The sequence below is a fragment of the Manihot esculenta genome, chromosome 8, assembly GCF_001659605.2.
Source record: "Manihot esculenta cultivar AM560-2 chromosome 8, M.esculenta_v8, whole genome shotgun sequence".
NCBI classification, from domain to species: domain Eukaryota; kingdom Viridiplantae; phylum Streptophyta; class Magnoliopsida; order Malpighiales; family Euphorbiaceae; genus Manihot; species Manihot esculenta.
The window spans coordinates 31257328-31401506 of record NC_035168.2 but is presented as its reverse complement, the minus strand read 5'-3'; the positions used below and the strand labels follow the sequence as shown (position 1 = coordinate 31401506).

Genomic DNA, 144179 nt, shown 5'->3' with positions numbered 1-144179 from the left:
TCGCTGGAGGAAAGAAGCAGACAGAGAAACGAAAAGGAAGAACCTCTTGTTCCAGCAGAGGATTTGAGAATGAAGAAAAGTTAGCGTTGATATATACCCGGAGCCTGAGACCTTAGCATGGAGCAGAGCTATGCTAGACTCTAAGCTAATGGTGTCAGAATTTTAAAAGATAGTCATGGAAAAGGAAAGAAAGGACATGTCCAGATAATGATGACAGGAAAGCAAAGACAGCAAAGAACGCGAAGAATGGAGAAAAACCAGAAGGGGGAAAGAGCAGATAGGATTCGAAACTGCACCACGACAGAAAGATGAAAGGATGTTATTAAGGTACCTGAACACGAACAGGCGCGGTCATAATGGTTCTTGATATTCACCCCCTCGGCAGTGGGAGCAATAACTACCGAGAAGGTGAAGGGGCAATTGATAACCGCTGGATTTCTTCACCCCGGACCAGGGGCTTGACCACAACCAAAGGCCCATAACGTAGAGGCTCACGCACCTGATATGCACAACAAGTCTGGCTCATTCAACCTTCAAGGCCGGGCTCAATCAAGCTTCTTCACTCAGACCGGCCCAGTCCGCGATCAGCAGGCCCTCTCCTCTCAGGCTCAGCGCCCGGCCCGACTCTCGGCCCAGCCCAGTATCCAGAGCCATACTCAGACAGCCTAGCAGATCCGCTCGAGCGTACGCACGGGGAGAATCAGAGGCCGTTACGCATGGAGCAGGCAGCTGATACCCTCGTACGCCCGAATCTGTATGTCAGAGACGCGTGTCCCAATCATGGAGAGGCCTTTACACGTCACCAGCAAGCATAGCGAAATGGATAAAAGGGGAGTCCCCTCCCCAGAAAGTTCAAGTTTATTTTTAAATACCAAAACTCTTGTAAAACCCTATTCTATTGGATCTCAGATCATCAAAACGAATAAAGTTAATTCCAACTTCCAACAGTTGAAACAAGCTAATATAATTTAATTATCTTCATAATCATCTTCATGCTTGTTCAATTAGTTAACTTGAATTTCAACTTCAACATCCATATAACCTTAATTAATTATTATTAATATACTTTGATAATTATTATCATCTTTTATATTATATGCTTAATTATATACAAATTTTTTTTTATAATTATACTTTAATTTTAAAATGTATATAATTTTTACAACTCAATTTATCATGTAGTACTATAATTTTAAAGAATATTTATTATAATAATTAATATTAATTATTTGTAATTATACATTAATTTTATGGAATCTTATTATAATAATTATATACAAAAGATTTTTATAATTTAATTTTAAAAAATATTAATTATAATAATTAATCTTAATTATTTGTAATTTTCAATACTATAATTTTCAAGTATTTATAATAGTTTAAATTTTATAACTTTATAGTTATTTTTATTTTTTTAATAATATATGAACTTGTTCATAAATTTATTTAACGAATTGGTTCACCAATTTATTTAAACAATATTACTCACAAGCCTATTTAACGAGTCTGCTCGCGAGCCTTTTCAACGAGCCTGCTCGCGAGCCTTCTCAACGAGACAGCTCACGAGCCTAAAAACGAGTCAGCTCGCGAGCCTAAAAACGAGTCAGCTCGCGAGTCTTAACGAGCCGAATACTATGGAGTTCAAGCTCAGCTCGTTTAAGTGACGAGCCTCAAAATTGAGATCGAGCTTGGCTCGTTTAAAAAACGAGCCGAACTCGGTCGAGTTTTTATCGAGTCGAGTCTCGAATAGCTCACGAATAGCTTGGCTCATTTACAGCCCTAGCTATGTTCATGGATTAGCTTTCTTCAACTGTGATCAATTATTCCTTATCTCACTTATATCCAAAATACATTTCACAATAAACTGTTTATGAGTCTTTTCTATGAATAACTTAATATATTTATTATTTTTACTTCATTATACACCTTAAACAATATTTTTAATTACTCATCCTCATTTATTATAACTGTAATATCAATTTAAATTTTAGTGTTCAAATTTTTAATTTTTAAATAATTTTCATTATTATTTGTATGATTAGATTTAGGTGGGATCAGAAATAGAGTGAGAAGTGAAAGTCGATAACCCATTAATGCAGTCATCAAACTCTTCCTCTTTCAAGTGGAAAGAGTCGATAATTTTATTTAGATTTTATTAGTTTTTATTTTATTTTTTTTATTTTCTTGTTTATTTTATTTTTATTTTTTAATGAGTTTGATTTTGTGATATTTAGATTTGTTTCGCTTGAAACTGTGTGATAGATCTATTCGATCGTCGATGGTTCGGGATGCGGTCGGTGATCTTTCGGCATTGAAATTTGAATAATTCCTTAAACTTGCTTTATGACTAATATTATGGTCCGTTTCTCTGTTCAGTGATCTGTGGTAATGGCTCTATTAACTTGCAACAAGTGATGCTAATGGTCCTCGACTGGACTATCAATCTTTGAGCATCGCGGCTGGACTATCAATCTTTGGGCATCGTGGTTGTATCGGTTCTTTATTGTCCATCTTTGCAGAATTAGATTTGTTTGCTTTGGTTTCACATGCAAGAACTGAATGGCTATACACTTAATTTTTTCCGGCTAGAGAAGGATTCGTCTGCGCTACTGACTCTAAGTTTGGTGCATTTTGCCTGTTGGCAAATAGGCCCTGATGGTGACTATTGAGTTTGCCTGTTGGCATGTCGATGCTATTTTGAATTCGAGGAGAACTGAAGCATTTCTTTGCTTTTGAATCGTTGGTTCGGTACTAAACGTATGATGAGTTTTGTCTCGTAAATTTTTCATTTATGGGTTCGTAAATTTTTTTAAATCATCTGTAATTTTTTTGAGTTGTAATATTCTGAGTAATTTTATTATATAATAAAAATAATAATAACTTTTATTAGAATTTAAAATATCGGAGCTGGAGATTATAAATAAAGGTAAAAATAGTATTTTAAAAAAATATTTTGCTTTAATTAATAAAACGACAACAATGTGACAAATAATTTAAACAAATAACTGCAGATTTTCTAAACGATAGGAAAGTGACAGATATTATATGTATTTTAATTTTATCAATATAATAGATAATTTAAATAAATTACTTAGAAAAGTAATAGATAAAGGTAGACGAATATATTATTATAAAAGGAAAAAAATATTTATAATTTGAAACATGAAAAATATTTTATAGAATTCATAAATCTCATCATTAATTATATGTTTAATGATCGAGGTCTAAATTTAGAAGTACCTTTGAATTTTCCATGTTTGGGTAGACTCTCCCTCGAGAGGTAAAACCTCATCCCCTCTTATTCTTTTTTTTTTTTGTTGACCAATGACGTCAATGGCCTTTTTATTATAGGGACGTTTATCTCTATCATTCAGTTTCGTACGTATAATAGTGTCAGTTTCGTACGTATAATAGTGTCAATTCCACTTACTCATATCATACAGTTATTTAATTTTCCACAGAGCGCGTGCAAGAAGGGTTGTAAAAAGATCGGATCTGTTATCCATCCTTGGGTTTCATTACGGGACTGGCTTCAACACAGCAGGTTTTAGACTCGCAGATGGCCCGGATCGGCTGATATCTTTAGATCCGGTTCACTATTGTGGGCAGACTTTTCTTGAGGAGCTTCGAGCCTCTGAGTCGACTTTTATATCATGGGTCCTGATCTAGTCTGAGAGGAAAGAGACCCAACAGTTATCAAAACTATTTATTTTTTTATAAAAAATAAATTATTAAACACTTTTATATATATAAAAGTAAATGAATAACTATAATTTACATTGAATTTTGTTAATATTAAAGAGATATTTTAATAAATTTTTTATAAATAAAATAAAATAAAATTATAATATTTAATTTATATATTATTATAGTATAAAAAAGTGAATAATAATTTTAAAATAATTAAAAAAATAAAAATTAATACACGAATATCAAATAAACTAAAAATAATATAATATATGCTCTTAAATTATGACAGCAGAACCTATTTAGGGCTCTTAAATTTTGATAAAGGATAATTTTATTTAATTTTTCAAAAATATTTTAAAAAATTAAATAAAAAATAATATTTAATATTTTGAACAATAATTAAGCGTAAATTTAGTTTTTTTTTAATTAATTTTTTTAAGTAAGTAATTAAAGGTATGAAATTGAGACTGGAATGCATCACGTGAATAATATATTATAGCCATTAAGCGAAATTAAAGTAAGAAAAAAAATTTTAAATACAGATATTTTTGATAGAATAGAAATTAAAGCACGTTTGAGGGTCAAAAAGTCCAACAGTAGGGCCGAGCCGACGTCACTTCAGAAAGTAAATCAAATAGCCCCACTTGACCAGTTGTCGTCCTATCTTTTTATCTTTTTTACAATTTTCTTTTCTCCTTTAAGCATCGCATTCACGTGCCAAATATTTAAACGTCTGAATTTGAACGTGATATAAACTCACATCACATCCACTTTTAAATCTGACCGCACATAATTTAAATTAAAATTTTGAATTAATTTAAAATAAATGTTAAATCAAAATTTAATAATTAACCTCATTTCATTTTAATAAATCAGATTTTTAAGGATATTTTCTTTTATTTTAATGATTTTAATAATTAAATTTAGGAAAATTGTGGAATACCATTCTTTTGCAAATAGTCGTTTTACAAATCAATATTTTTTATAAATATTTAGAAATTTTGATTAATATCACAAAATGATTTTTTATAATTTATTTTTTCATCTAACAACCTTAAATAATATAAATTACTTAAAATGAAATATATTTTCTTTTTGATTGACATAATTACAATAAATCATTTACCCTTAAATTTGAAGCATATCTTTGTAGAATCTTGTATAGGCTACGATGTCATATCCAAAAACATTAACACTACATACTAGATATTTTTATGTTTGGATTGATGGAAAATTAAAAAAAAAAGGAAAATAAGGATAAAAAATAAGGATAATAGATATTTTTCCTTATTTAGTAAAAAAACAAAAATAAAATGAGGAAAAAAATCAATTATTTTCCTTTGATGTAGTGTCTCCAATTGGAGAGAAAATTTTGAGATTGGAGAAAATTTGTACTATCTATACTATATATATGATAACTTAACATTATTACAATTAAAAAAAATTAATTGTTTTTTAAAAATTAAATTAATTTTAATTTTATGTTAATGGTAGAGTTTATATAGATTTAAAATTCTTAATCATATTTTGAATAAAAAAATTTATTAATTTTTTTATAATAAATTAAAAAAATATTACTTCAACAATTTCTCTAGTCGGTTTTTGTAAAAAAAATAAAATTATTAATATATTTTTTCATTTAAATTAACTGACTATCATAAAAGTCAGTAAAAAATATTTATAATATTAATAATGAATTATAATATCTTAATATAAAATTTTCAATATGGAATAGAAATTATTTAATTAAATATTAATATTATTCATTTATTTATAATATTTTATTCAATAACTTCATTTTCACACTTCTATAAAAGTAAGTTTAAAGTAAAAATAATAAATTATTATTTTATATATTTTAATTATAATCATAAATAAATATTAATAGATTAAAATTTACTATATTTATTTCTGCAGCTGTATATAAAAAAATAATTTATTTATTTTTTAATAACGCATAAAAATCATGACTATAATTATAATTTTATTAAATATAAAATAATTTTTTATATATTATTATATATAATAAAAAAATAAATTTTATTTATAATAATTTTAAATCATTATTAAATTGTTATTTTAAAAATATTAAGATAATAATTTTACACTCCGTTGCTAAAAATATCGCTGCCAAATGTTTAACATGTAGTAGTTTTCAATTAAATTATTCGGAGCGAAAATGAAGTTATCTACTATATAACAATTTTGTTAATTTATTTAATTATTTTATAATTATAAAAATTTTTTAAAAGTAATTTTTAATGCTAATGATTTTAATATTTGTATAAAAGCTTTAAGGATTATAACAATATATAAATTCAATACTTTAATTTGATAATATCAAAATATTTTAATTTTTGATAATTTACAATAATTTTGATAATAGTTTTTTTAATTATAAGATGATAAAGTGATGGTATAGTTTATTCATAGGATATTTATAATTTAATTTTAATAAAAAAAATATTAAATATTAAAATTGTTGTCATAATAATATTATTAGGTAATAGTTTTTTTTGAAATAGATTATTTTAAACTTCTTAATTTTAAGAATAAAAATATAATAATTCTATAACTTGGTTTAATTTTTTAAATAATTTTAAGAAATAACTTAATTTTAAATATAATAACAGTTTAATTATTACATAAATACTTTAAGGATTATAATAATGCGTAAATTCAAGATAATTATGAAAATTGATAATTTTGATAATATTAAAATTTAATTATAAATTTTAACAATTTTTTAATAATTTTCATAATAGATTTATTTTCTAAAATAATTATAGGACAATAAAATTATAATACAGTTCATTGATAGAATAATGACAATTCAATTTCAAATTAAAGATATTAAAATATTAGAGTGATTATTATGATATTAAATACTTTGATTTGATTATTTAATAATTAAAAAAAAATCATTTTCTACATTATAATTTGACGTGTTCAAAAAAAAGTTATGCTAGTCACTATAGAATATATTTGTGTGATGAGAATCTGATAAATCGATATCAATTTTATTCGTGAAAAAAAAGATCCAAACACCATGACACTTAATTTTTTCACCGAGACTCATCCTATTCAGAAGAGATCGAGTATTCACATAAAGTTATCGTTAACGAATATCATCCAACAAATCTCTATTATACCTATAATTACGAAATTTCTTAGCAATTAGATGCTGTAATTAAATCTATTTTTTTTACATTATAAAAACTAATGATCGCAGAGACAAAGGTGTAATTCTGACATATCTACTCTTGAGTTCTAACCAATTCCTTACACTTGTCTTGTTATTCAGTTTACTGACTTGAGTGTCAGAGTGACTATTATAGGCGCCAACTACCTCACTCTCTCTCTTTTGCAAATTGATCAATCGCAGTACAACTCTATTCTGGCCACATTATTTGGTTTCGATATCGAAAAATCCATTGAATTCTCTCCATTTATTTGGATTAAAATCGATCTCTTATCCCCTTTCTCTTAAAAATAAATATTTATTTTATCTCTTTCAAAATGACCGGTAATTCATGAGATGCTACTAAGGTTGCTACTAATAATGGCGCTATTATTTCTTCCACTCCTAACAGTAGACAAGATACATCCTCAATGGTCAATAAAGCAGATCTCAATAATTTGAACAATGAGCAAATGCTCCAATACATCAAAAGGTTACAAGCTACTCTCGAGTAATACAAAGTTCCAAGGGAGGCATCACTCATGCCTCTTAGGAGAAGGGAGGAAGCCTACATTGATTCCCCAAGGACTTGAACAGAGGTGATCCATACACTGTCCAAAGGTAAGGCCAAGTTCGAGGAAGAAGAGTCATCAGGCGATACTTCAAAGGACATCGACTGGAAACTGGTATGAGCTACCAGAAGGAGCAGGAAGAGGACTATGGTCTAGACGATGCCTCACCCCTATCGGAAGAGATCTTAGCAGAAATTTTTTCAACCAAGTTCAAGCTGCTAGGCCTTGACAAATATAATAGAACAGCAAATCCAAGAAGTCACCTGACGATCTTTAGGACGACCATGGAGCTTCAGAATGTCAATGACTTCGTGTTATGCCGAGTGTTTTCGTCAGCACTCACAGGTTTGGCTCCAAAATGGTACCAACATCTAAGCTCAGGTTTAATTCAGAGCTTTACGCAATTCGCCATGTTATTTAAATCTAGGTTTATTACTTGTATACTTCCTAAAAAAATTTTCTCTGACTTGCGGAAGATCCGCCAAGGAGAGGACGAGTTTTTAAGGAGATTTATCTCACGATTTAATGCAGAAGCAATACAGATAGAGGAATTAAATCATGAGATAGCATGTGAAGCATTAAAGAAATGAACACGCAAAGTTAAGTCCATAGGGTCCCTAATTCAGAATTTAGCCGTTATGTACTAACAGCTAATGGACAAAGTCCAGAAGTACATCAGGCTGGATGAAAAAAATTCAAACATGGAGAGAAGACAAAAGGACGAGTCAAAAGTAAAACCAAAAGCCAGAGAGCCAAGAATATAAAGGAGACCACAAAAGTTACTCAAACTCCTGAAGTAGGGATGACCAAAGTAAGGATAAATAGTACAATCCATTGAATGACTCACAAATATATATTTTAATGTAGATAAGAAAAAATGACAAGAAAGTCAAATGGCCTTTTAAGGTCAATCCCGAGAAGGCTGGAAGGCGAGATAGGACCAAGTACTGCCGTCGTTATAAAGACCACATACATACAACAGAGGAGTCCCGGCAGCTGAAAGACAAGATTGAGAGATTAATAAGGAAGGCACACTTTGAAACTTTGCTATAAAAGATAAAGAAGAAAAAAGGTCAAGACCTTAGGTAAGAACACCCGTCCATCCTGATGAAAATGAATCCGTAGGAGTTATTCACGTGATTGCAGGAGGACTGAGTGACAATAAGGATCTATAAAAGTATAATGTCATAGATATTCAGCTCTGGAATCAAAACCCCAAGTTTTGAAATTGGTCGAGTTAGAAGACTGAATCTTTTAATTGTTATTGAAAGTACGGAAATGTCAATAAAACTATGATGTATTATTTAGTCTTTTTTTATATGTAAACTAGAAGCGTTAAATGGACGAGAACGCAGAGACAAAGAACAAACGCCACAAGGTGGGTATCCGCCAGGTGAGCCGCAAGGCAAGAATTCGCCAGGCACATGTCCGGATATTAGTCCCGATTAACTAAGACATTTTATGCCGACGCCACAAGGCGAGTATTCGCCAGGTGAGCCACAAGGTAGGAATCCATCAGGCACATATCCAAGTTTTAATCTTGATTAACTAAGAAATTTTATAGTGACATCACAAGGTGAGTATCCACCAGGCAAGCCACAAGGTGAAAATCTGCCGGGCACATGTCTGAGTATTAGTCCCGATTAATTAAGATATTTTATACCGACACCACAAAGTGAGTATCCGCCAGGTGAACCACAAGGTGTGAATCCGCCAAGAACATGTCCGAGTGTTAGTCCCATTTAATTAAGGCATTTTATGCCGAAACCACAAGGTGGGAATCCACTAGGTATATGTTCAGGTGTTAGTCCCGATTAATTAAGGTATTTTATACCGACGCCACAAGGCGGGTATCCACCAGGTAAGTCATAAGAAGAGAATCCACCATGCACATGTTCGGGTATTAGTACCGATTAATTAAGGCATTTTATGCTGACGCTACAAAGCGGGTATCCGCCAGACAGCCACAAAGTGAAAATCCACCAACCACATGTTTAGATATTAGTCCCGATTAATTAATACATTTTATGCTGATGCCACAAGTTGGATATCCACCAGGTACATGTCCGGGTATTAGTCCCGATTAACTAATGCATTTTATGCCGACGCCACAAGGCGAGTATCCGTCAGGCAAGTTGTAAGATGAAAAATTGCTAGGCACATGTCCGGGTATTAGTTCCGATTAACTAAGAATTTTATGCCAACACCACCAAGGCAGGTATCCACTATACTAACCGCAAGGCGGGAATTCGCCAGACACATGTCTGAGTGTTAGTTCCAATTAATTGAGAATTTTATGCCAATGCCACAAGGCAAATATTCGCTAGGCGAGCCACATGGCAGAAATCTGCCAGGCACATATGCGAGTGTTAATTCCGATTAATTAAGGTATTTTATACCGACGCCATAAGATGGGTGTCCGTTAGGCAGGAATCTACTAGGCACATGTCCGAAAATTAGTCCCATTTCATAAGAAGTTTTTAAGACATTTTATGCTCAGGTTACAAGGCGAGTATCCTCCAAGCCAATGAACGGATGTTAGTTCCATTAAATATAAATTTTCAAGGTATTTTATTCCGACGCTACAAGGCGAGTATCCGCCAATTGAGCCATAAGGCGGGAATCCGCCAGGTACATGTTCAAGTGTTAGTTCCATTTCACAAAAAGTTTCTAAGCTATTTCATGTCCAGGGCTACAAGGCGAGTTTCACCAGGTCACCTAATTCGAGTGTTAGTCCCACTAATCGGGTGTTAGTCCTACTAATCAAGGCATTCTATGCCAAGTCACAAGGCGAGTTCCACCAATCCCTAATTTGGGTGTTAGTCCCGCTAATCAAGGCAATCTATACCAGTTGTCACGGTCCTAGAGTGTTAATCACACTAATTGTCCTCAAATTGACGTGGAACCATGCAACCTTAGTACCATCATGGCGAACTTTCAGGCATTCTCCAGCCTTGGCGAGCTTCCAAACATTTTGTTGCCCAAATCAGCCCTGAAGAGCTTCTGGACATCTTCTTATTCTGAACAGGCATTCAAACATTTTCTAGCACCAGCCAACCCTGACAAGCTTCCGAACATTTCCTTGTGAACTTCACTTGTTCCGAGCTCGTCCCGCTCAATAGCTCGTCTTGTTAAACAGCCCATTCCGCTGATTAAGACATTCTATATACCCAGGCCAAAGGCGAGTATCCACCATGCTTAAACTTTTAATTTAATTTTTTTATAAGAAGTTGATAATTTTATGTAAAATTTGATTTTTTTCAATAAATGATAATTTTTTTATTTGAAATATTTTTGGAGTGCTTAAAAAGATTTTAAAAAATATATAAAAATATAATAAAATTATAATTTTTATAATAAAAATATTTTTAAAGTAGATGATGAATTTATTATTTAAATAAGTTTGGATTTGTTAAAAAAATTTTAAATGATATATAAAAATATAAAAATATTAAATTTCAAAATAAATATTATTAAAATATATAATATATTATTGTTTCATAATTTTTATCCACTTTATTTTTTTTAAAATATTAAAAAATATAAAAATTTTTTTATTAACTTTTTATTTATATTCATCTTAAATATATTAAATTTTTATTCAATATTAAACAATATTTTAAGAATTTTTTATAAATAGAATAAAATAAAATAAAATAAAATAAATTATAATAATCAATTTATATTCTTATAATTTTAAAAAATAAATAATAATTTTAAAATAAAAAAATAATGTAAAAAATTATGAAATGGATTAAATATTTTTTAATTACTTAAAGGGTAAACTGTAATTTAGTCCCTCTGATTTAGTGAAATGCAACCTTTTGTCCCTCTATTTTAAAAAATCTTCAATTTAGTCACTGTGATTTTTAAAAACTATGACATTAGTCCCTCCCTTTAGATTTTCAGTTAATCACCGTTAATTTTAGTTAAAAAGACTAAAATACACATTCTCTCTCCTTCTTCTTCCTCCTCTTTGTAATACCCGGCTTGAGTCCGGCATCGGAATTCCTGTAGTTCGGTGGAATTTCGGGTGTCGGAACCCTCGAGAAGGGTAAGACATATGTTTTCATGTGTTTTTAAGAGTTTTAAATGTGTTAAAGTGTTAAAGGAAATGCGTTTTGCAAGAAAAGCAACAAGGGAGAAATGCAAAGGTTCGGCCGCCGAAGGTCACGTTCGGCCGCCGAACATTGCATGGTTTCGGGTTCTCCTTCGGCTGCCGAAGGTGGTCTGGCCAGCCACCTATAAAAGGGCCAAGGGTCGGTGGAAGGAGGATATTTCTCCTCCACTTGCAGCCAGAGGTGAGTTCAAGCCTCTCCCACGTTGGCTTTCATGTTTTCCATGTTTTCCACCAAATCTTTTAAGGTTTTGAAGAGTTTTGATGTGTTTTGAAGGTTTGGAGAGTTTTGAGCCAAAGAACCAAGTTGTGATGTTTGGAGAGTTGTGAGGAGATTTCTCCCTATCTCCACGTTAGACTCACTTATCTTTGAGATCTTCAAGAGGTAAGTGAAGATCCAGACCCTCTTTTCATGATTTTGAAGAGTTTATGGGAGTTGTATGGTTAGTATGCATGACTAGGTTTTTGGTTGAGGTTTTGCATGATTTGGTGTTCAAGCATGTTTAAGTGTTGTTTGCTATGTTTGTTTGAGGTTTTAGGATAGTTTTGGACCTCTTTATGCATGTTCTATGGTATGTGCTAGTTGGGAGTAGTTGCTATGCATGTGGGTAAGTTTTTGGGTGAGTTTTGCATGAAACAGAGCAGGGTTCTGTCCCCTGGGCAAAGCCAGGTTCGGCCGCCGAAGGAAGGTTCGGCCGTCGAACCCCTTGTAGAGGCAGTTTCGGCTGCCAAAGCTTGCCCCCGAAAGCTAGGCTTTCGATTTAGAAAGGGACTTTCGGCCGCCGAAAGAGGGAGTTCGGCCGCCGAAAGTGTGTGAGTTTCGTCTCTGGACGAGACCTTCGGCCGCCGAAGGTGCCGCCGAACATGCATGAGTTTTGTCTTTGGAGAGGGGTTTCGGCCGCCGAACCTGCCGCCGAAAGTGCCCTGTCCAGCCTTCTTTTGCATGTTTTATGTGGTTGTTTTAGGATCTTTAGAGGGCTTTTGGGGAGTTTCTTAGCGATGTTCTTGAGTTAGTTTGGTCCCTCATTTGAGTCCACCTGTGTAGGTACGGACCAGAGGAATCAGGGAAGTCAGCAGTGAGTATTGCATCAGAACCTGCAGAGTTAGTTCAGAGTCTACCAGAGGTGAGTGGAACTTCTCTTTTCAGAACTAAACTGCTTTTAGCATACTTCATGCATCATGATGATTATAGTAGGTTGATTGCACTAGTTTCACGAATATAGCGCATTGCATTGCATAATATGATGTATATGATGAGATGGATGGACCAAGGTGACCCCAATAGCCCTAGCTCTGTGTAAGACCTGGTCGGGCCAGGCAGCCTTCTATAGGTAAGACCTGGCTAGGCCAGGCAGCAGATTATTGTAAGACCTGGCTGGGCCAGGCGAGCAGAGTTTGTAAGACCTGGCCGGGCCAGGCAAATTGAGGTTGTAAGACCTGGCTAGGCCAGGCATCCTCCCAGTGGGAATTTTGGTGGTCATGTCTATCCTTGAGATGAAATGTCTGTGATGTGATGGATTCCATGAGATCATGTTTTAATACCATGTTTTATAGTTCTACTCATTGGGCTTGTATAGCTCATCCCTCTCCCCTAACCCCAGTTGTGCAGGTTCAGAGTTCAGAGGGGAGTCCAGCAGAGTGTGGAAGAAGAAGAGTTGTGTACTAGTTAGTGTGGACATGTAATTGTAAAGAGATAGTGTACAGTGTATAGACTTGTGCTTGACTTATAGCGTTGTAATCCCTTTGTGTATACACATGATCAGTATTTTATTTGCATTGTATGTTTAGGAGAAAACCAGGCTTAACAATATGAATGATATCCGCCTAGAGTGGGGATAACATAGCAGAGATATAGCGCATGCACAGGTTAAGCCTTGGAGTACAGAAAGGTTTTATGTTTTTCTAGAAAATGTATGATCATGTGTGGGTTATCACAGGTACACAGACAGTATAGCAGGCTTACTACGGGTCTCGGCGACCTTAAGTCGATCTGGATCCTAGTGCCGGTAGCAGTTCGGTTTTCGGGCTGTTACAGATTGGTATCAGAGCCCTAGGTTCATATGGTCGGACCTATAGAGATAGAGTTGGGCTCATATAGATGCTAGTGGGTCAAGCACAATAGGCAAACATGTCCACGAGGATAGGATGTTAGTCTTGTCTATATGATGATGTGAAATGCCATGATTCATGCATGTGCATTCTTGTATATGTGTTGTTTATGTGCTCTGTTATGTGTTGTTTTCCAGAGAGTTAAGATGCGAGGAACTCGTCGATCCGCGAGATTGACTGGAGTCCCACCTGAAAGTGAGGGTACAGCTGCTCATCCTCCTGCATTGCCAAGGGCAAGATCTCAGAGGTCAAGCAGGGAAGGAACGTCACGAGACCCTAGAAGGTCTTCTGACGAGAGCAGAAGAGGAGTAGGCAGAGGGGGAAGGTCAGTAGAAGAGAGAGGTGCTTTGGAGGGTGATCAGAGTAGAGATGAAAGCATGGGTGTAGGAAGGTCAGAAGAAGGTATGGGGGAGTCCCAGGGAGGCGCACAGGCCTCAGGGTTTGGCTATCCACCCTTTCCACAGGGCCCAGGGTATCCGATGGGAGGCACGTCGGATTACTCCAGCTTTGCCCCATATCCACCCTACATGCCGTATATGCCCTATCCTTCCTTCTATCCACCATATCACATGTATCCACCCCCACCTTTTCATCCAAGTTCAGCATCTCCTGAATCCAGAGAAATAGTACCTCCACCACCACCACCTGAACCAGCAGCCCCTGTGGTTGAAGTACAACCCAGTTCTTCAGGGGGAAATAAGGTGAAGATGATGGAGTACTTAAAGTTGGATGCTCCTAAATTCAATACGGGAGATGATCCCTTTGAGTATCTCAGTGCAGTCAGAATGATAACAAGTGAGTTGGGAGCAGATGACAGCAGAGCCATTGAGATGGCAGGGTTCACGTTGAAATGCAAGAAAGCCAGAGAATGGTTCAAGAACTATATGGACCCCAGAATAGACAGTATGACATGGGAAGAGTTCGCCAATGAGTTTGCTGGATGGGCTTTTCTTGACAGTTCCAGGGAGCTAAAGGTTGTGGAGTTTGAACAGTTGAGACAGACGGAAGAGATGAGCGTTGATGAATATACAGATAAGTTCCTGGAATTGTTACCATACGTGGGTCAGGCGTATGATACGGATCAGAAGAAAGCAAAGAGGTATGCCACGAGGCTACATCCCATATATTTCTCCTTGATCCTCCACGCAGAGAAAGAGAGTTTCCACTCGATTGTGGATGCTGCTAGGAAAATGGAGGCCAGTGCAGTAATACAGGGCGTAGTTAAGCAACCAAGGGCACAGTCTTCTAGTGCTAAACCAGGTTCCTCCTCACAGAGTACAGCAAGTGTGAGCAAGAAGAGATGGGATAAACTCAGAGGAAAAAGGGGCAAGTTCTGGAGCAGGATTAAGTCGGGTCTGGGAATAAGTAGCGGCTCCAGCTCTGGCGCAGATGTTCCAGTTTGCAAGAGGTGTGGAAGACAGCACAGAGGAGCTTGTATGTTGGGATCTACAGCCTGCTATAGATGTGGGCAGGAGGGACATTATGCACGGGAATGTCCTCAGGCGACTTTGGTTGCACCATCCCAGCAGATGACATCAGGCAGTGTAGCACAGCTAGCAGCTTCAGCCGTACCACAAGGCAGTGGCAGAGGTAGAGGAAGAGGGGCAGCCTCTTCATCAGGGATGGGTTCCCGAGGTGCAGGTCCGTCAGCCCCAGCACAGATTTTCACCATGACTCAGCAGGAGGCAGACACGTCGAACACAGTGGTGTCAGGTAATTTCATCATTGGGTGTTCTGAGGTGTATGCTTTGATGGACCCCGGTGCTTCTCACTCTTTCATTTCTTCGAGAGCCGCTGAGAGGTTGGGTCTGATGGTCTCCGAGTTAGAGTGTCCTCTTTGGGTTAGTGGACTCAAGTGTGATCCATCTTTGGCAGAGTCAGTCTGTCGGTTCAGTCCGGTGTGCATAGAGAGTAGATACCTTCCAGCTGACTTGGTGGTTCTAGAGTTGACAGATTTTGATGTCATTCTAGGGATGGATTGGTTATCTATGTACAATGCTACCTTGAACTGCAGATACAAGGTAGTCAGTGTCAGAGACCAAGATGGGTCAGAGTGTGTCTTCAGAGGAGACAGAAGGGGGACACCTAGGGGCTTGATATCAGCCCTTCAGGCTCATAGATTATTGAGGAGAGGTTGTCAGGGGTTCATAGCTCATGTGAGGGAGTTAGATAGTCAGGTTAGGGAACCGTCCTCAGTACCAGTGGTTCGAGAGTTTCCAGATGTGTTTCCTGAAGAGCTTCCAGGACTACCACCTGATAGGGAAATAGAGTTCGAGATCGAATTGATGCCTAGTACCAGACCGATCTCTATACCTCCCTACAGGATGGCACCAGCAGAGCTGAGAGAGTTGAAAGAGCAGTTACAGGACTTGGTAGACAAAGGTTTCATCCGCCCGAGTACCTCACCCTAGGGTGCTCCAGTACTGTTTGTCAGGAAGAAGGATGGACCTCTTCGACTTTGTGTCGACTACAGGCAGTTGAACAAAGTCACTACCAAGAACAAGTATCCTTTACCCAGGATCGATGATCTATTCGACCAGCTGGCAGGAGCATGTTGTTTTTCGAAGATAGATCTGAGATCCGAATACCACTAGTTGAAGATCAGGGAAGGAGATGTATCCAAGACTGCGTTCAGGACTAGATATGGGCATTATGAGTTCCTAGTAATGCCGTTCGGGTTGACTAATGCCCCTGCAGCATTCATGGATCTCATGAACAGGGTTTTCAGGGAGTACCTGGATCATTTTGTGATCGTCTTTATCGATGATATCTTGGTGTACTCCAAGAATGCAGAGGAGCATGCCCAGCATCTGCGAATAGTGCTACAGACCTTGAGAGAGCATGGATTGTATGCCAAGTTCTCCAAGTGTGAGTTCTGGCTAAGGAGCATTGCCTTTTTGGGACATGTAGTATCAGAGGAAGGAATAGCAGTAGATCCCAAAAAGGTAGAGGCAGTAGCCAACTGGCCTACACCCACTACAGTGACAGAGATCAAGAGTTTTCTGGGTTTGGCAGGCTACTATCGGAGGTTCGTTCAGGACTTTTTGAAGATAGCTGCTCCTATGACCAGATTGACCAGGAAGAATAAGAAATTCGTATGGTCAGAAGAATGTGATGAGAGTTTTGAAGAGTTGAAGAGATGGTTGACTTCGGCACCGGTATTAGCTCTTCCGATCAGCGATGAAGATTTCACAGTGTTCTGTGATGAATCCCGTGTGGGATTAGGTTGTGTGTTAATGCAGAATAACAGAGTGATAGCTTATGCTTCTAGACAGCTGAAGAAGCACGAGCTGAATTACCCGACACACGATCTTAAGATGGCAGCTGTTATCTTTGCACTTAGATGTGGAGGCATTACCTCTATGGGGTACAGTGTGAGATCTACACAGATCATAAGAGCCTGCAACACATCTTGAGTCAGAGAGAGTTAAACTTGAGGCAGAGACGGTGGGTAGAATTGCTCAGTGATTACGATTGCAAGATCCAATATCATCTAGGTAAGGCTAATGTTGTAGCTGATGCCTTAAGCCGAAAGTCACTTGGCAGTTTATCCCACATTTCAGTAGAGAGAAGACCGGTGGTGAAGGACTTTTACAGACTTGAAGATTGCCAGGACTGTTCAGTCTGGCAACAGTGCAGAGTTCAGATTTGACAGTGAGGGGATTCTTCGTCACGGTAAGAGATTATGTGTACCAGATGATAGCAGTTTGAAGGAAGACATTATGAGGGAAGCTCATAGTGCGAGGTATAGCGTTCACCCTGGAGCCACCAAGATGTATCAAGATCTGAGAAGGGTGTATTGGTGGCCAGCGATGAAGAGGGAAGTGGCACAGTTTGTGTCAGCCTGCGAGACATGTCAAAGGGTGAAGCTAGAACACCAAAAGCCGGCTGGAATGCTTAACCCACTGCTGATACCAGAGTGGAAATGGGAGAACATAGCTATGGATTTTGTAGTGGGATTACCGGCGACGTCCAACAGGCTAGACTCCATATGGGTGATTGTGGACAGACTGACGAAATCTGCTCACTTCATTCCAGTCAGGAGCAACTATTCTGTGGACAAGTTGGCGCAGGTCTATGTAGAAGAGATAGTCAAGCTGCATGGAGTTCCAGTGTCGATAGTATCAGATAGAGGACCTCAGTTCACCTCCAGGTTTTGGCGGAGTTTGCAAGCTGCTATGGGCACAAGATTGGATTTCAGTACTGCTTTCCATCCACAGACAGACGGTCAGTCAGAGAGGACCATCCAAACGATTGAAGATATGTTGCGCATATGTGTGTTAGACTTTGGCAGTTCTTGGAGGCAGCATCTACCACTAGTGGAGTTTGCCTACAACAACAGCCATCATGCTAGCATAGAGATGGCCCCTTATGAAGCTCTGTATGGACGGAAGTGCATAACACCTGTTTGCTGGGAAGAGATTGGAGAGAAGGCTCTTGCAGGGCTAGAGTTAGTTGAGATTACCAGCAAGTTGGTGCCTATCATCAGAGAGAGGATCAGAACAGCTGTTAGCAGACAGAAAAGCTATGCAGACATCCGTAGGAAGAGATAGAGTTCCAGGAGGGGGATATGGTATTGCTAAAGGTGTGTCCAATGAAGGAAGTGGTTCGCTTTGGAAAGAAGGGTAAATTAGCTCCACGGTACATAGGTCCCTTTGAGATCTTACAGAAGATCGGGCCTGTGTCGTATAAGCTGGATTTACCTGCATCGATGGAACGCATTCACCCGGTATTTTATGTTTCTATGTTGCGAAAGTTTGTGTCGGATCCGAGTAAGGTTCTCAATGAACCAGATGTAGAGATCCTTGGAGATCTCACTTATGTGGAACAACCAGTACGGATCATGGACACCCAGATTAGGAAGCTAAGAAACAAGGAGATACCAATGCTGAAAGTCCTGTGGAACCACCACAACCTAGAAGAGTGCACCTGGGAGACACGGGAGTCCATGCTCTAGCAATACCCATATCTATTTTGAGGTCAGTTAGCTAGTTTTCCCCTTTTCTATGTGTATATGTGTTTAGTTGTTTGAGGAACATTCGGGGACGAATGTTCTTAAGGGGGGGAGAATGTAATACCCGGCTTGAGTCCGGCATCGGAATTCCTGTAGTTCGGTGGAATTTCGGGTGTCGGAACCCTCGAGAAGGGTAAGACATATGTTTTCATGTGTTTTTAAGAGTTTTAAATGTGTTAAAGTGTTAAAGGAAATGCGTTTTGCAAGAAAAGCAACAAGGGAGAAATGCAAAGGTTCGGCCGCCGAAGGTCACGTTCGGCCGCCGAACATTGCATGGTTTCGGGTTCTCCTTCGGCTATCGAAGGTGGTCTGGCCAGCCACCTATAAAAGGGCCAAGGGTCGGTGGAAGGAGGATATTTCTCCTTCACTTGCAGCCAGAGGTGAGTTCAAGCCTCTCCCACGTTGGCTTTCATGTTTTCCATGTTTTCCACCAAATCTTTTAAGGTTTTGAAGAGTTTTGATGTGTTTTGAAGGTTTGGAGAGTTTTGAGCCAAAGAACCAAGTTGTGATGTTTGGAGAGTTGTGAGGAGATTTCTCCCTATCTCCCCGTTAGACTCACTTATCTTTGAGATCTTCAAGAGGTAAGTGAAGATCCAGACCCTCTTTTCATGATTTTGAAGAGTTTATGGGAGTTGTATGGTTAGTATGCATGACTAGGTTTTTGGTTGAGGTTTTGCATGATTTGGTGTTCAAGCATGTTTAAGTGTTATTTGCTATGTTTGTTTGAGGTTTTAGGATAGTTTTGGACCTCTTTATGCATGTTCTATGGTATGTGCTAGTTGGGAGTAGTTGCTATGCATGTGGGTAAGTTTTTGGGTGAGTTTTGCATGAAACAGAGCAGGGTTCTGTCCCCTGGGCAAAGCCAGGTTCGGCCGCCGAAGGAAGGTTCGGCCGCCGAACCCCTTGTAGAGGCAGTTTCGGCTGCCAAAGCTTGCCCCCGAAAGCTAGGCTTTCGGTTTAGAAAGGGACTTTCGGCCACCGAAAGAGGGAGTTCGGCTGTCGAAAGTGTGTGAGTTTCGTCTCTGGACGAGACCTTCGGCCACCGAAGGTGCCGCCGAACATGCATGAGTTTCGTCTCTGGAGAGGGGTTTCGGCCGCCGAACCTGCCGCCGAAAGTGCCCTGTCCAGCCTTCTTTTGCATGTTTTATGTGGTTGTTTTAGGATCTTTAGAGGGCTTTTGGGGAGTTTCTTAGCGATGTTCTTGAGTTAGTTTGGTCCTTCATTTGAGTCCACCTGTGTAGGTACGGACCAGAGGAATCAGGGAAGTCAGCAGTGAGTATTGCATCAGAACCTGCAGAGTTAGTTCAGAGTCTACCAGAGGTGAGTGGAACTTCTCTTTTCAGAACTAAACTGCTTTTAGCATGCTTCATGCATCATGATGATTATAGTAGGTTGATTGCACTAGTTTCACGAATATGGCGCATTGCATTGCATAATACGATGTATATGATGAGATGGATGGACCAAGGCGACCCCAATAGCCCTAGCTCTGTGTAAGACCTGGCCAGGCCAGGCAGCCTTCTGTAGGTAAGACCTGGCTAGGCCAGGCAGCAGATTATCGTAAGACCTGGCTGGGCCAGGCAGCAGATTATCGTAAGACCTGGCTGGGCCAGGCGAGCAGAGTTTGTAAGACCTGGCCGGGCCAGGCAAATTGAGGTTGTAAGACCTGGCTAGGCCAGGCATCCTCCCAGTGGGAATTTTGGTGGTCATGTCTATCCTTGAGATGAAATGTCTGTGATGTGATGCATTCCATGAGATCATGTTTTAATACCATGTTTTATAGTTCTACTCATTGGGCTTGTATAGCTCATCCCTCTCCCCTAACCCCAGTTGTGCAGGTTCAGAGTTCAGAGGGGAGTCCAGCAGAGTGTGGAAGAAGAAGAGTTGTGTACTAGTTAGTGTGGACATGTAATTATAAAGAGATAGTGTACAGTGTATAGACTTGTGCTTGACTTATAGCGTTGTAATCCCTTTGTGTATACACATGATCAGTATTTTATTTGCATTGTATGTTTAGGAGAAAACCAGGCTTAACAATATGAGTGATATCCGCCTAGAGTGGGGATAACATAGCAGAGATATAGTGCATGCACAGGTTAAGCCTTGGAGTACAGAAAGGTTTTATGTTTTTCTAGAAAATGTATGATCATGTGTGGGTTATCACAGGTACACAGACAGTATAGCAGGCTTACTACGGGTCCCGGCGACCTTAAGTCGATCTGGATCCTAGTGCCGGTAGCAGTTCGGTTTCCGGGCTGTTACACTCTTCTTCTTCTTCTTCTCCTTCCCGATCTCCTTCTTCTGCTTCTTCTTCTTCTTCTTCTTCTTCTTCTACACTGCTCTAGTTTCTCTTATCGGGTGCTTTCTCTTATCCTCTTTTCGATCTAAGGGTTTCTTTGTTCCTTCCTTTTTTTTTCTTTTTATTTTAATCGTAATCTTATTCAGCATATCCATTGGTTTGGTTACTTAAAATTTCATTGATAGGTTTCAGCTTAATCGGATACACATTTAATTGCCGCTATTTTGATTTCCTTTTTCTGCTGTGATGAGATCGTGGAAGAACAAAAATGAAGAAATTAACCCTACAGAGACCATAAACGTGAAAGAAGGATAATTTGATGTAGAGGTTAAAGGTTTAGCCATTGATTTTGGCCCTCTGAAAATGCTACAAGAATCTCTTCCTCTCACTATTTCTTGAATTCTTACAATATTCCTCTGCCTATATATTGCTTAAATGCTATTTGTGGATTTTAGATGAACGGGAAAAAAATAATATGATTACTTTTGTTGTGGATGTTATAGTTATAGTCTTTTTTGGGTTAACTGAAAATCTAACGGGAGGGAGATCGGGAAGGAGAAGAAGAAGAAGAAGAAGGAGATCGGAAAAGAGAAGGAAGAAGAAGAAGAAGAAGAAGAAGAAGAAGAAGAAGAAGAAGAAGAAGAAGAAGAAGAGGAAGAGGAAGGAGAGAGAATGAGTATTTTAGTCTTTTTAACTAAAATTAACGGTGATTTAACTGAAAATCTAACGGGAGGGACTAATGTCATTTACAGTGACTAAATTGAAGATTTTTTAAAACAGAGAGACAAAATGTTGCATTTCACTAAATCAGAGAGACTGAATTACAGTTTACTCTTACTTAAATAATGGCCTACCAATCATTAGATGGATTGACAGAGTATGTATAGAAATTTCCAACGAAGAGTTTGATTCACCTTCCCTCCTCTCCCCCCCAATATTTGTCGACAAAAAGAAAATAAAAAACTACTTAAATAATAATAATAACATTTGATAATATTTTAATTACTTATTTTATTATCTTATATGTATATAAAAACATTGTTACAATAATAATACACAATTTATTAAATATTTTTAATGATATTTAAATAATATTTTTGATGTTTATTTTTTATGTCATGTTAATCGTTTTAAATATTTAGTTATTAGATTTAAATTTATTTTTATTATCTTTTTAATATATTTTTATTTTTAGTGAAATAATTTTAATTTTTAATTTAATTAATTTTTATAATCAATAAGAAGTAGTGCAAGAGCCCTTTAAATTTTTAGTAATTTAATCTTCTCAATTAATTTTTAGAGTGTACATTAATTTTAATTCACTTAATTATTTGTACAATAATTTAATTATTTTTTACAGTGCATTTTTCTTTTACTCGCATTTTTAATATTTAACTATTTATTTATTAAATTACATTTATTTATTTATTATTATTATTATTTTTAAATGAGTTTTTTAAATGAATTTTAATTTATACATCAACACTATATTCAATAAAATAAATATCATTATGCAGGAAATATTAAAATAAAATTTTATTCTATTTTTTTTCTATAAAAAATGCTTTATAATAAACTATTGTTCTTTTATTTTAGTAATTATTAATATTATTACCTATAATATATGAGAAAACTTTATACACTTATTTATAATACTTATTGAAAATGTTAATTTATCAAATATATAAATTTAGTTTATAATTAATTATAATTAAATTCAATTCGTATTAAATTTTGATATAATTTATAATATTTATAATTTATTTTAAACAATTAAATGTATACATTATTTATACAAATATTATTTTATTATAAAAATATATTCTAAATAAATATTTAAGTATTATTATTTTTTAAAACATATATTTTAAATAAATCACATATTTTAAAACAAAAATAAACAAAATCATATAATATTTTTTTTACTTTCTCTTTTAAAAATATTATTAATAATTATATTTTTCTTAATATAATTTTCAATTATTACTATTTGTTAATATTGTAATACTATACAATGTTATTTTAATATAAATTAAATAATATATTTTAAAATAAAAATTAATAAAGTTATATAATTTTTTTTTATTTTTTACTTTAATTCTTTATTTGAGTCTCTATCATTTTTCTATATTTTCGGTCTACTGTCAACCGAGTTGAGGTAGATATTTTTTTATTATACTATTTTAATTAGCACGTGAAATTAAAAATGCGACTCAACTTGATGAGCCACATTGACTTAGTCAAACAAAATATCATGAATCATTTCTATGGATGTTTTTCTTTTATGGAGTGCAAATTTCCCACGTTTATTGTCATGGAATTCATTATGAAATTAAAATATTTAAATAAGTAAAAAATTATATTTTTCAATATAAATTCGATATAAATCTATAGAAAGTATTTTAAAATTTATTAATGGATTTATTAATTTTACAAAATATATATTAATTAGTATTTCTATATTTAAAGTATTTTAAAATTTTTATAATATTTAATCGTTAAAATAAATAAAAAAATTAATAATAGACTTTTTAAAATTTTAAAAATATTTTAATATATTTTTTAAAAATTTATGTGATTACCTAATCAGTTTTTATATGTTATAGAAATTAAATAATAATTTATTTTTAATTTAATAATAAAGTTGGCTTATAAAAAAATATTGTAAGATAGACTGAATTGGAAAATAAATTTTTTAAGATAAAGTAGGAATTTTTTAAATAGTGTAAGTTTTTTTTTTCCCTAAAAAATCTAAAAGCCATGTTTTTTCAATTAATTAAATTAAAAGGTTTGAAAGTTTTGATACTTTAACTTTAATGGCCTGTTAGTTACAAAGACAACAATTTGTAATTTTTTATATTTATAGGTTAAATTTTTAATTTTGAATAAAAAATTAAAATTTTAAATTTATTGTAATTATAATAACTTTTTAAATTAATTTTAATTAATTTACACTTACATGATAGGCTATATATTATTATTTTTATCACATAAATAATTTAATTAATTAAAATTAAATATTAATTAAAATTTTAAACTCTTAATTATATAAAATTTTTAAATTATATAATTAAATTAAAATATTTAATTCTCTCATAATTAAATAAAAATTTTAATTGAAAATTTTAGATAATTAAAAATTTAAGGTCTTAACTAAAGTTTAATTCAATTTAATTAAATTATAAAAATAATGACACAGAATGTATTATGTGAGCTAATTTAAATATGATTAAAATTAATTTAAAATTTATTATAATTATAACAAATTTAAAAATTAATTTTTTAATTTAAAATTATAAATTTATACTATAAGTATAACAACTCATAAAATTAGATTTTTTTTAGCAATAGGCCAACTTTAATTACCAAAGTTACTTCAAAGCACATCCTCTTTACCCAAATACCAACTAATTACTAAACTCTGGAAAAAATTATAACGGCTGAATACCCTTTCAAAAAAATTATTTTATACCCATTAATTTTAGTATTAATTTATTTAATTTAAATTTTATAAACTGTCAAATAACCTAATTTTCAACATTCAAATTTAATTATTTGTGTGATTTAATGCTCCACTAAGGCGAGTAAAGCTCATTAAGTATGTTGACTTAAGAAGAATAAATAATTTCAGTGGCAAACATTTGCTCACATTCTATTTCTTTGTTTCTCTTGTTTCCTTAGAGATTTAAATCTCAATAGAAAATAATTAGAAAATTATTTCTCCTAAGATGATGTTACTTGTTTCACAAATTATCAGTTTAAATTATTTTACAATATATAAATTGAAGGGTAAATAAAAATAATTATAAATTTAAGAGTATAATATAACTTTCATAAAAAAATCTCAAGGAGCAAAAAATATATTTAGGCAGATCATAATTTAACATTATCCTTATATTACTACATATATATGAAGAAATAGTAAAAAGTAAAGATATAAAAGTTTTCTCTATCCATCTATTTATATAAAGAAACTGCCCAAATTGTCTAATTTAAAAAATTTATATCCTTTTTTTTTTTTAAAAAAAGAAAAATACCACCAAAATGAAGTGTTAATTTCCAAGTTAAATGCATATATAAAGATAACGTGTATGAAGAGGCATGCTTTATTATTGATGTCGACTAAAGAAATTTCTTTCATTTTGACCGCAATAAATCGGCAAAAAGAGAATGTGTATGATAAAGCATGCTTTATTATTGATATCATGTAAAGAAATTTCTTTCTCCTTAATCGCAATAAATCTATAAAAAGAGAATATGAGGAGATTGGTGTCTTATTAGCAACTACTCGACGTTTAAGTTAATAAACTATATGATATGGGTGAGTAAATTGAAACAAAAAAAGGCTACTCGAAGATAAAAGTTGTGGTAATTCTCGCTTAATTTTTATTTGGAATATGTTTATATATAGCTATATGGACTATTTTAGAAGGTACACGTCATACTGTACAACTATTATTACAGTAGAAAATATATGAGCTAAGAGAGTGGAAGAAATTCTTTTGATATTTTGTATAGCTGGCACAAAGATGAAAAATGATCTTCTGGAATGGTCTTTCGGTCTTTCGACTTGGTCTTTTGGAATGGTCTTCTAATTTGGTCTTTTGGAATGGTCTTCTGGAATGGTCTTCTGGAATGGTCATCCGACCTGATCTTTTGGAATGGTCGTCTGACCTACACTCCCTATTTTGATAATAAATGAAGTTCCATTGTTTCACTGTTTTGAGTGAGAGAGCTCTACACACTGTTTTGCTATCTGTTAAGTACTATTAGGCCTCCCCTCAAGATGGAGAAGAGGACAGATCTCAAAATCCCATCTTGAACAGATGCTCATGGAAGAAAGTGAAAGTCAAGGGTTTAGTGAAGAGATCGGCAAGTTGGTGTCTAGAAGGGACATGCATGGTAGAAATAAACCCTTTTGTGAGTTGCTCTCGGACTACATAGCAGTCAATTTCAAGATGCTTTATTTGTTCATGGAAGACGAGATTCACTACAATGTGCTCAGCCGCTTGATTATTGCAAAAGAGATGGATAGGAAGAGATATTTGTAGAGCAAAATCTCAAAGAAGGTAACTTATCCACTTTAATTCACATATTGTTGTTGTCATGATCTTGTACTGTGCTTCGGCGAAAGATCTGCTAATTGTGCATTGTTTCTTTGCTTTTCAGAAAATCAAGGATGATCCGAGAAATATACAGTAGCCTGTGATGAATTTTTTTGATATGGAACAAGAAGGCCAATCAATGTCGTAGAAAGCTCTGAGTTGTATGTCTTTGAAAGTAGAAAAGAATAAGTTGTTCGACGGATAACCTTTTAAATAATAAAGAGTATGAATCATCGCATTCCAGTGAGGCTTTCTTGGAGATTGTATAAATTGAATGAGCTATTGAGTGGCAAAGGTAACGTCTGGCCTGGTAAGGCTTAGGTATAATAATCTACCCACAAGTCTCCTGTATTATTCTGGGTGTTCTATGAGCTCCCTTGTCTCATTATTCAGCTTGATGGTTCTTGGTAGCGGATAGGGTGTTGCTTTTGAAAGGGTATAATTATAATTAATTTTTCTATGAGCTCCCTTGTCTCATTATTCAGCTTGATGGTTCGGTAATTAAAATTAATTTAAAAATTTATTATAATTATAATAAATTTAAAAATTAATTTTTTAATTTAAAATTATAAATTTATACTATAAATATAACAACTCGTAAAATTAGATTTTTTTTAGCAATAGGCCAACTTTAATTGCCAAAGTTACTTCAAAGCACATTCTCTTTACCCAAATACCAACTAATTACTAAACTCTGTACAAAATTATAATGGCTGAATACCCTTTCAAAAAAATTATTTTATACTGTAAAACTTAGAGAGAATTAGGTTTTCAATGTATTTTGTATTCAATAATCAACTCTACTTATACAGTTCTACATATATAGTAGTTACAGAGGATAACTATGAGAGTACAAGATTAGTATTAGAATATAACTAAATACAGCTAATTGAGAAGAGATAATATTAGTAGAATAACTTAATATTATCCGTAACAGCCCCCTTCAAGTTGAACTGCAGGTGACTGTTGTCTAAGCTTGCATAAATGAGATGCAAATAATTGTTGTCCCAATGGCTTGGTCAAGATATCTGCGATTTGATCCGCACTTTTGAGAAAACGAATAGAAACAATGCCTAGCCTTATCTGATCTCGAATAAAGTGATAATCTATTTCAACATGCTTTGTGCGAGCATGGAAAATAGGATTTGAAGTAAGATAAATGGCACTGACATTATCACACCATATTGTCGCAGAATGGTTAGGAGCATATCCAATTTCTCGCAAAAGAGAAGTAACCCACATTAATTCAGCAGTAGCATTCGCGATAGCCTTATATTCACTCTCTGTACTTGATCATGCTACGGTTGGTTGCTTCTTACTGGACCAGGAGATTAAATTTTCACCAAAATAAACTAGGTAACCACCTGTGGAACATCTATCATCGGGGCAACCAGCCCAATCACTATTCGAATAACATTGAAGTGAGAAAGTTGATGATGGACGAAGCAGAAGACCTTGAGTGGCGGAACCCTTAAGATAACGCAACAATCTCTTGCATGCTTGCCAATGAATATCTGTGGCACAATGTAAAAATTGAGCTAATTTGTTGACAGCAAAGGCAATATCCGGTCTAGTAATAGTCAAATATTGCAAGGCCCCCACTACCTGGCGATATTCTTTCATAGAGTCCAATAAAGTGCCCATTTCTTTACTGAGATTTGGTGTTGCTGCCATAGGTGTGGCACATGATTTGGAGTCTGCCATGTTTGTTGCTTGTAAGATTTCAGAGAGATACTTACTTTGAGAAAGTAATAAGCCATCTGATGTTCTTGTAGCCTCTACTCCAAGAAAATAATTAATCTCACCAAGATCTCGAATAGGAAATGTAACAGCCAATTTTCGAATAAACCAATCAATGAGTGATGACTTTGTTCCTGTGACAAGAATGTCATCAACATAGACAAGCACAAATATTTTATCAATACCATTAGTATAGATAAATAAAGAGTGATCTGCCTGTGTATGTTGGAATTGAAGAGAGCATAGAAATTTCTTGAGCCTTTCAAACCAGACCCGTGGCGCCTGCTTCAATCCATAAAGAGATTTCTGAAGCTTGCAAACATAATCAGATTTTGTGTTATCAACAAAGCCTTTTGGCTGTTCCATATACAAATCTTCATCTAAAAAACCATGAAGAAAAGCATTTGAAATATCTAACTGACGCATTTCCCATCCTTTCGTTACAGCCAAACACAAAAGAATGCAAACAGTGGTGAACTTGACAACTGGGGAAAAGGACTCTGTGTAATCAAGACCCTGCTGCTGTGTAAAGCCTTTCGCGACTAAACGAACTTTGTAGCGCTCAATATGCCCATTAGAGTGTTGTTTAATCCAATAGACCCATTTATTTTGAATAATATTTGCCTTTGCTGGTCGTGGTACCAATATCCAAGTTTGATTCTTCAGTAAAGCTGAAATTTCTTCTTGCATAGCATCACGCCACTCCTGTTGTTTATGAGCTTGCAAGAAAGTTTTTGGTTCCTGAAATGGCACAAATTGAGTAACAGATGCATATTTTGGATTTGGTTTTGGATTAGTCCTCAAAACCATGGAATGTGTTCGAATGGGAGGAATAGGTGAAGTAAGATCAGAAATAATTGGTAAACCTGTAGATGAGACAGATTGTAACAATGGTTCTGCAGAATGTTGAGAGATTAATGGTGATAAAGACTGAATTGGAGTGCGTGGTGAAGATGGAGTAGAAAAAGGAGATGTACCTGATGAAGGCGATGATGAAGATGGTGTTATACAAGTAACCTGTAGCCATGTTGGATCAGCTTGTGGTTCTTGCATATCAGGTGGTACTGTGAACTTGGCATAGGGAAATTCTCTAGGCACAAATCGAACATGCTTTGCCAAATACACTCGCCCTGTCTTAAAATCTAAACATCTATAGGCAGAATGAAAAGGACTTTGCCCAAGATACACACATTCAGTGGACCGGTAACTAAATTTATGTTTATTGTAAGGGCGCAACAAAGGAAAAATACTACATCCAAATGGCTGAAATGATAAATAGTTTGGGTCTTTGGAGAATAGCTTAAAAAAGGGTGAAACTTTCTGCAAGACATCAGATGGTAAAGTATTAATCAATATAGCACTCTGTTCTATAGCATAATTCCAATACTTTAATGGTAAAGAAGCATGAGCTAAGAGGGTAAGACTAGTATCTACAAGATGAAGAATTTTTCTCTCTGATGTACCATTTTGCTCATGAGTATATGGGCAAGCAATCCTATGAACAATACCGGTAGCTTTAAAATAATGATTCAAACATTGATATTCACCCCCCAATCTGAATGAAAGGTTAATATAGGTTTGCCAAATTGACGTTTGATGAGCTTTTCAAACTAAATAAAAACATCGTACACCTCACTTTTATTTTTCAAGAAGTAAACTGTAATACCCGGTTAGACTCCGGTATCGGAATTCCTACCGTCCGGTGGAATCTCGGATGTCGAAAATCTCTAGATGGGCAAAACCATGTTTTCATAAAATGTTTTAATGTATTTTATGGTTTTAAGCAAGAAAGAAATTAAGTTTTGAATGAAAATAGTCTTGAGAGGAAGACTCAAGTTCGGCCGCCGAACCTCAAGTTCGGCCGCCGAACATGCATGCACTTCGGGAGTACTTTAGGCCCCCGAAGGCATAAGTGAGGGAAGTCCAGGTTCGGCCGCCGAACCTCATGTTCGGCCGCCGAACATGGCATGCATGCGGAGGCACGTTAGGCCCCCGCCTGGCCAGCCACCTATAAAAGGGTCCCCTTGTCCGAATGGGCGAACTTTTCTCCCCATTTTCGGCCAAGGTGAGTTCTCCGCCGTCCCTCACCGATTTTGAGTCCCTTTCTTCAAATCTTTCATGATTTTCATGAGTTTTCACTTTGTTTTGAAGATTTTGAGCATTAAAGCAAGTTTTGAGGCTTGGAGGACTCAGGAGCTCTTTTCTTTGGTTCTCCAAGTTTAGGTCGTCTCTCTCTCGATCTTCAAGAGGTAAGAGCCGATCTTGAACTCATTTTATGTTTTAAGCAAGCTTTAAGTTGATCTATGGGGTAGAAATGCATGTTTAGGTTAGTTGAGCTTTGTTAGGTTTTATGTGATTATATGGACAATGTGTGTTGGTTATGCATATTTGATGTGTTGTAGTTGGGGTTTAGGATAGTTTGAGACCCCTAGGTGTTGATGTATGTGTGTATGCATGCTTTGAGAGAGTTGGATGCTTGATTGGAAGGTTTGGGAGGAAAGTGTGCAGTGAAGAGCTGAGTTTCTGCCCTTTGGGAGAAACCAGGTTCGGCAGCTGAACGGATTTTCGGCCGCCGAACCTGCCTGTGAGGCAAGCCTTTCGGCTGCCGAAGCCTGCCCCCGAAAATGGACTTTCGTCTCTGGAGGGCACTTTCGGCCGCCGAAGGTGCCACCGAACTTACATGACTTTCGCCTCTGGAGGGACTTTCGGCCGCCGAACCTGCCGCCGAAAGTGCCCTGTTTAGCCTTTCTTTGCATGTTTTCTATGGATGTTTTGAGGTGTTTTAGGGGGTTTTTGGGGAGTATTTTAGAGTCATATTCATGTTTGTTAGGTCCCTCATTTGAGTCCACCTGTGTAGGTTCGGACCCGAGGAACCGAGGACCCCAGCAGTGAGATAGCTGCTTTCGAGTCTTGTCAGAGCTAGCCAGAGGTGAGTGGAATAACTCTCTGTAATACCCGGCTAGATTCCGGCATTGGAATCCCTACCTTCTGGCGGAATCTCCGTTGAAATCTGGAATTCTGAAGATGCCAGAGGCTTCTAGAGGGGTAAAATGTGTTTTCTAAAATGTTTTTACTGATTTCATGGTTTTAAATGAAAAAGAATTGAGTTTTGAAAAGAAAAGACCAAGGAGGCGTTTGCCAGGTTCGACCGCCGAAAGTAAAGTTCGGCCGCCGAACATGGGAAAGTTTCGGGAGCGCTTTTGGCTTCCGAAAGCTTTGTTTGAACGAACCAAGGTTCGGCCGCCGAATCTCAAGTTCGGCCGCCGAACATGCATGAGTTTAGGGGGCATGTTAGGCTGCCGAAGGTCGTTGACCAGGCCACCTATAAAGAGCCCTCAGATCGGAAATGGGCGAGTTTTCTCCCCATTCTCGAGCTCAGGTGAGTTTTTGAACTCCTTTGGTCGTTTTTATGCTTTCTCTACCCATCCCTCAAGTTTTTCATGAGTTCTACCCTTGTTTTGAAGTTTTGAAGCTTAAAAAGGAGTTTTGGGAGTTTGGAGGCTTTTGGAGCTTGGATCCTCCACACCTCCGAGTTAGGGATCGCACCACCCCTCGATCTTCAAGAGGTAAGTGTTGATCTTTGCTTTCCTTTAGGTTTTAATAAGGTTTTAAGAGGTTTTAATGGTTAAGTATGGGTAGATATGCATGTTAGGGTTTATGTGGGTTTTATGCCCAATGTATGCTTATGTATGTTTATATGTGTTTATGTGATGATATGTAGGAAGTTTAAGCTAGTCTATGCATGTGAGAGTGAGTATGCATGATGGGGAGAGAGTATGTGAGGATTTGGGTTGTTTTGATGGTTTTGGCCTATGTGGGTCATAAGCTATCTATGTATGTTTTTGATGTTCTTTGTTGGAGTTTAAGTTTGTTTAAGCTCCTTTATGCATGGTTAAAGGTTTATGCATGTTTTTGAGAAGTTGGGTGCTTGTTTGGGGTGTTTGGAAGGTTTGGGAGGCTTGTATGCATAAGAGGCTGAGTTCTGGATGAACTCAGGTTCGGCCGCCGAAGATAGTTTCGGCCGCCGAACCTGCCTGTGGATGCATGGTTTGGCCGCCTAACCTTACCCCCGAAAGTTGATTTTCGGATCTGGAGCAGACTTTCGGCCGCCGAAGGTGCCGCCGAAAGTGGGTGACTTTCGGATCTGGAGAGAAGCTTCGGCCGCCGAAAGTGCCCCCGAACCTGCATGGCTTTCAGCTCTGGATGGGACATTCGGCCGCCGAAGGTGCCGCCGAAAATGCCCTGTCCAGCCCTTTCATGGTTGTTTTCTATGCATGTTTTGAGTTTGTTTTAGGGGGGTTTTTAGGGAGTTGTTTATGAGTTGTTTAGAGTGTGTTGGCACCTCATTCGAGTCCACCTGTGTAGGACCGGACCCGAGGGACCGAGGAGGCCATCAGTGTTAGCAGTTGCAGAGTCAGTCCAGCGTCTGCCAGAGGTGAGTAGAACTAAACTTAATCTTTTATTTTACGAAATCAAATGCCTAAAGCATGTTCATGCATCATGATTATATGTAATAGGTTGATTGCACTAGTTACACGAATATGACGCATTGCATTATTTACTGTTGATGTGGATGGACCAAGGCGACCCCAATAGCCCTAGATATGTTATGTTAATGAAGTCCTGAGGAGCCCCTTGAGGGCCGGGCATAATGAAGTCCTGAGGAGCCCGAAGGGCCGGGCACCATGTTATGTTACAGTCAGAGGGAGTTTTGGTGGTCATGTCCAATCTGTTATGTGAATTGTTTGTGCTGTGGCGCATTTCATGAAAGCATGTAATTAATGAACTATTTTTCTTGTTTCTACTCACTGGGCTTTTTAGCTCACCCCTCTCCCCTAACCCCAGTGTTGCAGGTTTGAGGAAGATCGGGAAGTCTCAAGAGTTAAGGTTGTGCCTATGTAATAGATTAGTGTTAGTGTGGACATGTATTGTAAATTGATATAATGAATTTTAAGATAATGAAATGTAATATAATGCAAGTATAGTAGAGTTGTGTTTATGTATTAGTACTGTGCTTGGCCCTAAGACTTGGTTAGTCCCTGTTTAATACATGATGTATGTTATGTTTAGTGTTGAGTTGAGTTTGAACTAATCTTCTGGCATGTGTTGTTTACCACGCTAGAGTTTGATGAGGACCCTAGTGGAGGTCTTATGTTTATGGTTTGATGCATGCATAGGTTAGGTTCTAGTTCATTGGATGTGTCTCCGGCTTGATGTATGTTATGTTGACCCAGCTAGAGTTTTGATGAGGGCTCTGGTAGGGGGTTTCTTTATGTTTTCAGTTATGTCGCATACAGGTCAGGCTCGGTATATACATCAGATGTTTCAGTTTTTATGTTAAAGTTTTGATCATGTATGGGATTTGACCAGGTGATAGGATGTATGTTTGGCTTGCTACGGGTCCCGGCGGCTTTAAGCCGATCTGGATCCTAGCGCCGGTGGCGGTTCGGGCCGTTACAGAGGGGTATCGGTTTTCGGGTCGTTACAGAGTGCTATCAGTGCTTTGGGCCTCATCAGTATGGTGTGTTGAGCAAAGATGCTCAAGGATTAGAGATATCCCACATCGGAACGAGGTTGGTTTAGAGGTCATAGAAGGGCAAGCACAATAGGAAGAATCATGTCCACTAGGATAGGATGTGGAGTCCTGTCTTGAATGATGATATGAAATGCCATGATTTTATGCATGTGCATTAATGTTATGTATGTTATGCTATGTATGTTGCAGGTTCATGTGTTTTCATATGAACCGTATGATGCTAATGATTGATTGTATGCTTGTGTGTTGTTCTTCAGAGGAGCCAGAATGCAAGGTGCTCATCGATCTGTGGAATCGACTGGAGTTCCATCTGAAAGGGAAGGTATGGACACCTTTCCCCCTGCTCTGCCAAGAGCGCAGTCGTGGGGAGTCAGCAGATGGGGAACATCAAGGGACCCTGGAAGGTCTTTTGATGTAAGCAGAGAAGGAATGGCTCCAAGAAGGATGTCAGCCAGTGTGAGGGAAGTGGAGTTGGGTGTTTAGAGAAGAGATGTCAGTTTGGGAGTCAGAGTACCAGAAGAAGGTATGGGAGATTCTCAGGAGGATGCTCAGACTCAGGATTCCAGGATCTCAGGTTCAGGAGGGATGGATCCCTCCACTCTGAGTACAGCCTCCACGAAAAGTAAGAAGTGGGCCAGAGGCCTCAGAAGGTCGAAGAAGAAATTCTGGAAGAATTTGAAGGCTAGTCTGGGTTTTGGTGGCTCAAGCTCTGGCTCAGGTATGTAATACCTGGCTAGACTCCGGTATCGGAATTCCTACCGTCCGGTGGAATCTCGGGTGTCGGAAGCCTCTAGTAGGGTAGAAACATGTTTTCATAAAATGTTTTAATGTATTTCATGGTTTTAAGTAAAAAAAAAAAAGAAAATGAGTTTTTGCATGAAAACAACCTTGGAGGAAAATTCAGGTTCGGCCGCCGAACCTCAAGTTCGGCCGCCGAACATGCATGCGTTTCGGGTGTGCCTTAGGCCCCCGAAAGCATAAGTGAGGGAAACCAGGTTCGGCCGCCGAACATGGCATGCATGCGGAGGCACTTTCGGCTCCCAAACGTGGCCTGGCCAGCCACCTATAAAGGGGTCCCTTAGCCGAAAACGGGCGAGCTTTTCTCCCCATTTTCGGCCAAGGTGAGCTCTCCGCCATCCCTCGCCGGTTTTGAGTTCCTTCCTTCAAATCTTTCTCGATTTTCATTAGTTTTACCCTTGTTTTGAAGATTTTGAGCAAGTTTTGGAGCTTGGAGGTTCAAGGAACTCTCTCTCTCCCATTTTCCGAGCTAGGGTCGTTCTCCTCTCGGTCTTCAAGAGGTAAGGGCCGATCTTGAGCTTATGGCATGTTTTAAGTAAGTTTTAAGTTGATCTATGGGGTAGAAATGCATGTTTAGGTTTTTAGTTGGTTTAAGGGTTATGTTAAGTTTTTGAGCAATATATGATGCTTGTGGTTGTTTGATGTGTTGTAGATGGGGTTTAGGATAGTTTGAAGCCCCTAGGAGCTGATGTATGTATCTATGTATGTTTTGAGTGAGTTGTATGCTTGATCTAAAAGGTTGGGAGGCAACTGTGCATGAGGAACCAAGTTTCTGCCCTTTGGCAGAAACCAGGTTCGGCAGCCGAAGGACTTTCGGCCGCCGAACCTGCTTGAGAGGCAAGCCTTTCGGCTGCCGAAGCCTGCCCCCGAAGGATGACTTTCGTCTCTGAGGGTAGTTTCGGCCGCCGAAAGTGCCGCCGAACATGCATGAGTTTCGTCTCTGTCTGGGAGTTTCGGCCGCCGAAGGTGCCGCCGAACCTGCCTGACTTTCGGCTCTGGAGGGACTTTCGGCCGCCGAACCTGCCGCCGAAAGTGCCCTGTTCAGCCTTCCTTTGCATGCTTCCCATGGATGTTTTGAGGTGTTTTAAGGGGGTTTTGGGGGATGTTTTAGAGTCATGTTCTAGTATGTTTGGTTCCTCATTTAAGTCCACCTTTGTAGGTTCGGACCCGAGGAACCGAGGACCCCAGCAGTGACAGCTGCTTCAGAGTCTTGTCAAAGTCAGCCAGAGGTGAGTAGAATAAACTCTTATCTTTTAATAAATGAAGATTTTAGCATGAATCATGCATCATAAATGCCATGTAATATCCTAGGTTGCTTGCATTAGAATTCACGAATATGTTGCATTGCATATCTTGATGTTGATGTGGATGGATGTTGGATGACCCATTGGTCCTCAGTATGATGAGACATGATATGATATGATATGGAAGTTCAGGTGTGGCCTGCACTACGCCCCTGGCACTATGTAAGTGAAAGTCCGGGTGTGGCCTGCACTACGCCTCCGGCACAGTTGGACATGTATGTTATGAGATATGTAAGGAAAGACCAGGTGTGGCCTGCACTACGCCCCCGGCACAGTTGGACATGTATGTTATGAGATATGTAAGGGAAAGACCAGGTGTGGCCTGCACTACGCCCCCGGCACTATGTAAGTGAAAGTCTGGGTGTGGCCTGCACTACGCCCCCGGCACAGTTGGACATGTATGTTATGAGATATGTAAGGGAAAGACCAAGTGTGGCCTGCACTACGCCCCTGGCACAGTTGGACTATGTAGAGGACCCTTGGTGACAAGTCCATCCTTGATGTGATATGGTTGTGATGTGATGCATTACATGATAGCATGTGATTTAATTGTTATTATTCTGCTCACTGGGCTCTTGTAGCTCACCCCTCTCCCTTATCCCCCAGGTTTGCAGGTACAGGGTAGACCAGGAGGTCAGCAGGAGTAAAGTCTGTTTTTATGTAATAGTTAGGAGTTGTGGACATGATGAAATTGTAATGTAATGTTTTATGTAGTCATGATATGTAAAATGATATTGAGGATTAGAGGTTGTGCTTGACCCTATATGTATGGTATTCCCTTTTAATGCATGATCACTATTATTATTGATGAGATGTGTAATCAAGCTTAATGTATGTTATTGATACCCCATGGGAGCATGTGATGAGGGCTCCAGTGTGAGGTTTATGGTTATGTTAGTGTGCATGCACAGGTTAAGCTTGATTTATGAAAGAAAAAGTTTACATGTTTATGTATTTGTATGATCATGTATGGGATTACACAGGTTTACAGGTTGTATGTCAGGCTTGCTACGGGTCCCGGCGGCCTTAAGCCGATCTGGGTCCTAGCGCCGGTAGCGGTCCGGTTTCCAGGTCGTTACAAAATGGTATCAGAGCCCTAGGTTCATATGGTCAGACCTAGAGTGTCGGGCTCATAGATGTTATAGAAGGTCAAGCACAATAGGAAAGGTCATGTCCACTAGGATAGGATGTGGAGTCCTATCTTGCATGATAATGTGAAATGCCATGATTATATACATGTGCATTAATGCTATGATATGAATGATATGTATGTGATGCGGGTTCATGTGTGCCCACATGAACCATATGATGCTAACGTTTATGTGATGTGTACTGTTTTTCAGAAAACAGGATGAGGGGAAGTCGTTGATCTGCACGATTGACTGGAGTGCCACCTGAGGATGAAGGCATGAGCGCCCGTCCTCCTACATTGCCTAGGACAATGTCTAGTAGGGCTAGCAGAAAAAGAGCAGCAAGAGACCCTAGAAGGTCTCTGGATCTGGGTAGAAGCAGATCAGTGAGGGGAACAGTTCAGGGAGGAATGTCAGAGGACATGGGGGATGATATGGATGTAGAGCAGAGGAGAGATGGCAATCTGGGAGTTAGCATGTCAGAAGAGGGAATGGGAGAGTCCCAAGGAGGCACTCAGGCCTCGGAATTTGTTCAGCCACCCCACTACCCACACTTCTCACAAAATCCCGGGTATTCGATGGGAGGTACATCGGATTACCCTAGCTTTACCCCTTATCCCACACAGATGCCATACCCACCCTACTACCCACCATATCCACAGTACCCAATGTATCCACCCCCACCTTACTATCCAAATTCAGCTAACCCTACCTCAGAAAATGTTGCACCTCCTCCACCATCAGTAGAACCCACAGTTCCAGAAACCCAAATACCTAAGCCTAGCTCATCTGGAGGGAGCAAGGTCAAGATGACCGACTACATGAAGCTGGGTGCTCCCCAGTTTGAAGTCGGTGATGACCCGTTTGTGTACCTTGAAAGGGTCAAAAAAATTACAGATGAGATAGGAGCTGATGACAGTAGAGCCATTCAGATGGCTGGGTTCACACTCAAATGCAAAAAGGCCCGTGAGTGGTTTAAGAACTATGTGAGCCCGAGGTTGGATAGCCTATCATGGGAGGAGTTTGCAAATGAATTTGCAGGATGGGCTTTTCCTGACAGTTCAAGAGAATTGAAGATGATTGAGTTTGAACAGTTAAGGCAGTCAGAGGAAATGAGTGTAGATGAGTACACCGACAGATTCTTGGAGCTGTTGCCGTTTGCAGGGCAAACTCTTGACACATACCAGAAGAAGTCAAGGAGGTATATCATGAAACTTCACTCCAGGTATTCCTCCTTGATTCAGTCCGCAGATAGGGAGAGCTTCCATGCCATAGTGGATATGGCTAGGAGGATGGAGGCTAGTGCTATCATCGAAGGGAAAGTCAAGCAGTCAGTGGCACAACCTTCTGGTTCTAAGACCCCAGGCTCTTCTTCTATGAGTGCAGCAGCTTCAGGTAGTAAAAAGTGGGACAGAGGCTCTAGGAAGTCCAAGAAGAACAAGTTCTGGAATAAGGTTAAGTCCAGTCTGGGATTTGGAGGTGGCTCAAGCTCTGGTGCGGATAATGCAGTTTGTGCAAGGTGTGGTAAGCCACACAAGGGAGTATGTCGGTATGGGACGACAGCCTATTTCAGATGCGGTCAGGAGGGACATATGGCTCGAGAGTGTCCAAGAGCAGTCCCGATGGCACAGTCCCTGCAGACAGCTTCTGGTAGTGTAGCGCAGCCAGCAGCTCCAGCCACGACTCAGACCAGTGGCAGAGGCAGAGGGAGAGGGGCAACCTCTTCTTCAGCGGGTTTCAGAGGTGAAGGTCCATCAGCTCCAGCACGGATCTTCACAATGACACAACAGGAGGCAGATGCATCTAACACCGTGGTGGCAGGTAACTTAGTCATTGGTTGTTCAGATGTGTATGCCTTGATGGACCCTGGTGCATCTCATTCTTTTATCGCACCGAGAGCCGTTGAGAGGTTGGGGTTGATGATCTCTGGGTTAGAGTGTCCTCTCTGGGTCAGTGGACCCAAGTGTGATCCATCAGTGGCAGAGTCAGTCTGCCAGTGTAGTCCTGTTTTTATTGAGGGAAGATGCTTGTCCGCCGACCTTGTGGTTCTAGACTTGACAGATTTTGACGTCATTCTAGGGATGGACTGGTTATCTACCCATGGTGCTACCTTGGACTGCAGGGACAAGGTAGTCAGGTTCAGAGGTCAGGATGGGTCAGAGGTAGTCTTCAGAGGAGACAGGAGGGGTACACCTAGAGGTCTGATATCAGCTCTTCAGGCTCGTAGGTTGCTTAGGAGGGGATGTCAGGGGTATTTGGCTCATGTGAGAGAGCTTAGCAGTCAGGTTAGAGAGCCCACCTTGGTGCCGGTGGTCAGAGAGTTTTTGGATGTGTTCCCAGACGAGCTGCCAGGTTTACCACCTGCTAGGGAGATAGAGTTCGAGATAGAATTGATGCCTGGAAGCCGACCGATCTCTATCCCTCCCTACAGGATGGCACCAGCAGAATTGAAAGAGTTGAAAGAGCAGTTACAGGAGCTGGCAGACAAGGGCTTCATCCGACCGAGTACCTCACCTTGGGGTGCTCCAGTTTTGTTTGTGAGAAAGAAGGATGGATCCCTCAGACTTTGTATCGACTACAGGCAGTTGAACAAAGTCACTACCAAGAATAGGTACCCTCTGCCAAGGATCGATGATCTATTTGACCAGCTAGCAGGAGTGGGTTGTTTCTCCTAAATAGATCTGAGATCCGGGTATCATCAGCTGAGGATCAGAGAGGAAGATGTGCCAAAGACGGCTTTCAGAACCAGATATGGGCATTTTGAGTTCCTTGTAATGCCGTTCGGGTTAACCAACGCCCCTGCAGCATTCATGGATCTCATGAACAGAGTGTTTAGCCAGTACCTGGATCACTTTGTGATTGTCTTCATAGATGATATCTTAGTGTATTCCAGGAATGCAGAGGAGCATGCCCATCATCTGAGGTTAGTTCTGCAGACCTTGAGGGAACACGGTTTGTATGCCAAGTTCTCCAAGTGTGAGTTCTGGTTGAGGAGCATCTCATTCTTGAGGCATGTTGTGTCAGAAAATGGGATAGAGGTGGACCCCAAGAAGATAGAAGCTGTGGCTAACTGGCCTAGACCCACTTCAGTGTCAGAGATCAGAAGTTTCTTGGGTTTGGCAGGTTACTACAGGAGGTTCGTTCAGGACTTCTCGAAAATTGCAGCTCCTCTAACCAGACTAACCAGGAAGAATCAAAAGTTTGTGTGGACCGACCAGTGCGAAGAGAGTTTTGAAGAGCTTAAGAAGAGGTTAACGTCAGCACCAGTGTTAGCTTTGCCAACTAGCAATGAGGACTTCACAGTATTCTGTGATGCATCCCGTGTGGGTTTGGGTTGTGTGTTAATGCAGAATGAAAGGGTGATTGCTTATGCTTCTAGACAGCTGAAGAAGCATGAGTTGAATTACCCCACACATGACCTAGAGATGGCAGCAGTAATCTTTGCACTCAAGATGTGGAGGCACTACCTCTATGGGGTTAAATGTGAGATCTTCACGGATCATAAAAGCCTACAGTACATCCTGAGTCAAAGAGATTTGAACTTGAGACAGAGAAGATGGGTAGAACTGCTGAGTGATTATGATTGCAAGATTCAGTATCATTCGGGTAAGGCGAATGTTGTGGCAGACGCTCTAAGCCGGAAATCACTAGGCAGTTTATCCCATATCACGGCGGAGAGGAGACCAGTGGTGAAGGAGTTTTACAAGCTCGTTGATGAAGGTCTTCAGTTGGAGTTGTCTGGTACAGGTGCTTTAGTTACCCAGATGAGAGTGGCACCCGTGTTTCTGGAGCAGGTGGCTCAGAAACAACATGAGGACCCAGAGTTAGTGAAGATTGCCAGAACTGTTCAGTCAGGCAAAGATAGTGAGTTTAGATTCGACAACAAGGGGATCCTCCGCTATGGGAGTCGTTTGTGTGTACCAGATGACATAGAGCTAAAGGGAGACATTATGAGAGAGGCTCATAATGCAAGATACAACGTTCACCCCGGAGCCACCAAGATGTACCAAGATTTGAAGAAAGTTTATTGGTGGCCAGCTATGAAGAAAGAAGTGGCACAGTTTGTGTCAGCCTGCGAAGTGTGTCAGAGGGTGAAGCTGGAACACCAGAAGCCGGCTGGGATGCTTAACCCGCTACCTATTCCAGAGTGGAAATGGAAAAATATAGCTATGGACTTCGTAGTGGGGTTACCAGCGACGTCCAACAGATTGGACTCCATATGGGTAATTGTGGACAGACTCACCAAATCTGCTCACTTCATCCCTGTCAGGAGTGGCTATTCTGTGGACAAGTTGGCACAGGTGTATGTTGATGAGATCGTCAGGCTGCATGGGGTTCCTGTTTCAATAGTGCCCGATCGAGGGCCCCAGTTCACCTCTAGATTTTGGCGGAGTCTGCAGAATGCCATGGGTACCAGGTTGGATTTTAGCACTGCTTTCCATCCACAGACGGACGGACAATAAGAGAGGACCATCCAAACGATAGAGGATATGCTCAGAATGTGTGTGCTGGACTTTGGCGGTTCTTGGAGGCAGCATCTACCCTTGGTGGAGTTTGCCTACAATAACAGCTATCATGCTAGTATCGGGATGGCTCCATATGAAGCTTTGTATGGGAGGAAGTGCAGATCACCTGTTTGCTGGGAAGAAGTTGGAGAAAAGGCCTTGGCAGGGCTTGAGCTAGTAGAGATTACCAGCAGGGTAGTACCCATAATCAGAGAAAGGATTAAGACTGCTACAAGCAGACAGAAGAGTTATGCAGACATCCACAGAAGGCAAGTAGAGTTTCAGGAGGGGGATCTGGTATTGCTCAAGGTGTCTCCTATGAAAGGAGTGGTTCGCTTCGGGAAGAAAGGTAAACTAGCCCCACGATACATCGGACCCTTTGAAATCTTGCAAAAGATTGGGAATGTGTCGTACAAGCTGGATTTGCCTGCTTCAATGGAAAGAATCCATCCGGTTTTCCATGTTTCAATGTTGAGGAAGTTTGTGTCAGATCCGGGCAAGGTTCTTAGTGAGCCTGATGTGGAGATCCAAGAGGATCTCACCTATGTTGAACAGCCAGTACAGATCATAGACACCCAGATCAGAAAGCTAAGGAACAAGGAAATCCCGATGGTGAAAGTCCTTTGGAACCACCACAATATGGAAGAATGCACCTGGGAGACACGGGAGTCCATGCTCCAGCAATACCCTTATCTTTTCTAAGGTTAGTCTCTTATGTGTTTTATGTGCTTTGTATGTATGTTATGTGTATGCTTTGCATGTGCCAGTTGAGGAACATTCGGGGACGAATGTTCTTAAGGGGAGGAGAATGTAATACCTGGCTAGACTCCGGTATCGAAATTCCTACAGTCCGGTGGAATCTCGGGTGTCGGAAGCCTCTATTAGGGTAGAAACATGTTTTCATAAAATGTTTTAATGTATTTCATGGTTTTAAGTAAAAAAAAAAAAAGAAAATGAGTTTTTGCATGAAAACAACCTTGGAGGAAAACTCAGGTTCGGCCGCCGAACCTCAAGTTCGGCGGCCGAACATGCATGCGTTTCGGGTGTGCCTTAGACCCCCGAAAGCATAAGTGAGGGAAACCAGGTTCGACCGCTGAACCTTATGTTTGGCCGCCGAACATGGCATGCATGCGGAGGCACTTTCGGCTCCCGAACGTGGCCTGGCCAGCCACCTATAAAGGGGTCCCTTAGCTGAAAACGAGCGAGCTTTTCTCCCCATTTTCGGCCAAGGTGAGCTCTCCGCCATCCCTCGCCAGTTTTGAGTTCCTTCCTTCAAATCTTTCTCGATTTTCATTAGTTTTACCCTTGTTTTGAAGATTTTGAGCAAGTTTTGGAGCTTGGAGGTTCAAGGAACTCTCTCTCTCCCATTTTCCGAGCTAGGGTCGTTCTCCTCTCGGTCTTCAAGAGGTAAGGGCCGATCTTGAGCTTATGGCATGTTTTAAGTAAGTTTTAAGTTGATCTATGGGGTAGAAATGCATGTTTAGGTTTTTGGTTGGTTTAAGGGTTATGTTAAGTTTTTGAGCAATGTATGATGCTTGTGGTTGTTTGATGTGTTGTAGAGGGGGTTTAGGATAGTTTGAAGCCCCTAGGAGCTGATGTATGTATCTATGTATGTTTTGAGTGAGTTGTATGCTTGATCTAAAAGGTTGGGAGGCAACTGTGCATGAGGAACCAAGTTTCTGCCCTTTGGCAGAAACCAGGTTCGGCAGCCGAAGGACTTTCGGCCGCCGAACTTGCTTGGGAGGCAAGCCTTTCGGCTGCCGAAGCCTGCCCCTGAAGGAGGACTTTCATCTCTGGAGGGTAGTTTCGGCCGCCGAAAGTGCCGCCGAACATGCATGAGTTTCGTCTCTGTCTGGGAGTTTCGGCCGCCGAAGGTGCCGCCGAACCTGCCTGACTTTCGGCCGTCGAACCTGCCGCCGAAAGTGCCCTGTTCAGCCTTCCTTTGCATGCTTCCCATGGATGTTTTGAGGTGTTTTAAGGGGGTTTTGGGGGATGTTTTAGAGTCATGTTCTAGTATGTTTGGTCCCTCATTTAAGTCCACCTTTATAGGTTCGGACCCGAGGAACCGAGGACCCCAGCAGTGACAGCTGCTTTAGAGTCTTGTCAGAGTCAGCCAGAGGTGAGTAGAATAAACTCTTATCTTTTAATAAATGAAGATTTTAGCATGAATCATGCATCATAAATGCCATGTGATATCCTAGGTTGCTTGCATTAGAATTCACGAATATGTTGCATTGCATATCTTGATGTTGATGTGGATGGATGTTGGATGATCCATTGGTCCTCAGTATGATGAGACATGATATGATATGATATGGAAGTCCAGGTGTGGCCTGCACTACGCCCCTAGCACTATGTAAGTGAAAGTCCGGGTGTGGCCTGCACTACGCCCCCGGCACAGTTGGACATGTATGTTATGAGATATGTAAGGGAAAGACCAGGTGTGGCCTGCACTACGCCCCCGGCACAATTGGACATGTATGTTATGAGATATGTAAGGGAAAGACTAGGTGTGGCCTGCACTACGCCCCTGGCACTATGTAAGTGAAAGTCCGGGTGTGGCCTGCACTACGCCCCCGGCACAGTTGGACATGTATGTTATGAGATATGTAAGGGAAAGACAAGGTGTGGCCTGCACTACGCCCCTGGCACAGTTGGACTATGTAGAGGACCCTTGGTGACAAGTCCATCCTTGATGTGATATGGTTGTGATGTGATGCATTACATGATAGCATGTGATTTAATTGTTATTATTCTGCTCACTGGGCTCTTGTAGCTCACCCTTCTCCCTTATCCCCCAGGTTTGCAGGTACAGGGTAGACCAGGAGGTCAGCAGGAGTAAAGTCTGTTTTTATGTAATAGTTAGGAGTTGTGGACATGATGAAATTGTAATGTAATGTTTTATGTAGTCATGATATGTAAAATGATATTGAGGATTAGAGGTTGTGCTTGACCCTATATGTATGGTATTCCCTTTTAATGCATGATCACTATTATTATTGATGAGATGTGTAATCAAGCTTAATGTATGTTATTGATACCCCATTGGAGCATGTGATGAGGGCTCCAGTGTGAGGTTTATGGTTATGTTAGTGTGCATGCACAGGTTAAGCTTGATTTATGAAAGAAAAAGTTTACATGTTTATGTATTTGTATGATCATGTATGGGATTACACAGGTCTACAGGTTGTATGTCAGGCTTGCTACGGGTCCCGGCGGCCTTAAACCTATCTGGGTCCTAGCGCCGATAGCGGTCCGGTCCGGTGGGAGTGAGTATGCATGATGGGGAGAGAGTATGTGAGGATTTGGGTTGTTTTGATGGTTTTGGCCTATGTGGGTCATAAGCTATCTATGTATGTTTTTTATGTTCTTTGTTGGAGTTTAAGTTTGTTTAAGCTCCTTTGTGCATGGTTAAAGGTTTATGCATGTTTTTGAGAAGTTGGGTGCTTGTTTGGGGTGTTTGGAAGGTTTGGGAGGCTTGTATGCATAAGAGGCTGAGTTCTAGATGAACTTAGGTTTGGCCGCCGAAGGTAGTTTCGGGCGTCGAACCTGCCTGTGGATGCATGGTTTGGCCGCCTAACCTTACCCCCGAAAGTTGATTTTCGGATCTGGAGCAGACTTTCGGCCGCCGAAGGTGCCGCCGAAAGTGCCTGACTTTCGGATCTGGAGAGAAGCTTCGGCCGCCGAAAGTGCCCCCGAACCTGCATGGCTTTCGGCTCTGGATGGGACATTCGGCCGCCGAAGGTGCCGCCGAAAGTGCCCTGTCCAGCCCTTTCATGGTTGTTTTCTATGCATGTTTTGAGTTTGTTTTAGGGGGGTTTTTGGGGAGTTGTTTATGAGTTGTTTAGAGTGTGTTGGCACCTCATTCGAGTCCACCTGTGTAGGACCGGACCCGAGGGACCGAGGAGGCCATCAGTGTTAGTAGTTGCAGAGTCAGTCCAGCGTCTGCCAGAGGTGAGTAGAACTAAACTTAATCTTTTATTTTACGAAATCAAATGCCTAAAGCATGTTCACACATCATGATTATATGTAATAGGTTGATTGCACTAGTTACACGAATATGACGCATTGCATTATTTACTGTTGTTGTGGATGGACCAAGGCGACCCCAATAGCCCTAGATATGTTATGTTAATGAAGTCCTGAGGAGCCCCTTGAGGGCCGGGCATAATGAAGTCCTGAGGAGCCCGAAGGGCCGGGCATAATGAAGTCCTGAGGAGCCCGAAGGGCCGGGTACCATGTTATGTTACAGTCAGAGGGAGTTTTGGTGGTCATGTCCAATTCGTTATGTGAATTGTTTGTGCTGTGGCGCATTTCATGAAAGCATGTAATTAATGAACTGTTTTCCTTGTTTCTACTCACTGGGCTTTTTAGCTCACCCCTCTCCCCTAACCCCAGTGTTGCAGGTTTGAGAAAGATCGGGAAGTCTCAAGAGTTAAGGTTGTGCCTATGTAATAGATTAGTGTTAGTGTGGACATGTGTTGTAAATTGATATAATGAATTGTAAGATAATGAAATGTAATGTAATGCAAGTATAGTAGAGTTGTGTTTATGTATTAGTACCGTGCTTGGCCCTAAGACTTGGTTTGTCCCTGTTTAATACATGATGTATGTTATGTTTAGTGTTGAGTTGAGTTTGAACTAATCTTCTGGCATGTGTTGTTTACCACGCTAGAGTTTGATGAGGATCCTAGTGGAGGTCTTATGTTTATGGTTTGATGCATGCACAGGTTAGGTTCTAGTTCATTGGATGTGTCTCCGGCTTGATGTATGTTATGTTGACCCAGCTAGAGTTTTGATGAGGGCTCTAGTAGGGGGTTTCTTTATGTTTTCAGTTATGTCGCATACAGGTCAGGCTCGGTATATACATCAGATGTTTCAGTTTTTATGTTAAAGTTTTGATCATGTATGGGATTTGACCAGGTGATAGGATGTATGTTTGGCTTGCTACGGGTCCCGGCGGCCTTAAGCCGATTTGGATCCTAGCACCGGTGGCGGTTCGGGCCGTTACAGAGGGGTATCAATTTCCGGGTCATTACACTCTCTATGTTTTCAAAGTAAATAATGAACGTTTTAGCATGATTCACGCATCATGAATGCCATGAAATATAGTAGGGTGCTTGCATTAGAATTCACGAATATGTCGCATTGCACTTTATGTTGTTGATGTGGATGAATGTTGAATGATCCATTAGCCCTTATATGGTATGACAGACTATGGAAGTCCGGGTGAGCCTGCACTACGCCCCCGGCATGACTAAATATGTATGTTATGCTATGGAAGTCTAGGTGTGCCTGCACTACGCCCCTAGCATAATTAGACTGTATAGAGGGCTAAGTGGTGACAAGTTCATCCTTGACGTGAAATGTTTGTGCTGTGATGCATTCTATAATATCATGTGTTTTAAATGCTATGTTTTATTATTCTGCTCACTGGGCTCTAGTAGCTCACCCCACTCCCTTAACCCCAGGTTTGCAGGTACAGGGTAGACCAGGAGGTCAGCAAGAGTAATGAAGTCATGGTCATGTAATAGCTAGTGTGGACATGATAAATGTTGTTATGTTATATTGAGTACAGTCATGTAAAAGTATGATATAGAAATGTTATGTAATAATGCTTATGAAAGTTTAGAGTTGTGCTTGACCATAATATTATGTTAATCCCTTCTAATACATGATCTTAATGTTTATTGATGATTATTGTAAACCAAACTCAATACATGTTATGTCACCCCAGTGGGGCAATGATGAGACTCCAAAGAGGAGTTAATGTTTATGACTATGTTTATGTATAGTGCCTGCACAGGTTGAGTTTGGTGAATGAATGAAAGAATGACTGAATGTAAGGAAAAGTTCAAAAATTATTATGTATGTGTTGATCATGTATGGGATTAAACAGGTTTATAGGATGAACGTTAGGCTTGCTACGGGTCCCGGCGGCCTTATGCCGACCTGGATCCTAGCGCCGGTAGCGGTCCGGATTTTCGGGTCGTTACATAAACCCATGTAAAACGAGTGAAATCATCAATAAATAGAACAAAATAACGATGACCCAAACTAGATTGCACAGGGGCAGGACCCCATACATCTGAAAAAACAATATCAAATGGTTTTTGACTTGTATGTTCCTTAGAAACTAAAGACATTCGAGATAATTTGCCTAAGCGACAACTAGAACAAGGACTCATTTTTGTATCAGAAACAATTATCTTATTCTGCCTAACTAAATCAGATAACTTGTGAAAGTTTGGATGCCCCAACCGCCGATGCCAATCATCCATGGAAGAAGCTGCTGAAACTTGATTCGCCATAGGATGTGGCTTGAGTTGAGTTAACTTGTACATGCCATCTTCACTGGGGCCTTGCATCAGTGTTTTCTTGGTGCACTGGTCCTTTATTGCAAAATAATGAGGCCAAAATTCAAAGAAAACAGAATTGTCAGTGGTAAATTTTTGGACAGAGAGCAAATTTTTTGTAATTGCAGGAACACATAAAACACTATTCAGCTTAAGCTTGCAATTCGAATTAGAAACAAGGCCATTACCAGTATGCGAAATGTGCAGCCCTTGTCCATTACCAACCAGTAATTGATCATTATCTGAATACTCATTAATAGTATTTAATTTTTGCGGATCCGAGGTAACATGATAATTTGCAGCAGTATCTAGAAACTAGGACATAGAAGCAGAATCCGCCATGGAAGGAGCAGTCGGGTAAGCCATGGTATGCACCATATTTGCAACAGGAGGTCTATAAGGTTGAGGAGGACGATATCCTGAATAATTGCCATTATTATAACCAGATTGATTACCACCAGTATTGTTTCCAATAGTACCAAGATAAAACCTCCGACGGCAATTCAAAGCAGAGTGATTGGGTTTGTTATAGATTTGACAAACCACACGAGCCTTTGAAGAATCTGAAGAAAAATTACCATTAGCAGTAGCAGTTGATTTTGGTGTAGGCAGAAGAGGAGTAGTAGAGGAACTCCCTCGAAGACTAAGATGAGCCATAGGTTGATGAAGATTATTAAGAAGCATTTCATGCGCTATCAAGTGACTATGTATGTAACGACCCGAAAATCGGACCGCTACCGGCGCTAGGATCCAGGTCGGCTTAAGGCCGCCGGGACCCGTAGCAAGCCTGACATGCAACCTGTAAACCTGTTTAATCCCATACATGATCAACAACATACATAAAAATTAAAACTTTTCTTTCATACATTCTATCATACACTAAACTCAACCTGTGCATGCACTGAACATAGTCATAATCATAAGCATTGACCCCTCTGTGGGATCTCACCAATGCCCCAATGGGCGATACAACATAAGTTGAGTTGGTTTACATAAACATCATAAAACATCTAAGATCATGTATTAAAAGGGATAACTTACATATTGGGTCAAGCACAAACTCTAATCCTTAATATCATTACATACATTACTATTCATAACTTTACATCATTTTACAAATTATCATGTCCACACTCTATCTATTACATACACATGACTTCATTACTCTTGCGGACCTCCTGGTCTACCCTGTACCTGCAAACCTGGGGGATTAGGGAGAGGGGTGAGCTACTAGAGCCCAGTGAGCAGAATAATAAAAATATTATATTAATCTTTTCATGCTTTCATGGAATGCATCACATCACAGCTAATCACATCAAGGATGAAGTTGTCACCAATAGTCCTCTACATAGTCCAACTGTGCCAGAACATAGAATGGGTCCTGGTCTTTCTCTTACATGGCATAACATAACATTCTAATGTGCCAGAACGTAGAATGGGTCCTGGTCTTTCTCTTACATAGTGCCAGCGAACGTAGAATAGGTCCCACTAGTCTTACATTCCGTACCGTACATATCACATCGTCACATCATAGATCGAGGGCTATGGATCATCCAACATTCATCCACAACAACAACAGTAGAGTATGCAATGCAACATATTCGTGAATTCTAATGCAACAACCTAGTATATCTCATGGCATTAATGATGCGTGAATCATGCTAAAATGTCCATTTATTTGCTTTAAAAACGTAATGAGTTATTCCACTCACCTCTGGATAGCTCTGACCAGACACTGAAGCAGCTGACTCACTGCTGAGGTCCTCGGTTCCTCGGGTCCGAACCTACACAGGTGGACTCAAATGAGGGACCAAACATACATGAACATAACTCTAAACTACTCTCCAAAACCCCCTAAAACATCATGAAACAATCATAGAAAAACATGCAAAGGAAGGCTGGACAAGGCACTTTCGGCGGCAGGTTCGGCGGCCGAAAGTCCCTCCAGAGCCAAAAGTCAGGCAAGTTCGGCGGCACCTTCGGCGGCCGAAACTCCCAGACAGAGACGAAACTCATGCATGTTCGACGGCACTTTCGGCGGCCGAAACTGCCCTCCAGAGACGAAAGTCCTCTTTCAGGGGCAGGCTTCGGCAGCCGAAGGCTGCCTCCACAAGCGGGTTCGGCGGCCAAAAGTCCCTTCGGCGGCCGAACCTGAGTTTCTCCAAAGTGGCAGAAACTCATCTCCAACATGCACAAACGCCTCCCAAACTTTTCAAACATGCATAAACATATTCTACAACACTCCCAATCATACACAAACAAGCATACAAGCTCCTAGGGGCTTCAAACCATCAAAAACCCCAACTACAACACATCAAACGACTCACATTATTCATAAACATACATAAACCCATAAACCTAACAATAGCCTAAACATGGATTTCTACCCCATAGATCAACTTAAAACTTGTTTAAAACATATAGTGAGCTCAAGATCGGCCCTTACCTCTTGAAGATCGAGAGGAAAACGACCCTAGCTCGGAGATGGGAGAGATTGAGCTTCTTGAACCTCAAAGCTCCAAAACTTGCTTTATACTCGAAAATCTTCAAAATAAAGATGAAAACTTGTGAAAATCGTGAAAGATTTGAAGGAAAGAACTCAAGATCGGTGAGGGGCGGCGGAGAGCTCACCTTGGCCGAAAATGGGGAAAAAGCTCGCCCGTTTTCGGCTAAGGGACCCCTTTATAGGTGGCTGGCCAGGCCACATTCGGGAGCCGAACGTGCCTCCGCATACATGCCATGTTCGGCGGCCGAACCTAGACTTCCCTCACTTATACTTTCAGGGGCCTAAAGCACTCCCGAAGTGCATGCATGTTCGGCGGCCGAACTTGAGGTTCGGCGGCCGAACTTGAGGTTCGGCGGCCGAACCTGAGTTTTCCTCCAAGGTTGTTTTCATGCAAAAACTCATTTCCTTTTTACTTAAAACATGAAATACATTAAAACATTTTATGAAAACATGTTTCTACCCTACCAGAGGCTTCCGACATCCGAGATTCCACCGGACGGTAGGAATTCCGATACCGGAGTCTAGCCGGGTATTACATTCTCCCCCCCTTAAGAACATTCGTCCCCGAATGTTCACCAACTAACACAAAGCAAGGCATAAACAAAGCATACATATAAGCACATGGACTCACAAGGAACTAACCTTAGAAAATATAAGAGTATTGCTGGAGCATGGACTCCCGTGTCTCCCAAGTGCATTCTTCCAAATTGTGGTGGTTCCACAGGACTTTCACCATTGGGATTTCCTTGTTTCTCAGCTTCCTGATCTGGGTGTCTATGATCCGTACTGGCTGCTCAACATAAGTGAGATCTTCTTGGATCTCCACATCAGGTTCACTAAGAACCTTGCCCGGATCTGACACAAACTTCCTCAACATGGAAACATGGAAAACCGGATGGATTCTCTCCATAGAAGCAGGTAAATCCAGCTTGTACGACACATTCCCAATCTTTTGCAAGATTTCAAAGGGTCCGATGTATCGTGGGGCTAGTTTACCTTTCTTCCCAAAGCGAACCACTCCTTTCATAGGAGACACCTTGAGCAATACCAGATCCCCCTCCTGAAACTCTACCTGTCTTCTGTGGATGTCTGCATAACTCTTCTGTCTGCTTGCAGCAGTTTTGATCCTTTCTCTGATTATGGGTACTACCCTGCTGGTAATCTCTACTAGCTCAGGCCCTGCCAAGGCCTTTTCTCCAACTTCTTCCCAGCAAACAGGTGATCTGCACTTCCTCCCATACAAAGCTTCATATGGAGCCATCTCGATGCTAGCATGATGGCTGTTATTGTAGGCAAACTCCACCAAAGGTAGATGCTGCCTCCAAGAACCGCCAAAGTCCAGCACACACATTCTAAGCATATCCTCTATCGTCTGGATGGTCCTTTCTGATTGTCCGTCCGTCTGTGGATGGAAAGCAGTGCTAAAATCCAACTTGGTACCCATGGCATTCTGCAGACTCCGCCAAAACCTGGAGGTGAACTGGGGCCCTCTATTAGACACTATTGAAATAGGAACCCCATGCAATCTGACGATCTCATCAACATACACCTGCGCCAACTTGTCCACAGAATAGCCACTCCTGACAGGGATGAAGTGAGCAGATTTGGTGAGTCTGTCCACAATCACCCATATGGAGTCCAATCTGTTGGACGCCGCCGGTAACCCCACTACGAAGTCCATAGCTATATTCTCCCATTTCCACTCTAGAATAGGTAGCGGGTTAAGCATTCCAGCCGGCTTCTGATGTTCCAGCTTCACCCTCTGACACACTTCGCAGGCTGACACAAACTGTGCCACTTCTCTCTTCATAGCTGGCCACCAATAAACTTTCTTCAAATCTTGGTACATTTTGGTGGCTCCAGGGTGAACGCTGTATCTTGCATTATGAGCCTCTCTCATAATGTCTCCCTTTAGCCCTATGTCATCTGGTACACATAAACGACTCCCATAGCGGAGGATCCCCTTGTTGTCGAATCTGAACTCACTATCTTTGCCTGACTGAACAGTCCTGGCAATCTTCACTAACTCTGGGTCCTCATGCTGTTTCTGAGCCACCTGCTCCAGAAATACGGGTGCCACTCTCATCTGGGCTACCAAAGCACCTGTACCAGACAACTCCAACTGTAGACCTTCCTCAACGAGCTTATAAAACTCCTTCACCACTGGCCTCCTTTCTGCCGATATGTGGGACAAACTACCGAGTGATTTCCGGCTTAAGGCGTCTGCCACAACATTCGCCTTACCCGGATGGTATTGAATCTTGCAATCATAGTCACTCAGCAGCTCCACCCATCTTCTCTGTCTCAAGTTCAAATCTCTTTGACTCAGGATGTACTGCAAGCTCTTATGATCTGTGAAGATCTCACATTTAACCCCATAGAGGTAGTACCTCCACATCTTGAGTGCAAAGATTACTGCTGCCATCTCCAGATCATGTGTGGGGTAATTCAACTCATGCTTCTTCAGCTGCCTAGAAGCATAAGCAATCACCCTTTCATTCTGCATTAACACACAACCCAAACCCACTCGGGATGCATCACAGAAGACCGTGAAGTCCTCACTGCTAGCTGGCAAAGCTAACACTGGTGCCGATGTTAATCTCTTCTTAAGCTCTTCAAAACTCTCTTCGCACTGGTCAGTCCACACAAACTTCTGATTCTTCCTGGTTAGTCTGGTCAGAGGAGCTGCAATCTTTGAGAAGTCCTGAACAAACCTCCTGTAGTAACCTGCCAAACCCAAGAAACTTCTAATCTCTGTCACTGAAGTGGGTCTAGGCCAGTTAGCCACAGCTTCTATCTTCTTGGGGTCCACCTCTATCCCATTTCCTGACACAACATGCCCCAAGAATGAAATGCTCCTAAGCCAGAACTCACACTTAGAGAACTTGGCATACAAGCCATGTTCCCTCACGGTCTGCAGAACTAACCTCAGGTGATGGGCATGCTCCTCTGCATTCCTGGAATACACTAAGATATCATCTATGAAGACAATAACAAAGTGATCCAGGTATTGGCTAAACACTCTATTCATGAGATCCATGAATACTGCAGGGGCATTGGTTAACCCGAACGACATCACAAGGAACTCATAATGCCCATATCTGGTCCTGAAAGCTGTCTTTGGCACATCTTCATCCCTTATCCTTAGCTGATGGTACCCCGATCTCAGATCTATTTTGGAGAAACAACCCGCTCCGGCTAGCTGGTCGAATAAATCATCGATCCTTGGCAGAGGGTACCTATTCTTGGTAGTGACTTTGTTCAACTGCCTGTAATCGATACAAAGTCTGAGGGATCCATCCTTCTTCTTCACAAACAAGACTGGAGCACCCCAAGGTGAGGTACTCGGTCGGATGAAGCCCTTTTCTACCAGCTCTTGTAACTGCTCTTTCAACTCCTTCAACTCGGCTGGAGCCATCCTGTAGGGAGGGATAGAGATCGGTCTAGTTCCAGGCATCAACTCTATCTCGAACTCTATCTTCCTAGCAGGTGGTAAACATGGAAGCTCGTCTGGAAAAACATCCTGAAATTCTCTGACAACTGGCACTGAGGCTGGCTCCCTAACCTGACTGCTAAGCTCTCTCACATGAGCCAAATACCCCTGACATCCCTTCCTAAGCAACCTACGAGCCTGAAGATCTGATATCAGACCTCTAGGTGTACCCCTCTTGTCTCCTATGAAGACGACCTCTGACCCGTTCTGATCTCTGAACCTGACTACCTTGTCTCTACAGCCTAAGGTAGCACCATGGGTAGATAGCCAATCCATCCCTAGAATGACGTCAAAGTCTGTCAAATCTAGAACCACAAGGTCGGCGGAGAGGCATCTTCCCTCAACAAAAACTGGACTGTACTGGCAGACTGACTCTGCCACTAACGGGTCACACTTGGGTCCACTGACCCATAGGGGACACTCTAACCCAGAGACTATCAGACCCAACCTCTCAATGGCTCTCGGAGCAATAAAAGAATGAGATGCACCCGGGTCCATTAATGCATACACATCAGAACACCCAATGACGAGATTACCTGACACCACGGTGTTGGATGTGTTAGCCTCCTACTGAGTCATGGTGAAGATCCTGGCTGGAGCTGATGGACCTTCACCTCGGGAACCAGAAGAAGAGGCTGCCCCTCTCCCTCAACCTCTGCCACTGCCCTGAGTTGTGGCTGGAGCTGATGGCTGTGCCACACTACCAGAAGCTGTCTGCTGGGGCTGGCCTATAAAAGGTGCTCTAGGACACTCCCGAGCCATGTGTCCCTCCTGTCCACATCTGAAGCATGCATTAGTCCCAGCTCGACACACTCCCTTGTGTGGCCTCCCACACCTTAGGCATTCTGTACCGTCTGAGCCTGAGCTCGAGCCACCGCCTAATCCCAGACCGAATTTCAACTTACTCCAAAACTTGTTCTTCTTCGGCTTCTTGGTGGTGTTATTCCACCTCTTGCTACCTGAGCTCTGAGAAGAGGGACCTGGCCCTCCTCTGCCTGGGGTCTTAACCCCTGAAGACTGGGTCACTGACTGCTTCACTGACCCCTCAACTATAGCACTCGCCTCCATCCTTCGAGCCATATCCACCACAGTGTGGAAACTTTCCCTCTCAACTGACTGAATCAAAGAGGAGTACCTAGAATGCAGCTTCATAACATATCTCTTGGCTTTCTTCGAATCTGTATCTAGAGCTTGCCCTGAAAAAGGCAATAGCTCCAAGAATTTATCCGTGTACTCCTCTATACTCATGTGCTCTGTCTGCCTCAGCTGCTCAAACTCAATCATCTTCAGTTCTCTGGAACTGTCTGGAAAAGCCCATCCAGCGAACTCATTTGCAAATTCCTCCCATGTCATGCCGTCTAGTCTCGGGTCCACATAACACTTGAACCATTCCTGTGCCTTTTTGCACTTTAAGGTGAACCCTGCCATCTGAATGGCCCTGCTGTCATCTGCCCCTAGCTCATCAGTTATTGTCTTCACTACTCTCAGGTACTCAAAGGGATCATCCCCTGACTTGTATTTGGGAGCATCCAGCTTAAAGTAATCTGTCATCTTTACTTTGCTCCCACCGGCTGAGCTAGGCCTAGAAGGTTGAGTAACTGGGGCTGCTGGTTCTGTAGGTGGTGGAGGTGGGGGTGCAGCATTCCCCGAGGTGGGGTTTGCCGGGTTAGGATAGAAGGGTGAGGGTGGATAAGCTGGGTACTGTGTGTAAGGTGGATAGAAAGGTGGATAAGGCATGTAGGTAGGGTAGGGGTTAAAGCTGGAGTAATCCAATGTGCCTCCCATCGGATACCCTGAACCCTGTAGGAAGGGTGGATAATGGGGTGGAAAACCATACCCCGAGGCCTGAGCGCCTCCCTGTGACTCCCCTGTCCCTTCTTCCGCCATGCTGACATCCAGATTCCCATCCCTCCTCTGATCCTCTTCCATAACCTCCCTCACATCTAAAGAACTTCCTCCTCTATCAGTCCCCCTTCTGCTAGCATCAAAAGACCTTCTAGGGTCCCTTGACACTCTATCTCTGTTTGATCTACATGACATTGCCCTAGGCAATGCAGGAGGACGAGCGCTCGTGCCCTCATCCTCAGGTGGTACTCCAGTCAATCTTGCAGATCGACGGGTTCCTCTCATCCTGTTTTCTGAAAAATAGTACACATCACACAAACATTAGCGTCATATGGTTCATGTGGAAACACATGAACCCGCATCACATATATATCATTCATATCATAGCATCAATGCACATGTATATAATCATGGCATTTCACATCATCATACAAGACAGGACTCAACATCCTATCCTAGTGGACATGATCTTCCTATTGTGCTTGACCTTCTAGAACATCTATGAGCCCGACACTCTAGGTCCGATCCTATGAACCTAGGGCTCTGATACCATTCTGTAACGACCCGAAAATCGAACCGCTACCGGTGCTAGGATCCAGGTCGGCTTAAGGCCGCCGGGACCCGTAGCAAGCCTGACATGCAACCTGTAAACCTGTTTAATCCCATACATGATCAACAATATACATAAAAATTAAAACTTTTCTTTCATACATTCTATCATACACCAAACTCAACCTATGCATGCACTGAACATAGTCATAATCATAAGCATTGACCCCTCTGTGGGATCTCATCAATGCCCCAATGGGCGATACAACATAAGTTGAGTTGGTTTACATAAACATCATAAAACATCTAAGATCATGTATTAAAAGGGATAACTTACATATTGGGTCAAGCACAAACTCTAATCCTCAATATCATTACATACATTACTATTCATAACTTTACATCATTTTACAAATTATCATGTCCACACTCTATCTATTATATACACATGACTTCATTACTCTTGCGGACCTCCTGGTCTACCCTGTACCTGCAAACCTGGGGGATTAGGGAGAGGGGTGAGCTACTAGAGCCCAGTGAGCAGAATAATAAAAATATTATATTAATCTTTTCATGCTTTCATGGAATGCATCACATCACAGCTAATCACATCAAGGATGAAGTTGTCACCAATAGTCCTCTACATAGTCCAACTGTGCCAGAATGTAGAATGGGTCCTGGTCTTTCTCTTACATGGCATAACATAACATTCCAATGTGCCAGAACGTAGAATGGGTCCTGATCTTTCTCTTACATAGTGCCAGCGAACGTAGAATGGGTCCCACTGGTCTTACATTCCGTACCGTACATATCACATCGTCACATCATAGATCGAGGGCTATGGATAATCCAACATTCATCCACAACAACATCAGTAGAGTATGCAATGCAACATATTCGTGAATTCTAATGCAACAACCTAGTATATCTCATGGCATTAATGATGCGTGAATCATGCTAAAATGTCCATTTATTTGCTTTAAAAATGTAATGAGTTATTCCACTCACCTCTGGATAGCTCTGACCAGACACTGGAGCAGCTGACTCACTGCTGAGGTCCTCGGTTCCTCGGGTCCGAACCTACACAGATGGACTCAAATGAGGGACCAAACATACATGAACATAACTCTAAACTACTCCCCAAAAACCCCCTAAAACATCATGAAACAATCATAGAAAAACATGCAAAGGAAGGCTGGACAGGGCACTTTCGGCGGCAGGTTCGGCGGCACTTTCGGCGGCCGAAACTGCCCTCCAGAGACAAAGTCCTCTTTCGGGGGCAGGCTTCGGCAGTCGAAGGCTGCCTCCACAAGCGGGTTCGACGGCCGAAAGTCCCTTCGGCGGCCGAACATGAGTTTCTCCAAAGTGGCAGAAACTCAGCTACAACATGCACAAACGCCTCCCAAACTTTTCAAACATGCATAAACCTATTCTACAACACTCCCAATCATACACAAACAAGCATACAAGCTCCTAGGGGCTTCAAACCATCAAAAACCCCAACTACAATACATCAAACGACTCACATTGTTCATAAACATACATAAACCCATAAACCTAACAATAGCCTAAACATGCATTTCTACCCCATAGATCAACTTAAAACTTGTTTAAAACATATAGTGAGCTCAAGATCGGCCCTTACCTCTTGAAGATCGAGAGGAAAACGACCCTAGCTCGGAGATGGGAGAGATTGAGCTTCTTGAACCTCAAAGCTCCAAAACTTGCTTTATACTCGAAAATCTTCAAAACAAAGATGAAAACTTGTGAAAATCGTGAAAGATTTGAAGGAAAGAACTCAAGATCGGTGAGGGGCGGCGGAGAGCTCACCTTGGCCGAAAATGGGGAAAAAGCTCGCTCGTTTTCGGCTAAGGGACCCCTTTATAGGTGGCTGGCCAGGCCACATTCGGGAGCCGAACGTGCCTCCGCATGCATGCCATGTTCGGCGGCCAAACATGAGGTTTGGCGGCCGAACCTGAACTTTCCTCACTTATGCTTTCGGGGGCCTAAAGCACTCCCGAAGTACATGCATGTTCAACGGCCGAACTTGAGGTTCGGCGGCCGAACCTGAGTTTTCCTCCAAGGTTGTTTTCATGCAAAAACTCATTTCCTTTTTACTTAAAACATGAAATACATTAAAACATTTTATGAAAATATGTTTCTACCCTACCAGAGGCTTCCGACATCCGAGATTCCACCGGACGATAGGAATTCCGATACCGGAGTTTAGCCGGGTATTACAATGCAACTCAAAGAACGAAACTGGTGTAGGACGAAGATTAAGATTGGTGATAATCGAATGAAACTCAAAACCAAGATTACGATAGATTATCGCATTGAACTCAGCTGGAGAAAGAGGTCGTCCAGCCGCACCTAACTCATCAGCTAGGGATTTTGCTTTTTTTAGATAAGCAGAGACTGAGAGATCATTTTTCTTGAGTTCTTGAAGTTTAATATGTAATTGCAGCTGCCGATCTTGAGAGACAGCACCGAATGCATTGGCTAGAGCTTGCCAAACTTCATATGAAGAATTAAGACCATATACAAGAGAATAAACTGCTTCTGTAAGAGAGGCTAGCAACCATGAGTGAAGCATCTGATCTTTGTTGAACCAATCCTTATATACTGGATTTGGTATAGGTGTGGCATCTGTAGCAGATGTGGGTATAGTTTTAGGAGGAGCTGGTTGAGAACCATCAATAAAACCATTGAGATCTTGAAAATTAAGGATTGGACCGAATTGGGTTTTCCAAGCTAGATAATTATTGTCTTTTAATTTGATAGAAAACGAAGATGCAGAGGTAATTGATGGAGAGGAAGAAGAGGTGGAGGAAGATGAGGATAGTGGAACAAGGGCCATTATGGTGGCTCTGATACCATGTAAAGCTTAGAGAGAATTAGGTTTTCAATGTATGTTGTATTCAATAATCAATTCTACTTATACAGTTCTACGTATATAGTAGTTACAGAGGATAACTATGAGAGTACAAGATTAGTATTAGAATATAACTAAATACAGCTAATTGAGAAGAGATAATATTAGTAGAATAACTTAATATTATCCGTAACATATACCCATTAATTTTAGTATTAATTTATTTAATTTAAAATTTATAAACTGTCAAATAACCTAATTTTCAACATTCAAATTTAATTATTTGTGTGATTTAATGCTCCACTAAGACGAGTAAAGCTCATTAAGTATGTTGACTTAAGAAGAATAAATAATTTCAGTGGCAAACATTTGCTCACATTCTATTTCTTTGTTTCTCTTGTTTCCTTAGAGATTTAAATCTCAATAGAAAATAATTAGAAAATTATCTCTCCTAAGATGATGTTACTTGTTTCACAAAATATCAGTTTAAATTATTTTACAATATATAAAATTGAAGGGTAAATAAAAATAATTATAAATTTAAGAGTATAATATAACTTTCATAAAAAAAACTCGAGCAAAAAATATATTTAGGCAGTTCATAATTTAACATTATCCTTATATTACTACATATATATTAAGAAATAGTAAAAAGTAAAGATATAAAAATTTTCTCAATCCATCTATTTATATAAAGAAACTGCCCAAATTGTCTAATTTAAAAAATTTATATCCTATTTTTTTTAAAAAAAAAAACCACCAAAATGAAGTGTTAATTTCCAAGTTAAATGCATATATAAAGATAACGGGTATGAAGAGGCATGCTTTATTATTGATGTCGACTAAAGAAATCCCTTTCATTTTGACCGCAATAAATCAGCAAAAAGAGAATGTGTATGATAAAGCATGCTTTATTATTGATATCATGTAAAGAAATTTCTTTCTCCTTAATCGCAATAAATCTATAAAAGGCGAATATGAGGAGATTGGTGTCTTATTAGCAACTACTCGACGTTTAAGTTAATAAACTATATGATATGGGTGAGTAAATTTAAACAAAGAAAGGCTACTCGAAGATAAAAATTGTGGTAATTCTCGCTTAATTTTTATTTGGAATATATTTATATACAGCTATATGGACTATTCTAGAAAGGTACACGTCATACTGTACAACTATTATTACAGTAGAAAATATATGAGCTAAGAGAGTGGAAAAGATTCTTTTGATATTTTGTATAGCAGGCACAAAGATGAAAAATGGTCTTCTGGAATGGTCTTTCGGTCTTTCGACTTGGTCTTTTGGAATGGTCTTCCAATTTGGTCTTTTGGAATGATCGTCCGACATAGTCTTCTAAAATAGTCATCTGACCTGATCTTCTGGAATGATCTTATGATCTTTTTACCTGGTCTTCTGGAATGGTCATCCGACCTGATCTTTTGGAATGGTCGTCTGACCTACACTCCTTATTTTGATAATAAATGAAGTTCCATCGTTTCACTGTTTTGAGTGAGAGAGCTCTACACACCGTTTTGCTATCTGTTAAGTACTATTAGGCCTCCCCTCAAGATGGAGAAGAGGACAGATCTCAAAATCCCATATTGAATAGATGCTCATGGAAGAAAGTGAAAGTCAAGGGTTTAGTGAAGAGATCGGCAAGTTGGTGTCTAGAAGGGACATGCATGGTAGAAATAAACCCTTTTGTGAGTTGCTCTCGGACCACATGGCAATCAATTTCAAGATGCTTTGTTTGTTCATGGAAGACGAGATTCGCTATAATGTGCTCAGCCGCTTGATTATTACAAAAGAGATGGATAGGAAGAGATATTTGTAGAGCAAAATCCCAAAGAAGTTAACTTATCCACTTTAATTCACATATTGTTGTTGTCATGCTCTTGTACTGTGCTTTGGTGAAAGATCTGCTAATTGTGCATTGTTTCTTTGCTTTTCAGGAAATCAAGGATGATCTGAGAAATATACAGTAGCCTGTGATGAATTTTTTTGATATGGGACAAGAAGCCCAATCAATGCCGTAGAAAGCTCTGAGTTGCATGTCTTTGAAAGTAGAAAAGAATAAGTTGTTCGACGAATAACCTTTTAAATAATAAAGAGCATGAACCATCGCATTCCAGTGAGGCTTTCTTGGAGATTGTATAAATTGAATGAGCTACTGAGTGGCAAAGGTAACGTCTAGCCTGGTAAGGCTTAGGTATAATAATCTACCCACAAGACTCCTGTATTATTCTGGGTGTTCTATGAGCTCCCTTGTCTCATTATTCAGCTTGATGGTTCTTGGTAGCGGATAGGGTGTTGCTTTTGAATTGGTTAGGCCAGTGTCTTGGAGAATGTCCAAAATGTATTTTTGTTGATTTAAAAACATTCCTTCTTGTGATCTGCTGATCTCCTTCCTAGAAAAAATTTGGTATATCAGAGGTCTTTTATTGTGCATTGTTGGTGAAGAAAATATTTGACATGTAGAATCTGTTGTTCATTTGAACCTGTAATCAATAGATTGTTTACATAGACAATTAGTGCTTTAAAGTCACTTCCTGTTTGTTTTATAAATAAATAATAATTAGATGAGGACTGTTTGAACCCATGATCTTGTAACTTCACTGTGAGTTCCTTATTCCACTGCTTGCCTGCTTATTTTAGCCTATAACCGGACCGCTACCGGCGCTAGGATCCAGATCGGCATAAGGCCACCGGGACCCATAGCAAGCCTAACATACATCCTGTGTACCTGTTAATCCCATACATGACCATAAAAATACATAAAAATTTTAAACTTTTCTTTCATTCACCAAACTCACTCTGTACATACACATACTTAATATCATAAAACCCCACACTGGAGCCCTCATCAAATGCTCCAATGGGGTAACATCTCATACATAAGCTTAGTTTACATAAACATCATCATTTAAACATTAACATAAATCATGTATCAAAGGGGATTAACTATACATGTCTAGGGCAAAGCACAACTTTAACCATTTCATGCCATTACATATCCTTACATTACAGTACATACTTTTACATCATTACATAACTTTACATTACATCATGTCCACTACTATTCTATCACATAACATAACCATAGCCATAACCTGCTGACCTTCTGAACTATCTCTGTCCCTGCAAACCTGGGGTTAGGGGAGAGGAGTGAGCTATAAAGCCCAGTGAGCAGAACTATATAAAGAAAACATTTAAACATATGCCATCATGAAATGCATTACATCACAAACAATACACATCAAGGATGAACTTGTCACCAATAACCCTCAACATAACTCATATCATAACATGTCCGACTATGCCAGGGGCGATATGGCCTCACCTGGTCTTCCCTTACATAGTTCATATCATAACATGTCCGACTATGCCAGGCGCGATACGGCCTCACCTGGTCTTCTCTTACATATAACATATTGCCAAGGGCAATTCGGCCACGTCTGGCCTTTCTATCTCATGTCATATCATATCATATCGTGCCGTATAGAGGGCTAGAGGATCATTCAATATTCATCCACATCATCATCATAGTATTATGCAATGCATCATATTCGTGAATTCTAATGCAAACAACCTATTATATAGCATGGTATTCGTGATGCATGAACATGCTTTAAAAATTTGATTTATATTTTTTAAACATAAAGTTCAGTTCTCCTCACCTCTGGCTGACGCTTACTAACTCTGAAGCAGCTAACTTACTGCTGCACACCTCGGTTCCTTAGGTCCGATCCTACACAGGTGGACTCAAATGAGGGACCAAACATACTCTAATAGGACTCTAAACATCTCCCCAAAAACCCCCTAAAATATCATAAAACAATCATATAAAACATGCAAAAGAAGGCTGAACAGGGCACTTTCGGCGGCAGGTTCGGCGGCCAAAAGTCCCTCCAGAGCCGAAACTCAGCCACATACCCGGCTAGACTCCGACATCGAAATTCCTACCGTCCGGTGGGATTTGGATATCGGAAACCTCTAGAAGGGTAAAAGCATGTTTTTTTTATGAAATGTTTTCACGTTTTTAATGGTTTTAAGTATGAAATTTAATGATTTTTTGCATGAAAAGTCTTTGGAGGAAAACCCAGGTTCGGCCGCTGAAAGTCAAGTTCGGCCGCCGAACATGCATGCGTTTTGGAGGCACGTTAGGCCCCCGAAAGCATGAGCGAGGGAAGTCCGGGTTCGGCCGCCGAAAGTCAAGTTCGGCCGCCGAACATGGCATGCATGCGGAGGCACTTTCGGCCCCCGAACGTGGCCTGGCCAGCCACCTATAAAAAGGGGCACTTAGCCGAAATGGGCGAGCTTTCTCCCATTTTCGGCCACAGCTAGCTTCCGACCTCCCTCTCCCCAAATCTTGTGTTCTTTCTTCAGATCTCCTCCATTTTTCTTGAGTTTTAACCTCACATTGCAAGTTTTGAGCTTTTAAGACAAGTTTTGGAGCTTTGGGAACTCAGGAGCTCATTTGCTTGGGTCTCCGAGTTTAGGTCGTCTCTCTCTCGATCTTCAAGAGGTAAGAGCCGATCTTAAGCTCATAGTATGTTTTAAATAAGTTTTATGAAGTTTTATGGGGTAGAAATGCATGTTTGAGTTAGTTGAGCTATGTTAGGTTTTATGTGATTTTTAAACAATGTGGCATGTTTGAGTATGTTTGAAGTGTTGTAGATGGGGTATATGTTTGTTTGAGGCCCCTAGGAGCTTGTATGCATGTTTTGGTTGAGTGGTATGCATGATTTGAGCTTGGGAGGCGAAATGTGCATAGGAGAGCTGAGTTTCTGCCATTCGGGAGAAACTCAGGTTCGGCCGCCGAAGGGACTTTCGGCCGCCGAACCCCCTTGTGGAGGCAGCATTCGGCTGCCGAAACTTGCCCCCGAAAGAGGACTTTCGGATCTGTCCGGGACTTTCGGCCGCCGAAGGTGCCGCCGAAAGTGCCTGACTTTCGGCTCTGAAGGGACTTTCGGCCGCCGAACCTGCCGCCGAAAGTGCCCTGTTCAGCCATTTCATGCATGTTCTTCTATGATTATTTCATGATGTTTTAGGGGGTTTTTGGGGAGTTGTTTATGAGTTGTTTAGAGTATGTTTGGTACCTCACTGGAGTCCACCTGTGTAGGATCGGACCCGAGGAACCAAGGTGTTTAGCAATGTTAGCCGTTTCAGAGTCGGCCCAGAGCTAGTCAGAGGTGAGTGGAACTGAATCTTATGTTTTAAAATAAATCAAATGTTAAGCATGTTCATGCATCATGAAATGCCATGATATGTATTAGGTTGTATTGCATTAGAATTCACGAATATGATGCATTGCATAATACGATGTATGATGATGTGGATGAATATTGGATGATCCTTTAGCCCTCAGTATGTTATGACATGATGTGAATTGATATGATATGGCATGTACGATATGATATGAGATGAAAGACCAGGTGTGGCCGTATCGCCCCTGGCATAGAGCATGAAAGACCAGGTGTGGCCGTATCGCCCCTGGCATAGAGCATGAAAGACCAGGTGTGGCCGTATCGCCCCTGGCATAGAGCATTGTTGGATTTTGTTATGAGATGAGACCTAGATGTAGAGGGCTAATGGTGACAAATTCATCCTTGATGTGTATTGTTTGTGATGTGATGCATGTCATGAAAGCATATGAGATAATAAATGGTTTTTCTCTTTAGTTCTGCTCACTGGGCTTTTTAGCTCACCCCTCTCCCCTAACCCCAGGTTTGCAGGGTCAGAGGTAGTTCAGGAAGACGACAAGATATGGTTACGGTTTGATATGTATTAGAATAGTAGTGGACATGATGTAATGAAAAGTTATGTAATGATGTAAAAGAGTTATGTTGTATTATGACATTATGTTAAATGTTCAGAGTTATAGTATTGTGCTTGGCCCGAGTTGGATAATCCCTTTGTACATGAGTTTTATTTTATGTTGTTTCATGTGATGGACCGAGTTTGACATAGGGTATGCTGACCCTAGGGGTTCTATGAGTTCAGTCATAGTGCATACACAGGTCAATCGGGTTAAAGAAAAAGTTTACAGTATTATGTTTTAAAGTTTATGCTTATGTTTGATCATGTATGAGATTATACCAGATGTACAGGATGTATGTTAGGCTTGCTACGGGTCCCGGCGACCTTAAGTCGATCTGGATCCTAGCGCCGGTAGCGGTCCGATTTTCGGATCGTTACAGAATGGTATCAGAGCCCTAGGTTCATATGGTCGGACCTAGAGTGTCGGGCTCATAGAGGTTATAGAAGGTCAAGCACAATAGGAAAAGATCATGTCCACTAGGATAGGATGTGGAGTCCTGTCTTGCATGATGATGTGAAATGCCATGATTATATGCATGTGCATTTATGATATGCTGATATGTGATGTATGTGATGCGGGTTCATGTGTGCCCACATGAACCACATGATGCTAATGTTTATGTGCTATGTTATGCTTTCAGAGGTCAAGATGAGAGGAACTCGTCGATCTGCTAGATTGACTGGAGCTCCGCCAGAGAATGAGGGCATGGATGCCCATTCCCCTGCTCTGCAGAGGGCAAGATCTTGTAGGACGATCAGGGAAAGTACATCAAGGGACCCTAGAAGGTCTTTTGATGCAGGGCGGAGGAGATCAGTTCATGAAGGTATGTCAGCGGATGTGATGGAAACAGAGGAGGATAACCAGAGAAGAGATAGTAGTTTGGGCATGAGCATGTCAGTAGAGGATATGGGAGAGTCTCAAGGAGGCACTCAGGCCTCGGGCTTTGTTCCACCACAGTATCCACCTTACCCGCGAGGGCCAAGGTATCCGATGGGAGGTACATCGGATTTCTTTAGCCATAACCCATATCCCACCTTCATGCCCTATCCTCCCTTTTACCCACAGTACCCCATGTTTCCATCCTCACCCTTTTTCCCAGGTCCAGCAAACCCTAACCCAGGGGATGCTGCACCTCCTCCTCCACCAGCAGAACCAATAGTCCCTGATGTCCAGATACCCAAACCTGGTTCATCAGTTTGGGGTAAAGTAAAGATGACAGATTACCTCAAGTTGGATGCCCCCAAGTTCAAAGCAGGCGATGACCCTTTTGAGTACCTCAGAACGGTAAAGATGATAACAGATGAGCTAGGAGCAAGTGACAGTAGAGCCATTCAGATGGCAGGGTTCACATTGAAATGCAAGAAGGCAAGGGAGTGGTTCAAAAACTATGTGGACCCAAGGTTGGAGAGCTTATCCTGGGAGCAGTTTGCCAATGAGTTTGCAGGATGGGCTTTTCCAGATAGTTCCAGAGAACTGAAGATGATTGAGTTTGAGCAGCTAAGGCAGACGGAAGAGATGAGCATAGAGGAGTTTACAGACAGGTTCTTGGAGCTGTTGTCGTTTGCAGGACAAGGTCTTGACACAGACCTAAAGAAGTCTAGGAGATATGTTATGAAGCTTCACTCCAGGTATTCCTCGTTGGTTCAATCAGCAGAAAGGGAGAGCTTCCATGCTATAGTGGATATGGCACGGAGAATGGAGGCTAGTGCCATCATTCAAGGGACAGTTAAGCAGTCGATGGTACAGTCTTCGGGACTCCAAATCCCGGGGACAAGTGATGTTAATCTCTCCCCTCTGAGCGAGGCTGTCACAAAAAGTAAGAAGGGAGACAGAGGTCTCAGAAGGTCAAAGAAGAACAAGTTCTGGAATCGGATAAAGTCTGGTCTGGGATTAGGAGGTGGCTCGAGCTCAAGCACAGAGGTTGCAGAGTGTACGAGGTGCGGTAGGCCGCACAAGGGAGTCTGTCGGTTTGGGACTACAGCATGTTACAGATGCGGCCAAGAGGGGCACATAGCTCGAGAGTGCCCTAAGGCAGCTTTTATGACACCGTCCCATTAGACAACTCCAGGCAGTATGGCACAGCCATCAGCTCCAGTCATGTTTCAGGGCAGTAGTAGAGGCGGAGGCAGGGGGACAGCCCCTTCTTCAGCAGGTTCCCGTGGGGAAGGTCCATCAGCCCCAGCGCGGATCTTCGCCATGACCCAGCAGGAGGCTAACACATCGAACCCGATGGGATCAGGTAATCTCACTCTAGTATGTTCTGATGTGTATGTTTTATGAACCCTGATGTTTCTCTTTTCTTTGTTTGCTTGTGAGCCCTTGTGAGGTTGGGTTGATAGCTTGTGGGTTAGAGTATCCCCTTGGGGTCAGTGCACCCAAGTGTGATCCATCTGTGGCAGAGTCAGTCTGCCGGTATAGTCAGAGTATGTGTTGTGAGTAGATGCCTTCCAGCTGACCTAGCGGTTCTAGATTTGACTGTTTGACGTCATTCTAGGGTTGGATTGGTTCTTCTATTAGTGGTACTACCTAGTCTGCAGAGACAAGGTAGTCAGGTTCAGAGGTCAGGATGGATCAGAGGTAGTCCTTAGAGGGGACAGAATAGGGATACCTAGAGGTTCAGTATCAACCCTATAGGCTCGTAGGTTGTTCAGGAAAAGTTGTCAGGGGTTCTAGCTCTTCAGAGAGAGTATAGCAGTCGGGTCAGGGAGCCCGCCTCAGTGCCCATGGTTAGAGAGTTTAGATGTTTCCCCAGACGAGTTTCCAAGACTATCACCTGTTAGGGAGATAGAGTTTAAAATAGAAGTAATGCATGGAATTGGACCAACCTCTATCCCTCCCCACAGGATGGTATCAACAGAGTTAAAAGAGTGATAAGGATCAGTTGTAAGAGTTGGTAGTTAAGGGTTCCCATCTGACTGAGCACTTCACCTTGGGGTGTTCCAGTGTTGTTATGAGGATGAAGGATGGATCCCTAGGACTTTGTGGCGACCACTAGTCGTTGAACAAAGTCACTACCCAGAACAAGTATTTGTTACCTTGGATCGACGATCTATTTTAAGCCAGCTAGCAGGAGCTAGTTGCCTTTCCAAGATAGATCTGAAGTCTAGGTACCATCAGTTAAGATCAAGGAAGAAGATGTACAGAGAGCAGTGTTTAGAACCAAATATGGGCACTATGAGTTCCTAGGAATGTCGTTTGGGTTAATGAACGCCCCTACAACATTCATGGATCTCATAAGCAGAGTTTTAGTCGGTTTCTGGATCACTCCGTTATTGTCTTCATTGACGGTATCTCGGCGAGTTCCAGAAATGCAGAAGAGTATGCCCATTATCTGAAATCAGGATTTGCAGACCCTGAGAGAACATGGCTTGGAGGCCTAATTCTCCAATGTGAGTTCTGGTCGAGGAGTATATCCTTCTTGGGTCATGTGTGTCGGAGAAAGAAAAGTGAAGTAGACCTGAGAAAGTTGAAGTTGTAGCTAACTAGCCCAGGCCCCTTGTAGTGACTAAGATCAAGAGCTTTTTTTTGGGTTGGGCAGGTTACCTAATGGAGGTTCATCTAGAACTTCTCTAGAGTCGCCGCTCCTATGGCCAGATGGATCAAGAAGAACCAGAGGGTGTGTGGTCTACTCAGAGTGATGAGGGCTTTGAAGAGCCAAAGGAAATGTTGATGTCAGCACCAGTGGTGGCTCTGTCCGCCAGTGATAGGATGATTGCTTATGCTTCTAGGTAGCTGAAGAAGCATGAGTTGAATCATCCAACACATGATCTAGAGATGGAGATGGTAATACTTGCACTCAAGATGTGGAGGCGATACCTGTATAAGGCGTGATAGTAGATCCTTCCAGATCGGAAGAGCTTGCAATACATCTTGAGTCAAGGGAGAAGGACATGAGGTATAGGAAATGGGTAAAAACTGCGTGGTATTCGCGACTTTAAGGTTCGGTATATTCGGCTGAGGCAGATATTTCGATAGATGCCCTCAACCGAAAACCACTTGACAGCTTATCCCATCCCTTAGTATAGTAAGAAGAAGGCCAGTAGTCAAAGATGAGAAGAATCAGAACTGCTGTGAGTCAGCAGGAGAATCATGAAGTTGTCCGCAAGAGGTATGTAGAGTACCAGAAGAGAGAAGAGTTTTGCCAGAGCGTGCAGCGGAAGCATGTTGAGGTTCTCGAGGAAGATGAGGTTGCTGGAGGTGTCTCCTAAAGAGAGGGTGATTCATTACGGGCAAAAAGGTAAATTAACTCTCTAATACATTGGACCCTTGAAATCCTGCAGAGGATTGGGAATGTATCCCACGAGTTAGATTTACCTACTTCAATGGAAGAGATCCATCCGTTTTTCCATGTTTCCACGGTATATGAGTTTGTGTCGGGTCCGAGTGAGGTTCTTGAAGGAACCAGAGGTGGAGATCGCAGAGGATCTCACCTATGTTGAGCAGCTAGTACAGACCGCAGACACGCAAGTTAGAAAGTGTGGAAACAAGGAAATTCCGATGGTGAAAGTCCCTTAGAATCACCTTAGTTGATAAGTACACCAGGGAGACCAAGAGTTCATACTCCAGTGACACCGTGTTTCTTTTTAGATTAGACCTTATGTGTTGTTATGATTGTATGTTATGTTTTATGTTATGCATGTCCTAGTTGAGGAACATTCGGGGACGAATGTTCTTAAAGGGGGGAAGAATGTAATACCCGGCTAGACTCCGACATCGAAATTCCTACCGTCCGGTGGGATTTGGATATCGGAAACCTCTAGAAGGGTAAAAGCATGTTTTTTTTATGAAATGTTTTCACGTTTTTAATGGTTTTAAGTATGAAATTTAATGAGTTTTTGCATGAAAAGTCTTTGGAGGAAAACCCAGGTTCGGCCGCCGAAAGTCAAGTTCGGCCGCCGAACATGCATGCGTTTTGGAGGCACGTTAGGCCCCCGAAAGCATGAGCGAGGGAAGTCCAGGTTCGGCCACCGAAAGTCAAGTTCGGCCGCCGAACATGGCATGCATGCGGAGGCACTTTCGGCCCCCGAACGTGGCCTGGCCAGCCACCTATAAAAAGGGGCACTTAGCCGAAATGGGCGAGCTTTCTCCCATTTTCGGCCACAGCTAGCTTCCGACCTCCCTCTCCCCAAATCTTGTGTTCTTTCTTCAGATCTCCTCCATTTTTCTTGAGTTTTAACCTCACATTGCAAGTTTTGAGCTTTTAAGACAAGTTTAGGAGCTTTGGGAACTCAGGAGCTCATTTGCTTGGGTCTCCGAGTTTAGGTCGTCTCTCTCTCGATCTTCAAGAGGTAAGAGCCGATCTTAAGCTCATAGTATGTTTTAAATAAGTTTTATGAAGTTTTATGGGGTAGAAATGCATGTTTGAGTTAGTTGAGCTATGTTAGGTTTTATGTGATTTTTAAACAATGTGGCATGTTTGAGTATGTTTAAAGTGTTGTAGATGGGGTATATGTTTGTTTGAGGCCCCTAGGAGCTTGTATGCATGTTTTGGTTGAGTGGTATGCATGATTTGAGCTTGGGAGGCGAAATATGCATAGGAGAGCTGAGTTTCTGCCATTCGGGAGAAACTCAGGTTCGGCCGCCGAACCCCCTTGTGGAGGCAGCATTCGGCTGCCGAAACTTGCCCCCGAAAGAGGACTTTCGGATCTGTCCGGGACTTTCGGCCGCCGAAGGTGCCGCCGAAAGTGCCTGACTTTCGGCTCTGAAGGGACTTTCGGCCGCCGAACCTGCCGCCGAAAGTGCCCTGTTCAGCCATTTCATGCATGTTCTTCTATGATTATTTCATGATGTTTTAGGGGGTTTTTGGGGAGTTGTTTATGAGTTGTTTAGAGTATGTTTGGTACCTCACTGGAGTCCACCTGTGTAGGATCGGACCCGAGGAACCAAGGTGTTTAGCAGTGTTAGCCGTTTCAGAGTCGGCCCAGAGCTAGTCAGAGGTGAGTGGAACTGAATCTTATGTTTTAAAATAAATCAAATGTTAAGCATGTTCATGCATCATGAAATGCCATGATATGTATTAGGTTGTATTGCATTAGAATTCACGAATATGATGCATTGCATAATACGATGTATGATGATGTGGATGAATATTGGATGATCCTTTAGCCCTCAGTATGTTATGACATGATGTGAATTGATATGATATGGCATGTACGATATGATATGAGATGAAAGACCAGGTGTGGCCGTATCGCCCCTGGCATAGAGCATGAAAGACCAGGTGTGGCCGTATCGCCCCTGGCATAGAGCATGAAAGACCAGGTGTGGCCGTATCGCCCCTGGCATAGAGCATTGTTGGATTTTGTTATGAGATGAGACCTAGATGTAGAGGGCTAATGGTGACAAATTCATCCTTGATGTGTATTGTTTGTGATGTGATGCATGTCATGAAAGCATATGAGATAATAAATGGTTTTTCTCTTTAGTTCTGCTCACTGGGCTTTTTAGCTCACCCCTCTCCCCTAACCCCAGGTTTGCAGGGTCAGAGGTAGTTCAGGAAGACGACAAGATATGGTTACGGTTTGATATGTATTAGAATAGTAGTGGACATGATGTAATGAAAAGTTATGTAATGATGTAAAAGAGTTATGTTGTATTATGACATTATGTTAAATGTTCAGAGTTATAGTATTGTGCTTGGCCCGAGTTGGATAATCCCTTTGTACATGAGTTTTATTTTATGTTGTTTCATGTGATGGACCGAGTTTGACATAGGGTATGCTGACCCTAGGGGTTCTATGAGTTCAGTCATAGTGCATACACAGGTCAATCGGGTTAAAGAAAAAGTTTACAGTATTATGTTTTAAAGTTTATGCTTATGTTTGATCATGTATGAGATTATATCAGATGTACAGGATGTATGTTAGGCTTGCTACGGGTCCCGGCGACCTTAAGTCGATCTGGATCCTAGCGCCGGTAGCGGTCCGATTTTCGGGTCGTTACACTTTCGGCGGCCGAAAGTGGTTCCAGAGCCAAAACTCGTGCATGTTCAGCGGCACCTTCGGCGATCGAAACTCCCCTCCAGAGCCGAAAGTCCAACTTTCGGGGGCAAGGTTCGGCAGCCAAAACAAGCCGCCACAGGCAGGTTCGGCGGCCGAAAGTCCCTTCGACGGCCGAACCTGAGTTCTTCCCGAAGGGCAGAACTCGACCTTATCACGCACAACCAGCCTCCAAACCTTCCAAAACAACCCAAAACCTCTCATGGTCTCTCCCAAACATGCATACACCCTCCCTCATACACATAGGGCACACCTAGCTTAAACCACCCAACAAAACATCATAAAAACATACATTGAGCATAAAACCCACATAAACCTAAACATGCATATCTATCCTCACACAAGCATCAAAACTTCTTAAAACTTACTTAAAACAAAGAAAAGGGTGTGGATCTACATTTACCTCTTGAAGATCGAGGATTGGTGCGATCCCTAACTTGGAGGTAGGAGGAAACAACTCCTTGGGTCTCCAAGCTCCCAAAACTTGATCTTAAGCTCACAACTTCAAAACCCAAGCTAAAACATGTTAAAACTTGAAGGATTTGAAGAAAGAACATGAAATCGACCAAAGGAGGACATGAACTCACCTTAGCTCGAGAATGGAGAGAAAACTCGCCCATTTTTGGTCTGAGGGGCCTTTTATAGGTGGCCGGTCATCCACCTTCGGCGGCCTAAGCTGCTTCCACAACTTCACCACCTTCGACAGCCCAACGTGCCCCCTAAGCCATCCCATGTTCGGCGGCCGAACTTGAGGTTCGGCGGCCGAACCTGGTTTCTTCCCTCAATGCCTTCGGAGGCCTAAAGCACTCCAGACACAGCCCCAAGTTCGGCGGCCGAACTTGAGGTTCGGCGGCCGAACTTGAGGTTCGGCGGCCGAACCTGGGTCCTTCCTCCTTAGCCTATTCTTTTCAAAACTTCTTTCTTTTTCATTTAAAACCATAAAATCAAGTGAAAACATTTTAGAAACACACTTTACCCCCCTAGAAGACTCTGGCATTGTCAGAATTCCAGATTCCAACGGAGATTCCGCCGGAAGGTAGGGATTCTGATGCCTGAATCTAGCCGGGTATTACAGTGACAGCAACTCAAACTTGGAGAAAGAGGAAAATTGATCTTCGAAGGTCCCCAAGGTTTAAAACTTGAAAAGCAACTTGGATCTTCAAAACCGTAGTTAAAAACTTATGAATTCTCCAGAGATTGAAGTAAAACGGCAAGAAGAACCAAAGAAGCACATGAGATTACCTCTGCCCGAAAATGGAGAAGAGTTTCTCTAGATTTTCGGGCTGAAGGCCCTTTATAGATGGCTGGAGAAGCCACCTTCGGCGGCCGATCCTTAAGGTTCAGCGGCTGAACCTTTAAGCCTTGCCAAAATTCAAATTTTCACCTTATGAAAATCCCATTTTACTCTTCTAAACATTCCGGTTTCAAGATTTCAGATTTCGATGGAGATTTCCGTGGGAAAATGGGAATTCCAACGCTGGAGTTTAGCCGGGTATTATATTTTTCTCCCTTAAGAAAATTCATCCTCGAATGTTCAACAAAGCAAACAAGCAAGACATATACATCAAGAGACACAAGAAAACATATAACGCTTACTTTAAAAGAGATAGGGGTACTGCTGAAGCATCGACTCTCGGGTCTCCCAGGTGCATTCTTCTATATTTTGGTGATTCCAAAGAACTTTTACCATTGCGATTTTCTTGTTTCTTAGCTTTCTGATCTTCGTGTCAATGATCCGAACTGGCTGCTCAACATAGGTGAGATCTCCTAGGATCTCCACAGCAGGTTCGCTAAGAACCTTGCTCGGATCTAACACGAATTTTCATAACATAGAAACATGAAAAACCAAATGGATCCTCTCCATAGAAGCAGGTAAATCTAACTTGTAAGATACATTCCCAATCCTTTGCAGGATTTCAAAGGGCCCGATGTATCTTGGAGCTAGTTTACCTTTCTTTCCAAAACGAATCACCCCCTTCATAGGAGACACCTTAAGCAATACCATATCCCCCTCCTGGAAAACAACTTGCTTTCTGTGGACGTCTGCATAGCTCTTCTGCCTGCTCACCGCTGTTTTGATTCTCTCTCTGATAATAGGCACTACCCTGCTAGTGATCTCTACTAATTCTGGCCCAGCTAAAGCCCTTTATCCCACTTCTTACCAACATATAGGTGACATGCACTTCCTCTCATATAAAGCTTCATAAGGAGCCATCCCAATGCTAGCATGGTAATTGTTATTGTAGGTAAACTCTACCAATGGTAAATATTGCCTCCAAGAACCACCAAAGTCTAGCACACACATCCTTAACATGTCTTCTATAGTTTGGATGGTCCTCTCCGACTGTCCATCAGTCTGTGGATGGAAAGCAGTGCTAAAGTCCAGCCTTGTGCCCATGACATTTTACAGACTCCGCAAAAACCTAGAGGTAAACTAGAGTCCCCTATCCGACACTATAGAAACTAAAGCCCCATGCAACCTGATAATTTCTTCTACGTATATCTGCGCTAGTTTGTCCACAGATTAACCGCTCCTGACAGGAATAAAGTGACATATTTGGTCAATCTATCTACTATTACCCATATAGAGTCATGCCTGTTGGACGTTGCTGGTAACCCCATCATAAAATCCATCGCCATGTTTTCCCATTTCCACTTTAGAATCGGTAGTGGGTTGAGCATTCCAGTTGGCTTCTGATGTTCTAACTTCACCCTTTGACATACCTCACAAGCGGACACAAACTGCGCCACTTCCTTCTTCATAGATGGCCACCAATACACTCTCTTCAGATCCTGATACATTTCGGTGGCTTCAAGGTGAACACTGTACCTGGCATTATGAGCTTCTTTCATAATATCTCCTTTCAAGCTTATGTCATCTGGCACACATAATCTATTCCCGTAACGGAGAATCCCTTTGTTATCCAATCTAAAATTGCCATTCGTGCCTTTCTGAACAGCTCTCGCTATTTTCACCAACTCAGGGTCCTTGTGCTGTTTCTATGCCACATGCTTCAGAAACACGGGTGTCACCTTCATCTGTGCTACTAATGCACCCGTACCAGACAACTCTAGCTGCAAACATTTGTTAACAAGCCTGTAAAATTCTTTCACCACCAGTCTTCTCTCTACTGAGATGTGGGATAAACTGCCAAGTGATTTTCGGCTCAGAGCATCTGCCACCACATTTGCTTTACCCGGATGGTACTAGATTTTTACAATCGTAATCGCTAAGCAGTTTTACCCATCTCCTCTGCCTCAAGTTTAACTCTTTCTAACACAAGATGTATTGCAAACTCTTATGATTTGTAAAGATCTCACATTTTATCCTATACAGGTAATGCCTCCACATCTTGAGTGCAAAGATCACAGCTACCATCTCTAGATCGTGTGTAAGATAATTTAACACATGCTTCTTCAACTGTCTAGAAGCATAAGCAATTACCCTTTCATTCTGCATCAACACACAACCTAGTCCCGCTCGGAATGCATCACAAAACACTGTGAAATCCTCATTACTTGTAGGCAGAGCTAACACTGGTGCTGACGTCAGTCTTCTCTTTAGCTCTTCGAAACTTTTCTTACACTGATCTGACCATACAAACTTCTGATTCTTCTTGGTCAACTGGGTCATAGGAGCAGCTATTTTGGAGAAATCCTGAACGAATCTCCTGTAGTAACTTGCCAAATCCAAAAAGCTTTTGATCTCTGTCACTGTGGTGGGTTTGGACTAGTTAGCTACAGCTTCTACTTTTTTAGGGTCCACCTCGATTCCCTTTTCTGACACCACATGCCCCAAGAAAGAGATACTCCTAAACTAGAATTCACATTTAGAGAACTTGGCATATAAACTATGTTCTCTCAAGGTTTGCAACACTCTCCTCAGATGATGGGCATGCTCCTCTGCATTTCTAGAATATACTAAGATATCATCGATGAAAACAAAAACAAAGTGATCCAAAAATTGTCTGAAAACTCTGTTCATGAGATCCATGAATGTTGCAGAAGCATTGGTCAGGCCGAACGGCATCACTAGGAACTCATAATGCCCATATCTGGTCCTAAAAGCTGTCTTAGGCACTTCTTCTTCTTTGACTCTCAACTGATGGTACCCGGATCTCAAATCTATCTTGGAGAAACAACCGGCTCTTGCTAGCTGGTCAAACAGATCATCAATCTTGGGTAACAGATACTTATTCTTGGTAGTGACTTTGTTCAACTGCCTGTAGTCAATACAAAGTCATAGAGATCCATCCTTCTTTTTCACAAACAAAACCAGAACACCCCAAGGTGAGGTACTAGATTGGATGAAACCTTTATCTACCAATTCTTGCAACTATTCTTTTAACTCTTTCAACTCAGCAGGTGCCATCCTGTAGGGAGGAATAGAGATGAGTCTGGTTCCTAGCATTACTTCAATTTCAAACTCTACTTTCCTAGCAGGTGGTAAACCTGGTAGCTTGTCTGGGAAAACATCGAGAAACTCTCTAACTACGGGCACTAAAGTTGGTTCCCTAACCTGACCATTAAACTCTCTAACATGAGCAAGAAACCCCTGACAACCCCTCCTAAGCAACCTGTGAGCCTGTAGGACAGATATCAAACCTCTAGGCATACCGGTCTTGTCTCCTCGGAAGACGACCTCTGATCCATCTTGTTCTCTAAACCTAACTACCTTGCCTCTACAGTCCAAGGTAGCACCATGAGTAGAGAGCTAATCCATCCCTAGAATAACGTCAAAATCAGTCAAATCTAGAACCACAAGGTCGGCTGGAATGCACCTATCCTCAACTATAACTGAGCTGAATCAGTAGACTGTCTCTGTCATAGATGGATCACACTTGGGCCCACTGACCCAAAGAGGACACTCTAGCCTGGAAGCTATCAAACCCAAACTGTCTACGGCTCTCGAAGAAACAAAAGAATGAGAGGCACCATGGTCCATAAGAGCATACACATCAGAACACCCAATGGTGAGTTTACCTAACACCACTGTGTTTGATGTGTTGGCCTCCTGCTGTGTCATGGTGAAGATCTTTGTTGGAGCTGAAGGACCTTCCCCTTGGGAACCTGCTGAAGAAGAGGCTATTCCTCTCCCTCTACCTCGCCCTTTGCCCTGTGATGTGGCTAAAGCTGCTGGCTGAGCCACGCTGCCAAAAGCTGTCTGTTGGGACTGAGTCATTCTAGCTGCATTGGGACACTCACTTGCCATGTTCCCCTCTTGACCACATTTGTAACAAGCTGAAGTCCCAAACCGACAAAGCCCTTTGTGCGGCTACCGCACCTCACACACCCAGAGCTATCTGAACTAGAGCTTGAACCACTACCCATTCTCAGACAAGACTTCAACCTGTTCCAAAACTTGTTCTTCTTAGTCTTCCTAGTGGATTTATTCCACTTTTTACTTCCCGTGGCAGTTGCACCCAGAGAAGAGAGATCGAATCTTCCTGTACTCGAGGTTTTGGAATCCAAGGACTATGCCACATGTTGTTTTACTGTTCCCTGTATGATGGCACTAGCCTCCATTTTTCTGGTTGCATCCACTATAGTGTGGAAACTCTCTCTATCTGCTGCTAAGATCAGGGAGGAATACCTAGAGTGGAGTCTCATGGTATACCTCCTAACCTTCTTCTAGTCAGTGTCATAAGCTTGACCCACAAATTGAAGCAACTCCAGAAATTTATCTGTGTACTCATCCACACTCATTTCTTTAGTTTGCCGCAACTACTCAAACTCTATTACCTTCAATTCCCTCAAACTGTCTGGAAAGGCCCACCCTGCAAACTCATTTGCAAACTATTTCCAGGATAAGCCGTACAGTTTTGGGTCCACATAATTCTTGAACCACTCTTTTGCCTTCTTGCACTTTAGAGTGAATCCTGCCATCTGAATGGCTCTGCTGTCACTGGCCCCTAGCTCATTAGCTATCATTTTCACTGCTTTAATGTACTCGAATGGGTCAGCCCCTCTTTATACTTAGGAGCATCCAACTTCAGATAATCTGTCATTTTAACCTTGCTTCCTGTTGATGGGTTAGGTTTGGGTGGTTGAGCTTCAGGAATTACTGGTTCTGATGGTGGGGGAGGAGGTGGTGCAACACTCCCTGAGTTAGGGTTTGCCGGATTTTGATAAAATGGTGGAGGTGAAAACATGGGATAAGGTGGATATGGTGGGTAGTAAGTGTAATACCCGGCTAGACTCCGGTATCGGAATTCCTACCGTTCGGCGGAATCTCGGATGTCGGAGATCTCTAGAAGGGTAGATTCATGTTTTTGTAAAATGTTTTCATGTTTTTAATGGTTTTATGTATGAAATTAAATGAGTTTTTGCATGAAAATCGCATTGGAGGAAAACCCAGGTTCGGCCGCCGAAAGTCAGGTTCGGCCGCCGAACATGCATGCGTTTTGGAGGCACGTTAGGCCCCCGAAAGCATGAGTTAGGGAAGTTCAGGTTCGGCCGCCGAAAGTCAAGTTCGGCCGCCGAACATTGCATGGATGCGGAGGCACATTCGGCCCCCGAAACGTGGCCTGGCCAGCCACTATAAAAGGGTCCCTTAGCCGAAAATGGGCGAGCTTTTTCTCCCTATTTCGGCCAAGGTGAGCATTCCGCTATCCTTCCCCTATCTTGAGTTTTTCCTTCCTTTTTCCATGATCTTTACAAGTTTATAACTTTGGTTTTGAAGATCTTTGAGCTTAGAACGAGTTTTGGAAGCTTGGAGACCAAAAGTTGGAATTTCTCCCATCTCCAAGTTTAGATCTCCTCAACCCTCGATCTTCAAGAGGTAAGAGCCGATCTTAAGCTCAATGTATGATTTAAACAAGTTTTATGAAGTTTTAAGGGGTAGAATGCATGTTAGGGTATATGTTGAGTTTATGGGTTAATGTTGATGTTATGAACAATGTGTGTTGTTTGAGTATGTTTGAAGTGTTGTAGATGGGGTATATGCATGGTTGAGGCCCCTAGGAACTTGTATGCATGCTTTGGTTGAAGTTTATGCATGATTTGCGGGTTTGGGAGGCAGGAGGTTCATGTGAACCAAGTTTCTGCCCGTTTGGCAGAAACCAGGTTCGGCAGCCGAAGGAAGTTTCGGCCGCCGAACCCCTCTTGTGGAGGCAGCATTCGGCTGCCGAAGGTGCCCCCGAAAAGAGACTTTCGTCTCTGTCTGGCACTTTCGGCCGCCGAAGGTGCCGCCGAACCTAGCTGAGTTTCGTCTCTGTCCAGGACTTTCGGCCGCCGAAGGTGCCGCCGAAAGTGCCCTGTTCAGCCATTTCATGCATATTTTCTGTGATGTTTTCATGATGTTTTAGGGGGTTTTTGGGGGATATTTTAGAGTCATGTATATATATGTTTGGTCCCTCATTGGAGTCCACCTGTGTAGGTTCGGACCCGAGGAACCAAGGATCCCAGCAGTGAGTCAGCTGCTACAGAGTTTGTCAGAGTCAGCCAGAGGTGAGTGGAACTAAACTTAACCTTTTAAATTAAGAAATGAAATGCTTTTATCATGCTTCATGCATCATGATTATATTATAGGTTGGTTGCATTAGAATCACGAATTATGTTGCATTGCATTATTATTTGATGTTGATGGGGGATGGACATTGCACGACTCACTAGCCCTTTGTACGAAGTCCTGTGGTGCCCATAATAGGGCCGGGCAATAGCTCCGATCTACGAAGTCCTGTGGTGCCCATAATAGGGCCGGGCAATACGAAGTCCTGTGGTGCCCATAATAGGGCCGGGCATGGAGCTGAGGGATTTTTGGGTCAGTCCGTCCATGATGTGAAATGTTTGTGCAGTGATCCATTTCATGATGGCATGTTTTAAATATTCTTTTTATAGTTCTACTCACTGGGCATCTAGCTCACCCCTCTCCCCTAACCCCCAGGTTTGCAGGTGCGGGATAGATAGAGAAGGCAAGAAGAGAAAAAGAAAGTCATATGCATGTAATAGTTAGATTGTGGACATGACAATTGTATTATGATGAAATGTAAAATTATTCAGTATGTTATGTAATGAGGTTATTGAGGATAGAGTTGTGCTTGACCATAGTATATTGTTAATCCCTTTTGTATGTACATGATCTTATGTTATGATGCTTATGTAAACCAACTCACCATATGTTGTATAGCCCTTTGAGGCTTGATGAGATTCCACAGAGGGATCAAAGTTATGTTTATATTAATGTTATGCACAGGTTGAGTTTGGTTGATGTTCATGGAAAGAAAAGTTTTGAATTTTTATGTATGTTGTTGATCATGTATGGGATTATACTGGTTCACAGGTTTTATGTCAGGCTTGCTACGGGTCCCGGCGGCCTTAAGTCGACCCGGATCCTAGCGCCGGTAGCGGTCCGATTTTCGGGTCGTTACAGAGTGGTATCAGAGCCCTAGGTTCATATGGTCGGACCTAGAGTGTCGGGCTCATAGAGGTTATAGAAGGTCAAGCACAATAGGAAAGGTCATGTCCACTAGGATAGGATGTGGAGTCCTGTCTTGCATGATGATGTGAAATGCCATGATTATATGCATGTGCATAAATGCTATGATATGATGCGATGATATGTGATGTATGTGATGCGGGTTCATGTGTGCCCACATGAACCATATGATGCTAATGTTGCTTGTGATGTGCACTGTTTTTCAGAAAAACAGGATGAGGGGAACTCGTCGATCAGCAAGATTGACTGGAGTACCACCTGAGGATGAGGGCATGAGCGCCCGTCCTCCAGCATTGCCTAGGGCAATGTCTAGCAGGTCCAACAGGGACAGAGTGGCAAGAGACCCTAGAAGGTCTTTGGATCTGAGTAGAAGCAGATCAGTAAGGGGAACAGTGCAGGGAGGAATGTCTGAGGATATGGAAGTAGATCAGAGGAGGGATGGCAGTCTCGGTGTGAGCATGCCGGAAGAGGGCATGGGAGAATCAGAAGGAGGCGCTCAGGCCTCGAGTTATGTCCAGCTACATCACTACCCACCCTATTCACACCATCCAGGGTATTCGATGGGAGGTACATCGGATTACCCCAGTTTTAGCCCTTATCCTCCACACATGCCATACCCACCTTACTACCCACCATACTCTCAGTACCCCACGTACCCACCTCCACCTCCCTATACCAGTACAGCAAACCCTACCCCAGGGGATGTTGCACCACCTCCACCACCTGCAGAACCAGCAGCCCCAGTTGCTCAACCTCATAGACCTAGCTCAGCCAGTGGGAGCAAGGTTAAGATGACAGACTATATGAAGCTGGGTGCTCCCCAGTTTGAGACAGGTAATGATCCGTTCGTGTACTTGGAGCGGGTCAAGGCAATTACAGATGAGATAGGGGCGGATGATAGTAGAGCCATTCAGATGGCCGGGTTCACGCTTAAGTGCAAGAAGGCACGGGAGTGGTTCAAGAATTATGTGAACCCGAGAGTGGACAACATGACTTGGGAAGAGTTTGCAAACGAGTTTGCAGGATGGGCTTTCCCTGATAGTTCAAGGGAATTGAAGATGATAGAGTTCGAGCAGTTGAGGCAAACTGATGACATGAGTGTGGACGAATATACTGATAGGTTCATGGAGTTGCTGCCATTTGCAGGGCAAGACCTTAGCACGGACCAGAAGAAGTCGAGGAGGTATATCATGAAGCTCCATCCCAGGTATTCCTCCTTGGTGCAGTCAGCAGATAGAGAGAGTTTTCATGCCATAGTAGACATGGCTAGGAGAATGGAGGCTAGTGCCATCGTTCAGGGGACAGTTAAGCAGTCAGTGACACAGTCTTCCGGTTCTAAAACTCCGGGTGGGGGAAGGTTAGATCCCTCTACCTTGAGTGCAGCAGCTTCAGGCAGCAAGAGATGGGTTAAGCCCAAGGGTAAGAAGAATAAGTTCTGGAACAAGGTCAAGTCTAGTCTGGGATTTGGGAGTGGCTCAAGCTCTGGTGCGGATAATGCAGTTTGTGCGAGGTGTGGTAAGCCACACAGGGGAGCATGTCGGTTTGGGACGAACGCCTGTTTCAGATGTGGTCAGGAGGGGCATATGGCTCGAGATTGTCCAAGAGCAGTCCCGATGGCTCAGTCCCAGCAGACAGCTTCAGGCAGTGTAGCGCAGCCAGCAGCTCCAGCCATGACTCAGGCCAGTGGCAGAGGCAGAGGGAGAGGAGCAGCCTCTTCTCCAGCGGGTTTCAGAGGTGAAGGTCCGTCAGCCCCAGCACGGATCTTCACAATGACACAGCAGGAGGCAGACGCATCCAACACCGTGGTGGCAGGTAATCTCGTCATTGGATGTTCGGATGTATATGCATTGATGGACCCTGGTGCATCTCATTCATTTATTGCTCCGAGAGCCGTCCAGAGGTTGGGGTTGATGATCTCTGAGTTAGAGTGTCCTCTCTGGGTCAGTGGACCCAAGTGTGATCCATCAGTGGCAGAGTCAGTCTGTCAGTGTAGTCCAGTTTTTGTTGAGGGGAGATGCATGTCCGCCGACCTTGTGGTTCTAGATTTGACAGACTTTGACGTCATTCTAGGGATGGACTGGTTATCTACCCATGGTGCTACCTTGGACTGCAGGGACAAGGTAGTCAGGTTCAGAGGTCAGGATGGATCAGAGGTTGTCTTCAGAGGAGACAGGAGGGGTACACCTAGAGGTATGATCTCAGCTCTTCAGGCTCGTAGGTTGCTTAGGAAGGGATGTCAGGGGTATTTGGCTCATGTGAGAGAGCTTAGTGGTCAGGTTAGAGATCCCGCCTCAGTGCCAGTGGTGAGAGAGTTCGCAGATGTGTTCCCAGACGAACTGCCAGGTTTACCACCTGCTAGGGAAATAGAGTTCGAGATAGAACTAATGCCTGGAACCCGACCGATCTCTATCCCTCCCTACAGGATGGCGCCAGCAGAATTAAAGGAGTTGAAGGAGCAGTTACAGGAGCTGGTAGACAAGGGCTTCATCCGAGCGAGTACCTCACCCTGGGGTGCTCCAGTTTTGTTTGTGAGAAAGAAGGATGGATCCCTTAGACTTTGTATCGACTACAGGCAGTTGAACAAAGTCACTACTAAGAACAAGTACCCATTGCCAAGGATCGACGATCTATTCGACCAGCTAGCAGGAGCGGGTTGCTTCTCCAAAATAGATCTGAGATCGGGGTACCATCAGTTGAGGATCAGGGAAGAGGACGTACCAAAGACAGCTTTCAGGACCAGATATGGGCATTTTGAGTTCCTTGTGATGCCGTTCGGGTTAACTAACGCCCCTGCAGCATTCATGGATCTCATGAACAGAGTGTTTAGCCAGTACCTGGATCACTTCGTTATTGTCTTCATAGATGATATCTTAGTGTATTCCAGGAATGCAGAGGAGCATGCCCATCATCTGCGGTTGGTTTTGCAGACCTTGAGGGAACATGGTTTGTATGCCAAGTTCTCCAAGTGTGAGTTCTGGCTAAGGAGCATTTCGTTCTTGGGGCATGTAGTGTCAGAGAATGGGATTGAGGTAGACCCCAAGAAGACAGAAACTGTGGCTAACTGGCCTAGACCCACTTCAGTGACGGAGATCAGGAGTTTCTTGGGTTTGGCAGGTTACTACAGGAGGTTCGTTCAGGACTTCTCGAAAATTGCAGCTCCTCTGACCAGACTGACTAGGAAGAATCAGAAGTTTCTGTGGACCGACCAGTGTGAGGAAAGTTTTGAAGAGCTTAAGAAGAGATTGACGTCAGCACCAGTTCTAGCTCTGCCATCTAGTGGAGAGGACTTTACAGTCTTTTGTGATGCGTCCCGTGTGGGACTGGGTTGTGTGCTTATGCAGAATGAGAGGGTGATTGCTTATGCTTCTAGGCAGCTAAAGAAGCATGAGTTGAATTACCCCACACATGACCTTGAGATGGCAGCAGTAATCTTTGCACTCAAGATGTGGAGGCACTACCTCTATGGGGTAAAATGTGAGATCTTCACAGATCATAAAAGCCTACAGTACATCCTGAGCCAAAGAGACTTGAATTTGAGACAGAGGAGATGGGTAGAGTTGCTAAGTGACTATGATTGCAAGATCCAGTATCATCCGGGTAAGGCGAATGTCGTGGCAGACGCCCTAAGCCGGAAGTCACTAGGCAGTCTATCCCACATCACGGCAGAGAGGAGACCAGTGGTGAAGGAGCTTTACAAGCTCATTGAGGAAGGTCTACAGTTGGAGTTGTCTGGTACAGGTGCCTTGGTTGCTCAGATGAAAGTGACACCTGTGTTTCTGGAGCAGGTGGCCCAGAAACAGCATGAGGACCCAGAGTTAGTGAAGATTGCCAGGACTGTTCAGTCAGGCAAGGATAGCGAGTTCAGATTCGACAATAAGGGGATCCTCCGCTATGGGAGTCGATTGTGTGTGCCAGATGACATAGGGCTAAAAGGAGACATTATGAGAGAGGCTCATAATGCAAGATACAGCATTCACCCCGGAGCCACCAAAATGTATCAGGATCTGAAGAAAGTCTATTGGTGGCCAAATATGAAGAGAGAAGTGGCACAGTTTGTGTCAGCCTGCGAGATATGTCAGAGGGTGAAGCTGGAACATCAGAAGCCGGCTGGGATGCTTAACCCGCTACCTATTCCAGAGTGGAAATGGGAGAATATAGCTATGGACTTCGTAGTGGGGTTACCGGCGACGTCCAACAGATTGGACTCCATATGGGTGATTGTGGACAGACTCACCAAATCTGCTCACTTCATCCCTGTTAGGAGTGGCTATTCTGTGGACAAGTTGGCGCAGGTGTACGTTGATGAAATAGTCAGACTGCATGGGGTTCCTGTTTCTATCGTGTCAGATAGAGGGCCCCAGTTCACCTCCAGGTTTTGGCGGAGTCTGCAGAATGCCATGGGTACTAGATTGGATTTTAGCACTGCCTTCCACCCCCAGACTGATGGACAGTCAGAAAGGACCATCCAGACTATCGAGGATATGCTTAGAATGTGTGTGCTGGACTTTGGCGGTTCTTGGCGGCAGCATCTACCTTTGGTGGAGTTTGCCTACAATAACAGCCATCATGCTAGCATTGGGATGGCTCCATATGAAGCTTTATATGGAAGGAAGTGCAGATCACCTGTGTGCTGGGAGGAAGTTGGAGAAAAGGCCTTGGCAGGGCCTGAACTAGTAGAGATCACCAGCAGGGTGGTGCCCATGATCAGAGAGAGAATCAAAACGGCTACAAGCAGACAGAAGAGTTATGCAGACATCCGCAGAAGACTAGTAGAGTTTCAGGAGGGGGATCTGGTATTGCTTAAGGTGTCTCCAATGAAAGGAGTGGTTCGGTTCGGGAAGAAGGGTAAGCTGGCTCCGCGGTACATCGGACCCTTTGAAGTCTTGCAAAAGATTGGGAATGTATCGTACAAGCTGGATTTACCTGCTTCAATGGAGAGAATCCATCCGGTTTTCCATGTTTCTATGTTGAGAAAATTCGTGTCAGATCCGGGCAAGGTTCTTAGTGAACCTGATGTGGAGATCCAAGAGGATCTCACCTATGTTGAGCAGCCAGTACGGATCCTAGACACCCAGATCAGGAAGCTGAGAAACAAGGAAATTCCGATGGTGAAAGTCCTGTGGAACCACCACAATATAGAAGAATGCACTTGGGAGACACGGGAGTCCATGCTCCGGCAATATCCTCATCTCTTTTAAGGTTAGTCTCTAGGTGTTTCATGTGTATGTTATGTTGTTTGCTATGCATGTGCTAGTTGAGGAACATTCGGGGACGAATGTTCTTAAGGGGGGGAGAATGTAATACCCGGCTAGACTCCGGTATCGGAATTCCTACCGTTCGGCGGAATCTCGGATGTCGGAGATCTCTAGAAGGGTAGATTCATGTTTTTGTAAAATGTTTTCATGTTTTTAATGGTTTTATGTATGAAATTAAATGAGTTTTTGCATGAAAATCGCATTGGAGGAAAACCCAGGTTCGGCCGCCGAAAGTCAGGTTCGGCCGCCGAACATGCATGCGTTTTGGAGGCACGTTAGGCCCCCGAAAGCATGAGTTAGGGAAGTTCAGGTTCGGCCGCCGAAAGTCAAGTTCGGCCGCCGAACATTGCATGGATGCGGAGGCACATTCGGCCCCCGAAACGTGGCCTGGCCAGCCACTATAAAAGGGTCCCTTAGCCGAAAATGGGCGAGCTTTTTCTCCCTATTTCGGCCAAGGTGAGCATTCCGCTATCCTTCCCCCAATCTTGAGTTTTTCCTTCCTTTTTCCATGATCTTTACAAGTTTATAACTTTGGTTTTGAAGATCTTTGAGCTTAGAACGAGTTTTGGAGCTTGGAGACCAAAAGTTGGAACTTCTCCCATCTCCAAGTTTAGATCTCCTCAACCCTCGATCTTCAAGAGGTAAGAGCCGATCTTAAGCTCAATGTATGATTTAAACAAGTTTTATGAAGTTTTAAGGGGTAGAATGCATGTTAGGGTATATGTTGAGTTTATGGGTTAATGTTGATGTTATGAACAATGTGTGTTGTTTGAGTATGTTTGAAGTGTTGTAGATGGGGTATATGCATGGTTGAGGCCCCTAGGAACTTGTATGCATGCTTTGGTTGAAGTTTATGCATGATTTGCGGGTTTGGGAGGCAGGAGGTTCATGTGAACCAAGTTTCTGCCCGTTTGGCAGAAACCAGGTTCGGCAGCCGAAGGAAGTTTCGGCCGCCGAACCCCTCTTGTGGAGGCAGCATTCGGCTGCCGAAGGTGCCCCCGAAAAGAGACTTTCGTCTCTGTCTGGCACTTTCGGCCGCCGAAGGTGCCGCCGAACCTAGCTGAGTTTCGTCTCTGTCCAGGACTTTCGGCCGCCGAAGGTGCCGCCGAAAGTGCCCTGTTCAGCCATTTCATGCATATTTTCTGTGATGTTTTCATGATGTTTTAGGGGGTTTTTGGGGGATATTTTAGAGTCATGTATATATATGTTTGGTCCCTCATTGGAGTCCACCTGTGTAGGTTCGGACCTGAGGAACCAAGGATCCCAGCAGTGAGTCAGCTGCTACAGAGTTTGTCAGAGTCAGCCAGAGGTGAGTGGAACTAAACTTAACCTTTTAAATTAAGAAATGAAATGCTTTTATCATGCTTCATGCATCATGATTATATTATAGGTTGGTTGCATTAGAATCACGAATTATGTTGTATTGCATTATTATTTGATGTTGATGGGGGATGGACATTGCACGACTCACTAGCCCTTTGTACGAAGTCCTGTGGTGCCCATAATAGGGCCGGGCAATAGCTCCGATCTACGAAGTCCTGTGGTGCCCATAATAGGGCCGGGCAATACGAAGTCCTGTGGTGCCCATAATAGGGCCGGGCATGGAGCTGAGGGATTTTTGGGTCAGTCCGTCCATGATGTGAAATGTTTGTGCAGTGATCCATTTCATGATGGCATGTTTTAAATATTCTTTTTATAGTTCTACTCACTGGGCATCTAGCTCACCCCTCTCCCCTAACCCCCAGGTTTGCAGGTGCGGGATAGATAGAGAAGGCAAGAAGAGAAAAAGAAAGTCATATGCATGTAATAGTTAGATTGTGGACATGACAATTGTATTATGATGAAATGTAAAATTATTCAGTGTGTTATGTAATGAGGTTATTGAGGATAGAGTTGTGCTTGACCATAGTATATTGTTAATCCCTTTTGTATGTACATGATCTTATGTTATGACGTTTATGTAAACCAACTCACCATATGTTGTATAGCCCTTTGAGGCTTGATGAGATTCCACAGAGGGATCAAAGTTATGTTTATATTAATGTTATGCACAGGTTGAGTTTGGTTGATGTTCATGGAAAGTAAAGTTTTGAATTTTTATGTATGTTGTTGATCATGTATGGGATTATACTGGTTCACAGGTTTTATGTCAGGCTTGCTACGGGTCCCGGCGGCCTTAAGTCGACCCGGATCCTAGCGCCGGTAGCGGTCCGATTTTCGGGTCGTTACAGTAAGGAGGATAGGGCATGTGTGAGGGGTACGGGTGGTAGCTAGAGTAATCTGATGTGCCTCCCATTGGATACCCGGGTCCTTGTGGTTAAGGTTGGTACTGAGGTGGATAGGCAGATCCTAAGGCATGAGCGCCTTCTTCAGATTCTCCTATACCCTCTCCTTCAAAACTTACATTCAGACTTTCATCTCTCCTCTGATCATCCCCCACTGTTTCCCTAACATCTGCAAACATACTTCCTAGATCTGTTCTTCTTTTGTTTACATCAAAGGACCTTCTAGGGTCCCTTGACGTTTCACCTCTGTTAGTCCTACTTGACTGCGCTCTTGAGGAGCGGCAAGGGGAAGGGCATCCATACACTCATTTTCAGGTGGGACTCCAGTCAACCGTGCAGATCGACATGAGCCTCGCATCTTATCTTCTGAAAAGCAACATTAAACACATAGACATTAGCATCATATGGTTCATGTGGATACACAAGAACCTCATCATACATAACATATCATCAATGCACATGCATACAATCATGGCATTACACATCATCATACATTCATCAGGACTGGACTCTACATCCTATCCTAGTGGACATGATTTTTCCTAATGTGTTTGCCCTTCTATAACCTCTATGAGCCCAACACTCTAGGTTCGACTATATGAGTTTGGGATTCTGTTACTACTCTGTAACGACCCAGAAATCGGACCGCTACCGGCACTAGAGTTCAGATCGAGTTAAGGTTGCCGGAACCCGTAGCAAGCCTACTATACATTCTATTACACCTGATAAAATCCCATACATGATCACAATAATACATAAACATAAATATTTCGTGAACCAAGGCTCGACCTGTGCATGTATTAAAACTGAAAATATAAAACCCATACTTGAGCTCTCATCAAATGCTCCAGTATGATAAACATCACATGCCTCAAACTTAGTTCAAACATAAACTCATACTTAAAACTTTTACATAAGAATCATGTAAACAGGGATTACAAGGTCAAAAACTAGGGCAAAACACAATTCTAAAACCATAAAGCAATACATGTCCACATCTATACTATTACAAAAAGGCTATACCAGCAACTCAATCGATCTCCCTGAGCTAACTCTAATCTTACAAACCTGGGATTAGGGGAAAGGGATAAGCTATAAGAGCCTAGTGAGAAGAACATAAAAATAGTTCAACAAATATATGATCAAATGAAATGCGTCACAACATAAATAATTCACATCAAGATGGATTTGTCACCAGTAATCCTCTACAAATTCCAATAGTGCCCGGCCCACGACGGGTGCTCCTCAGAACTTCCTCTTAAACATAACATAACATAATAAATCCATAGCGCTAGGGGCGTAGAATGGGCCTCGACCTGGACTTTCTCTTACATATTTCCAGGGGTGTAGAATGGGCATCGACTTGGACTTCGTATACATCATAACATATCATACTCGAGGGCTAGTGGGTCATCCAATATCCATCCACAACAACAGTAAATTATACAATGCATCATATTCGTGAATTCTAATGCAAACAACCTATTACATATACATGGCATTCGTGATGCATGAGCATGCTTAAAAGGCTTGATTACTTTAAAATAATAGATTAGTTCAGTTCTACTCACCTTTGGCTGACACTCGCCTAAAACTGATGCAGTTATCTCACTGCAGGCCTCTACGGTCTCCTAGGTCTGATCCTACATAGATGGACTCAAATGAGGGACCAAACATAACTCTTACAAGACTCTAAACAACTCCCCAAGAACCCCCTAAAACATACCAAAACATGCATATAAAACAAGCAGGGAAAGGCTAGGCAGGGGACTTTCGGCGGAAGATTCGACGGCTGAAGGTCCTTCACATATTTGAAAGTCAGTAACTTTCGAGGGTAGGTTCGACGGCCTAAACCCATTCACAGATCCGAAAGTCAATACTTTCTAGGGCAGTTTAGGCAGCAAAAAAGACTGCCTCTGCCTGTAGATTCGGCGGCCAAACCTTGCTTCGGCGGTCGAACCTGGTTCTCCAGTTTAGGCAGAACTCGATTCTGTCATAGCATTCAACCTTCCAAAACACCACAAAACTCACATGCAAGGACCTCACAACAATCAAACCTATTTAACATACCTAAGAGACCTCAAAGGTTGCCTCTAACCCAACATGCAACAATATAAACACAAGAGGAAGCATGCATTAAGTACATTTAAACTCAAACCCAACAACGAACAACAAGGACAAACATGCAACCAAAACCATTAAACCCTCAAAACACAAGATGAAAAGTTTTCGAAAACAAAAGAAAAGTAAGGGTTTAGGCTTACCTCTTGGAGACAACTATGGTGACAACAACTCAAACTTGGAGAAAGAGGGAAATCGATCTTCAGAGGTCCCCAAGATTTAAAACTTGAAAACCAACTCGGATCTTCAAAGCCGTAGTTAAAAACCTATGAATTCTCCAGAGATTGAACTAAAACAGCAAGAAGAACCAAAGAAGCAAATGAGATTACCTCTGCCCGAAAATGGAGAAGAGTTTCTCTCGATTTTAGGGCTGAAGGCCCTTTATAAGTGGCTAGAAAAGCCACTTTCAGTGGCCGAACCTTAAGGTTCGGTGGCTGAACCTTTAAGCCTTGTCAAAACTCAAATTTTCACCTTATGAAAACTCCATTTTACCCTTCTAAACATTCTAATTTTGAGATTTCGGATTTCGATGGATATTTCCATTGAAAAATGGGAATTCCGACGCTAAAGTTTAACCGAGTATTACAATCATGACAGAGTTAAAATCTTCCACTATGTCACTGTGTATTTCTCTTTATTTTTCCACTATAACCACCATTGATTAGGCTTTGTTAATATTTGGGAGAGGGTCCAAAAGCAAGATTTGGTTCCTAACATGATCATATTTATTATTTAAGCCCATTAAGAATTGAATAAATTTTTCCTCATTGCAAATTTTATCCAATTGTTTAGATACACCATATTTATATATGGGTAAAGGCTTTAAACATGTTAATTCATCCCACAATCTTTTCATTTTAGTAAAATAAATCATGATAGAAGTATTAGTCTGAGTGAGGGAACTTATCTTCTATTTGATCTTATAGAGAAGAGGCCTATTACTCTATCCAAATCTTTCCTTAATTTCTTCCCAGAGTATTTGGGAAGATGGTGCATATATAAATGTATCAATCAGATCCTTTGACAGTGAATTTAGTATCCATGTGGTGACCATAGTGTCCACCTTCCTTCATTTTTCTGAATTTTGAGATTTAGCAGATTGTATTTTGAAATTGCCATTAATAAAACTAAGTTTATCTTTGGCCCTTAGAGCAATCATCATAGACCTACTCTATGATAGGTAATTTTTCCCAACAAGGGGAGCACTAACCAATTGCATTCCTAAATTATTTGAATTTTAAAGCCTGAGGAAATCACTCTCATTCTCTTTTTCATTTTTATTTTGATTCACAGTTTCTGAAGTTGTTTCTCTAGATAATTCTTTTATCATTATGAGTGACGAAGAAAGAAAAAAGAGTAATAGGATTAAGACTGAAATACAACACAGGTATGCTCTGATACCATTAAACAAAAAAGAAAAGGCTAATCGAAGATAGAGGCTGAGGCAATGCTAGCTAAAAATTTTATTTGAGAAGAATATGTTTATATACAGTTCTATGGATTATTCTAGAAAGGTACACGCCATAATATATAACTATTGTTACAACAGAAGACATGTGAGTTACGAGAGAGAAAGAGATTCTTCTGTTATTTTATATAGTTAGCACAAAGATGGAAAATGGTCTTCTGGAATGGTCTTCTAGTCTTTTGACTTTATCTTTTGGAATAGTCTTCTGACATAGTCTTCTGAAATGATCGTCCGACCTGTGCTCCTTGTTTTGATAATAAATGAAGTGAACCGTTTCATTGTTTTGAGAGAGAGCTCTACACACCGTTTTGCTATCTATTATGTAATTTTTGCCTTTTTATTGTAATTAAAAAGATAGAATTAGTTGCACATCTTCTATGAAATTTTGGATTATTGGTTTGATGGATAGAAAATCCCACGTTTTAATGGATTCTCTTAATAACAATAATTAATAGTCAAGTGATAATGGCTATATCCATCAACGATGGACACGTCTCAGTTATTCTGAATTATGATAGTTAAAATTGAATGGACTGCATGTCACTACTTGAAGCCATGTCGGCAGAATATAATGTCATATCAATTATAAAATTAAAAGGTTTCCGCTTTCTAATTATTGCTTTGTGAGAAATAACGTTTTGTTTAGTTTGAGCTCAATTTCTTCTAATTTAAAACGACCGCCAAACGTACATCGGCCTCACAACTCATCACTCGCCAACTAGAAGCAAGCTAAGAAAAAAAAATGTGGGTAAATATTAAAAATAATAATTGATTTTTTTATAAAGAAAAAGTAATTATGATAGACTGAAGGTGTTGGAATAATGAAAATTACATTTTAAGTCTATTGAAAAGAAAGGTGAAAACCATTTTACTAATTTACAATTATAATATTTTAATTTTTAAATTACAGCAATTATAGTTAGATTAAAATTTTTAATTTTGTTAAAAAAGAAAAAAAATAATTCATAATCATATGTATTTTATTGTGACTAAAATAAACTCAAATAACAAGTTTCTTGTGCACTCACATGTTTAGTCAAATGCATTCGAGTAAATTTAAAAAATTTCAAATTTTATTCTTTTAATTCTCAATTTCTGATTAAAAAAAAGAACACTAAAAAAATCGGTATTTTATTCCTAATGATTAGGGATGGCAAGCGGGCGGATTTTTACGGGTACCCGATCCGCCCAAATCCTATTAGGACGGATTTGGATTTTTACAAAACGGATTTGGGCGAATTCAGATTTGAAAAATTTTACCCGTCTCGGATTCGGGTAGGGTTCGGAGTTAAGTGATCGGATACCCGTTACCCGAACCCGGTTAACTATACTAACAAAACTAACCCTAATCCCTAAATTGCCTTTTTTCATTTCACTTCATACACTTCCCTCTCTCTCTCGGTGCCTCTCTCCCCCCGCTTCCCTTCCCATAATTCCCAATCGACTCTCTCCCCCACTTCACTGTCGGCAGCCCCGACACTGGCGACGTCTCCTTTTTCTCCCCAACTGTAACGACCCGAAAATCGGACCGCTACCGGCGCTAGGATCCAGATCGGCTTAAGGCCGCCGGGACCCGTAGCAAGCCTGACATAAAACCTGTAAACTTGTATAATCCCATACATGATCAACAACATGCATAAAAATTAAAACTTTTCTTTCCATATACATCAACCAAACTCAACCTGCATATACATTAACATAACATTGATCCCTCTGTGGAATCTCATCCGTGCCCCCAATGGGTGACATAACATATGTTGAATTGGTTTACATAAACATCATAAAAAATCTCTAAGATCATGTATTAAAAGGGATAACAATAATCTATGGTCAAGCACACTTCTAACATCCATAAACATCATCTCATTTAATAACTACACCGATTAAGACTTTACATTACAATTTGATCATGTCCATTGCTAACTATTACATAAACAAAACTTCATTACTCTATCCGGACTCCTGCTCTATCCTGTACCTGCAAGCCTGGGGGTAAAGGGAGAGGGGTGAGCTAAAAGCCCAGTGAGTAGAACTATAAAACATAATAACACTATGCTTTAATGAAATGCATCATAACACAGACAATTCACATAAGGGTTGGGTGAACTTGTCACCAATTAGTCCAAGCTAACTCTGTGCCAGGCCGTAGCATGGGGTCCTGGTCTTCCTGTCATACATACATTTCTTACCATTGTCCCAGGGCCTCCCCTGGGCCCCTGGTCTTCGAGTCCCATAACCGTGCCAGGCCGTAGAATGGGGTCCTGGTCTTCCTGTCATGGACTAATTGGGTCATCCAACATTCACCTACATCAACAACAATCGATGCAATGCGGCATATTCGTGAAAACTAATGCAATCATCCTATTGCATAATCATGATGCATGAAACATGATAAAACATTTAGTTTCTCAATTTAAAAGATTAGGTTTGGTTCCACTCACCTCTGGCTGACTCTGACAACACCGAAGCAGCTGAACTCACTGCTGGGGTCCTCGGTTCCTCGGGTCCGAACCTACACAGGTGGACTCAAATGAGGGACCAAACATACCTGAACATAACTATAAACTACTCCCCAAAACCCCCCTAAAACATCAAGAAACAACCATGGAAAAACATGCAAAGGAGGCCTGGACAGGGCACTTTCGGCGGCAGGTTCGGCTGCCGAAAGTCCCTCTAGAGCCGAAAGTCAGGCAGGTTCGGCGGCACCTTCGGCGGCCGAAACTCCCAGACAGAGACGAAACTCATGCATGTTCGGCGGCACTTTCGGCGGCCGAAACTGCCAGACAGAGACGAAAGTCTCCTTTCGGGGGCAACTTTCGGCAGCCGAAGGCTGCCTCCACAAGCATGTTCGGCGGCCAAAAGTTCCTTCGGCTGCCGAACCTGGTTTCTGCCAAAGGGCAGAAACTTGGCTCCCTTTGCACATTTCGCCTCCAAACCTTCCCAACATGCACCAAACCTATTCTACAATACACAAACACAAGCATACATGTTCCTAGGGGCCTCAAACCATCATGAACCCCATCTACAACACATCAAGCATCCACATTGCTCAAGAACATACATTTATACCCATAAACATAACCATAACCTAAACATGCATTCTACCCCCATAGATCTACTTAAAACATACTTAAAACATGCAATGAGCTTAAGATCGGCTCTTACCTCTTGAAGATTGAGAGAGAGACGACCTAAAACTCGGAGGTGGGAGAGAGTGGGTTCTTGAACCTCCAAGCTCCAAAACTTTGCTCAAAAGCTCAAATCTTCAAAACAAAGTTAAAATAAATGAAAATCTTGAAAGATTTAGAGGAAAAACATCAAAGATTGGTGAGGGACGGCGGAGAGCTCACCTTGGCCGAAAATGGGAAAAAAACTCGCCCGTTTTCGTCTAAGGGACCCTTTTATAGTGGCTGGCCAGACCACGTTCGGGGGCCGAATGTGCCTCCGCATGCATGCCATGTTCGGCGGCCGAACTTGAGGTTCGGCAGCCGAACCTGGACTTCCCTCACTTATGCCTTCGGGGGCCTAAAGCACACCCGCAACGCATGCATGTTCGGCGGCCGAACCTGAGTTTTCCTCCAATGCTATTTTCATGCAAAAACTCATTTTCTTTCATGCTTAAAACATAAAACACATTAATACATTTTATAAAAACATGGTTTTACCCTACTAGAGGCTTCCGACATCCGAGATTCCACCGGACGGTAGGAATTCCGATACCGGAGTCTAGCCGGGTATTACACCAACGACCATAAATCTTCTCCCTCCCCAGTTAGCGATATCTCCCCTTTCCCCATCCCTTGAGTACTACCTTCAAGGAATTCCTCTCGCGTCATACTCCCACACCGGTTACGTGCAGCTGTAATTCCCAATAAGCAAGAAGCAAGAGCAACTGCGTCTGATTGAAGAGCTCCAAGGCAAACAATGGATATTCTAACAAGACCGGGTAAGCATTCAGCTATAGGAACAGTAATTCCACAAACTAAAAATACAGAGTCTGCAAGCTGCTCGTGAGGTTTTTTTTTCTTTTTTTCTTTTTATTTATCACTTGTGCGCTTTGTATATTATTGAATTGGCACGATATTAGCATTTTTAATCTTATTCTTGTAGTTTCCTTGTATGAGATTTTGCTCTATCTCTGGGTTGGTGCAAATTGCTTTTTTCATTTGGATAGAGACTAGAGAGTTAGCTTTTAAAAAACCCGTATATGGTGTTTTTTTGTTTTACCTGAGTCTAGCATCTGGATATTGCTGGATGCGTGCCATTATTTGAGTCTGGCATCTGTGCTTTGAGAAGCTATTTTGTTATGTTTCTGTTTGGTTTTTTGTTGTTTGTCCTCTCGCCTCCTCTCTCTCTTTTCCTTTTCTTCAGCCTAGTGTAACGAAAATTGACTGGGAGGCTAATTGTTTGACATCACAGGCTTAGGTATTGATCTGTGCAACTTCTATGAGTAGTTCATTCATTTCTTCTTGTTGATTTTTCCTTCAGAGTGTTACTGGCTTGGTCGGGTTCGGGTATTGTGCGGGTATTGTTAAACGGATTTGGGACGAGTACGGGTATTAAAATTAAAATACTAAACGGGTTTGGGACGGATTTGGAAATTTTACATATAATCGAGTTCGGATTTGGGTACTCTCAATTTCGCGGGTACTCTACCGGTTGCCATCCCTACTAATGATTTTGATATTTGTTCATAAATTGCTTTCAATTTTTTTTTTTTTCGGAAATAAGAGGCTGGTGGATTGGAAGAGTAGGGACTCGGAAATTGGAAGAGCAGAACCTGAAATTTATCAAATTTACTCAAATACATTTTACCACCGGACTAAACCTACGAGTCTAAATTGCTTTTAATTTCAATTTTAACATCTAGAAAGCACATTTAGATATAATGTAACTGATTGTTTAAATAAATCTTATTTTGAATTAATAATTTAAAGGAGTTAAAAATTTTTATTATATTCTCTCATAAATTCAATGTATTTAATTATAATTTTGTAATAAAGGAATATGTGAATAGAATTACTTGAATCAAAATAACTGATTCTTTTAAATAATTTTTATTTTAAATTAATAATTTAATCGATCTAAAAAATTTATTATATTTTCTCATCACTTTAATTTATTTAATTATAATGAATAAATATGAAAAAAATTAAAATTAACTCACCCACTCGATAAATATAATTTGAAAAAGTAATTTAAGTTAAATTATAATATATTTATACTATTATTATATTAATAAAAATATATCTAATTGTATGCTTATATAATTTATATATTATTCTCTAAAATTATAAAAAATTATCAAAAGACTTAAAATTAATCCAAACGTTTAAAAAAAGAGAAAGCCAAACTGAATCATTTAATATACGATTTTAGTCCAGTTAAAAATTCAAATCGTTTGACTTATTTAGTCCTAAATTAAATTGAGTTGTGACCAATGTGATTTATAGTTTGAACCCGGTTACAACAAGGACTGTGACTCTATCTAATCTCGTTGGGAGCAAACGAGGTTAGACATTCTGATATTCCGTGCTGTAACAAATGACCGAGTATTTTCTTTTAAGAGGAATAAAAATTAAAAAATGGAAAGTGACATATTTTACTAGAAAAAAAAAAATCTGTTGCACTAAATCATTTAAAAAATAAGTAAAGCTCATGATAAAGTGGAATAGAAATAATAAAATTAATGTAATATCTTAATTAATAGGTTAATGGAAAATTCAATCGAAAATGGTGATTTTATTACGAATTTCCTCATTTATATTTATTTGATTTAAAATCGAACTGAATAAATTTAAAATTAAAATTTTAATATTTATAAAATTTAAATCGAATTAATTTTGATTAAAAATTAAATCAAATCGAATTGATTTGATTTAATTCAATTTGATTTGATCAAATCGAACTGATTTAATTCAGTTAAATTTAATTTAATTTAATCAATTTAAATATTTAATAAATTTTTTATTTTCTACACTTTATTTTTAATATTATAAAATTTAATTAAAATATTTTAATTTTAATAAGATTTAATCTTTATATCATTGAAAATAATATACTATTAATACTAATCGATTCTATTTAGTTTTTTTAAATTTTTTTTAATTAAAACCGAACTCAATTGAAATAATCGAAATTTTTAAAATTAAAAACTAAACCGAATTAAAATAAATAAAAAATTAAATCAAAATTTTAAATTAATTCAATTTAATTAAATTTTTTAATTTGCACATATTTCACATACATGAAATTATTTTTTCGGTACTATTTTTGTTTCTTTCAATTAATGCGGATTCTCATGCTAATGTGTCACATGTGTAATATCTTTTAATTATTATAAACATGAATAAAATGTGAATAGATTTTCGAACAAATGTGTACCTAACTCAGAAATTAACTTAAGCTATTTAAAAATGAGTTTTTTAATATAAAAATAAATAAATTCTATCATTTCAATTAAAATAAATCATTTTACATAAAATTTTTGTGAAATTTTTAATTATAAATAATGAGTTGAAGACAAAATGAAAATATAATTTATGATCTATATTGAAAAATTGAAAAAATATTTTTTTAAAAAAATACGAAACTCTGTATATAAATTGATTTTATATAAATAAAATATAATTTTTAATAATTATATTTATATATTTAAATATGTATAAAATTTTTTATTTTAAATGAATATAAAATACATAATTTTTTTATTTTAAATTAATATAAAAATTAAAATGGGAATATTATAAAAAATAAATATATTTTATATAAAAAATAATGATAATTTAATACATTTTCTATTTTTTAATTAAAAATAATTTTTTAATATTATATAAAATTAACATTTTTTTTAATTTTTTGTGAAAAAAAAGTTAAAACTGAAGGTAAAAAATAGAAAATTATTTTCAGGTAAAATATAATTTTTATTTTCTTTTTAAAATTTACTTTCTTTTTCATGTTTTATCATCCAAACAAAACTTAAATGTAAAAATAAAATTATTTTTTTCTCAAAATTTCATTCACTGTTATTTACCTAGAATTAAATAAAGATAAATGAATGGAGCTTTCAAAATCACGTGGGAAGCAAATCGTGGTTCACGCAGTCCCTGCGCTTTTCTTTAGTCATTCGAACCAACCAAACCGACTATAAAATACTTATTTTTCTTTCCCATGAAATTAATTCCCCATGAAATTAATTAAAAAAAATGACACCCATTAAACAAAATTTTATTATAAGATCTTTCAATTAAATCTCATTATTATTGTTGTTATTATTATTATTATTATTATTATTATTATTATTATTATTATTATTATTTTCATTTTATAATTTTAAATTATTTGTTTAATTATCTCAAAATTATATTTACTTTCATTTTTTTATTATAATAATATATAAATTGATTATTAATTTTATTTAATTTTATTTTATTTTAAAAAATTTTCAATATTTAATAAAATTAATATTTTAGGAGAAACATAATTAAAAAATTAATAAAAAATTATTTTTATGAAATTATTCGAAACGAGTAATTATCATAATTTAAGTCGGTATTGGCTTGGTGGTTCAATATGTCATTCTCGTAAATTGATTATTATAATTTTATTTAATTTTAATTTTTTTTAATATTTAATAAAATTAATATTTTTTAAAAAATATAATTAAAAAATTATTAAAAAAATTATTTTTATAAAATTATTCCAAACGAGTAATTATCATAATTTAAGTGGGGTATTGGCTTGGTGGGTTAGGTGGTCCAACATGTCATTCTCTTTCTCCCATAATCTACGTGGTGGTTGTCCTACTTCTGTCCACCGTGATGGTTGGTAATCTGAGTGGATGCTTTTGGATTTCAATAATTGATAAAATTTCTATTTTTTTAATTTTTTATATACATAATATTGATGCTTAATTATTATATATAAAAATATATTTATCATCAAGTTAATGTCTTCAAATTTTTTTTGACTTTGTTTGCAATGAATTATTTTAGAAGATTAATAAAAAAAATAATTGAATTGAATCTTTATAAAATAAAATTTTAGAGGCATATTATTTTTATTCGTCAGAAAATATATGTGTTAATATTTTGAAATAAAGAAAGGTAAGAAAATATCAATTAAATATATATATAAACTTAGGTTAATTTCTAATCCAACTTAACTGATATTGCAGATGTTAGATTGATTATGTGGCCGAAATGGAGTTATATTGTGATTGGTTAGACTTGTAAAAAAGAGAATGTGAGGTACCCATCCACTCCAACGCTCAAATTAATATACTGAAAAAGAGAGTGAATGCAATAAATTGCTTAAAGTTTTTATATAAGAGAATAATATACTTTTGCCTTTGCGATCTTCTTCTTTTATAATGTAAAAAGGTTGGAACAAATATAGCATTTTTTTATTATTTGATAATGATGTGGCTGGCTGCTTGATAAGGAATATCGCCAGCTAATAAGTTGGTAATCTAATAATTACAGGCGTGATGAGATATGCTGGATGATGCTTGATAACGGTAACTTCGTGCCAAGACTCGCCCTGTCGAAGGAAGGGCGAGTCTTTATGATGAATTGGGTGTTAAGGTGTCCGGATCTTCCTTTCCTTAGGCTGGACCGCATTTCCCACTTATCAGATCCTTGCCACGTGGCCATATCTTGCGGTGACAGCTCATGACTTACTTTGGACAGTTGTTATGTAGTATTAGAGATTCCCCCGCTAGTTTTCAATTCTTCAAATACGAAAGAGATAACTGTTCTCGAGGTCTAAGGCACGTGACCTCCTGAGATTGGTTTTTTGCTACTCACATTTCGCCTATCTAACCACTCAATGATGATTGCACTGCTTATCGTACTGCATTTAAAACCTGCCATCAAAACCGTCTTATAAGAGCCCTTCTTCTTCCCAAATACCATTTTTGCTCTCTCCTGTGATCTTTTGCTTTCAGAAGGACTCTTTCACAGCTTCTTTTCTGTTTATACTTTCTATGATAATTTCTATTTCCTTTTTCTCTTCAGTATGAACAAGAATACTTCTTCTTTTCTTTTACCTAGTGGAGGTTCTGCCTTGAGCTCCTCCTCCAATGGCCTCATCCGTGCCCCGGCCCCATTGTTCTATTGAGGGAGGCTTCGAAAAGTGAAGGTAGCTCGATTAGTGATATTCTGTCCATCCTATCATAGCGCAATATAGACCATCTCTATGACACCTACTAAATTCCTCGAGAGACTTTTCGTGTCTTTGCTCCTTCTCTACGGGTCCATATGAATGACTTGATTCCTGCTAAGGATACCATTATGGTCTTCGAGGTGCAGTTGAAGGCAGGTCTTTGATTCTCTGTGGACCTATTTTTTGTGGATGTCCTTCGATTCCACAAGTTTTCGGTTGTCCAACTGCATCCTGATAGCTAGAGAATCCTAGTGGCTTTCCAGTTTGTCTGCCTCAATAATCATATCAAACCGAGTGTAGCGCTTTTTTCCAACCTATACCAGCTGGGTACGCGCAAAAATAAAGAATTTTGGTATTTTAGCGGGCTAAAGCACCTGACCATGTTCGATCGGATACCTTCCTCATTGAAGCGATGAAAAAAAAATTTTGTCCTTCCACACCGAACACTGAGGGGTTTCGGGTGCCTTCAAACAAGCTAGCACTTCTAGGTGGAATTGAGGAAGGATGGGTTCTGTCCGAGGAAGGATGAGGACGAGATTTTATCATTTCTCCTGACGAAGGCTAAGTCCCCAAAGAAAATGGACATTACCCAGGTGGTGAGGAATGCTATTTTTTCTTAGCAGCGCCATCTACAAGCAAGCCAGACTCGGGTTCCTCACCTGCCCAACCTTCTCAGCCTCGGGGAAAATACCTCCCTGGCTAGAGATGAGGGTACTCTTTCTTTATGTCTTCTTTTAAGTTTCGAATTGTCTTTCTTACTTACTTTGTGATTTTTGTAGATATGGTTGGTTCTGGTTTGAGGAACAAATTTATTGAAGCGGTGCGTGCTGCCCGCAAAGTTAAGGTTGTTGCTGGGGCTATTGGTTTCCCTGCTAGGTGTGCTCGCCCAGCAAAAAAATTAATCATGCTTCCTCCTCCCCTGGCCCCTCTTGCGGCAGAAGAGTCAACCCACTTACAGCCTGAGTCTTTTCCCTTGGGCGCTTCTGCTTCTGCCCTTGCCTCTGACTTCCTACTGTTATCCTCACCCCTTCTGAACCTGCTCCTGTGAGCATGAGAGTTGAATCCTTATGGCCTCCAAACATCTAGCGTTTGGCATTAGCGCTGAACTAGGTGCCTTCACTCATTGATGATCCCACTCTAGGTATCCTGTTAATCAAAAGTGCCTTGAGGCCTGAGGATTGCTGCAGCTTGAACGAGCTCGAGACAAACAAATTTTTTGATAATGTCATGCACTCTGCCCTGGAGAGTACCCTCTATGCTTATGTGGCCTAGGAGCACCGCAAAATTCTTAGGTGAGAGTTTGGCACTCAAGAGACAGACAGAAGGCTCTTGGTCAAAGAATACTCGAAGTTAAAGACTCAGGTCAATGAAGTTGAGGGCACCATGAAGGAGACCCTAGAATCAATGGATAAGTTCTAAGCTGAGCTAAATGAGGCCAAAGCTTCCAAGCTGGTTCTTGAGAATCGGGCAAAAACTGTTGAGAATCAGGTGGCCCTATTACATCACCAAGTCCTGGAGCTACAAGCTTAAGCTAAGGATGCCTAGGCTGCTTCTACCATGGTTGCTGAGCTTGAGGTAGAGCTGCAGGAGACAGTGGACCAAGGTGGGGAGATGTTCGTACAAGGCCAAGACTAGGTAAAGAAGGATCTGGTGAAATGGTTTCCTTCTGAAGACTTTTTTTGGATAGACGACATCTTTCCTAAGGAGGAGAGAGTTGAGATTGAGGGGGAAGAACGAGCTGAGGGCAGCCCCAATGACCGGGTCTCTACAGACAATGTAATAGATGTAGAAAATAATGATATAATAGAGAATCGAGCGAAGGAACCTGAAGATATTCCTCCTCCCATGTAACCTTTTATGACTTCAATGAAAAATATTTTCTCATGTCATTACTTTCACTGAGTGTTTGTATACCCTGTGTTTATTTACAGTCCACCGTAGTAGTAATAGCTTGAAAACCTTTGAACAATGGAGATATCACCTGGATATATGGCCTAGCGAATGCATGCCTTAAGTTTGAAATATCCTATAGAATTTCTTATAATCTTGAGGCTAGTTCTTGCCCATGAATACACATCTTGTGGCTTGGGCCTCGAATGTCTCAAAAGTCTCATATAGGGCTATCAACCGGTAATTGAATGTAGCGAAGCCTACCTCATGGTCTAGGATAAAGGCCTCGATTAGTGGGACCCTCACCCGTTATTTTAGCCTAGCTTATACTCGCCTTGCGGCCTTGAGCATGCCTTAGGATTTTTTATAAGGGATCGACACTTGGCGAGACCCGCCTTGTTGGCCCTTATAATTTCTATTTGATGAGTGAGACCAACGCCCAAATGGTCTAGCCAAACCTGCCTTGCAATTTGGTCTGGCGAAATCCACCTTGTGACCTAACTTGGTAAAACTTGCCTTATGGCCTTGTTTAGTGGGATCAATGCTCAGATGGTCTAGCAGAATCCGCCTTGTAATCTGGGTTGGCAGAATTTGTCTTATGGCCTTGTTTAGAGGAACCAATACCCTGATGGTCTGGCAGAACCCTCTTTGTGACCTAGCCTAGCAGAACCCTCTTTGTGGCCTTGTTCAGTGGGACCAATGCTCGGATGGTCTGGCAAACCCGCCTTATAACTTGGCTTGGTGGAACCCGCCTTGTAACCTGACTTGGTGGAACCCGCCTTGTGGCCTTATTTAGTGGGACTAGCACTAGGGTGGTCTAACGGAACCCTCCTTATGACTTAGCCTAGCGAAACTCGCCTTATGGCCTTGTTCAGTGGGATCAACGCCCAAATGGTCTGGCAAAACCTACCTTGTGACTTGGCCTGGTGGAACTCACCTTGTGACCTTGTTCAGTAGGACTAATACTCAGATGGTCTAGCGGAACCCACCTTATGACTTGGCTTGGTGGAACTCGCATTGTGGCCTTCTTCTTGTTTCCTTAAACTTTTTGAGGAAGGTAATCCCATCGATCCTAATCGCTGAAAAACACAACATATGAAAATACCTCGTTAACTTTATTATTGAAAGAATTTCCTTATATTACAAATATATAGGGATTGGAGAATCACTTGGCCCTCCAGTTTGGCCAGCTTATAAGACTTTTGGGTGAATGACCTTCAAGACTTTTTAAAAGGTCTTTTTCCAACTTACCGGACTAGCAGTTACATCTGTAGTCTACTTACTTTCCTTGATCATCCCTAGGCCCATCCGTTATTATGTATATAACCCCTATAGGCTCTTAATCATGGGTGGTTTCGGCAGTTGTTTCCTCGGGCTCAAGTTTCCTTTCTTCCATGCCTTCCTAGTGAATTTTTAAAGAGTATCGTCCCTAATCAGCCTCTCGATCTCATCCTTTAGTTTTCAATACTCTTCTGTCTTATTTCTCAGGGTTGAGCTTGGGCGATCACCTGATTTCTTTATCATTTTTCCTAATCCACATCAAAATATGAATCCGTGAGTCATTTAACGGAGTATAACTCTTATACTTACTTTGATCATTGCTCCTTCGGGATTTTGACTTTGCTTTTGATTTGCCGTCTTGTCCTCTTTTAATGTTTGGACTTCGTTATCCAGCCTGATATACTTCTAAGCTTTGTCTATCAACTGCTGATACGTTGCAGCTGGGTTTTTAATTAATGAATTCATGAATTTCACATTGCATATTTCTTTCTTTAACGCTTCACACGCTATCTCATTATTTAGTTCTTCCACCTGTATGGCTTTAGCATTGAACCGTGAGATAAAACCCCTCAAAGACTAGCTCTCTCCTTGGCGGATCTTCCTCAAGTTAGAGGAAAGTTTTTTAAGAGGTATACAAGTAATAAATCTAGATTAAATAACATAGCAAACAGTGTAAAGTTTTGAATTAAACCTGGACTCAGATGTTGGTACCATTTCTGAGCCAAACCTATGAGTGTTGATGGAAACACTCAGCACAACACAAAGTCATTGACATTCTGAAGTTGCATAGTTGTCCTGAAGATTGCCAGGTGGCTTCTGAGATCTGCTGTTTTATCATACTTATTCAAGTTAGGCAGCTTGAACTTAGTTGGAAAGGTTTCTGCTAAGATTTCTTCTAAAGAAGCGAGGCACCATCTAAGCCAAAATCATCCTCTTATTCCTTTTGGTACTTTTGCACGGCCCATACCTGTAATACCCGGCTAGAATCCGGCACCGGAATTCCTGTCGTCCGGTGGAATCCGGGGTGTCGGAATTCTATAAGAGGGTAGGATTTATGTTTTCCTCCAGTGTTATGCTATATGTGACGGGTTTTAGGTGATTTGGGTTGAGGTTGGAAGAGAAAAGTCTATGGAGACTTTTGCCAAGTTCGGCCGCCGAAGGTAAGTTCGGCAGCCGAAAGTGCCCAATGTTCGGCTTCCGCAGTTCAGGTTCGGCCCCCGAATGTTGCATGGTTTTGCATGCGATTCGGCAGCCGAAGCTGAATTGCTCAGCCAGCTCTTGTGTCTTTCTTAGTCAGCATGTGGACAGGTGTTAGTCCCACACCCTGTCCAGAAGTTTGGCTATGTCTCTCATATGTTACAGCTCCTGCAGAGTTGTTTTTTTGTGTTGGTTTGTTAGTTTTCAAAACATGTTGAAGGTTTGAAGCAAAAAACCTAGATTTTGAGAGTTGGGGAGTTTGAAGAAAGTTGGTTCGTTTCCCTTTGTTCAGGGTGTTTATCTTCTTATTACAGGAGGTAAGTGATGCTTTTGACCCTGTTTCTATGTTTTCTGAAGGTTTTAAGGGAGTTATGGAGTGAGATGCATGCTTAGGTGATAAATGGTGGTTTTGATGATTTATGCATATATACATGTTTCTGTGTTATGGTTGATGTGTTTTGTTGGGGTTTTTAGATAGTTTTGGACCCCTTTGGACATATACATGAGTATATGTGTGTTGAGGAGTTGAGTGTGCATGGTTTGGGAGCTGGAAGGGATGGAGGAGCTTGTTTGCCGTCGGGGCTGAGTTCAGGATGAACTCAGGTTCGGCAGCCGAAGGTTCATTCGGCCGCCGAACCTCTTGCATGGTGGCTTAGGCTGCCACAGCTTGCCCCCGTGAGTTTTGCATGTTCGGCTCTGCTTGGGGGATTCGGCCGCCGAAGATGCCGCCGAAGGGTAGAGACTTTCGTCTCTGGAATGCCTTTTGACCCCCGAAACTTGCCCCCGAAAGGGTTCGGCCGCCGAAGCTTGCGATTCGGCCGCCGAAGGTGCTTGAGTTTCGTCTCTGGAGAGGACTTTCGGCCGCCGAACCTGCCGCCGAAAGTGTTCTGTCCAGTCTTCTTTTGCAGGCTTTGCATGGATAGTTGAGTGAGGTTAAGGGGATTCTTGAGGAGTTTAATAGAGTGAGTTTCATAAGCTAGTTTGGTCCCTCATTTGAGTTTATTTGTACCTATACAGACCAGAGGAACCAGAGAGAGCAGTAGTGAGTTCTGCTCCAGAGTTTTACATAGCCTGCAGAGTCAGTCAGTCCAGATAGCCAGAGGTGAGTGGAACTAAACTTAACTCTTTTAATTGACTAATGGAATGTTTTAGCATATCTCATGCATCATGATTATGCCATAGGTTGATTGCATTAGTATCCACGAATATGTTGCATTGCATAGTTATTTGTTGATGTGGGTAAATGCTGAATGATCCAATAGTCTCAGACAAGAAGTCCAGGAGCCTTTGAGTACGCCCTGGCAGGTATAGTAAAGACCAGGAGCCTTTGACTACGCCCTGGCAGGTATAGTAAAGTCCAGGAGCCTTTGACTACGCCCTGGCAATGGTAAGTACAGAGGTGTTATATACACATATACATATATGACAGGAAGACCAGGTGCTTGATTCTACGCCCTGGCACAGAGTTACTGGGACTATGTGGTGACAGGTTTACTCTTGATGTGGTTTATCTGTGTTATGACGCATTCCATGAGATCATGTTTTACTGAGATCTTTTACTGTTCTACTCACTGGGCTATAGAGCTCATCCCACTCCCTTAACCCCAGTTTTGCAGGTTCAGTGTACAGTGTACAGGGACAGTCCAGCAGAGGACGGAAAGAGTAAAGAGATTTGTAATAGCCTAGAGTGGACATGTAATAGTAAAGAAATGTACTAATTGTGTGCCTAAAGTTAGACATGTGCTTGACCTAGTATTGTATGTTGTGTACATGATCTGGATATGTATATATGTTTTTCTGTATGTGAAAAACCAGGCTTAACAGGTATGAGTTAACCCATCTAGAGCAAGCTCTAGTCAGGGGTACAGAGTACAGAGTACAGAGTACAGAGTACAGAGATAGTGCATGCACAGGTTAAGCCTTGGTTCAGCAAAAAGTTTTTATTTTCACAGAAAATGTATGATCATGTATGAGGTTTACAGGTACACAGAGAGTATAGCAGGCTTGCTACGGGTTCTGGAGGCCTTAAGCCGACCTGAATCCTAGCGCCGGTGACGGTCCATTTTGGGGTCGTTACAGATTGGTATCAGAGCCCTAGGTTCACATGATCGAACCTATAGAGACAGTGTTGGGCTCAGACAGGGTAGAAGTGGTCAAGCACAATAGGAAATCATGTCCACTAGGATAGGGTCTTGCGTCCTATCTGTGAGATGCCATGAGTTATGCATGTGCCTTATTGTTATGTGTTGTTATGTGCTAAAGTGCTATGTTATGTGTTGTTTTCCAGAGAGTAAAGATGCGAGGAACTCGTCGATCAGCTCGATTGACTGGAGTCCCACCAGAGAATGAGAGACCAACTGCTCGTCCTCCTGCATTGCCGAGGGCAAGGTCTCAGAGATCTAGCAGGGAAGGTATGTCTATAGACCCGAGGAGGTCTGTCGACGAGAGCAGAAGAGGAACAGTTAGGGGAGAAAGATCAGAGGAAAGGAGGGAAGCTATGGAGATTGAGCAGTCTAGAGATGACAGCATGGGTATAGGCAGTTTTGAGGAAGGTATGGGAGAGTCGCAGGGAGGTGTTCAGACCTCAGGTTTTGGCTATCCAGAGTATCCGATGGGAGGTATGTCGGAGTACTCTAGTTTTGTGCCATATCCTTCTTACATGCCATATATGCCTTATCCTCCGTACTATCCACCATATCCTATGTATCCATCTTCCCCTACCCATCCAAGTGCAGCACACCCAGAGCCAAATGAACCAGTAGCCCCTGTTGTTGACAGACATCAACCTAGCTCATCTGGCGGTAAGGTGCAAATGACAAAGTATTTGAAATTGGATGCTCCTAAATACAACACGGGAGATGATCCATTTGATTACCTCAGAGCAGTTAGGATGATAACTAGTGAATTGGGCGCAGATGATAGGAGAGCCATTGAGATGGCAGGTTTCACATTGAAATGCAAGAAAGCCAGAGAATGGTTTAAGAATTATGTGGAACCCAGAATGGACAGCATGTCATGGGGAGAGTTCGCCAATGCGTTTGCAGGGTGGGCTTTTCCTGACAGTTCTCGGGAGATGAAAGTAATAGAGTTCGAATAGTTGAGACAGACAGATGAGATGAGTGTTGATGAATTCACAGATAAGTTCCTGGATTTGCTTCAGTATGTGGGTCAAGCCTATGATACTGATCAGAAGAAGGCAAGGAGATATACTATGAGATTGCATCCCGGGTATGCTTCCTTGATTCTTCCAGCAGAAAAGGAGAGTTTCCACACCATAGTGGACGCAGCCAGGAAAATGGAAGCTAGTGCCAATATTCAGAAACAATCAAAGGCACAGGCTTCGGGTTCTAAGGCCCCCAGTGCAGGCACGTCTGGCAGCAAGAGATGGGACAGAGCAAAAGGAACAAAGAGTAAGTTCTGGAATAAAGTCAAGTCAGGTCTGGGAATAGGTAGTGGCTCAAGCTCTGGCACAGCTCCAGTCTGCAGAAGATGCGGAAGACCACATGTAGGGACTTGTCGGATGGGATCTACTGCGTGTTTTAGATGTGGACAGGAAGGGCATATTGCTCGGGATTGTCCTCAGGTGACTTTTGCACCATCCCAGCAGATGAGTTCAGGCAGTGTGGTACAGCCAGTTGTACGGCCAGCAGCTCCAGTCATGCCTCAGAGTAGTGGCAGAGGTAGAGGGAGAGGGGCAGCCTCTACTTCAGCAGCAGGTTCCCGAGGTGGAAATCCGGTAGCCCCAGCACGGATTTTCACAGTGACACAGGAGGAGGCTAACATGTCGAACACAGTGGTGTCAGGTAATCTCATCATTGGGTGTTCAGATGTGTATGCTTTGATGGACCCCGGTGCTTCTCATTCCTTTATTGCTTCGCGAGCCATAGAGAGATTGGGTTTGATCAGTTCTGAGTTAGAGTATCCTCTCTGGGTCAGTGGACCTAAATGTGACCCATCAGTGGCAGTGTCAGTCTGTCGTTTCAGTCCAGTGTTTATAGAGGGTAGATACCTTCCAGCTGACCTTGTGGTTCTAGACTTGACAGATTTTGATGTCATTCTAGGGATGGATTGGTTATCTACATATAGTGCTACTTTGGACTGTAGAGAGAAGCTAGTGAGTCTCAGAGACCAGGATGGGTCAGAGTGTGTCTTCAGAGGAGACAGGAGAGGTACACCCGAGGTATGATTTCAGCCCTTCAGGCTCGTCGTTTGCTTAGGCGGGGTTGTCAGGGGTTTCTAGCTCATGTGAGAGAGCTAGACAGTCAGGTGAGGGAACCAGCCGCCGTACCAGTAGTCCGAGAGTTTCTCGATGTGTTCCCAGACGATTTACCAGGACTCCCACCTGATAGGGAGATAGGGTTTGAAATTGAATTGCTGCCAGGTACCAGACCTATCTCTATTCCTCCCTACAGGATGGCACCAGCAGAATTAAAAGAGTTGAAAGAACAGTTGCAGGACTTGGTAGATAAGGGTTTCATCCGCCCTAGTACCTCACCTTGGGGTGCTCCAGTGCTCTTTGTCAGAAAGAAGGATGGATCCCTCAGACTTTGTATCGACTACAGACAGTTGAACAAGGTCACTATCAAGAATAGATATCCGCTACCTCGGATTGATGATCTCTTTGACCAGCTAGCTGGAGCAGGTTGTTTCTCGAAAATAGATCTGAGATCCGGGTATCATCAGTTGAGAGTCAGAGAGGCAGATGTGCCTACGACAGCTTTCAGGACCAGATATGGGCATTATGAGTTCTTAGTGATGCCGTTCGGGTTGACTAACGCCCCTGCAACATTAATGGATCTCATGAACAGAGTTTTCAGTGAGTTTCTGGATCACTTTGTCATTGTGTTCATCGATGATATTTTAGTGTATTCCAGAGATGCAGAGGAGCATGCCCAGCATCTGAGGATAGTTCTGCAGACACTGAGAGAGCATGGTTTATATGCCAAGTTCTCGAAGTGTGAGTTTTGGTTGAGGAGCATTTCCTTCTTGGGACATGTGGTATCAGCAGAGGGTATTGAGGTAGATCCCAAGAAGATAGAAGCTGTAGCTAACTGGCCCAGACCCACTACAGTGACTGAGATTAAAAGCTTTTTGGGACTGGCAGGTTACTACAGGAGGTTCGTTCAGAACTTCTCAAAGATAGCGGCTCCTATGACCAAACTAACTCAGAAAAACTAGAAGTTTGTCTGGTCAGACCAGTGTGAAGAGAGCTTTGAGGAGCTCAAGCGGAGATTGACAACAGCACCAGTGCTAGCTCTGCCTGTGAGTAATGAGGATTTCACAGTGTTCTGTGATGCATCTCGAGTAGGATTGGGCTGTGTTTTGATGCAGAATGATAGGGTGATAGCTTATGCTTCTAGACAGTTGAAGAAGCACGAGTTGAATTACCCCACCCATGACCTAGAGATGGCAGCAGTTATCTTTGCACTTAAGATGTGGCGGCATTACCTCTACGGGGTGAAATGCGAGATCTTCACTGATCACAAGAGTTTACAGTACATCTTGAGTCAGAGAGAGCTAAACTTGCGGCAGAGAAGATGGGTAGAATTGCTCAGTGATTATGATTGTAAGATCCAGTATCATCCGGGTAAGGCGAATGTTGTGGCAGACGCCCTAAGCCGGAAGTCACTAGGCAGTTTATCCCATATAGCAGCAGAGCGGAGACCAGTTGTGATGGAGCTGTACAAGCTCTTAGAAGAGGGGTTACATTTAGAGTTGTCTGGTACAGGTGCGTTGATAGCACAGATGAGAGTGACACCTGTGTTTCTGGAGCAGATAGCTCATAGACAGCACGAGGACCCTGAGTTGATGAAAATTGCCAGGACTGTTCAGTCAGGCAACAGTGCAGAGTTTCGTTTTGACAGCAAAGGGATCCTCCGTTATGGGAGTCGACTTTGTGTACCAGATGGGAGCAATGTGAAGGAAGACATTATGAGGGAAGCTCATAATGCGCGGTATAGTGTTCACCCAGGAGCCACCAAGATGTACCAGAATCTCAAAAGGGTCTATTGGTGGCCAGCCATGAAGAAAGAAGTGGCGCAGTTTGTGACAGCTTGTGAGGTTTGCCAAAGGGTGAAACTAGAGCATTAGAAACCAGCTGGAATGCTTAACCCATTGCCGATTCCAGAGTGGAAATGGGAAAACATAGCCATGGATTTTGTAGTGGGTTTACCAGCAGCGTCCAACAGGATAGACTCTATATGGGTAATTGTGGACAGACTCACAAAAGCTGCTCATTTTCTTCCAGTTCGGAGTACCTATTCTGTGGATAAGTTGGCACAGGTATATCTGGATGAGATAGTGAGATTACATGGTGTTCCAGTGTCGATAGTTTCAGATAGAGGACCTCAGTTTACCTCTAGATTTTGGCGAAGTCTGCAGAGTGCGATGGGCACGAGATTAGAGTTTAGCACTGCTTTCCACCCACAGACTGATGGACAGTCAGAGAGGACCATCCAGACCATAGAGGATATGCTTCGACTGTGTGTGTTAGACTTTGGCGGTTCTTGGAGGCAGCATCTACCTTTGGTGGAGTTTGCCTACAATAACAGTCATCATGCTAGCATTGGGATGGCTCCTTATGAAGCGTTGTATGGGAGGAAGTGCAGATCCCCTGTTTGTTGGGAAGAAATAGGAGAGAAGGCTCTTGCAGGGCCAGAGTTAGTAGAGATTACTAGTCGAGTAGTGCCCGTGATCAAAGATAGAATCAGAACAGCGCAGAGCAGACAGAAAAGTTATGCAGACGTTCGCAGAAAACAGTTAGAGTTTCAGGAGGGTATTTGGGTATTGCTAAAAGTATCTCCAATGAAAGGAGTGGTTTGTTTTGGGAAGAAGGGTAAGTTAGCTCCACGGTACATTGGACCCTTTGAGATCTTGCAGAGGATCGGGAATGTGTCGTATAAGCTGGCTTTACCTGCTTCTATGGCGAGAATTCACCCGGTTTTTCATGTTTCTATGCTACGACAGTTTGTGTCAGATCCGAATCAGGTTCTGAGTGAGCCTGAGGTGGAGATTCATACAGATCTCACCTATATAGAGCAGCCAGTGCGGATTCTGGACACGCAGATCAGACAACTAAGAAACAAGGGGATTCCGATGGTGAAAGTTCTATGGAACCACCATAACCTAGAAGAGTGCACCTGGGAGACGCGAGAGTCGATACTTCAGCAGTATCCATATTTGTTTTGAGGTTAGTTTCCTCCGTTTCATGTGTTATTTGTTTTAGAATCATTCGAGGACGAATGTTTTTTTAAGGGGGGGAGAATGTAATACCCGGATAGAATCCGGCACCGGAATTCCTGTCGTCCGGTGGAATCCGGGGTGTCGGAATTCTATAAGAGGGTAGGATTTATGTTTTCCTCCAGTGTTATGCTATATGTGACGGGTTTTAGGTGATTTGGGTTGAGGTTGGAAGAGAAAAGTCTATGGAGACTTTTGCCAAGTTCGGCCGCCGAAGGTAAGTTCGGCCGCCGAAAGTGCCCAATGTTCGGCTTCCGCAGTTCAGGTTCGGCCCCCGAATGTTGCATGGTTTTGCATGCGATTCGGCAGCCGAAGCTGAATTGCTCAGCCAGCTCTTGTGTCTTTCTTAGTCAGCATGTGGACAGGTGTTAGTCCCACACCCTGTCCAGAAGTTTGGCTATGTCTCTCATATGTTACAGCTCCTGCAGAGTTGTTTTTTTGTGTTGGTTTGTTAGTTTTCAAAACATGTTGAAGGTTTGAAGCAAAAAACCTAGATTTTGAGAGTTGGGGAGTTTGAAGAAAGTTGGTTCGTTTCCCTTTGTTCAGGGTGTTTATCTTCTTATTACAGGAGGTAAGTGATGCTTTTGACCCTGTTTCTATGTTTTCTGAAGGTTTTAAGGGAGTTATGGAGTGAGATGCATGATTAGGTGATAAATGGTGGTTTTGATGATTTATGCATGTATACATGTTTCTGTGTTATGGTTGATGTGTTTTGTTGGGGTTTTTAGATAGTTTTGGACCCCTTTGGACATATACATGAGTATATGTGTGTTGAGGAGTTGAGTGTGCATGGTTTGGGAGCTGGAAGGGATGGAGGAGCTTGTTTGCCGTCGGGGTTGAGTTCAGGATGAACTCAGGTTCGGCAGCCGAAGGTTCATTCGGCCGCCGAACCTCTTGCATGGTGGCTTAGGCTGCCACAGCTTGCCCCCGTGAGTTTTGCATGTTCGGCTCTGCTTGGGGGATTCGGCCGCCGAAGATGCCGCCGAAGGGTAGAGACTTTCGTCTCTGGAATGCCTTTTGACCCCCGAAACTTGCCCCCGAAAGGGTTCGGCCGCCGAAGCTTGCGATTCGGCCGCCGAAGGTGCTTGAGTTTCGTCTCTGGAGAGGACTTTCGGCCGCCGAACCTGCCGCCGAAAGTGTTCTGTCCAGTCTTCTTTTGCAGGCTTTGCATGGATAGTTGAGTGAGGTTAAGGGGATTCTTGAGGAGTTTAATAGAGTGAGTTTCATAAGCTAGTTTGGTCCCTCATTTGAGTTTATCTGTACCTATACAGACCAGAGGAACCAGAGAGAGCAGCAGTGAGTTCTGCTCCAGAGTTTTACAGAGCCTGCAGAGTCAGTCAGTCCAGATAGCCAGAGGTGAGTGGAACTAAACTTAACTCTTTTAATTGACTAATGGAATGTTTTAGCATATCTCATGCATCATGATTATGCCATAGGTTGATTGCATTAGTATCCACGAATATGTTGCATTGCATAGTTATTTGGTTATGTGGGTAAATGCTGAATGATCCAATAGTCTCAGACAAGAAGTCCAGGAGCCTTTGACTACGCCCTGGCAGGTATAGTAAAGACCAGGAGCCTTTAACTACGCCCTGGCAGGTATAGTAAAGTCCAGGAGCCTTTGACTACGCCCTGGCAATGGTAAGTACAGAGGTGTTATATACACATATACATATATGACAGGAAGACCAGGTGCTCGATTCTACGCCCTGGCACAGAGTTACTGGGACTATGTGGTGACAGGTTTACTCTTGATGTGGTTTATCTGTGTTATGACGCATTCCATGAGATCATGTTTTACTGAGATCTTTTACTGTTCTACTCACTGGGCTATAGAGCTCATCCCACTCCCTTAACCCCAGTTTTGCAGGTTCAGTGTACAGTGTACAGGGACAGTCCAGCAGAGGACGGAAAGAGTAAAGAGATTTGTAATAGCCTAGAGTGGACATGTAATAGTAAAGAAATGTACTAATTGTGTGCCTAAAGTTAGACATGTGCTTGACCTAGTATTGTATGTTGTGTACATGATCTGGATATGTATATATGTTTTTCTGTATGTGAAAAACCAGGCTTAACAGGTATGAGTTAACCCATCTAGAGCAAGCTCTAGTCAGGGGTACAGAGTACAGAGATAGTGCATGCACAGGTTAAGCCTTGGTTCAGCAAAAAGTTTTTATTTTCACAGAAAATGTATGATCATGTATGAGGTTTACAGGTACACAGAGAGTATAGCAGGCTTGCTACGGGTTCTGGCGGCCTTAAGCCGACCTGAATCCTAGCGCCGGTGACGGTCCATTTTGGGGTCGTTACAATACCAGCTTCCAATCGATGCCTGTCCGAGCTTCGTCTGATTCATCTTTGGACTCAGCCTTTCCTTTAGGCTGCATTTTGACTGCTTTTGTCCAAGCCCTCGGTGTATCTACAGAGGCTTCCTCCCTTCTCCCAAGAGCCATGTTTGATACCTCCTCCCGTGCCTTATACTGCCTGAGAGTAGCCTACAACCTTTGGATATATTGGAGTATTTGTTCGTTATTTAAATTATTGAGGTCTACTTTATTAACCATAGGGGGCGTGTTTTGTCTATTGTCAGGGGCAGAAGAAGCGATGACACCTTCATTAGTAGAATATTAGCAGCAGCTTACGAACTACCAACTATTTTGAAAGTGAGGGGAGAGAGAGATATTTCTCTTCGAGAGAAAGAGTAGGAAACCGAATGTAATCTAAATGAATAGAGAGGACATAATGGATTTTCTGACAACGAAACCAAATGATGTTGCAGAGATTAGATTGATGACATGGCCAAAATGAAGTTACGTTGTGATTGGCTAGACTTGCAAAGAAGTAAATGTGAGGTGGTGGGTATCTACGGCAGCTACTCGACGTTCAAGTCAGTATATTGAAGAAGAGAGTGAATGCAATGAATTGCTTAGAGTTTTGTATAAGAGAATAGCATATTTTTATCTCTATAATTCTTCTCTTTTTATACTATAAGAAAATGGAAATAAATAGAGTATTTCCCGATTATCCGATGATGATGTGGCCAACTGCTTGATAAGAGATATCATCAGCTAATAGGTTAGTAATCCTGCAATTACAAGCGTGACGAGGATACACTAGACAGTGTCTGATAACAATAACTTCATGCCGAGACTCACCCTGTTGAGAGCGAGTTTTGATAATGAACCGGGTATCAAGGTATCCAAATCTTCCTTTTCTTTAGACTGGACCACATTTTCGATTTATCATATTCTTACCACGATAGCCTATTTTACAGTGAAAATCAATAACTTACTTTAGACTGTTGTTATTTAGCATCTTTAATCTAACTCAATTTATCATTTTAATTAGTTCAAGTTAACTAGATTGTTGTTAAATTCAAGGAGAGTGTAAGAATATTATATATTAATTCATTTTTGCGTCAGGTTTATTAAGTGGTTAAGTTATTCTACTGTTTACAAATCCAAATGATTACTTCAAGTCAATACTGCATCCAACCTTTTATATATTACTCTTTCATCTTTCATTTATTTATTTTATTTTATTATAGGACAAGAATTTTCAACACACCTGCAGTGTGACTATGAGGTTGTCACTTAATAATTAATAATAATTCAATGTGAGCCCAATTATAGTCTCATGGATCGATGAAATTCGCTACCGTTATGAGCTTCGATACTATATCAAATTCAAAAAAAAAAAAGAAATCGAGAATATTAGATATTAATTTATTTTGTAAAATATATTTTATAAAAGCGATTTTACATATCAAAAATATTAGTTAAGTTAATATTGAAAGTCAGTCATTTATATATTATCCTTTCACATTCCATTTACTAGATAGTGTAACTGACTCATACTGATATTATGAAATAATCTACTAAGGTTAAGAAAGACTTGCGAGAAAAATGAGGTCGGATTCCCTTTCAAGTAGAAACAAAGTAGGATTTGCCTTCTTTGGAGCTACCAGTTGTAAATTGATATTAGGAGAACATAATTAAATATAAAGTGTAACAAAAAAAATAAAATAAATAGTATTTTAGTTAAAATAGTAGAACGAAAATTAAATTTTAAATATAAAGTGTAACAAAAATAAAATAAAATAAATATAAAGTGATAAATTTCATGAGTGCAAAACCATCCTTAGTGTTAATAAGAAATTTCTATTGAATGAATGTAAAAGTATTCAGTGCGGGTAAGAAATTTCCATCTAGCGATAGCATACAACATCTAATCCCTAAGGTTTAATGTAATAAACTCGCTACAGAGAAACATGTAACTATAGGGCTGCCATCTATTGCACTGTAAATCATGCACGAGCTAGCCATGCAAATCAAAGGAGGCTATTTATTGTGTGCATCATCCAGACGGTATCTGGGTCACCGAGCTGATTGACGGCCTTTCGAACCGATCATGTAGTTCTTGCTTTCAACACGAGCTCTTTGCCAGAGCCATATGTTGGACTCGAACCCACTATCGTAATCAACTGATCACTAGCAATGTCCAAGACGAGGAAGGAGGTTCACATGGACAAGGGTGACCAACACAAACACAGGTGCACGCAAGAGAAGATTATTGTGATAATGAGAAGAACTAAGGTATGTCTGGTAGGAACAGATGATGTCTCTCATTGTCAGAAAAAAAAAAGTATTTATTCAGGAAATTCAAACTCGGAACGTTGGCCTCTTTTGGTGTAGGGATTCAATGTTGGTGCTTAAATGCTTCCAGAAATTCTACAGTTCATTCATAACTGTTCGTGTTCAATCTTCTCGCATGCATTGAGCTATGTTTATCGACATATGGAATACAAAATCATCACCAGAACTGTAATAAAGAACCAGTTTTTAAAATTGTAATAAAATAAAAATCCTAGGTTTCTTGGGCCGGGATATGTTTTTAAGATTGGATTGTATCCTGGAAATTGTGACCGACTGACCATAGCACCAATTCACTTTGGCGCCCAAGAGTCAAGACTCTTCAAATGCATTTTGCTTTTACAATATCAAGTTAATTCAAACAAATTATCCAGACCAACACCAACAAAATATCAAGTAATCGGCTATTTAACTCATTAATTTAATGGCTGGTTATCTCTGTGGTATGTTCATTCTTTGTCATTATGAACTCTTTTGTGATAATATAACAAAACCAAGCATCGCTACTTGGTCATTCATATTTAGTTGCGGCCCAGGTAACAAGGTTATGCTAATCATGCAATTTTCTAGCTAAATGAATCAACATAGAAAAAAGGGTGAATGGTATCAAATCAGTCATCATAAATTTAAAGATTAGATTACATAAACTGCCAGTTAAGCTCAGGATTAGTGGGGAACAAGGCATACTTTAAACATATGGAGGCATTTGTAATGAACAAAGTATTTTACAACATATATAAGGTAATAATACTAATGCCTACTTCTGTTTGCAGCTGGAACATTACTGTCTGTTCCTCTTAAGGCTGCAAGATGGGCACTTGTATTGCTTGATACTTTCAGCCTTAGCAGGTGTTATCTTCACGCACTTTCCATGGAACCACTTCTCACAGATGTCACAGCCAATCCAGAATTCATCTGCACTATAACTTCCACCACAACTCCCGCATAGGGTTTCATTATGTTCATCTTCATCAGCCTCATAAACCTCTTCTGTAAGCTGAGGATTGCTCTTCACCACTTGACCATCGCTTGACCTCTACAAAGGGAAGGGATCCAGTCAGTAACTAAGCAACATGTTATTTGTTTTTTTAAGCATCTGCTTTAGTTAACAGAACAGTAAACCATGAAAGTCAAAGACAACAACCAAAAAAAAAAAAAGAAAAATCCATTTCATGCAAGAATATTATTTTATGAAATTAATCGTGCTAATGGCACCCAAATAAACAGATGTTTTCCTTACTATGATGGCACTACATGAATACACACCTAACTCAGTTGCATGCTCATTCAATAATATTGTGGCATTAAAATACTTATCCATATTTTCATGATGGTCATATCTAGCAGAAACATACAGAAATGACATATAAAAGGCTCTTGATCAGGGATGATTCTAATACAAGTGAGTAATTCGGAATTAAGTTATGGCTAATCAAACCTTTACACTGCCTCGTGATTTGTTTCCACTATCTGCACTGGGCTTTTCTTTTACAGGCTTCCTTTCTGTTACAACTTCAAAGACAGTGGGCAGATCATTGATCATGCTAAATAGCCGTTTCCTGTCAATCAAAATTTAATTACTCCAATTTTTTTTCTGAAGAAAACCCACGTATAAAATAAAAACATAATTACCAATAGAATAAAATGCAATTAGAAAATATTTCAATATTCAAGTAATTAAATTTTCGTCCATCAAACATTATTTGATGCAAAAATAGATAGGCAATAACAGTTCATTTACATCATTTGCAGAAGGTTACAATTCAAACATCCAGCTAACCGGCTCAAGGTAGTGTAATGCTCCATGAACCTGACTATCCCAAAACTTTTCATTAAGGTCAATTTTGTGTAGTTTTGTCAAAATTTTATTCGCTTACAGTTAAAGGACTAACTGCAAAAAGAGTGTCCTAACGAACTTTTAACATTACAGGCTCTACAAAGGGTTACATAAGGGTTAGATGTGTGCAATTTTCCCCCTACATTGCATGGAAGTTATTTCCATGGGTTTAGACTTTAGACCAGTGACTTCCAAGTCACAGTAGAGTAACCTTAACATTACATAAGACTTATTTAAGTAGGAGAAATGACTACCATGAGAAGATGGTTAAGAACATTTAAGAGAAGATAAACAACTATGATGGAAACTAAAGTTGGTCCAGCAAGAAAAGAAATTTTACACTAAAGACCCAAAATTTCTTCTAATATGGACAGCAAAACACATGACCTGTTGGCCAAATTTTGTCTTGCTTTCCATTTTGTAAGATTTATACTATAGCTGTTAATAACAGATATAGCAAAACCACAAGAGAGTATTCAATGCTGCCTAGAAAACAAAAACAAAAGTTCCATTTTTCTCCAGTCATATACTGCTTTATGATAAATAATCCTCCATACTAATTGTCTATATAACAAGTTGAATCATAGCAAAACCACAATAAAGTAGTTAATGTTATCTGAAAAACAGAAGCAGGCATTGTATACTTCATCTATTAACTACCAATATATACCCCATGCTTTATGATAAACAGCCTCCATATTAACCATCCATACAACAAGTTGAATGCACTTATAGAGGTAATATTCAATAAGCATAGGATCTGGTTAGCATTATTGTTAGAATCATAGTTTTCTTTTTTTTAAAAAAAAAAAAAAAAAAAAAAAGAGAACATTTTCTTAAATATATTCATTTGAGAGTACTAAAAACTAGAATTGATATGTCTTATCCATAAAACACTAAAATAACAATAATAATACTAAAAGCTTTTCCAAATTGCTTTTCAATAGCATCTAAAATAGTGCTTTTTCTTAATTGCTTTGTTGAATCTGAAACTAATTGCCAAAATGGGGCCATAATGATTCAGCAAATGAGTTGTGGAAGGAAAAATGAAAATCAACGCATCAAGTATTCATTCTGACTAAAAATGTGGTGTAAAGTACCTCTCATTCCGATTAAGACGAGCTCCAAAATAGAATGCCACAGAAATCAACCATGAATCACTATGCACGGCAACCAGCGAAAGCCAGTCTTTTCTGTCCATCCCATCTCTTGCAAAATTGATTCCAAGGGCTGGTTCAGGAAGCTCAGGTGGAACTTCCTCAGCTGGCAAGTTTACTTCCCAGGTTTCATTTGGATGCCCATACAGACACAAATTCTCCTTTTCTAATCCAGTGCAAAAATCAAACTAAACTTAATAGAAGTATGCAAAAGAAGCTAAAACATGAAACAGGTTCCTTTTTATGTCTCAATAACTAGAAGAGAAAACCAGAAAAACTAGAAAGCTTTAATTTTTCACTTCACAAGGTACCAAGTAGCCAAATAACATTCTCTACCTATTCTAAATACTTCGTCTTCACTGTAGAATTTCTTTTAATTTAAAGATTAAAATAGTTAAATTAGAATTTAATTCTAATTTAAATTGTACATAAATCAACAAAAAAATTGGAAACTGAATTTCGGCCATCATTCCTATCCTAAAACAAGTCTAGTGACATCTAATTTAACTTAACACAACACAATAGCAAGTAACCTAGGGGGGAAGTTCAAAGTATTTTCTTACCCTTTTCCTCACAGTTTCTCATGAATCAAACAGATGCTCAAATTGACTCAAAAGAACAAATTAACGAAGCCAAACAACAAATTAAATAAGGAAGAATTCTGATCTAAAAGTATACCATCTAACATTACCTGGATCACAGAGTACATAGAATTGATCCACATCTGAGAGAACACGAATCAGGCGACAGTCAAAATTTATTAAAGAGAAAAAAGAAAAATCAAACACAGAGAGAGATGAAAACCTCACCATTAGTTAAAGCACGAACAACACCAGCTCTTCTAGCACTGAAATCATCGAAGATCTCCTCTACGGTTCGCCGACTGGAGGCCATTTCCATGACCAATTAAAGAGATCGAAAATTGGGAATCAGTTGATAAGGTGAAATTGTATTAAAGGGACATTTTTGAATTGCAGAGAAGGGATCGGTGGACGAGGTACACATGTAAACCTGGAAGGCGAAACAGAGGAAAACAAAGCAGAGCGAGCGTTGTAATATTGACGCTGATGGTGGTAATTTTTGCTAATGGCGCGCCCGTTTTTACTGTTTTAACTTCTCCCTTTGGTTCGCCTTCGGAATTCAACAGATAATCGCTGGAGTGTACATGGCAAAAACATGTTGTACAAGTTTTTGCTTTGCGTCCTCCTTGTTCTCGGTTTCTTTCACTTTGACCCCATATTTTTTTGTTTTTTGTTTTTTTTAAAAGTTCGAGCACCAACAGAAGCAACCTGAAAAAAGTATTAGTTACTATTTGATTAACCAAAATTTAATTCGTATATATAAAATTATTTTTTGTTTAACTATAATAATCTTAGAAAAATAAAAGAATTAAATAATTTTATTTCTATGTAATATAAAAATATCAAAATAATTATCTATTTAACTCTATATTTTACATATTTTTATAATTCTATATTTTATAAATTTTCATAATTCTATCTTATATTTTAAAAATAACTAATTAAATTTTATATTTTAAATATTTAATCAATTGCACCCTAACATTTATTTAACCGTTAATATCACATTATATGCCACATGTAAATTTCACTTAATATAATATAATTATTAAATAAATTTTATATTTTTTAAATTATCGTAATTCTACCATATATTTTAAATATAATTAATTAAATCTCGTATCGCAAGCACCTTTAAAAAAAATTTTATGCCATTAGTGTAAATACCATGTAATTATGGTCTCAATCAATTCTAAATTTTTTTTTTAAAATAGTCATAAATCACTTCTATAAAATATTAAATATTAAATAAAAAAATAAATTAAAAATTACTTTAGATTGAACTATATGACATGGTGATATAACTAAAATTCTATCATTTTCAAACTTTTATCATTCTAATCCATATTATAAAATTATTAATTAAGTCTGAATTTTTTAACTCTTATTAATTTTAACTGTTATCTCACTAATAAATTTATTATATAGATTATAATGATATAAACTTTTTCTTGCTCAAATTAGATTTTTTTTTTTTTGTCAAAGGGTTAAAAGTAGAGAGTTTAATTGGTTATTTTTCAAAGTATAGACAGAATTATAATATTTTGAAAAATATAAAATTTATTTTGGCAATTAGATTGTATTACACAGCATGCATATGCGGCACATAACATGACTATGCTGTTAGCCTATTGAATGTTAAATGGATGGTAGAGTATAATTAGTAAAATGTTTAAAATATATGGTTTAACTTATTATTTTTAAAACATAAAATAGAAGTACAAAAATGTGAAAAGTATAGGGTTACAATAGGGTGTGAATTTTGCCTGTTTAGTATCCATTATTTTTTATATAATTAGAGTTGATTCTACTGAATCGTGAATATTTCTTTTCTTTTTGCAATATTGACAAATTCTATACTTTTTGAGAATAAAAGTTTTAAATTGAAAGTTTTAAGCAAGAATCAAAGATAGTGTCGTGGGTTTTGGGCACGTCTTATGCTATGGGCAATAACTTATATTAGATTATTTATATTGAAATGAATGGAGTCATGAAATAAACCTTGAGCAAGGCGTATACAGACTTTGGGCACGACTTATATAATATCACGAGATTTTCAAACTTGATTCTCTATTAAATTGCAAAAACCAATTTAAGAAAAACGATTTCAAAAAGAAAAGGAAATTTAAGACCGTTACTTTTTCTTTTAAAGGGATTTTTTTTCTTTTATTTCTCTTTAGTTTAGGATTATTCCTTTAAAAAGAGAAAGATTCTTTGAATTGAATGGTTTTCTAATACTTAGTTTTGTTTTGTTTTGGTTGCAAACATGAGCTCTAGGAAACTTTTAAGGAACTGTGAGATCGAATTAATCTTAATTCTCCTTATTTTTTATTTATTTATTATTTCTAATATCTTAAGATTATCATTTGTTTGGTTGATGCAATTTGGCTAATTGTTTAATTGAGTGAATAATATGCCGTCATTCAAATTCATTAAGTCTATAATCACTTGTGGGTTTGATATTTGTGGCAAACAATACTTGATTGTGGAATAACATATTATGATTTTATAGCGGCGTTATCATGAGCTTGGTTAGAGTCGAGTCTTTTTAATTTTTAATGTTGTTAGTAAATTAAATTGCACAGAGCTGATCATGTAGTTTATTTGTTGATTAGGAACTGACTAGTGAGTTGATCCTTTTTAGTCTATTATCTAAAAAAAGTTTAAGTTGTTAGATCGTATCAATAACTATAATTGGTTGATTAGGAAATAATTTGGACATCCTTACATCCATAATCAATCCCGAGAATTAACATCAAGATATTCTCGAAACTATATATTTTCTTAATCTCTTTAATTATTTGCTACTTAATTAGTTTATTTTTCGATCCAAAACCTCCCCATTTTATATTTATACTTTAATAGCAGTTAACTCGTTCTTTGTGAATTTGACCCTACTCATCATATCTGCAATTCATAATTGTTAGAAAGAACAAGATTTATTTTTGTTGGATTTGACACCCATTAATTTTTGGCACCGTTGCCGAAGAATGATGTTTAATTAATTCTATTTTTATAATCATCAGGTCTAATCAAGCAATAGAGCTTCTTTTTGATCTCGAAATTGAGAAAACTGCAAGAAGCTTAAGGAAACAAAGCTGAAGTAGATTACTGGTAGCACGTTTGGAACAACGAAAGAAGGAGCACTGATTACTGAAGAAGAAACATTAGCCGAAGATACTTTCATTGTTGAAGAAGAAGCACCACTAGCAATCATGAATCATCTTGAACCACTACCAAGAAACCAACACGCCATGGCTAAAGAAAGAACTTTTCAGGAATTAGCAACAACCCTAGTTGACGAAGCCCCACTTTGTATAGATTATCAAACTTTTCTGGTAGATTTTGAGTTGAAATCTGAGCTGATACACCTTCTGTCCAAATTATGTGGGAAGGAGAATGAGGATCCTTATAAACATCTCAAGGTATTTCATGTTATTTGCCTAAGAATGAGACTACAGAGAGTATCCGAGGAGTAAATTAAATTACGTACTTTTTCATTTTCTTTATAAAATTAGTTGTTTTATTTGCTCCAGGTAGCATTAACTCATAGACAGAGATAGGGGAGTGCATATTTTGGTTTAAACTGAAAAACCGAACCGAACCGAACCGATTGATTTCGATTTTTCAGTTCGGTTAATCGGGATGATCGGTTTGGTTCGGTTAGTATATTCAAAATTATTCGTTTCTCGGTTCGGTTCGGTTTAAACGTGTTAAATAACCAATCAAACCAAAATAATCGATTTCGTGGCTAGGCCCAAGCCCAAGCCCGAGCCCGAGCCCGAGCCCTCTAATATCTAACCCAGCACCCCAAACCCTTTATCCCTTTCGGCCCAGGCGTTCGCCTCCCCATTCCCGATTTCCCCTCCCCCCTCCCAATTTTCCCTCCCCCCAGCCCAAAATGAAACCCTTATTCACATCACTCACAGTTGAAATTAAAATCCCTAACGACGACGAATCCTCTAATCCCATTATTCTCTTTCTCTTTCTCGTCGACCATGACCATCAACCTCTTCCCATCAATCTGCTGAACGAAGTCACGAACCCTCTTCCCTTCGATCTGTTGAAAGAAGTCACGAATCGCTCGCCCTCTTCCTATCGATCTGCTGAAAGAAGTCACGAATCGCTCGCTCCCTATCAATCTCTTTCCCTCGCTCCCTATCGATCTCTTTCCCTCCCTCCCTAGTCCAGTAGTCCCTATTGATTTGCTGAGTTTCACTGTCACCGCCGACCGTCGACTGTCGATTGTCTGTCCTCTTCAGTGATCTCTTCTGTTGGCTTATAATTTGAGGTATGATTTTTGTTTTGTTGCTAAAAAATTGAATCTGCTTATTGAGTTCTTGCATTGTATAGTGTTTACTATGGTGCTTTGCTTCTCTCTGGTTGGGTTTTGTTTGTTGTATGAGATTAATGATCTATGGATTTTGGATCTTGTTGAAGGACTTGGGTCAGCTTTGTTAAAGGATTTGGGTTAGCTTTCGTTGTTATAACTAATTCCCAATTTCTCATAAGTCATAACACTGCCTATTGAGTATTAATTCACATGCACATACACTGACTTCAGTGACTGTAAACTCTCACAAGGAAGTGATAGTTATTTGTTTTGTGCGATTTCTTGAATTAATGCATGTGCTTGATTTCTATTTTAATGGTTGTGAGGATGTGGACATCTTTTATTTATATATAAAAGTTTTTGCATGGGAAGGAATCTATAATTAAAGATCTTGAAAAAGTATGTTTTGGGTATGCCAACTGAATCCGTTTTAGCCAAGGTTTAGGCGTCATAGGGTATAACAGGCAGTGACCGCGACATAATTCAAGATTTTTAAAAATGGATCATTTTCTATGTAAATCAGCGAGTACAGTAAAATCAGATGATTCAGAGTCTTCAGAAATTAAAAGAATAATAAATAAAAATGAATTAATTTTAGAGGATTTCGTAAAAGCCATAGATGAATGGGAAATTCCTAAAGTAGATAAAGAACATATTTATAAAATTCCAAAGTTTAATGTTTTTAAAACAGATTATGTAATTAAAACAGAAGAAAGAGATTTTCAATTAAGTAAACCTTTTGAGAAAATAGCTCTTTTATCAGGAAGAACATTAAATCATCATAGGAGTAAAAAATATAAGTACATTCATATAGGATTAATACAAGTAGGAATAAAACCTTTAACTAGGGAAGGACTAAACACTAGTATACTAGCAGTAGTAAGAGATGCAAGATTTTTAAATTTTCAAGATTCTTTGTTAGGATCTATAGAAACTAGTTTAAGTGAAGGACCAATATCATTTGAAGTATATCCAGATATGAAAATCTCTTTAAATGACTTAAATATTTTAGACAGTATAGTCTTAGAAATAAAAACCCATAATTATAAAATAAAGCAAGGGTCTATTCCAATAGCATTAATATATAAAATCCATTATAAAGTTATGAATTTAGCTTTTGAAACTAAATATAAACTACAGCCTAAAAGAGGAGAAACAAGATTTTTACAGACGGATCTAACTAAAACAAATACAGTAATTCCTAAAACAATCCAATGGAAGGATATAACCCTTCCAGATGAATGGATATTAGAAGGGATTGTACCCCCTCCAGAACAAGAAAGGGTAAAACCAAATACAAGTTTAAGTAGGATAGAACAGTTTGAAGATGGTAAAGTATCACTAAAATTTAATAGAAGTATGAGCAGTAGGTATACAGGATCTTCGTCCTCTGAAATAACAGAAGATATAGGAAGAGTTTCAAATCTACCATCAGTAATATATGCAACATATAAAGGAGATGAGCCTAAACCGATAATCCAGACCATAGCAAAACCCAGGTTTTCTACATCGGATATCCTAGATAGACAGCTTAAAATGAAAGGAGTAGATTATATTGCTTCAGTACCCCAAGCAGTATATAACCCTGTAGACAATTATTTAAATCAACAAGCTGAATTAGCACATTCATCACTAGAATCACCTTCAGCATCTGCTATAACAGAAAATATAAATAATATAAATAGAGAATTAAATGTTCTTAGTAAAGAGAAGATTGAAAAGAAATTTTTGAAAGAAATAACAAAGACAAAGAATTTAAGTAAGCTAAATAAAATTATTAAAGAGCATAAGTTTGAGAACCTAAAAGAAGAATATCTTAATTATATTAATCAGGATAAAGGAGAAATAGGATTTTTTGAGTGGTTTAAATTATATAAAAGAAAATGTATTAACCCAATAACAGTAAGGGACAAGAGGCCAGAATGGATTGTAAATGATAAAGTAATCCAGAGTGAGTTTCCACCTAAAACGATTAGTAAAATAAAACATAGAGAAAATGAAATAATTTGTGCACCATATAAAATAGCAAAAGAAAATGATACAGATAAAAAGGTGATAGAACAAAATAATTTTAGTAAAGCAAGTTTAATATGTATTGGTACTCAGTTAAAAAAGATAGAAAAAATGATAAAAGAAAAAGAGGTAGACATAGAAGAGAAAAAAGAAATAAAACCACATATATTTAAACCATATCAAATATTTAGTTCGAGTCAAAAGGAATTAAAAGCTAATAAAAATGAATTCTTGCAAAGTCTAAAAGACCAGTTAAGTAAAATAGAAACTTCAGAATCAAGTAAAAATATAATTCCAGAAACTCCTCAATCTAGAAATATAAATGTATTAGAAGGAGAGTCAGGATCTGGAACTGAGCAAAGTCAGCCAGATTCAGAAGATATAAAATAATTTGAACTAAATCCTATATCACATAGAGAAATAGTAAGTAGAGCACCAGATTTAAGATTAATGGAAAAGCCGAATATCACATCTCAGTTTAAATATAATGCTTCAACAGTCTATGAGTGGAATATAGATGGATTGTCTGAATATAATATTTTAAGTTTATTACAACAAATGACTATGACTGCTAATGCATATAAAACCCAGTCTTTTGCTTCAGATAGAGCAATAGCTGAGATAATTATAGCAGGTTTTACATGACAGTTAAAAGGTTGGTGGGATTACCATCTAACAGATATACAACAATTAGAAATCTTAAACTCAATCCAAGTGGATAGTGAAGGCGAACCTATATATAATGAATTATGAGAAACTATTCAAGATGCAGTATCAACTTTAATTCTAACAATTTCATTACATTTTATAGGAGACCCCTCTCTTTTAAAAGATAAAAATGCTGAGTTATTAAGTAATTTAAAATGTAAAAAACTAAGTGATTTTTAGTATTATAAGACTACATTTTTTACCAGGTTAATGTTAAGAGAAGATTCAAATCAAGATTTTTGGAAAGAGAAATTCCTAGCAGGACTTCCTTATTTTTTAGGGGAAAAAGTTAGGAATAACATAAAACAACAATTTGGTCATCCAATACCATATAAAAAATTAACATATGGCCAACTGGTAAGTATAATTCAGAAAGAAGGATTACAAATTTGTCAGGATTTAAAGTTACAAATAACCTTAAAATATGAAATGCATAGGACTAAGCAAGAACTAGGATCCTTTTGTAAACAGTTTGATTATGGAATAACCCAAGATAAAAGTTGTAATGGTCAATGTTCTAAATCTAAGCCAAAAAAATATTATAAAAGAGAAAAATATTACAAGAAAAAATACATAGGAAAACCAAGTAAGGAAGCATATTATAAAAAGAAAGATTCTAAACCCTATAAGAGGCACAGGAAGAGAACTTCAGCAAATAAGACCCAGAATAAAAGATCATTTAAAGATTTAATATGTTTTAATTGTGGGCAAAATGGTCATACATCTAAATTTTGTAGGTTCAATAAAAAACTAAATGAATTAGAATTAGATAAAGAAATAATAAATAAAATTCAAGAATTATATATAGACTCAGAACTTTCAGAATCAGAGATAACAGAAAGTGAGAATCAGATAGATGAGTTAGGAATTAGCTCGTCAGAAAATTCAATAAATGTTTTAACTAAAGAGCAAGGATCATTATTAGAATTAATAAATAATATAGAAGATAGTAGTACAAAGGAAAAGTTTCTTAAAAAATTAATAAAAAGTTTTGATGAAACATAAGAGATTAAAGATACTATTCCCAAAATAGAAAAACAAACTTATGATTTAACTAAAATATTAAATAAAAATAAGAAACCTAAAGAAACAATATCTATAGGAGAATTACAAAAAAAAATCAGGATGGTAAAAGCTGAGGTAAAAGATTTAAGGTATCAACTTCAAAAAGATTCAAAAAGAATAAAATTCCTAGAAGAACAATTAATTTCTGGATCATCCTCCTCATCTGAAGAAATAGGAGAAGAAGATAATGAAACTAATAAAATTAGTCTATTAGATAATGAAGAAGTAGATAATAATTTTATTCTATTATTACAAGAAATAACTTCTAGAAAATATTTAGTAAAGTTAACTATTAAATTATCAGAGGATTTCAGGATCAATACTATAGCCCTATTTGACACAAGAGCATATTTAAATTGTATAAAATCAAGCTTAGTACCTAAAAGGTTTTGGCAAGAGACTAAGGAAAAACTAAAAACAGCAAATAAAACTAATTTAAATATTCTAGGAAAAACAGAAGCCTTAATAGTAAATCAGAATTTGAAAATAAAAACTGTATTTTTATTATCTTAACAGATAAATCATATGGTAATATTAGGAACCCCCTTTATAAACCTAATAACACCTTATTTAGTAAAAGAAGACTGTATAGAAATTAAAACCAAGAATAAAAAAATTAGAATGGAACAAAAAATCTATACTTAATAAAAGCACATTCCATTAGAACAATGGAAATAAATTCAATAATAAAATCCAGAACAGAGGATTTAAAAGATTTAAAAAAATAATGTACATTTAACTAGAATTAAAAAACAATTAGAAAGTAAGGACATAAAAACCAGAATAGAAAGGTTAAAAAATTGCATGGAAGAGGAATTATGTGCAGATCATCCTAATGCTTTTTGGACTAGAAAACAACATATGGTAGATTTTGTAACAGCCCGGAAACCGGTACCCCTCTGTAACGGCTCCAAACTGCTCGGCACTAGGATCCAGATCGGCTTAAGGCCGCCGGGACCCGTAGTAAGGCTCAATACATCCTGAACTCTAGGTATAATCCCGTGCATGATCAAGCTTTTTCATAAAACTTTAAACTTGTTTTCCTTACCTCAGCTTGACCTATGCATGAAAACATAGAACCTCATACCAAAAGGGTCATCAAGCTTGCCTTAAAACATATCCGCTTTGGGTCAAGGGATTGGAACCCTTTCTTCCCTCACGGGCCATTCAAAACTCATAAGATTAAAACATTCTGAAAACATTGTATACAATATAAAAACGTTTATCAAACATTTCATTGCCTTTCAAAAAGATCATGCATAACCAAGGGACTAACCAACACTAGGCAAAGCACAACTCTACACCACAATGCATATACTTTTCTTAACTTGGCTCTATCTCGTTATAACATTACTCTTTCTATTCTTTCATATCCCTTACATACATAAGGACCATACATCAAGTCCATCTATCATGTCCATATATCATCATGTCCATAACTAAGCTATACAAGCAAACAAACATACATAGCATTACATAACATATCATCTCTTTAGCAACTTCCTTACATAACTATCACTATCTCCATAAACATATACATACAAGCATCTCTTATACATAAACAAAACACCACTAAGCTATTACAACCAAACATGGCAACCCATGCTTGAACCTCTTCTTTCCCCATAGCTTACTCTGACTGAACTCTGGCTTACTTACTCTGGCCCTGCAACACTGGGGTTAAGGGAAAGGGGTGAGCTACAAGAGCCCAGTGAGTAGAAACAGAGAAAACATATAATTTTATTATTTCATTTTATCATTATTATTATTATTATTATTTATATTTTATTTCATTTTATTCTTTCTTTTTCTTTTTCTTTTTCATGCTTTCATGAAGTGCAACACATCACAACTATAGCACAACAAACATATCATTCCCGCTTGAGTTCACGCTAGCAATCTCTTCCTCTCGCTGGTGATTTTAGAGGGTTCACGAAACGTCCTTCCCCTCAGGGTTAGACATGACCCCAACATTCCCTCTGTCAAAACTTGGCCCCGAAGGAGCTCTCATGGGGCTTTCCTACATGTACTCGCCCGACTAACAAAGACTCAATGACAGACTTGCGGGCTATTGAGGTCGCCTTGGTCCACCCATCTCATCATATACATAGCAAATTATGCAATGCGTCACCTTCGTGAAACTAATGCAATCATCCTATCACATATAAACATGGTGCATGGGCATGGTGAAACTAGTGCAATCATCCTATTACATAACATGATGTATGAGTATGCTTTAGGCATTTGATTTTGTATATAAAAGATTAAGTTTAGTTCTACTCACCTGAAGCCACTGCTCAACAAACTCAGGGTCAACTAGCACTGAAGCTAGACACCTCTCCTCAGGTCCAATCCTACACAGATGGACTCACATGAGGTACTAAACACATTCTAACAACTCATAAGCAACTCCCCAAAAACCCCTCTAAACATCACTGAAACATGCATAGAAAACAGCCATGAAAAGGCTGGACAGGCACTTTCGGTGGCACCTTCGGCGGCCGAACCCTCTCTCCAGAGACGAAACTCGGGCACCTTCGGCGGCACCTTCGGCGGCCGAAAGTCCCACTCCAGAGACGAAAGTCAGAACTTTCGGCGGCCGAATCCTTCCTTCGGCGGCCGAAAGTCTGCTTTCAAGCCAAAACTCAGCTTTCGGGGGCAAGGTTAGGCGGCCAATCCGTGCATCCAAAGGCAGGTTCGGCGGCCGAAGCCACTTTCGACGGCCGAACCTGAGTTCTTCCCAGAAGGGCAGAACTCAGCTTCTCATGCATTTAAGCCTCCCAAACCTTCCAACACCCCAAAACAAACACCCAACCTTACCAAAACATGCATAAACCCTTAACCATGCACAAAGGAGCTTAATAGCTTGATTAAACTCCAAAAACAACAACAAAAACATACCTAGATAGTTTATGACCCACATAGACCAAAACCATCAAAACAACCCAAATCCTCACATACTCTCTTCCCATCATGCATACTCACTCCCACAAGCATAAAGGAGCATAAAGGAGCATAAACTAACAACATATCATCACATAAACACATATAATCATACATTGACATACATTGGGCATAAAACCCACATAAAGCCTAACATGCATATCTACCCATACTCTACCATTAAAACCTTCATAAAACTTTATAAAAACACTAGGGAAGCAAAGATCTACACTTACCTCTTGAAGATTGAGGGTGGTGTGATCTCTAACTCGGAGGTGTGGAGAATCCAAGCTCCAAAAGCTCCAAGCTCCCAAAACTCGATTCAAACTTTAAAACTCTTCAAAATAACCATGGAACTCATGAAAACATGAAGGAGATGAAGAAAGAACATGAAAACGACTTAAGGAGGGCATGAACACACCTGAGCACGAGAATGGGGAGAAAACTCGCCCATTTTCGGTCTGAGAGCCTTTTATAGGCGGCCAACTAAACCTCCTTCGGCGGCCTAACGTGCCCCCTAAACTCATGCATGTTCGGCGGCCGAACTTGACTTTCGGCGGCCGAACCTTGGCTCGCTCAAACAAGACTTTCGGAGGCCAAAAGCGCTCCCGAAGCCTTTCCATGTTCGGCGGCCGAACTTCACTTTCGGCGGCCGAACCTGGCAAACGCCTCCTTGGTCTTTTCTTTTCAAAACTCAATTCCTTTCCATTTAAAACCATGAAATCATGTGAAAACATTTTAGAAAACACATTTTACCCTTCTAGAGAGATCCAACACCCTAGATTCCGCCGGAAGGCAGGAATCCCGATGCCGGAATCTAGCCGGGTATTACATTCTTCCCCCCTTTAAGAACATTCATCCCCGAATGTTCCACAAACAAACAGGCATAGCATAGAACATAACATCAATCATACATGAACAAGCAAGCAAACAAGCAAGCAAAACTTAAAAATCTCTCTCCTGAAAGAGAGACACAGGTACTGCTGGAGTAAAAACTCCCGGTTCTTCTAGGCACACCTTTTCCCAAAAGAAACACCTTAGCAATACCTAACCTTCACCTGAAACTCGACACGCTTCCACTGCGCTTCTCTGATCCTTACTCTTCTCTCTCTTCTCATCTTCACTAACTGGCTTCTACTCACTGCTAACCCAAAACTAACTCTAACTCTCACAGGTAGTACCCGGATCTCAGATCTATCTTGGGAAAACAAACAGCTCCTACTAGCTGTCCCAATAGATCATCCATCCTGCATGGGAATACCTGCTCTTGGTAGTGACCTTGTTTAACTGCTTACAGTTGTTACAAAGTCTCTAGAATTCATCCTTCTTTTCCCACCACCATACTGGAACACTCCAGGGTAAGGTACTAGGTCGGATAAAACCCCTTGCCTACCAAGTCTCGCCTCTACTCTGACTACTACCTCTCTCTAAACAACTGGCACTGAGGCTGGTTCCCGGACCTGACTGCTAAACTCTCAAGCAAGAGCTAGAACCCCATGACAACCCCTCCTACGCACCCTACGAACCTGACAGGCCGACAACACACCTCTAGGCATCCCTACAATGTCCCCTCAGCAACCCACCTCTGACCCATCCTGTCCTCAGAATCCGACTACCTTGTTTCTGCAGACCAAGATAGCACCACGAGTAGAAAACCAATCCAACCCTAAACTGACGTCCAGACAGTCAAGTCTAGGACCTCAAAGTCGGGTGGAAGGCATCTACCCTCAACTGACACAGAACTGGACCGGCAAACTGACTCTGCCACAGATGGATCACACTCGGATCCACTGACCCAAAGAGAACACTTGAGCCTAGAAGTCATCAACTCAACCTCTCAACGGCTCCTAGAGCAACTAAAGAAAGAAAAGCACTAGGGTTCACAAAAACATACACATCAGAACTTTCAAAAGTGAGCGTACCTGACACCACCATGTTCGATGTGTCTGCCTTCTGCTGAGTTTGGATGAAGATCCGAGCTGGAGCTAACGGATCTTCTCTACGGAAACCTTCAGAAGAAAAGGCTGACCCTCTTCCTCTGCCTTGACCACTAGCCTGAAACACGGCTGGAGCTGCTGGCTGAGACTGAGCCAACCTGGGCACAGTGGGACACTCACGTGCTATGTGCCCCTCCTGTCCGCACCTGTAACATAGATTAGTCCCATAACGACAGACTCCCTTGTGCGGCCTTCCGCACCTCACGCATCTTGAACTGCCTGAGCCAGAGCTCGAACCACCAAAACCCAAACTAGCCTTCAAATTCTGCCAAAACTTCTTCTTCTTCCCCCTCAGGGTTCTGCCCCACTTCTTGCTTTTCGTGGAGGCTGAACTCAGAGTGGAGGGATCAATCCCTCCTGAACCTGAGATCCTGGAATCCTGAGTCTGAGCATTCTCCTGAGAATCTCCCATGCCTTCCTCTGGCACTCTGATTCCCAAACTGACATCCCTTCTCTGCACATCCAACTCCACTCCCCTCACACTAGCTGACATCCTTCTTAGAGCCATTCCTTCTCTGCTTGCATCAAAAGACCTTCCAGGGTCCCTTGATGTTCCCCATCTGCTGACTCCCCATGACTGCGCTCTTGGCAGAGCAGGGGGAAAGGTGTCCAAACCTTCCCTCTCAGATGGAACTCCAGTCGATTCCACAGATCGACGAGCACCTCGCATTCTGGCTCCTCTGAAGAACAACACACAAGCATACAATCAATCATTAGCATCATACGGTTCATATGAAAACACATGAACCTACAACATACATACATAGCATACATAGCATTCATTAATGCACATGCGTAACATCATGGCATTTCACATCATCAATCAAGACAAGACTCAACATCCTATCCTAGTGGACATGATTCTTCCTATTGTGCTTGCCCTTCTATGACCTCTAAGCCAACCTCTTTCCGATGTGCAACACACCGTACTCTCGAGTCCCAAAGCTCTGATACCATTCTGTAACAGCCCGGAAACCGGTACCCCTCTGTAACGGCTCCAAACTGTTCGGCACTAGGATCCAGATCGGCTTAAGGCCGCCGGGACCCGTAGTAAGCCTCAATACATCCTGAACTCTAGGTATAATCCCGTGCATGATCAAGCTTTTTCATAAAACTTTAAACTTGTTTTCCTTACCTCAGCTTGACCTATGCATGAAAACATAGAACCTCATACCAAAAGGGTCATCAAGCTTGCCTTAAAACATATCCGTTTTGGGTCAAGGGATTGGAACCCTTTCTTCCCTCACGGGCCATTCAAAACTCATAAGATTAAAACATTCTGAAAACATTGTATACAATATAAAAACGTTTATCAAACATTTCATTGCCTTTCAAAAAGATCATGCATAACCAAGGGACTAACCAACACTAGGCAAAGCACAACTCTACACCACAATGCATATACTTTTCTTAACTTGGCTCTATCTCGTTATAACATTACTCTTTCTATTCTTTCATATCCCTTACATACATAAGGACCATACATCAAGTCCATCTATCATGTCCATATATCATCATGTCCATAACTAAGCTATACAAGCAAACAAACATACATAGCATTACATAACATATCATCTCTTTAGCAACTTCCTTACATAACTATCACTATCTCCATAAACATATACATACAAGCATCTCTTATACATAAACAAAACACCACTAAGCTATTACAACCAAACATGGCAACCCATGCTTGAACCTCTTCTTTCCCCATAGCTTACTCTGACTGAACTCTGGCTTACTTACTCTGGCCCTGCAACACTGGGGTTAAGGGAAAGGGGTGAGCTACAAGAGCCCAGTGAGTAGAAACAGAGAAAACATATAATTTTATTATTTCATTTTATCATTATTATTATTATTATTATTTATATTTTATTTCATTTTATTCTTTCTTTTTCTTTTTCTTTTTCATGCTTTCATGAAGTGCAACACATCACAACTATAGCACAACAAACATATCATTCCCGCTTGAGTTCACGCTAGCAATCTCTTCCTCTCGCGGGTGATTTTAGAGGGTTCACGAAACGTCCTTCCCCTCAGGGTTAGACATGACCCCAACATTCCCTCTGTCAAAACTTGGCCCCGAAGGAGCTCTCATGGGGCTTTCCTACATGTACTCGCCCGACTAACAAAGACTCAATGACAGACTTGCGGGCTATTGAGGTCGCCTTGGTCCACCCATCTCATCATATACACAGCAAATTATGCAATGCGTCACCTTCGTGAAACTAATGCAATCATCCTATCACATATAAACATGGTGCATGGGCATGGTGAAACTAGTGCAATCATCCTATTACATAACATGATGTATGAGTATGCTTTAGGCATTTGATTTTGTATATAAAAGATTAAGTTTAGTTCTACTCACCTGAAGCCACTGCTCAACAAACTCAGGGTCAACTAGCACTGAAGCTAGACACCTCTCCTCAGGTCCAATCCTACACAGATGGACTCACATGAGGTACTAAACACATTCTAACAACTCATAAACAACTCCCCAAAAACCCCTCTAAACATCACTGAAACATGCATAGAAAACAGCCATGAAAAGGCTGGACAGGCACTTTCGGTGGCACCTTCGGCGGCCGAACCCTCTCTCCAGAGACGAAACTCGGGCACCTTCGGCGGCACCTTCGGCGGCCGAAAGTCCCACTCCAGAGACGAAAGTCAGACACTTTCGGCGGCTGAATCCTTCCTTCGGCGGCCGAAAGTCTTCTTTCAAGCCAAAACTCAGCTTTCGGGGGCAAGGTTAGGCGGCCAATCCGTGCATCCAAAGGCAGGTTCGGCGGCCGAAGCCACTTTCGGCGGCCGAACCTGAGTTCTTCCCAGAAGGGCAGAACTCAGCTTCTCATGCATTTAAGCCTCCCAAACCTTCCAACACCCCAAAACAAACACCCAACCTTACCAAAACATGCATAAACCCTTAACCATGCACAAAGGAGCTTAATAGCTTGATTAAACTCCAAAAACAACAACAAAAACATACCTAGATAGTTTATGACCCACATAGACCAAAACCATCAAAACAATCCAAATCCTCACATACTCTCTTCCCATCATGCATACTCACTCCCACAAGCATAAAGGAGCATAAACTAACAACATATCATCACATAAACACATATAATCATACATTGACATACATTGGGCATAAAACCCACATAAAGCCTAACATGCATATCTACCCATACTCTACCATTAAAACCTTCATAAAACTTTATAAAAACACTAGGAAAGCAAAGATCTACACTTACCTCTTGAAGATTGAGGGTGGTGTGATCTCTAACTCGGAGGTGTGGAGAATCCAAGCTCCAAAAGCTCCAAGCTCCAAAAGCTCCAAGCTCCCAAAACTCGATTCAAACTTTAAAACTCTTCAAAATAACCATGGAACTCATGAAAACATGAAGGAGATGAAGAAAGAACATGAAAACGACTTAAGGAGGGCATGAACAAACCTGAGCACGAGAATGGGGAGAAAACTCGCCCATTTTCGGTCTGAGAGCCTTTTATAGGCGGCCAACTAAACCTCCTTCGGCGGCCTAACGTGCCCCCTAAACTCATGCATGTTCGGCGGCCGAACTTGACTTTCGGCGGCCGAACCTTGGCTCGCTCAAACAAGACTTTCGGAGGCCAAAAGCGCTCCCGAAACCTTTCCATGTTCGGCGGCCGAACTTCACTTTCGGCGGCCGAACCTGGCAAACGCCTCCTTGGTCTTTTCTTTTCAAAACTCAATTCCTTTCCATTTAAAACCATGAAATCATGTGAAAACATTTTAGAAAACACATTTTACCCTTCTAGAGAGATCCAACACCCTAGATTCCGCCGGAAGGCAGGAATCCCGATGCCGGAATCTAGCCGGGTATTACAGATTTGCCTTATGAAGAAGGATTTAATGAAAACTCAATCTCAACTAAAACTAGACCAATTCAGATGGCACCTGAATTATTAGAGCATTGTAAGAAAGAAATTAAAGAGTTAGAAGATAAAAGATTGATTAGTAAATCCAGAAGCCCTTGGTCATGTGCAGCTTTTTATGTTAATAAAAGTGCAGAAATAGAAAGAGGTACACCAAGGTTAGTTATAAACTATAAGCCTTTAAATACAGCATTAAAATGGATTAGGTATCCAATACCCAATAAAAAAGATCTTTTAAATAGATTATATAATGCAAATATGTTTAGTAAGTTTGATATGAAGTCGGGATATTGGCAGATTCAGATCGACCTTAAAGATCGATATAAAACGGCATTTACTGTCCCCTTCGGACAATATGAATGGAACGTAATGCCATTTGGACTAAAAAATGCACCTTCAGAATTTCAAAGAATAATGAATGACATTTTTAACCCTTATTAAAAATTTTGCATTGTTTATATAGATGATGTGTTAATTTTTAGTCAAAGTATTGAAGAATATTTTAAACATCTAAAAAAATTCTGTATGATAATAAGAAAAAATGGGTTAGCCTTAAGTAAAACTAAAATGAATTTTTAGACTAAAATCAGATTCTTAGGACATTATATAGAACAAGATATTATTCAACCAATTGAAAGGACAATGATATTTGGAGATAAATTTCCTGATGAAATAACTAATATAACCCAATTACAAAGATTTTTAGGATGTCTAAATTATGTTATAGATTTTTATCCAAATTTAAATCGAATGATAAAACCGTTACATGACAGACTTAAGAAGAATACTGGACCTTGGACTGAAGAACATACCAGTATTATAAAACATATAAAATCACTAGTAAAGGAAATTCCATACTTATATCTTCCTAATCCAGAAGCCTTTAAAATTGTAGAGACTGATGCTTCAGATGTAGGATATGGAGGAATTCTAAAACAAAGAATAAATGATAAAGAAAGAATAATCCAGTTTACATCAGGACACTGGAATTCAGCCTAGATAAATTATTCTACAATTAAGAAAGAAATTTTAAGTATCGTGATTTGCATAAATAAATTTCAGTCTGATTTGTTAAATCAAAGGTTTTTAGTCAGAATTGATTGTAAATCCGCAAAAGATGTTTTAAAGAAAGATGTTAAAAACCTTGCCTCTAAGCAAATTTTTGCCAGATGGCAAGCTATTTTGAGTATTTTTTATTTTGATATTGTGTATATTAAAGGTAGTCAAAATAATATTCCCGATTTTCTAACTCGAGAATTCTTACAGAAAAATGGGAAGGAAGAAGAATAAACAGAAGGAAATAAAGTCCAGCTTCAGTTCCCCCACTAAAGCTCTTTCCGAACAATCGGAAAGAATCATGGAAACTGATGTAAAACTTTCTGAACCCAGTAAAACCACAAATACCCAAGATAAAAACCCAGAGGATTTAAAGAGGTGGATAGAAGAACTAAATAAATTGCCAGAGGTAATTAAAGCATTACAGAATACAGCATCCTCATCAAGCTCAGGTATGAACTCAAACCCTAAAGCGATCGTACCCGTTCATGGTACGACTAGTCTGTCTCAAACGGTAGACAGTAATGTAATACCCGGCTAGACTCCGGTATCGGAATTCCTACCGTCCGGTGGAATCTCGGATGTCGGAGACCTCTAGAAGGGTAGAATCATGTTTTATAAAAAGGTTTTAAGGTGTTTTATGATTTTAAGTATGAAATTAAATGAGTTTTTACAAGAAAAAGTCCTTGGAGGAAAACCCAGGTTCGGCCGCCGAAAGTCAAGTTCGGCCGCCGAACATGCATGCGTTTTGGAGGCACGTTAGGCCCCCGAAAGCATGAGTGAGGGAAGTCAAGGTTCGGCCGCCGAACCTCATGTTCGGCCGCCGAACATTTGCATGGATGCGGAGGCACTTTCGGCCCCCGAACGTGGTCTGGCCAGCCACTATAAAAGGGTCCCTTAGCCGAAAATGGGCGAGCTTTTTCTCCCCATTTCGGCCAAGGTGAGCATTCCGCTATCCTTCCCCAATCTTGAGTTTTTCCTTCCTTTTTCCATGATCTTTACAAGTTTATAACTTTGGTTTTGAAGATCTTTGAGCTTAGAACGAGTTTTGGAGCTTAGAGACCAAAAGTTGGAACTTCTCCCATCTCCAAGTTTAGATCTCCTCAACCCTCGATCTTCAAGAGGTAAGAGCCGATCTTAAGCTCAATGTATGATTTTAACAAGTTTTATGAAGTTTTAAAGGGTAGAAATGCATGCTAGGGTATATGTTGAGTTATGGATATATTTTGATGTTTTGAACAATGTGTGTTGTTTGAGTATGTTTAAAGTGTTGCAGATGGGGTATATGCATGTTTGAGGCCCCTAGGAACTTGTATGCATGTTTTAGTTGAGAAATATGCATGATTGGTAGGTTTGGAGGCGAAATGGGCAAAGGGAGCCAAGTTTCTGCCCTTTGGCAGAAACCAGGTTCGGCAGCCGAAGGTACTTTCGGCCGCCGAACATGGCTGGGGAGGCAGGCCTTTCGGCTGCCGAAGTTGCCCCCGAAAAGAGACTTTCGTCTCTGTCTGGCACTTTCGGCCGCCGAAGGTGCCGCCGAACCTAGCTGAGTTTCGTCTCTGTCCAGGACTTTCGGCCGCCGAAGGTGCCGCCGAAAGTGCCCTGTTCAGCCATTTCATGCATATTTTCTGTGATGTTTTCATGATGTTTTAGGGGGTTTTTGGGGGATATATTAGAGTCATGTTTATATATGTTTGGTCCCTCATTTGAGTCCACCTGTGTAGGTTCGGACCCGAGGAACCGAGGACCCCAGCAGTGAGTTCAGCTGCTTCGGTATTGTCAGAGTCAGCCAGAGGTGAGTGGAACTAAAACTTAATCTTTTAAATTAAATGCTCTATCATGTTTCATGCATCATGATTATGCAATAGGATGATTGCATTAGTTTTCACGAATATGCCGCATTGCATAAATTGTTGTTGTTGTGGGTGAATGTTGGATGACCCAATTAGTCCAAGACAGGAAGACCAGGCCCCATGCTACAGGCCTGGCACAGAGTAAGCAAGTCCAGGCCCCAGTCTACAGGCCTGGCACAGAGTAAGGAAAGACCAGGATTCCATCCTATGGTCTAGCACGGTTATGGGACTTGAAGACCAGGAGCCAGAGGAGGCCCTGGAAAAATGGTAAGTAATGTATGTTCTGACAGGAAAGTCCAGGCCCCAGTCTACAGGCCTGGCACAGAGTTAACTTGGACTAATTGGTGACGAGTTCACCCAACCCTTATGTGAATTGTTTGTGTTATGATGCATTCCATTTGAGCACAGTGTTAATGTGTTTTACTAGCTCTACTCACTGGGCTTCTAGCTCACCCCTCTCCCTTTTCCCCCAGGCTTACAGGTACAGGATATAGTGCGGGAGTTCGGATAGAGTGAAGGAGTCATGCTTATGTAATAGCTAGTAATGGACATGATCAAATTGTAATGTAAAAGTACAGTATAGTTATGTAATGAGTTGTATGGATGTTAGCATGTGCTTGACCATAGATTGTTGTATCCCTTTTATACATGATCTTAGAGATTTTGATGATGTTTATGTAAACCAGCTCAACACAGGTTATGTTACCCTTTGAGGGCACAGATGAGATCCCACAGAGGGATCAAAGTTATGTTAATGTTATGCACAGGTTGAGTTTGGTTGATGTTCATAGAAAGAACAGTTTTAATTTTTATGCATATTGTTGATCATGTATGGGATTATACAGGTTTACAGGTTATATGTCAGGCTTGCTACGGGTCCCGGCGGCCTTAAGTCGGCCCGGATCCTAGCGCCGGTAGCGGTCCGATTTTCGGGGCGTTACAGAATGGTATCAGAGCCCTAGGTTCATATGGTCGGACCTAGAGTGTCGGGCTCATAGAGGTTATAGAAGGTCAAGCACAATAGGAAAAGATCATGTCCACTAGGATAGGATGTGGAGTCCTGTCTTGCATGATGATGTGAAATGCCATGATTTTATGCATGTGCATTAATGATATGCTATGATATGTGATGTATGTGATGAGGGTTCATGTGTGCCCACATGAACCATATGATGCTAATGTTGCTTGTGATGTGTACTGTTTTTCAGAAAACAGGATGAGAGGAACTCGTCGATCAGCAAGATTGACTAGAGTACCACCTGAGGATGAGGGCATGAGCGCCCGTCCTCCAGCATTGCCTAGGGCAATGTCTAGCAGGTCCAACAGGGACAGAGTAGCAAGAGACCCTAGAAGGTCTTTGGATCTGGGTAGAAGCAGATCAGTAAGGGGAACAGTGCAGGGAGGAATGTCTGAGGATATGGAAGTAGATCAGAGGAGGGATGGCAGTCTCAGTGTGAGCATGCCGGAAGAGGGCATGGGAGAATCAGAAGGAGGCGCTCAGGCCTCGAGTTATGTCCAGCCACATCACTACCCACCCTATTCACACCATCCAGGGTATTCGATGGGAGGTACATCGGATTACCCCAGTTTTAGCCCTTATCCTCCACACATGCCATACCCACCTTACTACCCACCATACTCTCAGTACCCCACGTACCCACCTCCACCTCCCTATACCAGTACAGCAAACCCTACCCCAGGGGATGTTGCACCACCTCCACCACCTGCAGAACCAGCAGCCCCAGTTGCTCAACCTCATAGACCTAGCTCAGCCAGTGGGAGCAAGGTTAAGATGACAGACTATATGAAGCTGGGTGCTCCCCAGTTTGAGACAGGTAATGATCCGTTCGTGTACTTGGAGCGGGTCAAAGCAATTACAGATGAGATAGGGGCGGATGATAGTAGAGCCATTCAGATGGCCGGGTTCACGCTTAAGTGCAAGAAGGCACGGGAGTGGTTCAAGAATTATGTGAACCCGAGAGTGGACAACATGACTTGGGAAGAGTTTGCAAACGAGTTTGCAGGATGGGCTTTCCCTGATAGTTCAAGGGAATTGAAGATGATAGAATTCGAGCAGTTGAGGCAAACTGATGACATGAGTGTAGACGAATATACCGACAGGTTTATGGAGTTGCTGCCATTTGCAGGGCAAGACCTTAGCACAGACCAGAAGAAGTCGAGGAGGTATATCATGAAGCTCCATCCCAGGTATTCCTCCTTGGTACAGTCAGCAGATAGAGAAAGTTTTCACGCCATAGTAGACATGGCTAGGAGAATGGAGGCTAGTGCCATCATTCAGGGGACAGTTAAGCAGACAGTGGCACAAGCTTCTGGTTCTAAAACTCCGGGTGGGGGAAGGTTAGATCCCTCTACCTTGAGTGCAGCAGCTTCAGGCAGTAAAAGATGGAGTAAACCCAAGGGTAAGAAGAACAAGTTCTGGAGTAAAGTTAAGTCCAGTCTGGGATTTGGGAGTGGCTCAAGCTCTGGTGCGGATAATGCAATTTGTGCAAGGTGTGGTAGGCCACACAAGGGAATATGTCGGCTTGGGACGAACGCCTGCTTCAGATGTGGTCAGGAGGGGCATATAGCTCGAGACTGTCCAAGAGCGGCCCCAATGGCTCAGTCCCAGCAGACAGCTTCAGGCAGTGTAGCGCAGCCAGCAGCTCCAGCCATGACTCAGGCCAGTGGCAGAGGTAGAGGGAGAGGGGCAGCCTCTTCTTCAGCGGGTTTCAGAGGTGAAGGTCCATCAGCTCCGGCACGGATCTTCACAATGACACAGCAAGAGGCAGATGCATCTAACACCGTGGTGGCAGGTAACTTAATTATTGGTTGTTCAGATGTATATGCCTTGATGGACCCTGGTGCATCTCATTCATTTGTTGCTCCGAGAGCCGTCCAGAGGTTGGGGTTGATGATCTCTGAGTTAGAGTGTCCTCTCTGGGTCAGTGGACCCAAGTGTGATCCATCAGTGGCAGAGTCAGTCTGTCAGTGTAGTCCAGTTTTTGTTGAGGGGAGATGCATGTCCGCCGACCTTGTGGTTCTAGATTTGACAGACTTTGACGTCATTCTAGGGATGGACTGGTTATCTACCCATGGTGCTACCTTGGACTGCAGGAACAAGGTAGTCAGGTTCAGAGGTCAGGATGGATCAGAGGTTGTCTTCAGAGGAGACAGGAGAGGCACACCTAGAGGTATGATCTCAGCTCTTCAGGCTCGTAGGTTGCTTAGGAGGGGATGTCAGGGGTATTTGGCTCATGTGAGAGAGCTAGATGGTCAGGTTAGAGAGCCCGCCTCGGTGCCAGTGGTTAGAGAGTTCTTAGATGTGTTCCCAGACGAGCTGCCAGGTTTACCACCTGCTAGGGAGATAGAGTTCGAGATTGAACTGATGCCTGGAACCCGACCGATCTCTATCCCTCCCTACAGGATGGCGCCAGCAGAATTGAAAGAGTTGAAAGAACAGTTGCAAGAATTGGTAGACAAGGGCTTCATCCGACCGAGTACCTCACCTTGGGGTGCTCCAGTTTTGTTTGTGAGAAAGAAGGATGGATCCCTTAGACTTTGTATCGACTACAGACAGTTGAACAAAGTCACTACCAAGAACAAGTACCCATTGCCAAGGATCGACGATCTATTCGACCAGCTAGCAGGAGCGGGTTGTTTCTCCAAAATAGATCTGAGGTCCGGGTATCATCAGTTGAGGATCAGGGAAGAGGACGTACCAAAGACAGCTTTCAGGACCAGATATGGGCATTTTGAGTTCCTTGTGATGCCGTTCGGGTTAACTAACGCCCCTGCAGCATTCATGGATCTCATGAACAGAGTGTTTAGCCAGTACCTGGATCACTTTGTTACTGTCTTCATAGATGATATCTTAGTGTATTCCAGGAATGCAGAGGAGCATGCCCATCATCTGCGATTGGTTCTACAGACCTTGAGGGAACATGGCTTGTATGCCAAGTTCTCTAAATGTGAGTTCTGGCTAAGGAGCATTTCGTTCTTGGGGCATGTAGTATCAGAAAATGGTATAGAGGTAGACCCCAAGAAGACAGAAACTGTGGCTAACTGGCCTAGACCCACTTCAGTGACAGAGATCAGGAGTTTCTTGGGTTTGGCAGGTTACTACAGGAGGTTCGTTCAGGACTTCTCAAAAATTGCAGCTCCTCTGACCAGACTAACCAGGAAGAATCAGA

General features: G+C 40.6%; 1 protein-coding gene across 1 annotated transcript; it reads right to left on the bottom strand.

The window, feature by feature from the left end:
* Positions 1–117132: 117132 nt before the first annotated feature.
* Positions 117133–120608, bottom strand: LOC110621688 (PHD finger protein ALFIN-LIKE 1). Its single transcript, XM_021765967.2, has 5 exons — positions 120335–120608; positions 120217–120249; positions 119469–119691; positions 117970–118090; positions 117133–117567 (listed from the first exon to the last, which is right to left on the bottom strand). The coding sequence occupies exons 1-5, from the start codon at positions 120423–120425 to the stop codon at positions 117313–117315; spliced, it is 723 nt and encodes a 240-aa protein (XP_021621659.1). The 5' UTR covers positions 120426–120608; the 3' UTR covers positions 117133–117312.
* Positions 120609–144179: the final 23571 nt, after the last annotated feature.

Bases quoted from the DNA above. Each gene is read 5' to 3' on its own strand.
- LOC110621688 (XM_021765967.2), bottom strand. From the start codon at position 120,425: ATGGAAATGGCCTCCAGTCGGCGAACCGTAGAGGAGATCTTCGATGAT. The intron at 118,091-119,468 runs GTACTTTACACC...TTTGATTGACAG, and splicing joins CGTCTTAATCGGAATGAGAG to GAAACGGCTATTTAGCATGA. The intron at 117,568-117,969 runs GTTTGATTAGCC...TTCCCTTTGTAG, and splicing joins AATCACGAGGCAGTGTAAAG to AGGTCAAGCGATGGTCAAGT.